General features: G+C 46.3%; 1 protein-coding gene and 1 long non-coding RNA gene across 4 annotated transcripts; both read right to left on the bottom strand.

Moving 5' to 3' along the window:
• Positions 1 to 272: 272 nt before the first annotated feature.
• On the bottom strand, positions 273 to 85,400 carry ULK1 (unc-51 like autophagy activating kinase 1). Of its 3 annotated transcripts, XM_026095306.2 has the most exons (29): positions 85,184 to 85,400; positions 84,828 to 85,025; positions 83,857 to 83,949; positions 83,724 to 83,765; positions 67,848 to 67,880; positions 67,066 to 67,102; positions 59,858 to 60,031; positions 57,926 to 57,999; positions 55,071 to 55,172; positions 47,166 to 47,224; positions 43,112 to 43,194; positions 38,627 to 38,677; positions 31,012 to 31,100; positions 28,726 to 28,891; positions 27,373 to 27,433; positions 26,121 to 26,210; positions 21,627 to 21,752; positions 17,827 to 17,978; positions 16,941 to 17,024; positions 16,057 to 16,319; positions 15,218 to 15,402; positions 14,206 to 14,321; positions 13,467 to 13,610; positions 10,784 to 10,971; positions 7,842 to 8,020; positions 7,596 to 7,714; positions 5,649 to 5,806; positions 5,296 to 5,431; positions 273 to 3,390 (listed from the first exon to the last, which is right to left on the bottom strand). In XM_026095306.2, exons 2-29 carry the CDS (start codon positions 84,915 to 84,917, stop codon positions 3,335 to 3,337), a joined length of 3,150 nt encoding a protein of 1,049 aa, XP_025951091.2. In that variant the 5' UTR covers positions 84,918 to 85,025; positions 85,184 to 85,400; the 3' UTR covers positions 273 to 3,334. The 3 variants fall into 3 exon arrangements, with proteins under 3 accessions (XP_025951091.2, XP_025951090.2, XP_025951093.2); XM_026095305.2 differs by having other exon boundaries at positions 84,828 to 85,400; XM_026095308.2 differs by lacking the exon at positions 13,467 to 13,610 and having other exon boundaries at positions 84,828 to 85,400.
• A 9,274-nt stretch (positions 85,401 to 94,674) lies between these two features.
• Positions 94,675 to 103,387, bottom strand: LOC135330203 (uncharacterized). The gene is made up of 2 exons (XR_010392044.1): positions 98,123 to 103,387; positions 94,675 to 97,829 (listed from the first exon to the last, which is right to left on the bottom strand). It is a non-coding gene; the product is annotated as an uncharacterized LOC135330203 (long non-coding RNA).
• Between the last annotated feature and the right edge of the window lie 2,194 nt (positions 103,388 to 105,581).

The raw sequence follows: 105,581 nt of genomic DNA, 5'->3' as shown, positions 1-105,581 counted from the left end.
CAGCAGCAGGAGCACACAGCCAGATAATAAGGACAGATGAACTAGTAATTACAGCTCTAACCTCGACACTGGGTTCAATTTTTCCACTTTCAAAGACTTCACGTGTGGCTCTAAGTAACTAACCTTTCTTGCCCCAAGCTTCACCCTCTGCAAAAAGGGGCAGCAGCACTTTCCCCCCAAAAGGCAAGGCTGGTCGAACAAAACATGGTAAATACCGTACTTGGATACTGCACCAGTGGAAATTATATCAGTACTGAAAACAGATAGGTGACTAACAATTTCAAATCAATTTTATTTTCTTAAATTGGTGTTATACAATTTAAAGCCAAAAAAAGTCACACAAAACACAAATAAAAAAATGTCGACAAAGTATCAAGCATTACCTTATAAAGAACAACATCATACGCTCTCACAAACCTGAAGATACGTGTTATTAGACCGAGGTTTCTTGAAATCTATTAAAGACGCTACACACAAACACTGCAACAGTAACAAAGCCATGACAATAGCAAGTGGACTACACTAGCAACTTCAACAATGTTTTTCTCTCTCTCTTTTTTTTTTGCATTCCTTGTTGTCTACAAAGCAATAAATATTTTTCACCAAAAAAGTTGGTTTCACGCTACATGCAGTTAGATAAAAAATAAAGTCACCAAAGTGATGGCAAAATAAATCACCTGTCTGATTTCTTTTTTTTCCTTTTTTTTTTTGTTTTTTTAACTCAAGCACAGTGGCTAAGTTTCAAGTATTGAGAGAAAACATATATATATACACACATGTATGTGTTTGTGTGCGTACATATACATACACACACATACACACACGCATAACTGTATGTATATACACAAACACATACATATATATATTGGTTGTAGGTCTGTAAACCACAATTTTTTGGAGCAATATATATTTGTATACATTGAATGTGGACAATTTTGATACATTCAAGTAATTAAGTACAGCTGGAAGGTTAGTGCTGAGCTTGCCACACACATGGATCATTACACCTGCGGCATGGACGTGAATCCTCGGGCCATGCTTCTCCTCGGCTGGAAGCTACCGGCGCGCTCGTGGGACGGCCGGGAGGGCTCAGGGTGAGTAGCAGGCGTCTGTATTGCGGAGGCAGTCCTGGCTCAGTGCTCTGGTGCTGCATCCCGGGGTACCTGCAGGACAGCCCTTGCAGAACTGGTAAAATCCTTTTGGAAGCAGTCTGGGTCTCTTCGGCATTTCTGGCCACAGGCTGGGGGTTTTTTGTTGGTTTTTATTTGCTTTTTTAGGCACAAGCACAAACAGCCACAGAAGCAGCAGGCTGTGAACGGATAATGTAACGGAGGCCTGATACTGAAGCATTTGTGTAAGCTACACTTAAACTTCCCTGGTGGGGGCAATTGAAAGTATTTTTTCATTTCTTTATTAGCATTTCTGCTCTGCGATCAGAAACATCCGTGTTGCCAAAGATGATGCCAGCTCAAAAGTCAATTGAGTTGCTCCTGAAACCCTCGTAAAGTATCACACTGACCGTGCAAAAACTGAGAGAAAAAAGCAACGAGGACTTAACCACCATGTGCAAAATATTATTAGATCCCCAAAAACAAAGCCTGAGGTTTCGAGTTGCTTTCAAAGATACTTTTCTGCCCAGCGCTAACAAAATACTGCCACGACTCTGATAAATTAAGAGACACACACATGCGCACGCACACAGACGGACAGGCAGCCAGCTCTCCTCTCACACACGTGCTCACAGCATCCGAAGCCTCAGCCAGCACTCGAGCCACTCGCACCCGCAGTCTCCTTTGGCTACAGAGTCTCCTTAGAAGAAATGCTGAACATAAAACTGAACACTACAAGATTTCTTTATAAAAATTAAGCAGCAAATAAAACTTTTTAAAAAAATGTATTTCCGATTGTAAGTGTGTAGGATCTTAACGCCTGTTCTTGAGCTCTGAAAAAGCACGGAGCTTTGTATCGACTGTCCTTAAAAGAACACTTAAATAAAAAACAAAACAAAACAAAACAAAATCTTGGTACTGCCAGACTGCAAGTCAGCTTTGCCTGGTGTGGAGGAGGAATAGCACAGACTCTGCCATGCTTTTTGCCTCACACTCACGAGATACAGTACAGTTAAATACATACAGTTACACACAAACCCTATATATCAATATATATTCACCCCTAGGAATACATATCAATATACGCACACACGTAGTGCAATCGAACAACCAGGAAACAAAGAAAGGAATAAAAAGAACAGCACTCCTAACAGTCGTGACGCTCCTGGTTTGTCGTGTAATGCAAAGTCAACTTCTCCAAGTTCCCATAGTGTGTAAAGTGCTCCTTTGATTCACAAAGCTAGTGTTTTCAGTTCGGGGGGGCGGGGGGGGGGGGGGGACAGGAAAGGGGCTATCTAACCAACAGCCGAAAGCAGGACAGCGCTAGTGCTTCCTCGTGGTAGATATGTACTGAGAGGCCGAGCTGAACAGCCAAGAGTCTTGAGCCTTGACCCCGCTGAGCCTGGGGACCAAGGGAGGAACGGATTCGTTTTGGCTTCTTACGAACACAGGAACGTGACGCGGTGTGTTGGCTTCTTGGTTTCTGTGCAGAGTCTCTTTCCCTGCGTCGTTTGTCCATCCAGGCAGAGAGGCAATCCACGTGACAACCGCGGGAGGTGCGAACTTCCCCAGCAGCAACGTGTTTCCAGCCTTGCTCAGGAAGTCTGCAGAAGGTGGGAGCTTCTTCAGCAGTAAATAGAGCTGACTCCCCGCTCTGCCACACAGTAAGCGCTCCAAGGCAAAAACACGAACGAGAAGGGACAAGGGAGAAAAGGGAGGGGAGCCTCGGGTTGCCAGGAAGCTTTAAGATGCCTGGCTATCAGCTGGGATAGGGGAAAGTACACAAACTGGCCTTGATTTCTGAATAACACCCTCCAACATTAACTGAAGCCAGCAGTTTCGGCACATCCATTGCCTGCAATGGACACAGCACTGGAATACCCTGTTCTTAAACAAGAGGGATAGGCAGTCTTTTCCTTCAAAGTGCTGGGAAGAAGTGGAATTATATCCTTCATCCCCTCTGCCAACGAGGAAACCTTTCCACGTCGGCTATGTCTTCACCCAGGCTTTCGGGCAGGGAAGTTTTGTGCTCGCTGCAGTCACACATCCCCACAAAAGAATCCAAGTCTTTGGAACAACTTCCCAAACCCTCAAAATATGAAACATTGAGCAGTTCATCCCCCAGGTCTCCTACTGCCAGGATCATTTCCCGCCACAGCAGCAGGCCGTTGGAAACAGAAAGTGATCAGCTGGGGCGAGGTGCGTGGAGGGGACGAACCTTAAAATCAGGCGCAGAACCCCGACAGCAGAGCTGACAGCCTGCGCTCGATGCACAGTTTGCCTGGGAGAGAAAAAAAAGACACTGGAAATCAATTTCTCATTTTCCTGGCACTACGAACACTACCAAAATATGCTGGAGTTAATAAAATGTGAGAATTTCTGCTAGTGTAAGCCCCCCCTTCTAGAATCATTACCATGTACGGACTTGTACCAGGTGAGGATCTAACCACAAACACCCTGCTGAGGAGCAGAAAAATCAGAGATCCAACAAAGAAAACCAGGAGGCAGCAGTTCTAATGGGGGTATCAAGATGTAAAGGACCACTGTCTGCCACTACCAATTTATTCATTTTAAGTTAATGGGGTGGCTTTTGCCAGCAGCCAAGGTGGCTCAAGGTCTCAATGCCATTTGTCATGGCTTAAAACTGAGAGAACAAGTACAACCTAGCCCAGCATGATCAGTGCCAGATTCTTGTCTGCACCAGCCTGGGAACAGACTTTTGCAAAAGCTTTAGGTTTACTGGAATTCATTCCTCTACCATGAAGGCTTTCTTATTTCTAGATTCATTACTTTACTTTTCAGAAATAAATAACCAAACACACATGTATCCGAGATATAAAATGAAAAGCATGCCTACTATAGCCTACCAGAGAGCAACTCACTCAGGAAGCTGGATATCAGTGGGGGAAAGAAATCCGTTAGCTGCATGAACCAGAAATTTGTATCTCTGGACAAAAGATGTGCTCTAGGTTTGGTAAGAAATGGTGCCCTAGAAGCTACTTAGCATTCCCAATTCACTCCAGTGCTGTACACCACCTGCCAATCTCCTTTGCTCTTCTTCACTGAGCCTCATGTCAGCCGTTAAAGTTGGTGATAATTAACTGACTGATTGCCTGTGAGCCAGAAATCTCCTCTCTCATTACCTATCCAAGAGCTCTATCTACATGGACAACTAGGGCAGCCTGGCAGCGTTTAGGATGCTGGCCCATGAAACGCATTCACCAGCCAGCAGAGGGAGAGAGATGCAGTTTGCCAGCTGTCTTTTCCCTTCTGCTACATTGACACCATCATGGCCTACTGCTGATGGGCTGGTTTAGCTGTGAGGAAGCAGAGCTGAGGCCAAGTCAAGCTGCTCTGACAGATGCTGGCTACCCCCAGTCCCCACTGCCTGCCTCCCACAGCGGGAGAACACAAAAGATGTCCGAACCCCAGCCAGGAGGGCAGGGAAAGTGCGCTCGGAGCAAGTGAGGTCAGTCCTTCCCACCATGCATCCACTACTCGCAGAGCCGGCAGCAGCAGAGAACACCACCCCCTCGCAACAAAGGCGCTGTGCAAGGGAGGTGACAGCACGGATCAGCAAACAGAGGGATCCATCTGTCTCTGGGAGAGGAAGCCAAAGGATAGCAAGTAGGCAAGGGTTCAGTTTTCACTGCTACAACAATCACTTGCTGATGAGAAAAATGTCTGCTGCCTTCTTAGCCAGGCCTGGGGCAGGGGAACCCAGAGAGGCGAGCAGTCCCGTTTTAGAAGTCCTGTGTTGGAAGAAGCCCTCGTTATGCTGATCAGCCATCTCCGCCTGAGAGCCATTGCAGTTTCCCATTCCCAAGTGCTCTGTGCAATCAGATGGATGGTTCCGCCGGGAAACCAAACCCAGGCCTTTGCTGCTGCCAAACTACTTCCTTCAGCAAGTTCTCTCATGCATCAAAAGCTCAACAAAGCTCTGGCAATTGCTGTGCAGGGCAGCTCTCAATACGTGGCTCAACACAAGGACCTGCGTTTCCAACAGTTTTCCCACTGGAAAAGCAGGAAGCCTGGTGACTAGGAGGTCTTACAAGCCAAGAGATCTCTACTTTATTCCCTAAGATGTAGCCAAACACAAAAAGGATGCTGGATACTGAAACTCCTGATCCATGCAGCTAGAAAAACACAACATGGTCTAGTGAGAAACCAGGCACTGAACACTCACATTTATTGATGTTTTCTATGTCTCCCTGTTCAGTGATGATGTTCAGGAGCCCTTCCATCAGCAGCAGAGCCTTGTGGTACCTCTGTGCGCAGTCCTCTCTGTGGTGGAACATCTCATCTAGGGCTGCAGATTGCACCTACAGGCGACAACCCCATGCCAGAGCTTACTCCCAGACCAGACCCAGTCCTCCCAACAGTGCCCCTCTGCTGCGTGAGCACCTCCTTGTCCAGCCCTCTAGGGGCTGCATGTAGCATCAAGAATGAAAGCATCTACTAAGGCCATGGACAGCAACTGTTATTGCCCGACCCTTGGCTCTGTGCAGACCCTGTTTCCAGGCACTATATGGTTATTACCATTTGCACAGCATAGCTGAAGATGAGCTTCTCTGCGGTGATGCTGTTGATCCGATCCATGAGTTTCTGTTTGTCCATGAAGAACCTCTGGAGTCTCATGTTGAGGCAGTGGCAAGATGACACACTGGATTTATAAAGCTCATTCAGCTTCTTCACAACTAGGGCAAAGGAAGGAAACGCTTTGGGCTCTACTTCCAGTTCTCCCTGTGCCTCCCATTCCTCATGCACAGGACTCCTTATAAGCAACTTGGAGCCAATTGGGTTGTATTAAAGCCAAATGAGAGACAAACAGTGAAGTACTCCCCGCACCAACAGGCTTTGTCTTTTTCCTGTCCTTTGTCACCTTCACCAGTTATAAGCCTGCACAGGACAACACCTACACATATGCCTAGTTCACCTGAGGCCAGGTCTGTTTTTGTTTCTTTCAGTTGCCACAGGGTAGAGCAGTTTGCACTGTGCAAGATGTCTCACGCATCACCAGAAGCAATAGACGTGCCAGATACAAAGCTTGTTACTTGATGGGTGATGATGTGCTGTGAAAAAGTATGTGACTTGCATAAGAGCCTTTAGAGCTGAGTGTGGCTGAGCAGCACTAACTAAAGAGTAAAGCAAGGCTCTCTTGGGAATCTGCTGTCAGGTTAGGGACTGAAAGACCACCCTTGCTCAGAAAGAACTTGACAGCAGGAAACCCAAAGCTTCTACATGAAATCAGGAGGGCGGAATCAAAAACTCCTTGAGAAGTGTTTGTGCTTGAAAAGGCAAGACTGACTTTATTTCTTAAAAAACAAAACAAAACAAAGTAATGTCCTCCTTCATAAAATTCAACCAGAGCTCTGGGCATTGCCCAAGTTACTGCAAAAAAGCAGCATGCTGTGGGTAGGGACCCTGCCTGGCACACACTGCCAGGGACACTCTGGGGCGACCCCTTGTCACATTTCCCCGATGGTTCTATTGCCCATGGGACCAAGTTACCCAAGGACCTTGAAAACCCTCTTGTCCTCACTGTACCCTGGAAAACCTGAAGGGAGCAGTGCTCTGTGGGGAGAGAAATAAGAAAAGAGAGCCCTGCCCAATTGCCACACACCAAGGGAAGAGTGCTGCTATAATCTACCACTACAGATCTGTTCATGAAGAGGAACAATTTGTTTGGGTTATAATGACTTTCCCATCAACCTGGACACATGAAAGATGTATAGAGAAACCTGTGTGTTTTGCTCCACAATGCTCACTGCAACATACGTGTGCACATAACTTCTGGGGATTTTTGTTTGTTCTTTTGTTTTTTTATATACACCCTCTCCTCCAAGTCAGCACAGGTACTTTCAAAGACCAAGCCCAGGCAAAGGAGGCTGAGGGCTCAAGAACTTCTTGTGCTTCAGAAATCTCCCCCAGTACTATAATAATGATAGTTTTAAAATTATTTTTTTCTAATCACTGAATCACAGTCAGCTCACATCGCAACCAACAACAAATAAGGCAGTCAAATGCAAATGTAAGGCCATAAGAGACTAGCAAATAAATGACTCTGGCATTACCAGTATTTTACTTCCTGTGTTTTCATTTCACTTGAAAATCGTCATTGCTAAGACATGTCTCATTTTGCCAAGTAAGCACTTACTAGGATGTGCGCTTTGTAATTAAAGTGGACTTACGTCAAGTGCAAATAAGCACGTGAGACAGAGATGTACAAGGAGTCAGGTAAGAGATATTCCCCTCTCACTAATTAGCACTGAAGATTTACAAAGGAGCATCAGCAGGAGTTTGAGATCTGAAGTATATGTGTATAAAAAAATACCCTGAAAGAAAGGCCTCTCCCTGCAAGGGGACAATGAGGAACAAGCACACGTGTTTGCTGTAGGGGTTCACACTCACTCAGGCTCTTCCCTGCCCTTGTGATGCTCTGAATACTTCCATTTCAGGCAGGCCTGTTGTACCACAGCCCCTTACCTTGCTTGACAGTGGAGGAGAGGCACAGCTTGCCGGCTTTGATCTGCTCTATGGCTGTCTGCAGACCAGAGGACAGAAGCTCTGCTACTTTCAGGTACAGCACTAGCTGCTCTGCATAGCTGTAGAGAAAGCACATTGCAACGCAAACAGATCAACAGGACAGCGTAGTTATAGCAGTGAGCGTCCCGGAAGATTTCCGGCACGTAATGCCAGTGCTGGAAGTCCAGCACTCTCCCTAGTCCTCACCTCCACTCGCGGCTGAGGAGGCTGATCTGGTCAGCCACCACGCTCTCCTGGAGCTGGTACTCGGATGCCACTGAACTGCTCATCTCGCTGGAGCTGCCTTTAAGGGCAGCAATTTCCATCACGTAATGGACGAAGGCCAGCGTGAAGCGGAGGCTGCGCAGGATGTCCGTGTGCTCTTGCTGTTGAAGGGAACGCAAAGGGGGGGTTACACCAGGAGAGCTGGCACGGCAGGGAGGGCTGCTCACCTAGCAGCAGTGCCAGTGACTCATCCAGGTTTAAAAGAAGTGACACGTCAGGCTTGAAATCCCTCGGCACCCCTCCTTTGGGAAGGAACAGCCAGACTCAGCGCTGAGCCCAGGCACCACACCAGCTCCTCCTCCACATTAAAAGGAGCAGTAACAGCTCCAGGCCAGAAATTTACAGGCGGTTCCCTGGAGAGGCTGGCGAGGCTTGCTCCAAAGCAACCCGCTCCCTTCCCAGGGAGCATTTCCAGCGCTGTGCGACTGCTTTGGACCTCAATCTGGAAGAGGGAGAGACTGCCTGCACCAGGGGCCCAGCTCTGCTCCCCATCACTGCAACGCTGGTACAGAACTGCAAGCGACTGAGGGTTTCATGAGAGCGCGGCAACCTCTTACCTTGAGGAAACTGCAAACACAGTTTGTCTCACCCTATACCCCAGCCCTCACTTAGCTGCCGTCTGTACAGGCTTCCAGTTCAGTGCAGGCCAACCCTGGGTGAAGTGCTCTGAAGGTGACAGCAAGGACAACCTTTCATCTGCACCTCCTGTCTAGTCAGTGAGGGAAGAGAGACTCCCACACAAAGTGCTATGCTCATTTCAAAGCAGTTTCTCCTCTGCTATTACGAATCAAAAGGTATTATCCCATTTCTGGGAAGCTGCATTGCTTAAGTCACATGCAAGCATTTTTGGGAAGTTTGTATTTGTGGAAAAACTGAACACGTGTGGGTCCTACCAAATGAATTGCTGTCTGGACCAGATGCGACTCCACTGCTTGCACTCTACAGAAAAGCAGCTAACCTGTTTGACCTGCAAATATTTAGTGGGTTGGTTCTCTCAAAGGGGGACTGGATCTTACCTACATGAATTTCGTACAAAATATATCTCAAGTTTGCATGCTTTGGCATGCATTGTTTTTTTATTCACTGGCTCAGGCACTTGGCTGCTATGGCAGCTCTGATTATGTGAAATACAAATCTCTCCTCCACTGTCTTGCTACCTGGACAGTCTGGTGAGGTAAAGAATTGTTATCTCCATCTTCCCCTTTTCTCTTTAAAAGCAGATGGGGAAGTCAGCAATTAAGCAATTGCGAAGTCATACAAGAAGTTTGTGGCAGAGAAGGAAACTAAACTGAGATCTGGCAGGTCTCAGCTTGGTATCTCTAACCAATGCACAGTCCTTCCTCTCTGCTTATATAGTTGGCTTCTACTAAATACACTGGAGTTCCTTGCCTTGCTAGGCATTGCAAGAGTCTTTACTTCCATGGCCATCTCTACATTGTGTTTTTAAAGCACTGCAAAACAAACTTGAAAACCTAATCTTCAGTTTGCCTTGTCTTCACCTAAGGAAACATCTTCAAATAATAGGAGAATCACCTATCTGAATATAACAGCTCTGCTCGAGATAAATAGGGCTGCTTAAATAGCAAGATTTCAATGCCCTGAAAATATCAGCAGAAAGCAGAAAATCTGCCAAGTTTGCATTCCAGCCAAATCCACAGAGCACAAAGGGGTCTCCAAATATGCCGAACAGGTTTGGTGCCAGGAAGATTGTGACACGCGAATGGATTGCTGTGCTCAGCAGAAATGACAACCAAACCAAAATGACTCACTACAGACATGAGAAGCTGAACTGAGTGGCATGAATGAGATCAAGCTGATACTTTCTTAGGATATTTCTCTTCAGACCCTGAAAAGTGGTGGCAGCTGGCAGAGCCCCACACTTCTGGGACTTTACAGAAGCATGATGCTTAATTAAATTCACTACTATTGGGATCACATCAATGTCAAAGTCGTAGCCCTGCGGCTCTGCAGGTAATTAAGCAAACAAATGCAACCCAATGCAAAATTGAGAAAAATCTGAGCTAAACAAAATCTGGAATAGAAGAGCAAACCCATATCCTTAGAAAAGTGTATGCAGATCTCTGTGGTATCTAGGAGATTTTAGCAACAGCAGCAAAATTTGGATACAAAGAACTTTCCCCTAGTCCTAGACAGCCCAAGGAGATAATAGGAATAGAGCTGAAACCATGACTGAGCCTGCCTCCCACCTCTATTGCAAATGGACAGCCTGACCTACATTTCAAATATATCTCAGCTACAGAAGCATCTGCTCTGCTTCAACCTCACTTGAGCCTGCAAAGAAGGGGGAGCCTGGCAGCCTTTCAGCTTCACAAGCTGGTTCAGCTATTCTGGTGCAGAGTTTCCCCCCTCCCCGCCATAAGCAATGTGTCAGGTTTATATTTTTTTCAGATCCTTTCATTAGAGGCTGTATCACTGACCGACTCCCCAAGTACACACAGAAGGCAGTCATTTGAGCTGCTCACTCTCTCAAATTAGCTGTTACCAATGCTGAGCTTATAAAAGGGAAAAGTCCCAAACCACCCAGGTTTTCTTCAGAAACGGTTAATAGAGAACGCATCAGATAACTGATGTTTCCAACCTGCAATTTCAGCTTTGGAAATGGCAAATTATATCCCCAGACATGGGCTGTCCCAAGGACTGAAGTATGAGGCTTGAAAGCCACTATGCTAAATGTGCCCTGGGCTTTCTCTGCACTGTGCTGGCCTAGCTCTCCTGGAGCCAGTTCACATCACCTTTGGGACTGACTCCCTAGGCTGCAAGCACAGAGCCATCTGATCTTCAAATTTGCTCTCCTTTCATTCTCCCTCTCCTTTGCCCCTAACAAGACTCTGAGATATACTCACCTCCATGAGTGTCTCTTCAGGCAACTCTGGTGCCTCAAATGTAACAGCACCTTCCAAGTTAGCTGTGATTGGATCGGCAAAAGCGTACCGGAGACTTGAAGGGCCTTCCACAGCATCCCCACCAGTTCCCATTGCCAAGTGTCTGCCAGTGAATGAGCCTCCAGAACTGAGAGAGCTGGAAGACCCCACTGAAAAGAAAAATAGACAAGGAAATTAAAATATTAATACTAGACCATTCCTCGCTCAGCCTGAGGGACAACTGCCACTGTCGGATACAGGATCCTGTCTCTGACAGGGGTCAGCAGCAGACACTTTGGAGGAATGATGCAAGGCCCTTGATCCAGAACAACCACTCCCCATGTAAGTTCCTTATCATCTCAAGCACATTTAATGCACCTTCCAGAACATTTGTCATTCACAGAGACAATTACAGAAGCTTCCTTCCCTGCCAAGCCCTTCTGAATTCTGCTTCCGTATCTTGGGCTTATTTTATCATATGCCACCATAGCTAACTTCCTCCGCATCAGGGATCAGCATGGTTCGAACTCTGGGTCCTTAGCCTTAACAGTATCACTGAATGAGCACCTCTGATAAGTGAGGTTTATCACAGCTTTAAAATATCAGCCATTTAGTTGGAAACCAGGAGAGCTTTCCACTGCATTCCCCACACTTCTGCTTCCTTCTCTTTATAAATAGGAGCCCGGGCACAGAGTAAGTGACTTCAGCTGCGTGAAGACCCTAACTCAGAATTCAGGAAACCCTGTCCTGTGTCCATCAGACAATCCTCCAACATCATCTTTTTTGACCACTGAATCCACCCTACAAGCATATCATATATAAAAGATATATACTTTAAAAAGAGCTTCTGTCCCTGGGCATTCATGATACAATCACCATTTCCAGACAGCTTCACATCCCCTGAGTATGCACTGCTGCAGAGGGATATGTTCTGCCCAACGGGGGGATGCTAATCCCCACCACAATACTGTGCTAATTCTACCCGAGGGATATTCTCCACTCTCACTGACCATTTGGGTAGAAGGGACAACCTGCCTCTGTGAAGGTTATTTGCTGCTCCACTCTGCCTTCAAAAGGTTCAGCAATATGATACACAGTTGAACAAATGACCTACGGAGAGGCACAGTCTCCTTTCCTCCTGAAACCCTCTTGCACTTAGCAGCTATACTTCAATGCTAAGTGGACGTCAGAAGACTGACACAATATTTCCAGATCTTTCGGACAGAGGAAAGAACCAACAATATCACATTCTGAGTATCCTGTATTTCCAGGACACTGCTTACAGAAGTTTTTATCATGATTTATGAAAAGGCTCTGCTTCCATATCTATCAAGCAATTTTACTCAAGGCTGGCACAAACACTCGGGGTATAGAGTCTCAACTTGCAAAGTCCCTTCAGTTTTGTGTGTTAACTATAACAAAAGGAGTTGCTGCACAGACAAAGCTTGCCAAGCAGCACTGCTTGGACACTGTCTTGGCCCAGTGCTGTGCATGTGTTTTAGGTTCACTACCCAATAGCCTTCTCTTCCAGGGATCCCATCTGAGATCTTGTGTTGCAGACCTTCCAGCATCCAAATACCAACCCCCTAAAAACTTGTGCTTGGATCTGCTTCCAAGTTGCCACAAAAGCAATACAGGAAGTCGGACTTCTCTATTCACAACATTTCAGTGGGAGCTAGAGGTCCTAGCACAACGGGGTTGCTACCTTGGCTATGAGCTAGTCAGACACTTTGCTAGAGAGAGTCCCTGCCCTACAGAGCTTACACTCTAAACAGACAAAACAAAAGAAGGATTATGATCTCAACTTTCCAGATAGACAATCAAGGATCTGAATGGTTTTAGTTACAAAGAAAATCGAGGCTACAGCCAGGAACTGCGCCCATATGTCCCCCATCCCAGTCAAGTAGTTTATTCATGGTTACATCCAAACCTTCCTTGTGGTAATTAAGAAACAACAAAGTCAACTACATTCGGATGAGGAACAGCCAAGACAAAAACCCAAACAAGCAAAAAATGCAAACAGAAGTGTCCAAATATTTTCTTAAACTGAACATAGACTGCAGCTCCTGGACCCTTCACCCCAGAAGAGCCAATTACCACAGCCTCGGCTGCTGGCTGATGAGACCAGAGTGCTGGCATCTCAAAATGATGGATCTGCCAAATGGGAATGCATTCTCCTTTTCCTACATAAGCAACTCGGGGCATAATTAACACCACTAGTACTTTCACATAAAGAGCCATCCTGGCCCTTTCCTAACAGTGCCTGTGCATTGGTCACGTTTGGCTGTTACAGCTTACCCAAAACCCAGGAGGAAAACCATCAGAACACACTCTTTACAACTGCTGACCTATCAGCAACCACAGGATCTATGAACAGCTGCAGCATTACTCCTGAAGTAGAGCAAAATGAAGTAAAAAAAATAGTCTGCCTCTCTTTTCCAGCACTGGAAACCAAAATGCCCTTGCACCTGTGCAAACAGTCATCAGCAATAACTGAGATGGCAAGAAGCAGCACGAGAACCTTAAAGGCATTCAGAGCAGCTGAGCTCTGTGTATCGCACTCTGTCCGGCCCTCTGCCACTGCCGGGGTTCAGCAGCAAGAAACACAGCACACAGCTCTGCCTGCAGACATTCTCACTGGAACAGGCAGGCATCAGCCCTTTACCTGAAAACATCCTGGTCCTCGTGGTCTGTGGGGGGGTTGTTCCACTGGGAGGGGATCCGACAGTAAAAACCACTGGGGATGGGCTGGCAGAGCCCCCAGCCCGGGCACCAGAGTGCAGGGTCCCTCCGTAAGCACCTGAGGGAGCTGGGGAGACAGTTGAAAGGTGCAGACTGGCATTACAGGAAAGTTACTCAGAGCATGCTGTGCCTCACCCAACAGCTTTATGTTCCTGCACACTCTCTTGAGAGTCTGTGGTTACCAGCGCAAGACAAGGCTCCCTTTGCAAGCATCCCGAGAGCACAACCAAGCCAGGCTGGCATGCAGCGCAGGATGTGAGCCTGGGCAGCATTACACATTGCTGCAGCTGTTCTGCCCTCCTCACTCCCCAACCTGCAAGCCCAGGAAGGCCCACCCTTGCAAAGCCATTCATATTCGAGCTGCCTGGCACAAAGTCCCCACTCCCATGTGATAACACATTCAGAAGGGGCCAAGAGAGGAAGCCCTGCCTACAAAAATCACACCGCTAGCCAGCAGTTACACAGCACGCGTAACCCACAGACCTCGGTGCCTTCCACAAAAGGAAGCAAACACCATTACACTCTTCACACACGGCCGTCACTTCCTACACCAAAAGCCGTCAGATAAGAAGCCTCCCATTCATGGGAGAGACGCAGGGAAACCCTTGCCCCCCAGCCCGAGCCAGGACATCCTGCCAGATCTGGCTGGCCTCTCCCGCTACCTGCAATTTCCATTGGCTTCTCATTGTTCAGGCTGTCGTTGCTGCCAGCTTCCGAGATCTGTGCCCCAAAAGCAGCCTTGAGAAGCAGGTCAGTGAGCCTGCCCGTGCTCAGTGATCTAAAAAGAGGACAAACAACATGATTCAGGAAGTCATCAGCAAGTTTGGGGCAGATACAAGGTTTCAGCTAACTTCCGCTCCAATTTGCACCACTCCCAGTCCACAGCCATTTAACGCTGTACAGCAAATGGTCCAGAGCTGACATAACCACAGGCCCATTCCTCTTTCAGCAAAGCACCTGAAGCCTCTCCTGATCCTTGCAGAAAGCTTAGGACTACTGTAGCTAATTGCAGCAATGCAGTGACTGAATGCAGCATTACCATAACACAGAAATTCTCTTTAATGGAAGATACTGAAGTTAATTTCTTCCCTTAAGGAACAAGAGCCTACGTGCCCCAACAGCCAAGCCTGGAGCACTCTGAATACCAGAATCCATGATCACTGGAGAAAGCTGCAAACTACAGATAGTCAGGTAAGGAAAACTAACACGAAGACTTGAGCAGCTTTGCTTCCTGCAATGGTCACGACAGTCACTACCTAGCTTTCAAACGGATCTCTGGTCCAAAGACTCAGGCCCACTGCTTGGTAGACAAGGAACACCTCTCATCCATGACACAGAGCAAGGTACATATTAGCATAATTGCAAGGAGTCTCGTCCAGTACCCAAACCCTTGATCCCTGCTTGATGAAACGCTAGGCAGCAAACAGTGTGAAGCTGCAGGCAATCTTTTGCATTTGAAAATCTAGGCCATGGCCTGACACCATAGAGGAAGACTCTAAAATCTGCATAACATCTGCTTGCAGCCCAAGGGTGCTAGCAGATTACTGCAGAACATTTGCAGATGATACATTATGACTTAAGGAGCACTGGGGTTTGAAATTTATCCCATCCCTCCTGCGTTACAGAACGAAGCACCGCAGTGCTTCATACTCCACAGCAGTCAGTGCAGCTCACCTGCCCTTGATCTCTTCCACAGGCCTCAATCCCAAGCCAGTCTGCTGGCAGTGGAAATGGCCCATCTCCTTCAGATCTGGCAGGGTCTTGTTCCTTGTTGGAGTCATCATGACCCCCTGATGGGCCAAGAGTGTGAGAAGATTCTGGGAACTTGGGGTTTTGGGAAACTCAAAAGGGGACACAGCCTAGGGAGAAAAAAGAGAGAGAGATCTGTCTTTAAAATCAAAGGATCAAGGTTCTTTTTCCCCATTTTTTTTCTTACTAAAATTAAACCGTACACTTAAAACATATCTGAAATAAACAGGCAGAAATCCCAGTCCACACAGTTACTTGCCTCTAGTCCCAGAAAAAACTAACATGAAAGGAGAAAAAATCCTGCTGAAAAATTGCAGCAGCCTAACACAAGCAGACAGAAAATGCTGTCACAGTGCCAGCTTCACACGAGACACTGGGGCTACCACCTGCTTAACCGTCTGCCATCTCCACTGGGGATTCCTACTGGGCAAACGCTTGCGTCACAAGCCAAGTCACTGCGTGCAAATCAACCTAGACACCACAGCTCACTAATGCACTTATGTCCTAATCTGGGCAGCTCCTTTTCTCTGCCTGTTTAAACCCCTGGACTCTGCTCAGATGGCCAAAAGCATTGCCAAGTGAGATCTATCCACTAAGAACTAGGGCATCACTGCATTTCACACGGATCACTAAATAGCCCTTGAAGAAGGGTGAACAGCGGGTGATAAATCCAGGTCAGAGTTATGTGATCACACAGTGGTTCAACCCCAAATAATCCACCAGACCAAGCTGAGACAGACCCAGAAGTAGACTCCTCGAAATACCTTTGTAGGGGAGCCCATGATAGTTGGTAGAGGGCTTCTCTGCATGAATTCAGACAGCTTTGGTGAGGATCTAAGCTGCCGGCAGTGCTGCAAGCCATGCATCTGCAGCGGCTGGCTGACTGGGGTATGACCAAAGTGAGCAACTAAAGGATCAGAGTGCTGCTTGGTTATCTTCTGCCTGCAGGAATGCAAATCTGACAGGTTGGGTGCACTGTGGAGCCGGGAACCCATCCCTCGAGGAGAGTGTTCGGGCGCTGAGGCACCTGGAGGGCACAAACACAGCGGCAAACCACATCACTCCTTGGTAAGGACACAAAAAGCCAGCCTGATCCCAGGATTCACTGCTAAGACATCCAAAGGGGTAAGTTTGTATCAGGGTTTTTCAGCTTAAAACCTTCAATGGATGCATATGGATGGCACTCTTGTCAGTGCCACAAAACTTCTAGGCCTGATCTGGGTTTGACCTACAGGAGGAGCAGACACGAGCAGCAGTGACAAAAAGTATGGCCGTAATTTTTCTTTCATTGCAGCCCTTACAGTGAAGGACCACGATTATCAGAGTTCAGCAGCAAGGAAATGACACATCAAGCAGGCCACATGGCAGAGGGGGAATTCGGGATTTTCAGAGGGCTTTCCTCTACTCAATCCATTGTCTTCAGAGTCCCAAATTAGAGTTTCTGTGATACAGGATCTGTCAGCACAGGAAGAGACTGGGGGACAGAACATGAATGGAGTAATCCCTACTCCTGCCAACACGCAAAAATCTTGGTTGGCCAAGAATCAGGAGAAGCTCCCAAGGAACGTCCCTGACCTTGAATACTCTGAGACTATGAGTCTGACCTTATCCATAGGAATAATAAAGGAAAGTAAGCACCCCAACCTACCGGCCACAGGAATCCGGTTTCTCATTTCTGCTCCAAGAGAGGATGGGATAACAGTCTGGCTAGGCTGCTCGGGGATCGTTCCAACTTTGAGGGAAACACAATCAATACATTTATTCAGTGTTAAATTACCATAGACAATAACAACACTATGCACCACCCATTTTATAGGAAGACACTAGTCATCTCTCACCTTCTTCTCAGCCCTAGCTGCATAGTGAAAAGATCAACAACTCCTGTAAAAAGGAGAAAGAAAGCTCTGACTGGCATTAGTTTAGCCAGTTTTAGTCTGGCTTTGCTGATGTTGATTGAGAGAAGTAAAATATGAATAGGTCTGCATTTCCCCACTACAAGAGACTTATAAATATAGGACTGGGGATATAAAACAGCAAGTTACATCAGAGTCCATTCCTTTCTGGACACCAGCAAATTGCATCAGTTGCACACTACGGTTTTTCTTATCCCCTTCCACTTGAATTGCTTGTGAGCATCCGGATCAGGCTACCAGCTACTTCTCAGTCTGAACAATGGGGTTCAGGCCCTCTCAAAGCCAGTGAGAATTCTGCTCCGACAGCAGTTGGGTTCCATTTTTCTCACTCCAGCCTGAGCTGGCAAAAAAAAATATTTTGCACTTACAGAAGCCCTCTTCAGAGGATTGCAAAATGTTTCATGCAAACCTCAAAACCAAGCTTGCATCTTATGAGGAAAATATGTATTTTCACCTCCATTTCACTACAAGCCAAAACACTTGTCAAATTGAAGAGCCATGAGAGAACCCAACAATTTCAATTCCCTACGACCTGGCAGTGATAGCTGGTCATAACCTCCTCTCTATGGAAAGGACATACTTGATTTTATTAGGGCAGCAATACACCCGCTGACAGCTTACCTTGCGGAGATGGCATAAATGGCTTGGCACCACCAAAGGAGAGCTTCCTAGAGCTGGGCACAGATCCATGCTCTCCAGCATAAGGAGGGGAAGCACCAGTTTTAGGAAAACCAAGAGGGCTTGTACTGCTAGATCTCCGGACCGCCCCAGACCTTGTGGGAAACAGCAGTAGCACACAGATTACTTCAGTTGCCAGTTAAGAAGAGCAAGAAAAATGGTATCACCAGGTACTCAAACCCAGCTACTTCCACAGAAGTGGGTCTTCATGACTGTTTATGCTGGATCAAAATCCCACTGTACAAGGATTATCATCTTAATCTACATTTATGTAGTCCTAGTTCTCAAGGGTTTCAATCCAAGCAAAATTTCACAAAACAAATGAAAAAAAGAATGAGATTAGTTTAAACGCAAGAAGGAAAGCCTACCATTTTTAAAAAGTCATTTTTGGACTCTTTCAGATATCTAGAACAATTCTGAACAAGTCACAGCTTCCTATCTTGGCACATCCAAGGTGTTTATTTTAGCTACTGTCTTCATAATATGCTTGGAGGGTTTTATTCAAGTGTCCCTCCTGTGCTGTGCGCTCCTTAGTTAGAGCAGCCTTTTAATTGGAAAGCTCTGTGAGTGCATGCTATACTATGCAGAGGTAAGATGTACCAAAGGAACCGCTCCTTAACAGAGCTTTGATTCAAGTCAGGAGAGGAGACAAAGTCAAACTGAGTAGCGTGTGGTTGTCAGATCTAAACCAGCTGTGTGCTACCCAAAGAAATTTCTCTCTAGGTGGGGATATTCAGAACTGCCTGGGCTCCCAGCTCCCTTAACTTCTTGTAAAACCTCACCTTAGAGAATTAAGATTATTTTAATTTCTACAGGCCACACATGCAGGAACCTCAAGTATTTCCCAGTTGCTACAGAAATACAGAAGAGGGAAACTAGAGTAGGGGAAAAGTCAGTGCAGCCACACCATCACTCTGGAGAGAGATGGGAATTTTGTATATTGAGTATCTTTCAATATTGGAATGTTTCCATCACATATTAAGAACACACACACAACCCAAACTCCGTTTACTGAAATGCCATTCTACCTCTGCAGGATCCTACACCAACAGTCCCATCACACTCATCTGTATGAGAAAACACTCTTTTCATCAGATCCTTAATTTTACTCTCAATTTGGAAACAACTTTTTCCTTGTTAAAAGAATATTGGTCTCAGCCAGTAGGTGGTTTTTTGGACAGGAATCATTGAAGCATTTGAAAAAATTCTGTGCTCAAGTTGCTGAAAGACACTATCACCAAAGCATCCCTCCTTCTCTCCCTCCAACGCGGTATTAAGCTGTCCATACACATCTGAACAGAAGAAACAAAGGCATGTGGGTTTTAACAGTACCAGCAGGATTAACTACATTACTCAGGAATGGCAAAGTCATCTTGGTGAAGTGTCACTACATCTACTCAACAACACTATTCAGTACATGTTTTACGTCATGCCATGTTTCAGAAAAAGTCTATTCCAGTAACTGAGTGAGATTTAAGGGTTTAATTCTCCTCCTCTCCTTCAATGTCTTACTAAGGTGCCTCAGTCAGATGAATCCACACTCCATTCATATGCTAGGGAAAAATGGGAATCCTTTAAAACTTTAACCTTACATCATTCCTCTGTATGTCAGGTTGCTCTGTATTTTACCACCATTAAGTGCCTGGCCCTGAAGCAAAACCAATGATTACACACATATGCCCTGAAGCAAAACCAATGATTACACACGTATGCCCAGATGCTTCTGAACATATATGTGCACACAAAAGGAAACAGGAACCTAGCAAGGTGAAAAGACTCTTTCTGCCACTGAGAGTCTAGGTACTTCTCCCCACACCTTTTTAACTCTCCATAGTATGAGTCAGCCAAAGGGCTGAACATTATCTATCATGAACTTTCAGAAAAACATCCAGCTGATTGCAGCTGCTGAAAGATGTGGAATGTCAAACATCACCCTGCAAGACATGGCATAAGCAAGCAAGCAGACGAGCAGGACAGGTGATGTGGCCAGAAGTAAGTGCACATAATCACCACCTCAACAAGCAACATATCGTTCCACAAACAAGCTACATTACACAGGCTTACACAGCCAGTCGGATGACAGTATCAGTTTTTCAAAAACAGTGCATTTCAAAGTTTTTAGTCAAATGACTTGCCAAACATGACTAGGTATTTGGCTGTAATGGCCTATTTGATACTCCTGATGGAAAACTGGAATCACATGCCAGTTCAATCAATGCCTGATGAAGTTTTCCCCTTCCATTCTTTGAAGGGTGTCTACTGAATTTAGTGATTAGAGGAAGCGATGATGAGAGATAAATATGGCTTCCTAGGGCAGAAAAAAACATGACGCCAGGGATTTTGAGGAGATGCTAAAAGCAGAGCATGAATCATCTGATTGCATCCATTCCTCGAGTTCCTCTGCAGGGACGACGCTAATCTCATCATTACACTGTGCTGACTAAAAGGAGCAAAACATGACAGCTGATCCCAGGCTGGTGACTGCGGGCTGTGACCTGAACGCAGCAGTCTGCCACTGCGCCTGGGGTAGGCACGACATCCCTAGGTACATCGTCTACATGTTTTCCACAGCTCTCCCTTCATACAGTACGTGGATAACCAGGACTTTTTTCTTAGGCCCAAAGCTAAAAGGGTCCACATGTTTTGCCCTAAGTACAGGGCACCTGAGAAGAAACTTATCAGCACAAAACCTGTCACACACTCAAAGAGCAAAACATAAAGTAACACTGTCACAAAGCAAACTCTTTACTGATCCCTTATTATGACCAATATTTAGTGTCCGCTTCTCTGTGAGCTCTGAATAAGCCTTATCCTTAATAAGGTTGGCTGAAGCCTTATCTCAGGGTGGCATAGGCATGACTGCCCTTCTGGATTGGTTAAAGTTTAGCTTTCAGATATCAAACTAACTCATCCTGAAAACGTAACCCCCTGCCCCATGGCACCTCAGAGACACACACTTTTATTTGAATGTTCTCTGCCCTTACTATATAACCCCGCTGTTATGACCTGGGCTGCCACTGTTAACCCAGATCTCAAAATTGTAAGAACCAGGAATTACATGTGATAAATGACAGAAGCCTGGTGTTTCATGGAAGTACAATACATTACCACTGAACTCCGGAAGTCAGCTGTATGGTCCAAGGCTGACGTCCGGTTCTTCCTGATGGCCTTCCAAAAAGCACGTTCTGCCTCACAGGCATAAATTGCTCTTGACTTCATCAGGCTGCATAACCACATTAATATGCAACTCACGTAAGACACATCATCTATGGTGTGACTAGCTACAGGAATGGATGAAGGCGAAGTCAGGTAAGTGTTGCTGCCCCATTAATTTTAGATGTTTTTCCTCAACTTTTTTCTTTTATAAAGTCATCTGCCAAATAAATGGTTCTCTCCACTTGGACATCCAAGCCATATCTAGCACGAGAAAAGCTGCCAGACTCAAAAGCGCTCAGCCTGCACTGAAAGTTCATGAGAGCCATCACACACACATGCACACACACAGAGAAAAACATTTACGGTACTTGGTAATAAATACATCATATCATCACCATAAAAATACCCCAATACTAATGTTACCACATAACACATACTGTATTAACTCCCTACAGCAAAGGGGAAAGCCCATTACCCAGGAAAATTTTTATAGCAATATGGAGAACGAAGTGCAAAGCATGCCCCAAGGTGTAATACGGTGGCTGCTACACCGCCGCCACCCCTCCTCCCCAGCCCGCAGCACTCACCGCGGCGAGGCGCACTGGTTGGGAGACTGCAGGTTCTGCTCGATCCGCCGATAGTTATGAATTTGCGTTGGAACCGGAATGGGCACAGAGTGTCCGTACTTGCTGCTAGAAAACTGACCTGGCCGGCTGTGGAAAGGAGACAAACAAAACCGCTTGTAAGGGGTGGGCCCTCAGCTGGGTAATTGGAGGTATGAGCTCTGTAAAGCAACCGTACGCAGGGAGCGTCCCTTTCGCTCCTCTCCCTGGGCCGAGGGTTCCTCCTGGGAGGTGCTTCACAGTCATACTGCAAGGAAGTGGCACCACACATCTCCGGAGAACGTGCGCCTCTCTTCCAGCACTGTTCCCACCCACGGACTGAAGTTAGCACAGACATCCAAGCACACGACTCCCCTCTGGAAAAGCAGAGCCCAGCTATTTCGGGCCTGACTGGCCTAGTTTTCAACAGCTCAGATCCACAGCCAAAGAGCACATCACCGAACAAAGGCTAAATGTTCATGGCTCACAAAATACGCCAGCAAAGATTTTTGCTGCCAAGAGCGACTTGCGATTCATGCCGAGGCATTGCTGAAGCAATGGCATCTCTATGAGTCTCGGCATGCCAAGAAGAGAACACTTGTGGTGAATATCAGAGTACCTGCAAATTAACTACAGGGTGGAGAAGACAGCCTGGGAGAGAATAAAATCGGAGGAAAGGGGCAGGGGCTATAATAACTATATGCCCATCAAGGTCAGGAAAAATATCACACACACAAAACGGGACAGGCCCATTCTGTAGACTTCAGACTCCTTCCCAGCTCCATCCAAGCAGGTTAATCAGCTCATGTCAGATATCTGCTCCCTCTGGATGATAGCTTCTCTTATTATTCTTAGCCTGAATACTATGCTAGACAAAAACCATGCAAACACACATTTAACTAAGTAGCTGTACTTAAGTCTTTTCCCAAAGGCTCCAGAATTCTAGGATTAATTGCCATGGTAATGTTATTTACAACTGCCAACACCAATTGCAGGGCTATTGCACAATTACAGGAGGATCTTACTGGTAATGAAGGCTTCTGTAGTCTTCCTTGCTGTCAAGCTAGGACGCACACCCGGGTCTGCCCCTTAGAAGCAGGAAGTATTACTTCTCCAGGTATAACATTTGGTGTGAAAGTCTTTTATATAAAGTGAAGGTGAAAGGAGATATTTAACTTGGCAAGAGTGCACATATGTGCAGAGGGGGAGAGAGAATACTTGTCTCTTATTTGGCAGTTTAAAGTATCCCATTACCACAATTTCTTTTTGGGGGAAGGTCAGCAGTGCTTTGTGGTTTATGAAGGCAGTGTTGAAAGCTGATCTGCAGGAGTGTGTCTACAGATCTCCACAATGTGCACACGAAGATGCTCCTCAATCAGAAGGGAGCCAATTAACAGAGATATCTTTCATCAAGGCTGAAAGAGCAAAAATTGATTTTGATTTCATCCTACTACTCTCAACATATCTATTTATTTTCTGAAGTTCTGTATATTCTTCCTTGTGTGCTCTTATTTCTTCCATCAAGAGATTAGACTCTTAATCTGATGCCAAAGCAAGCTTCTCATTTGGAAACACTGCAGCTGTGGTGCAACTCCTATCTACCCTGGCCTCTGAAAAACAGAAGTTTCTAATCAACTCTAAATTACTTTGAAAAGATATACCTGGAACATGCTCAAACATAAGCCCAGCAATAGAAAGTGAACAAATTCCCTTGCGAGAAAGGAAGAAAAGATGACCGGCAATGAAATCAAATCTTTACCCTTGAGTACTTCAGTAGGACACCACAATCCCAACTAATACAAGTTGAGGGCTTTAGTCTGCCTCTAAAAGGCAGCATGGAGGTCTTGATGCTTCACTGACATAAAATAAAATAAAGGTATTCAAGGCTCCTGATTGCTCTGCAGAAAGCTGAATTTCTGGGGTCTCTGCCTTCCATCAGCATAAAACACAGAGTTAGACAGACAGAGTGAATAGAACTTTGACCAAGAAATCTGAGGGACTTCACTTTGAAAATATCCAGACTTTCATCATAAACTTCAGGCACTCTCTCTTCAGTCTGGCCAAAATCATTTTGTGGAAGTGAGCTCTTGAGTGAAAGGATCCCTCTGCCTAGGAGTTCTATCAAGTCTTCACAGAAGCCAGCTTCCTACACAGGGTACAAGTTGCAAATGAAAACATTCAAGCTAACTGACATAAATTAAACCTGCTAATTGGCCTCAAGTCTTAAATGGGCCATAAATTTGCAAAGACCAAGAGATAAAGCTGGGACAGGGAGTTTAATTACTTGTCAGTAATTAAAAGCTCTTTGAAAATGGCATTATATCCATTGCTTTGGGATACATCCAAGGAAATATCTTTCTTTGAATTTAATAAGCATCTTCAGCAAGGAAGTGTTTTTAAAAGAAGCCCCACTGTTAATGTATTTTAATTCTGTCTAGTCCTTACCCTCTTAGTTAACACCAAGGAGAGCTGCTTTAGAGAGTACAGTGATATCCTGAGGAAAATCCACTGCTGGCCACCCAAAATAAGCCCTTGCTTTCTGTCCCCATTGGGCTGCATCCAGTATTGCTTGCTAGCCTGGAGCCACACATGAAAGGGAGAACTCCTGCTTGCTAGTGAGGGAGGACAGGAGAAAAAATTAGGGGTCCTTTGTGCTAGTGAAGCCAAGATCTGAACCAGGAGGCCTCATGGCATCTACAGTGAAGGGCACCGAAACCCATGCTAATAATAAGGGTGCACCTGGGTAGCACCAGTTCAAATCACTTTTCAGGGGACAGATCAAAGATCATATTTCACTCTCTGAATTCAGAATGGCTGAATTCAGAATGGCTTTCACTACCTATGTTTTATTCCCCATCCTAGACAGGATAGGAAGTAACTTTTCAGAGTTTCTTTGAAGCAAACAGAAAAATGGAAACCAGCATTAGAAGTTTTGGCACTTGCTCCATAGAAGTTGCTGGAAATGAGTAAGAAAGACTAGGAAAGGGAGAGCAGAAGTATCCTTAGATCACAGCCACTGGCAGTGACTTTCTATCTTCTAATCCAGTAGAATATGATTAGGCCAATTTGTTGAACAGAGTGGCAAATAGTGAAAAGCGGGTGGCATTTGTAGTGATCTTCCATGCATTTCCACTCACTGCTGTCCAGAAACAAGGCCAAATCTTTTAATCAAGACTGATCCCCAGAATGCAAAGTGATCAGCTAAAGAATAAGCTGTTAAAAAGCATAGCAGGTGATGGCGTAAGAAGCCTTGCACAATTAAACTCCACACTGTGGTACATGCTTGCCAATTAATCTGATCACCTCAGCAAGGCTTTGAGCTATATTCTTCTCCCTTATATATGTATGCTTTGAGGCTATGCTTTGCCATTTTCTGTGCTTTGTTTATGAGAAGAGTGTTTTCAACACATAGCTTTGGACTACCTTTTTTTGTTTTGTTTTTTTGGTTTTTTTTTTGGTTTTCTTTGTTTTTAAATAAGAGGAGATTTTAGGGTCATTCCTCTTGCCCGCAATTTAAGTTCCCCTCCAACTCTCCTTCCCCCAACAGGTGCCATATTGACAGAACAGAATATGAAAGCTGTCCTGCTTCCCCAGTTGGCAAGCACGAGGTGGGCAGACTCTGCCAGCTCTCTGTAAACTAACCACGCATCCTACAGCTTGGAAGTTGATGGAATAGCCTTCTACAGCTCACTAACATGTTCGGAACAAAAATGTGCCTGGAACCACCGGCTGTGCCGGGCAGCTGTCATGCAACACGTTTCTAAAGACCAAAGCTGAGTTTATCGCAACTGGTTTAGTTGGAACTAAACCTGTGACCAAGCCTATTTGCATTCCTTATTCCAACTCTTGCATCTCTCATTACTAAACAAGGCCCACGTAGCAGCAGTATTTTATACATACATAGTGCAATGAGCTGTTTGGAGCCTCAAGCAAACTGCAAACAACTAGGCAGGACCAGGCCCGTCCTTCAACAGCAAGGAGAGATGAGCAACACTCCTCCACATTTGTCCTCCTGCCCCTTGCCCAGCAATTCAAGCCCATAATAGTTTCAGCGTTGGCTAACTTTTTGTGCTCCAAATTACTGCATGAACTGAGCAGGAAAGAACTTAGCTGGAATACTCATCTCCTCTGCAGGCTAAACACAGAAGGGGGACTAGCAATACATATGTGCCAGTGGGGTACATTTACTCTCTGCTCGAGAATATTCTCTGTTCCCCCAGGGAACAGAGTTAATTCCAGCTCTACTACATTCTCTCCGGGCCCCTCCTGAGGGCCAGAAAAAGGAGAGACAGGGTCTGCAGTTGGGACTGATCAGTCCCCAAGGCTTGGAGTTTCTCCTAGGTGTTTCTTGTAACCCTTTAATTCAAGAAGAGGTATGGACCTTGCCCAACACTCCCAAGATCTGCAAAATCCTCTCCTGGAAGTCAATGGGTTTAATAAATCAATGTTGGATGGTCATCACTGAACAGTCTTTCTTACTTGGATGGGCTAGGAGAACTGCTATAAGGTGGTGAAGGAGATGGTGTCCTTCCCTGGCTTTCCAAGCCTGCTGAAGTCACCAAAGAACTCCTGGAAAATAAGAAAAAGAATATAGCTGTTAGAGCCTGGGAAACAACCCTGCTCCCCCTTACAGAGCACAGCAACAGAGCTGTGTCTGCCTAACACCTTCTGTCAAGCCTAGTCATAGGAGCCCATGAGGCTGTCATGCTGCCCCACAATCTGGCATTCAGGTGCCACATGCTGATGGCATGGCAGAGCTTTAAATGACTGACCAGCCCTTTACACTGCACTTCTCCTATGTCATTTTAACCTGGACTAACAGCCTTAAAGCAAATGCAATACAATTTTGTTCTGGTGGAAGATGAAGCTAAGTGTAAACAAATACCCACTCTAAAAGTTGTGCATGTTCACACCAGAATACATATGTTCTAGTTCTTACAAAACATATAAATTTGTATTAGCACAACTCTTCCTAACCCAAGGAACCTAGTGAAGTTTCACTGTGATGTTTGTCTCTACAACTGCTTTTCCAGTTGTGAATTTGATAGAGAGTGAACAAAGACAGATGAAACAAACAGCAAGAGAAGAACAGCACCTGAAGATAAAGGCTTCTTTTCACTACTAGTTTGGAAAACTAGCACTTTCACTCTCTTCATTCCCTATTGACAAAACTAGAGGGATGCAGCAGAAGGGTTATCTGTATACTGTCTGCATCATGGAGTCTACTGCTACAGCAAGTTTCTAGGCTTTGGATACAGACAGGAGAAAGGGACTGGGATCTTCACCTGGCAGACCAAAAAACGGCATGCCAGCATACCAGGCTGTGTTCCAACTCAAACTTCTTTCTGTGCCAATACTCACACAGTGCTGAGAACAAGATCAGACTTGAGTGCACATCCAGGCCCTCCCTGTTTTCTCTCTCAATATCTCTGAAATTCCCTATCTGCAAATGCAGAGGATTTGAAAGACACCTCTATGTTACAAACACTACCAGGGCAGGAAGCTTTCTTCCAGCTTGTTCCCAAATATCGGCACAGTCAGTCCTGTATACATATTTCTGATTTAGACCTAACAGTGAAAACTGAAAATTGGTCAGAATCAGCTATGTGACAATCATCCGAAATGAAAGTTAATTCAGCAACATCTTCCCTCCATTCACCAGAATCAAAAGGTATCTAACGCACAGTATGCTCCAAAGACTAAGCAATTTCAGTTGCCTAGGTGCTCTTACCCACTGTACATCAGGCTGTCTTGGATTGGTTTCCCTCCTGCAGCCTCAGCAGTTATATCACCTATAGAACATGGAAGTGTAGAGACATTAATCTGAGATATATTTAGAGCAACTGAGATTGTGGGTAGAACTTCCTCCTCTCTGAAGACCAGCTAAGTTACTTCTGAAGTCAGCATTTTGCCAAATTCATGCAGTTTGAGACTGATCTATGTCTGTGGATGCGGCTGATCCTTATACCCTGAAGTTCTGGAAAATTTAGGCTGAAAGGGGGCCTCTTTTTGGAAGATGGCTAAGCATTGACAGAACTGTTTGGGGCAACAGGTACATGCCAACTTGGTGCAAACAACTAGCTATTCTGTAAAAGCACAGGAGTATTATGTTGCACGTAGGGCTTGGGCACATCTCTGTCCTAAGCGGCAAAAATCCGGGGCCGTAACATGAGCTGGCAGCTGGATACGTAACACAGGGGAGCTCACCTTCACCAAAACATCTGAACAGTGGATATCTGAGTAGCACCAGACATGTCTACCCTGGTCCTACTACTGTTCCCAGGAAGGAATATGAAGAACAGAGTTCTTCCTTATCATAAAGACTGCACAGCAGAGACTCATCCATCGCAGACTCCAGGTTGCCCCCTCAAAATTTCTTTGCTAATATGAGTGGTGCAACTGTGGAGGGAAGCATCACAGCAGTTACCACCAAGTCCCAATTCAGCAAAGCACTATGCACATGGTCAAGGTTGATGAATGCCTTTCTGTTGGTTAAGTAAGATTTACGGATAGACATACTTAGGTGCATGTCTGAGCTGGGGCCCTGGCCTCTATGCACATACGTATCTTCACACAACTCATATGAAAATAAAAACACACAGGGGTGCTAGAATGAAATTCAAGATGTTTGAGGAAAAATCCAACAGCTTTTTATGTTTCTTGGGTATTTTTCAAGTATAAAATGAAGTCTGCTAACTGAAATCTTGTATTGGACTATGCTGCTGAGTAAAACTGAAAACAGGATGACATGGGAACAGCTTCTGTGAGAAGAAAACATTTGCCTGTGAGCCTGCTTATCATCTTTCCCAGTTGGATTTCCAGGTTCAATCTCTTACTCAAGCCCCCAAATAGCCTTTATTCCCAAATCCTATCTTCAAAGATAATTAATTACAAAACGTCCTGTGAAACTAATCAGTGAGACAGATGTCTCTTCCAGCTTGGGAACTAAAACATTCCTACCATTCAGTCAAAAAGTACAGGTTTATCAGTGTTTTGACTTTCTAGCAACTATCCTTAACATCCACAACCCTCTCTGGCAGAACTTCTGGTCCATCTGCAAACACATTTCCAGAGACCAACTTACTTGAGAACTGTGCTGGGACCATAACGAAGTCATCTGTGTCACAGGATGAATTCTTACTGCTGCTTCCAGCAGAGTCCTTAGATGCATGCAGAAAGCCGGGAGAATCTTGGGTAGGAGATGTCAGAGCCTTCTCCTGCAGCTGCTGCTGCATCTCTCCGAGGGACTGCTAATTCAAGAAGAAAACAAACACTGGCTTCAGCACAGCTACTTCATCATTCTGCTGGATCCTCTAAATCGAGCTATAAAAGGCTACAGACAACGTTTTGATGATAAACCAGGGCTGCCACTTTGCCAGAAGCAGCTGTTTACTGAGAAGGCGCAGTCTTTTAAGTCCACATCAGAACAGTGCCTCTTTTGTTACACAGAACATAGTACCAGCATGTCAAACACACCCCAGATAGGAAGAATTCACTTGAGGTATTGCATCCCTCTGCTGAGGCTTTCTGGATCAATCATGCATTTTCCACCAACACGATTTAGTAAGAAACAGAAGAGCTTTAAGGGATTTTTGGTTGTTCTTTTGTTTTGTTTTTGTAAACAGTACATGCTTGGTCTCTGCTGACACTTTAGCAGTAAGCACCGCTCAGGAACATATACGTAAATGCGTCTGCGCTATCAGGACAACCCTATTTTACTGTAGTGCTGATGACGAGTTGAAGACAGGCCTAAAGGAAGCTGAGTGTTCAATAGACAAATGCCTCTCAGCCATCAGAGAGGCAGGACAGACCTTAGACAGCCCATTTCTTCTCATCCTTCAGCCAAATGATGGGTAGCTCCACAATCCTTACACTTTGCAGACAGATGGAGGAGGCCAGGTGGCTTAAGAGAGCCTTAAGACAGCTGAATTGCCTTCTGAGCAGATCATAGACAATCTTTATCCTAATGCATTTTTAGGCTGAAAAGATTTAAATCAGCTTTCGCTTGGGCCCTGTTAAGGCCTTGTTCCCTCTCCAAAGTCTCTCCCCCCTAGCTATGGGGACCCTCCCTCACTGTACAGGCAGCACATACCAGCAGAAGGAAACCTGCCAGCTGGCAGAGCTGTCCCCTTTCCATAGGGCATGCTAGCTCCCCTCTGCCGGCACGGCGTTTTTCGCGTGCTGAGCCAGCCCACCTCTGCCAGCAAAACTTCAGAAGGCAGACCCGGCCTGGCCCAGTACGCTCCTAACACGGGAAACCTCACATCTGGCAGCGACTCTGAGCGCTCTTGGTTGGGACGCTCAAGGGTGGTACAGAGGGGAGAGCCTGCTTTGAACACCACCTAGCCGTCCCTGGAGCCACGAGGCCTCCGCCAGCCCTTCTCCCTGGGGCTGCAGGCAGGGCAGAGGCCAGCGCAACTCTGGCCCTCGGGGATACGACTCTGTGAGGTTCAGAGGGGGCAGAGCTCTCCCCCTGCCCAGCCCACATCGTGGGCACCTGCAGCAGCTTCACCCACACCAGGCGCCATGTTGCCGGAAGAGACTGTACGAAAAGCTCCGTCCTGGCACTTCCTGAAGCAGGCTGAGAAGCCTGGGCCCAGGGACACCGAGAGACCAAAGCAGACAAGCAACGACTCCAAGGGAGAGAGAAGAAAATTCACTCCTTCGCCCTTCCTCCACCCGTCACACCACCAGCATTCCTCAGCGCAAAGAACCCAAAAGGCAGCTTTCACCAAGAGCCTTTGAAAACAAGCTTTCGGCTCAGCGAGCTGCAGGAATGTCACATCACTGGTCCGTTAATATTCTGCCCTTCAGGAAAGTTTTCTTCATTTCAGGTAACCAGAGGAAAATCAAAACATCAGTTCAGATCAACTCTGACAAGACCAGCAGACTGTGGCCAGTCCGGTCTGAGCACACAGCTTTGCTGAGAGGGCACCCGGGGTGCCTGGGGATGGTGGTCAGAAACGAGGAGGGTCACCTTGCACCAAAGACGGGTATAATGTCACACTACCGAGACTTTGCTCAAGGGCAGAAAGCTTGCAGCCAAATAACCAGGGCTAAACCCTGAACTACTGACTCCTTTCGGTTCCTTTCTATCTTTCGCAAGGCTAGCTAGCGTCATTAATGTCACCTTCTTCCACAAAGGCTTTTCACGTAACAGACAACAACAACCTATTACTTCCTTGTGAAGAGGAAGACAATCTTCAGGATCCAAACCCTAAACAGACTGCAGAGGACACTGTGCCGAACCCAACCTGAAATATGATGTTTGGTAATTTGACCAGATGACAGCAAAAGCCAAGACCTTGTTTCAAAGGAGCAAGCAGGGAGACCATTAATAAGAGTACCGAACCCTCTGAGCTGTACTTACAGGAGGCGATGCCAGGTGGGAAGTAGAAGAGCTGCTGGAGGAGCTACCGGAGCCTGAACTGGGATAAGAAGGCATTGGCACAGAAGCAGCTAAAAACAAGGGAAAGAAAACAAGTCAAAAAAAGTTGTCAGAATTTAAAAACAGTCAATAATAAAAGGTCTTTTTCATCTTTTCTCATCAGATTCATCTCATGTACCAGAGGATGCCAATTAATGGAGAACAGGAGTAAAGTCAGCATTCTGTCCGGTTATCAGATTTGCATCCATCCACTCGTACACGCACATTTCACAGTTACCGCTCTTGGGGTGGAAGTTCTCTGAACACCTGCCTAAGATCAGATCCGCTGTGTTACAGCCGACCCATAGTTGGTGAGATGGTTTCTGCCTAATGAGCCTCCAAGGCATCTTTTCTGTACATCTTTCCCTTTATTTGCAAAGCGGAGTAAGTTCTTGATGCCCCAAAAGTTATTTGGGCTTCCCAGGCCACATGCAATGAAAAACACAGAATTAGTTATTCCACAAGGAAATTGTTTATTGTTTCCTATAACTCAACACATTCTCCCTGGATCACCTCTTCTGCAATTTGAAGGGGTTTTGCTTATTTATCTCTCCTTGTACAGAAATTGTTCCACAGCACTGGTCATTTTGCATCACCTTTACTTTATGTTTTATTGCTCAGGATCAGAACTGCACATTTTATTCACTTCACTGTTGAACTAGTTTTTGTAACCTTCACAGAGGCAGAAAGCTCATCCTGAAAGGACTAGTTAGCATTGACCTTCAGGCAGAAAAGATGATTAAGGCACCAAAGGAGAAAACAATATTTAACTCCAATGACTTGTGCAAGTGAGGTTCAGTAAATAATTTAGAAGAGCTCAGCTCAGCTGAGGAGACAAGTCAAGGACCCGTCAAAAGTCAAGTTTCAAAGACTCAAAAGACTCAAAGATAAGTCAAGGACTTTAATAGACTACTTCGGAATATTTAGTGGTTCAAATTCCCGCATCTCCCAGCATGATACTGAATGGTACAGAAGTTGCAAAAAGAGTCTTTTACTAAGCAGCTCAAAGTCAAACTTTACTCTCCCACCAATTTTGGTATTTTAACGATATAAGACAGAAACCAAAGGCAATGCTTAAATGAGGACAGGAATGTTTTGCTTTGCTCCTCTTCTATTGTGCTGGAAGAAAATTAGAAACTTATACTAGACTTCTAACTTTACAAAATCTGTGCTCAATGACTCCATGCTTAATGCAAGGAGGGGTAATAACACCTAGAAAGAAGGATGCTTCTGTTTGAAGTAAAGCTAGCTCTGTCACTGATTACATTAGCTACTACAAAGGAACCAACTCTACTCAACCAGCTAGAAAAATAAAAGCACATCTCTCTGCAGTTAACTGTTGAAAGTGTTTTAATGATAAAAGAATGGGAAAATATGCCTTTTAATGAAAGATGTTACAAAATCTTTTCATTCAGCCTAAAGAGGGTTAAACAATGACTAGATCAGTGTCTCCTGGCACAAAGGGAGCAATAAGTTAGATACTGAATTCCTCAGTCCGACAGAGATGCAATAAGATCCAACAACAGGAAAACAAAGCCAAACACGTGTAGACGTAAAACAAAAACATGTGTTTTTAACAGGTAATCAACCACTGCAACAGTTTTGGTACAGTCACAGTGACCTCCTCCACCCTTTGCAATATTAAAAAACTGAATACTTTTTTCAAGAGGCAAGTTCTACTGCAAATTGGAAGCAACCCAGGGCAGTCCTGGGGCTTCTGCAATAGTAAGTCCTAGGACGATTGCTGCTTGTGACCCATTTACAGTGACACATACGCATGCACTCGCACATGTGTAACAGCAAGAATGGGAGGAAAAAATACTGACTGACAGGAAAGGCTCTTCAAGACATATATGGGGGAGAAATTACAGTTCTAGGTAGAGACCCATTACTTGCTCTGCCATGCATCTTGACCTACCTGCCTTCCCAGCTTATGCCAGCAATAAGGAGTTTCATCAGAGGCTAAGCATGTTCAGGGAAGTCAGGCAGATGAAGAGAGTGGAAATCGAGATAGAGGTGCCCCAGAACACCACAAGAAGCCAGGTCAGATGAAGGGTAGAAGGCAAAAAAACTAACGAGCAGAGAAGAGGTAAGGGATGCCCTCTCGTGCTGTGTTATAACGCATTTACGGTGTTCACTCGCAGCAGTTTTGCAGGCTAGGTCCACACACAGATTTTTTTCCAAAGCTCTGCAAGAGGCTGCCTGTCAGCCTTCACATCTATCTTATGCTTGATTTTGTGCCATCGATGGGACCATGCTGTTAACACACACTGCGCTGGCTCCGGTAGAGGAACAGGGGCTGTGGTACGTGGAGATGGGAACACTGCAGGGCCGAGGCTTGGTGAGCTGCATCACCAGCAGCCTGGGGCTTGGCCAGATGTTGCTTTTTGAGCACAGCTGGTTCATACTTCCCACAATCGGGGAACAAACTGAGGTATCTGAGAACTTGCCTGTAGAATGGAGAGCTCCGTCCTGCCTTTATCTACGTATATTTGATCTCAGAGATACCCCCACAAAGCCTGCAGAGCAATCCCTAGTACCTTCCCTATATATTTAAAACCAGAAGACTAATGGGGAAAAAGCCTCCCCATTTTTATCCTGTGAATGGTTCCATTATATAGACAACCTCTCCTATTATGCAAAGGACCTTTTAAAAAGAGGTAAGTGATTTCCAAACTGTATTCACATGTCAGCTGCAATATTTGCTTCGCTGTTTATTTTTTTCCTGGAATTAGTATTTTCATTACAGTCATGTCAGGTCTCTTTCAAGATCTCTTGCATCCTATTTTTGATTTTGTGTTTATTATTGATTTAAACCTGGCTAGATTTGAGTCTTCTATTTTTGTCTGTTTGCTTTGGACAACTTTCCATTAATCTAGAAAAAAAGACAAGCAGGCAGACTTTTCCACTATGAAGTGGAACTCAAAATTATATCTGCATTAAGCACAACTTTAGATGCAATCTGTTTAATCATATTATTAAAGAACAATAACATCCCAAAATCCACATTGTAATAGGAGGAAGTCCAATTCAAAAGATCCCATCATTAGAAACAGAGCCTTTGAGTCTATGCATGTAGAACCATGAGATTTGGCTCTGACGAACCACCTCTGACCACCATATGCCTGTTGGTGCATTTTTTGTGGTGTCAGCCATATAGGACAGCTTGAAAGCAAGACACTTGCTTCCATCTTCTCCACACACCCAGGCACTCCCAGTTTAAAATTAAAAAAGGGTGCAAACACTTGGCTCATCATGTTTTCAGCTCAAGTCTGAATGAAGGGAATGTTAAGATGAATTGTAGGCCCCCACCCAAATCCAAAAATTGCTGGATTGTAATTGTAATGTAAATAAATCTGTTCTCATAATTGCCCTCTCCAACTTGTTCCAGCAACAAAACAGTCATCCCGTACGTTGCATAACTAATGTCAACTGGTTTCAAAATGGGAGAGCTAAGAATCATAAAGACAAGCCTGTGCCCCAGCTGCAGAGATCCTGATACAGGCCTGGATCCTAGATAAGAGCAGTTGTACTCTATCACATACACACCTGCAGAATAAACTCCTGACAAATCTTTCTACAAGAAACTAAGCTATCTTAGAAATATCTGAGCCTCAAACTTTTTTTTTTTTTTTTATATATATATAAAGGCTTTGTTTGGACTCTAAATCCAACCCAAACACTGAAGGGATGCATTTTTGTGATTATCTGCATTCGATCAAAACCAGTCATCAAAAGTCGCTCTTAACCGCGGTCTGACAAGGCAGTAGTTTGAGTGCAAAAATGAAAGGCACTTGTTCAAAAAAACAAACTTCCTTGTACTTTGAGTAAAAAAAATTGCACCATTAAAATCTTTTATATGTAGAAGCTATGGTTATTTTTGCTAGTTTCTACCTGAGCATTTTATGCACAATATGGTTATAAGGATGATAAAAAAAAGAAGTCAGATATTCCAGACACTGAACCATCTCGCTAGCATGATATATTACACTTAAGAACCACAAGTGTTCACACTACCTATTTTCTCAAGTCAGAGTAAAGGAGGTACCAGTTTACCACTCATTGAAGACAAGCAGAAAAATCTCCAAAATATTCTGCATGGGTACCAATTACATTGTGTTTACTGAGGGAAGACTTGCCCAAGCATCTAATTATGCCTTCTTATGCAGTACTGCTGTAACACCTCCCCTATACCGCACGCTGATCAGAGACCTAGCTGCAGACAGACGACACTGACTAGACAGCGTATTTTAAAGACTTTATTAATATTTTTACATATCTAAAATACAGGTTTAGTTACTGGTACAAAACCCACAATATAAAAATATAAATAAACAAACAAAAAGTATTAGTTTAGTGCTTTAGTTAATAAAGTTAACAAGTTAGTCAACAAAACTCAAGGCCTTGAACCGCTCTTCAGGCTAAAGCCTGTGGCAAACAGACAGCTTTGCAATACACTCTGGATGTCAGAAGACTTAAGTTCTTGGTCACTAAAGAAATGAGATGAGAGGAGGGAGGAGAGGAGAACAAACATCCCCTCCAGACTGCAGAGGAGAAGATGTACTTGCCGGAAGTGTTGCATTTGAAGATTTTTGATGAAAAAAATGTTGATTTTGCTAAAGTGTCTTGAAAAACATGCCTGTTTATATTTAAACTAGGGGAAAACCCTCCAGGCAGCCTCAAAATCATCCACTTGGAATGACATTTGAGAATTCCAAGATTTTCCTGAATTCCGAAATTCTGTTATCTTAAAAAAGCTTCCTGCATAATTCCATGAGAAACTGTACCAAGATATATCAGAACAGAACAAACAGTTTACGGCTCTTTATTTTTAATCCCTGTGTTTTGACCAAATCTGGATCAGCCTTGATGGGGCTCAGAAGCCTAGGTTACATTCTCAGCTCTGCAACTGGCTCTGCACAGTAGTGGCAACTCCTGCGCTGCCTCCGCTATCCGAGGGGTATCCGAGCCTGCAGGGGTACAGGTCATCACGCTCTGCTTGCGCTGCAACCTGGTGTGGAAAGGAGGTGGCTGGCTCACTAAAACTGGCTTAGGACCTAAATGCACATGCAGTGCAGGCACCTCTGAACTGGAAGCTCCTCTAAGCAAAAGCTGCACAGTGATCCCCAAATTTAGCTGAGATCTCGGTGCATTGGTCACTTTACAGCTACTACGCTGAAACACAGAAGTTGGTATGGATTACCTAACAACCTCTCTTAAGAGAAACTGGCACACTCAAGTGTTACTGACCTAAGTCCTGCTTTCACTGAAGTCACGGTAGTCCAACTATCAGGTCCCAGGGAGAGCAAAAATACAACAGCACACTCTTCCTCCCCCCAGTTCTCCATTACAGGCCTGAGGACACCAACAAACAAATCCAACTTGCGCACGATTCAGATGCAAAAGCCTGCCCCCTCCTCCTGCATCTTTCCTGCATTCATGGTGCAGAGCCACACACTTAGATGAAGCAGCATGATAAACTTTAGGACTGGTCCTAGTTCTGCATGCAAAGCCAAGGGAGCTAGCCCCTGAGCAACTGTAACCTTGTGAAGTCATTTACTTAATCTAAGACTGTAAATATTAAGCACAGTACCATGTTAAGCAGTGTCCCGTACATCTCTGGCAAGTTCTAACTGAGATGACTAACACAGTTGTTTCCTGACAACTGGCTCCTCTCTAACCTATTCAGGAATCAAAAGGACCATAACTTCAACATCCAGCCTTTCTCACTGAGGCTCTTCACTGCGCTTCCCCACTTCCCAGAGGCCTTCCTCTATCCCTACCACCTGACAGTGGCAGAGACCTCCAGAGCAGACTACACGAACTATCTTCTCAAGTAACAGACTTCTACCAGTGCACAACAGCTTGAAGACCTCCAGCAACGAAGGGATACTTCTCTTACGTTTTTGAGATCAGTAATGGTGTCTCCTGCCTGGAGAGGGCTCCAGGTTGCGGACACAAGCCTGGAGGCGGAGACCAACAGGGCAGGAAAGTGGTCTGGAGTTAGGATAGTCCTTACCTACCCGTAAAGGTGCCCTCTTTTCTGGGCCTGCATCCCATGCTATTAACTTTGGTGCAGCTGGGGGCAAAGGCTTAGCTAGGAGAACAACCCTCTCATCGTGATGGTGCCTCTGGTTTCCACACAGTGAAGGTGCAGGAGAAACTGGAAATCGAGGCCTAGTCGGGAGAATCCTTTCCTGCTTGTGTAGGATTTTCTGTTCCCCAGGCCAATGAAGCAATGGAGCATCTGGAGGTAGGAGGTGAGCTGGTGGGCAGGCAGGACAGGGCTGAGGGAGTCCTTCCTTGCTCACAGGGTGATCAGGCTTTGAAGGGTTTTTCCCACACGGCAGTGGCATAGCTGGTGCTGAGAACGGGGCTGGCTTAGGAGCAGTCCTGCACAGGCGGAGTCCTTTCCTGCCTGCAGAGCAGCCCTGTTTTACACGATTAGCCCCAGATCTTGCTGGCGCAGCTGGAGATAGGGGCTGGGCCAGCTTGCAAGCACCCCTAAACCAGAAGCGTCTTTTCCTGCCTGGAGGACAGTCACCTAAGTACACAGTTAAAAATTCATATCAGGAACAACTGAGAAGTCCTGCTCTGGGACCACCAAGGTGCAGGCAAGGGGTTCTCAGGCGTAACAAGGATGTCAGACAAGGCATGCACCGCAATATGCATCCGAGCGAGGCTCTGTGTTCAGAAAGCATTGAGCACACTTCCTCTGAAACATCCAGGCCCTGTAAGTTGGGCTCCTCAGATCAGCCAATGCTGAAAAACCTTGGCTCTATCATTTATTCAGGAGATTAAAGGCCCAGGAGGATCCTTCCAGGAGGAGGAAGTTGAGCACACGCAATTCTACCAGACCAAGTCTCTTGGCCAGAAGAATATTATCGCATACACTGGCAGCAATTCTGAATTGTTTTCCACTGAAAACAAATCTCTGAATAATAGTATATGCGGTTGGAAAGTTTCAAAAATTTTGGTCCAGAAGAGGAAAGGAAGGATTTTCGATGGAAATGTGTCTTTGTCTTGGCCAGTTCTCACAGAACACCCCAAATGAACCTCTCTAAAACAAGACTTAGCAGATTTAGCAAGAATTTGGAGGTAAATCTTTAAACAAGACTTGGTAGCTGGAGCCTGCCATTTGGCACAGCCAACCTAAGGTACCACCTGGCCTAAAGTTGCACCAACAATGTAAGGTTTCCTGCACACCATTCACTACCCCTCTTACAGATGTAGATGAAAAACAAGATCATGCAGCATAGTCCTGTTTACCTACAAGCATTCCCACTGGCCAAGCACTTCAGAGAAAGCAACTGAATATATTTCAAAGCTAGATTTACTTCTAACTTTAGGTTTCTAAATAGCCCCAAATCCTCCCTTTGAAGATAATTCAGCAAAATTAAATACATTTGATGACAAAATCTGGACACAACACTGACGAAACCTCAATCCATGCTTAAATAACCCAGAGAACAGAGAGGTGTCTCTGCTTCTTTTTAAACTAGAAGCAAAGACAGACATGTCATGGTTCAGAAGGTAGCAATCAAAATGCAACACTTACATTTCTTCATAGAGGCACTTGCATCCAAGAATGGGTGATGGAAAAACTCATCTAAAAAAAGAAAAAAACCAAGAACAATGACTCAGTGAAAGGAAATTACTGTTAAAAAAACTTACAAAGCAGTTTAAAAAGCATAGCAGGTTACGGTACTTTTACAGTGAATTTTTTTCCATACAATCTAGTCAAATTCCATGATTAAGTGACTGACTGCTGTTGCATACAGTACTGGCCTAAGAATACAGCCATGGAACTGGATGCAGGACCTGCTCAAGAAAAACTGAAGAGAAGTTATTTGGATAGAAAAATTGCTATGCAAGTATGAAGGAACAGCATCTCCTGTGCTCCCAGCCATCTCTGCAAAATCACCTGGTGGGGGCGGGGGGGCAGCGGACAGATCAGATGGGGCAATTACACAAATGAAGACAGGGAGAAAGAAAACCTTTGCCAAAAGCACGGCCAAAGGACATGAAGGTTTGAACCTTGGGACTTACCACCAGTACTAATGGCTTTTCCTTCCCCACAGGGCCTTAAAGAACTCAGCAAGATTTTGCTGCAAGCTACCAGCCTGGGCTGCCAGGGAACACACGCTAAGTTAATTAAGACTGCTTCCCTGTCTTCCAACAGCTATGTTACGCTTGTAGGAATGGGAATTGGTTACTGAGGGCCAAAGATGACTGGGAATATGTTGAGAGGTGGCATGAGCATGTCTGTGCACCTGTGCCAGAGGGCAGAGAGGGAAAGCTCTCATCAGCAAAAGGGGAATCCTAAACACAAAGCAGCACTAAAAGGAGTTGAAATCCCTGGCTGATCAGGATGGCAAGTCACCCTACTTGCAGGGATCCAGGAGCGCCATACACTTATCACACCGGACTGCCACTAATTCCACAGAGAGGCACGATGGGCAAAAGAGCTTCCACTGAGTAATCTTCCACCACACACAGAGCTGAGCCCATGCTGCAATTAAGGCAGAAATGGATTTTCTGACTGGCCACCATGGAGTTACAAGCCCAGAACTCCCCTTCTTTTACACTAGGCCCAACTACCATTTCTTTGCTCACCGTGGGAGAGTATTCTACTGATCCACATTGAGAAAAATTTCTGTCCTGGCTTGCCAGAGACCCTTCACATGTTTTCATGCCCTCACAGTAGCCTTCCTGCCTGACTCCTGTCTTTGATCCAGTGCAGCTCAGTGCTGACTCCTCTCCTATCTCAGCCAGCAACTCAGTCTTTCAGGAGCATTAGTCATGGATCGACACTGATTATTTAGCTAGCTAGAGGCAGTTCAGCTTGTTTTCCCAGCACAGATTTCCTGTTGCAACACCAAGCTTACGAACTTCAGCATTCTATAAACAGCTCCTCTTTAGCCAGAGTTTTCATGAAAATAGTTTTTGGGGTTTTTTTTTGTTTGTTTGTTTGTTTAAACTTAAAAAAGTCCTCTCTTCCCCACTCCTCCTTGCAAGGCCTCACAGTCAGAGCATATTGATTTGGTGCTCAACACAACAGAAGTGATAGAAATCTCCGGCAGGGAAGCTGGAATCTCCCAGATTAGATCTGCTGTGGATGGAGAACATCCCTGCTCGGACAGGAGCTCCCTGACTGCTGCGTTTCTGGCCTCTCCTTCAGCCCACTCCTCTAGAGGGTATCATCCCCTCAGCTGAGCTGATTCATCTGGTTACACAGTAGTCACAGAGTGGGTGGAAATGACCATTTCTTTCATTGTTCTCCCTCCCTCCTCCAGACTGCTTATTATCATTGCAAAGAAAAATTAAATAGCCTTACTTATAAACATCAGCAGGAAACTTGCCACTTGAAACCCTCCTGGCTGTCCCCTAGATAGTCTCGAAACTGCAAAGACCTCCGCTTCTTAACGGAACAGCAGCTGAGACAAGCAACAAGCAAATGAAGTTCCAGCTTTGTGCAATGCTGGCATGTGAATCCCCCAAAACCTGGAGGGGAGGCCCTCTGTGGAAGGCACTGCACCCATCTCTGGAGGGACTACAGAGGGCCTCTGGGAACAGGCAGGAACACCATCCCGAGCTCCTCCGGGAAGACTGCTCTGTACCTCTCCATACCCTACACAGTTAAGATTCTTGTATGCTTCTGGGTCAGAGATGATTAAAGGACCACTTAAAGACACTGACCATCAGCCAAAAGTAGATCTTTATAAACAGCAGAAGCGAACAGAGCAGCCCATGGTTAGTTTTCTGGTAGAGAGACGAAGCACCTGTCTGCTGGGAGCCATCTAGGGAAGGGGGACACCTGCCTCGGGCTAGACCCTGAGCTGCTGTACATTAACAGTTTGGGTATAACCAGCCAGAGACAGCAGCTGAAAAGATGACAATAGCTGGACACAGAAGCGCTCCCATTTAAGTTTTGCTACTATTTTTGCAAGAGGCATAATCTGGAGGACTCCCAGGCTGACACTATCTAGGGAAAGGAAGAAGAGTCCATTCAGCATGTGCACATCAGAGAGTCTCTGAGCCCTCGGGAACACACAGGAGTTCAAGACCTGGTACCAGGAGACACCAGGGAAAGTAAAACAGTTGGGTAGTTGTGTCTTAAGCAGCGAGGAAGCTCAGATGCTTCAGGAGAAGTGAAGAGTCAGAGGAAAGGAGGGAGCAGTCAATGAAGAAAAAGGATGCACAAGAACATCTCAAGTATAGGCTCCTATATAGAATATATAGACAAACTCTCCCTGAGAAACAACTACATCTTACAAGGATGCGCCAATCTGTACAGAGAAAGATCCATCATGTGATTAAAGGCAGGAAACAATCTCAATCCAGCAAGTTTGTTGTCCCCAGTGAAATCAAAGCATATTATCTCTATTTCCCAAGCATTAAGAGACACTGACTCATGAAGTAAATTCCCAAGAAGCATAAAAACAGCTCATAGGGGACCAAAAGTGTTTACCAGACTCAGTTTTTGACAGCAGGGAAACAGGAACCTTAAATACAATTAATTTTGTAATGTAGGATACTAATAGAAGACACAGAGATCCACAACCCAGAAAGAGGAGCTGTAGGACATAGTGAGGGGTACTTTTATTCCAGTCAGTCTGCCAGTAGCTTCGACAACTCCCTTTTGAAAAGGCTTATCTCATTTCTGCATCCTAGTAAACACCAGTCATGTACATTCAGCACTGGATAATTATGATCAGTCTCAGTCAATCCGCACACTTGCTTTACCCAGATGATAGTTTCCCCAGAAAGGCTTCCCTGATATCTCTAATCCAAAAAATAACAGAGGCTGCAAAACAATTTCTCTTCAACTAGCATGTGCTGCCCAGCAGGCAACAATCCACCTGAGGAAATAAGCAACAACCTTCCCACCACCTCCAAAACACAGAAGTATCAAGCCCTGCTACCACAAGTCTGACTAAAAAGCAGTTTTTTAAAAGTACATGCAAGAACATTGCCCCCCAACTTATTCTCAGAAAAAGGGAAATGCAGCTGAGCAAAAAGTAGCAAATCTTATGACTTGCTGTGATTTAACACAGCTGATACTTAACACCAGCTGATATTTAACATAGATCTGTGGGCTTCAGCCATAGCAGCCTTGTTTCAGGAAAACCACCTGAACAGGCTTGCCTAGTGCCAAACCTTATTCAAACACTGAGAAGCTGGGGGAGCAAACTGATCTGACCTGCCACTGGCACTGAATAAGGGAACACAAAGCTGTTTGCTGCTGTTCTCCTCCTCTGCTCCTGGCAGCTGACACATGACCAGGACCAGCCTCCTTGGTGAGACACACTACTCACATCCTGATTTTTACCTGAAAACAGTCTAGCCTCTGTCCTTGCCCAGGGAGGGGGAAGACAACAGAGCTGCCTTTAGATGACCTGGTCCTTTAAGGGGCTCTAGGAATATCTCCAGTTCTGCCTGCTTGCCCCTAAAACATGGCTCCACTAGCTCTTCAGACCTTTTGGCTTAGCTAAGCACATCTGCAAGAGGCTGCCAAAAACAGAACTGCCTGGCTCCTAATGATCGTGCTCAGACAAGAAGGAATTAGTCATCAAAAGAAAGGGCCTTAAGAAGGAAATCTCCATGCCAGCCAGGTCAGTGGACTAAGGCACAGAGCTGCAGGGAGAGCCAGGAGATACTGTGACAGAGTAAGAACAGGGGTGCAAAAGTAACGTATTTCACCAGGTAGCACACTTAACACAATGGAAGTTGAGAGAGATTACAAAATCAGAGGCCAGGAGAGGAAATGCAGTAGGAAAGCACTTGCCGAAGGCATGCCAAATCTCTGGGCTTACAAAACTTTATTGGCTCTGGGCTCTTTATTGGAATCAGCACTGACCTTTCGAGCATATAATAAAAACCCAAGATAACGTAACCTCCCGGGCAGGTGAAACACACATGCCACCAGTCTGGATGCTTTTACCAGCACCAGCCACAACTATGAAGGTTTGTGCGGTGCAATGGCACCAGAGGGGAAGGCACAGACAGGCAGCAGAACTAGAACCAGAAGGGAGCCTCTTACCAAAGTCCATGCGGTCCTTATGATTGCGCTGCAAAAGGCCCAGCAGCAGCTGCCTTAGGTGGCTTGATGTCTCTCTGGGGATGCTAGGATTAAAAACAAAAACAAAATAAGAAAGAGTCTCAGCCTACTTCAGCTGCTTCTACATATTCAGAAAGGCAAACTGCAAATGCAAACTTGCTTTGTGCCTGCTGGGGTAGGAACAGAAGTGCTCACTGGAGAGAGGCTTTGCATCTATTTGCCTCTTACTTCCCATTATCATCATTAAGGCTATGGCTAATCTAGCTTTAAGTGGCCTCTCCCATGAGCACCTGCAGATCCTTCCCTTCCATAGTAGTGCCAATGTCATCTGTCTAGTTCTCAGCTAAGTCCATTCAAAATAAAATAGGTTGCATGACAAATAAAATCTGTTCTACTTGTTCTAATGAAAACAAGGAGATCATTAAAATGAAGCAGTTACTTAGGGGAAGTTTCCAGTTAAGGCACTGGTGAAGTTTATCACCAATTACTACCATTTTATTAAGGCATTTATTTTCAAATGCAGCTTATATAGACAACAGTCACTTGCTGGTCCTATTTGCTCCCTTGTTATACAGTATTTATTAATCGAAGGCCACTAAGATCAGAGCATCTGCCACCCAAGCAAGCTAAAACTAGTGCTGCTATTTCCCCACTCCGCAGTAGAGCGGAGAAGGAAATACACTCTTCAGTGACCATCACAGCACAGAGGAGCTAGTAACACACTGCTCTCTCCTTCGCCCCACAAGCAGATGGGGGAAAGGGAGAGGGCAGGGCCGTTCTCCATAACCTGGGTATACTGCACAAAGCAGGGAATAAATCAACGGATTAAGGAAGGGAAAGCAGAGTTCAGCTCTTGCATAAGTGGATTCAGCTCTGCTGACTTTCCTCAGCAACCAGAAGCGCTGTTAGGGGCCGTGGCAGCAGGGCCCTGACCGCAGCCAGAGCACAGCTCTCCAAATTAAGCGTAGGTGGCTCCAGCTCCTTTCGGTATTAACTCTGTTTATCGTGGCTGTGCCCAGCATGGCCCCCACAGTCTGCCAGGCTTTTCCCTCCCCTCATGCAAGGGTCAGCTAAGGTAATGGCATGTGCACTCGGCACAGCAATTTTAACCGCGCGAAGCCCGAGCCTGCTCAGTAGGACAGCACGTGGCTCGCTCGGGCAGGGCTCCACTCCGCTGGGCTGACATCACTCCCCAGCCCGAGACCCGGCCTGACCCACACAGGGAGAAACCACCGCGCCTGCACCTCTTCTACCATCCCCACCCCTGCCACGGACCGGGGAGGAAAAAAAAAAAAAAAGCTGGGGCAAGAGGAGGGGAAAAAATGTGCTAGATAGCATTAATAGAATCTTATTCAGTCGGTGGTGAAACTAGAGACGCTAGACAAGGTGTGTATTTATAGGCTTGAGCACTATCCGGTTATTTTTCTATGAAGTCCTAGGCCTTGCTTGTGCAGGAATTTGAGCCCAGCGATTCCTAGAACATAGAGAGTCATGGCAAGGATTCATCATCCCTGTTTGTCCTGGAGGAGCTGCTTTTCCATCCCTGACACAAAAACAGCTATAGCTGCTTTTCCACCCCGACACAGAGAGTTACGCACGTCTTCACAGGCTGACAGAGGAGGAGGAGGCCAGGAGCTCTGGAAGGGATGCAGTTAAACTGAGACTTAACCTGAGCCAAGAAAAAAGCCTCAACCTTTTGTCAAAAAAGGCATGCCTCAGAAGCACACTGCGTAGCAGAGTAACTCCAGATACCACAGCTCGCAGACTCTCCTGAAAAATACATTAGTGCTGGAGACCTGCAGTCCTCCAGTGCTATCGTCATAATTTATTTATTCATGACACATAAAACACTCATCCAAGATGAGTCCATTTCCCAGCAATGACTTTAGCTCTTATATGAATTTAAAGCCAAGAAACAGGCAGGTCAAGTGGTAGACCCGGGAAATCACAAAACAGACTGAAGACAGTGCAGGTTAACAGCCCGTCTGCCTCCTCCTATCTCACGCCTCTAAAGCATAAAGCTTAGCTACCCTACAGCATTATTTTCCAAGGCCATCCTGTTAAACGTGAGTAAGAACTGCCTCCTTCCTGCCATGATCTAGAACATAGTTTGCCATGCAAACGAGTATAATCAATGTTAGTTATTTACATCAGCACTATTTAAATTGTGAGGCCTTTGGGCTTGCTCCTGCTGCCACGAGCTCCCCACCTCAGGGCGGCATCTCACCAGTTCGGGAGGCAGAGACTGCTGGTGGGGCTGGCGTGAGCTTCCTTCCCCGCCCCATTCCCAAGCCGGAGCACACCACGGCCCGGGGGGATGCTGGGGAGGTGGGTGCCACCCTGCCCAGCCCCAAGGAGAATAAACCCAAACACTGGCACTGCCGCAGTCTGAGAACAAGGTCTCTTGAGCGGTTTCATGTTTCATCCTGCGTTGGCAAGGCTAGAGGAGGCAGTTTATTCATGTTTACTCAGGAAATAGCACAGACTGCAGCTCACATTAGAGAGACTAACGAACTTTGGAAAGCAGGGGTCCGACATTAACACAAAGGCAGCCTTGGATCCGAGTTCTGGGGTAGAACAAACAATGGCCTGGGATCTAAATTTTGGTGCAATATGGTAGTTAAAAAGCAGAGGTGGCAAGTGAAAACAGTAAATACAGAGTGTACACAGAGCATTCAGAACAAAGTGAGAGGATTAATCCCTACAGGAACAGACATGCTGTCCTCTTACTGCTGAGTTTTCACTTCTCTTGGCTGCCTCCTACCACATGCTCCACAGGCCAACGTGGCAGCAGGGCAGCATGGTCCTATCCGCAGGAGGAAGCTTTTTAATCGCAGGGATTTATTTCTCTCTTAGTAAGAGCGACTACCTCAAAGGTGGGCACCCATTTCTTTCTAGGCCCTTCACGGGAAACAGGGGCTCTACTTTCTGCCCACACAGACTATTTGGCTCCAACTACATGGTGGTTTTTCGGCTTTGAGATGTCTTCTTTGGGTGTGTTACTCCATCACATACTCTGGTTCAATCCAGAAGCATATGCACATGCCCAATATTTAATCCTGATCGAAAGTTCCCCTCCCTCCCCAAATCAAAAAAGGAAGTACTTATAGGGAAACTAAATGCACAGCACTGGTCATTAATAAGAGCTCTGGCTTCCTGACAGCTTTTTCCACTATCTCTCAGAGCTGTCTAAACTGATAAGGAAAAAGCATATACAGCAGCTCAGTGAACTTCCTGCACATGTGGCTGCATTCACAGCTCTGGCAAATGGAAGCAAACTTTGTTTAAAAAGCCCTTTCAATATTTGGGCAGGTAACTTGTAACTTCAGTCCTGTCTCCACAACAGGCTGAGATTTTAACAGCAGACATGAGTTTCTGCCTTAAGAGCTCAGAGACCAAAAGAAAAGACCACAGCAACAAAACCAAAATGTACTGACAAATCACAGCATTCGGCGGCAGCTGGCTACTTCGCTAGGTAACATACACCCCTGTAGGATGAGAGCAGATACCTTCCCTGCATGCCCCTTGGAAACTGCAGTAGTGTCCATTTTTATAGAGGTTATGTATTTTCTGTTAGTATGATGGACACAAGCAGTTGCTGTCCTGACACATGAAAAATGGGAATGCAATCTCCAGTCAGGTATGGCAGGTTACAGGAGAGACTGCGACTTGGCTGCTTGCATGGTTCAAGAATTGCCATGATTTCTTCCTAAGAATCATTTCCAGTCTCAGGGAAAGCCCTATCTGGAAGAGACCACCAGCTGGCTCTTGAAGTCACTAATGGCTGCTTCTAAATAAACCCTGAATCTCTGCAGCATAGGAGGGAAGGAATATCTAGGCAAAGCACCAACACCGGCAACTGGCGGTTGTCTGACTTGCTCTGGGCTACATCACTGCTGGTTAAGGAATGGAGGAAGGCAGGTGGACAAATATTTTACAGTTATATCCCTGAGCAACGAGCCAGGAGCATGAGGGGACAGGTGTAAATACAGCGTATGCAAGTGCAAACAAACAGCGACACTGGAAGAATGCTTACTTCGGCATCAGCATCTTGTTTTTCTCATAGAAGAGACGAAGATCCTGTGGACTGCTGGCCTATAGAAGAGAAAGAAAACCAGTGTGTGAAGCAGTTTACAATAAAGGGAGAGGATTAGTATTTTCATTTCACAGTTACTCTGAAGAGCAGAGGCAGCTTTGCAATTGCTGAACCAGCACAATGAGAATCTGTAGCCTGCTTTAGATTGGAAAGCCAGCGCTGTGCCAGAGTGAGAATACGGTCTTTCAGCCTTCTGCCTTTTTGTCCCTGACCCGATTCTGTTTTGCTCTCCCCTTCCGAGAGCTGAGCTTCGTTTCAGCGGGTCCTGACGCTCAGGTCTAAGCTGGCCTAATAACCTCGCTCAGGAGGCCAAATAATTGAAGACATGAGGACTGCCAAATGATGAATGGCAGCTCCTGCTGAGAACATGGATTAGTGCTGCAGTATTTAGAAAAGGGGCAGGGAGCCCGAGTCTGTGTAGAAACCAAGAACACAGGGAAACAGCAACCCAATTAGACTTTTCTACCTTAATTCCAGGAAGCCAGAAGGTCTCAAGCCACAAGAGGTTTACAATCACCAGTGTACAAGCACAGACACAAAAAAATCTCATGTCATTTCTCCTTTTGATTTTATACAGCACATAATATAGGATCACTAAATTAAACCAACTGTCTCAAGCTTTTGTGCTTGGGCAAAGTCTCTTTAATAAGGGCAGAGTGGGCTGGATGGTGTGCCACAGACATAAAGGTGCTTAAAAAAAAGGAGGGCAGATCAAGAAGATTTGTGTGCAATCCACTATCGTTGCAGCAGTGTTTAGGAAAGGATGAATGAGCAGGCAACAGGCAGCTCCTCCTGAATGCTCAGGGCTGAGAGTGAACCTCAAGCCTTCCACCCACTTCCATTTCTAAATTGGAAGCATTTAAGGTCAATTAAGATGCTTAAAATGGCAAATCAGACAAGCCAATCTGCAGATGGCCATCAATACCAACAACACAGCATGGCTGAAAACAGCTACACAAGATGCTGTTTCAACATCACCTACTCCCTCTGGCTGAAGATGAAAAATTAAGTTAAGGACAACTGTGAAGGTTCAGTATAAAGCTCCAAGAAAAACCGCAGGGAGAGTCTCAAAAGCTGCTGAAGTCAGATTGGCGAGTATTGATCAGGACAACACTTCTTGCATAGCCTTAGCAACCCAAGCTCTACCGCTGATCTATACCAACAGCGTACGATGGGCATTGCTACGTACACATTGACACTGGCAGAGTGACTGGATTCCAAGCAGCAGGAAATAAAGATCTGCTTTTCCTCTCTGCAATAACCCATCCTCTGCTGCTCACAGACTCAGCAGAGCAGGGACCCAAACAGGAGGTGCAAAGATACTATGTTCTTCACAAACCATTAAATGAATGCTGTTCAGCAGAGCATATTGTTATGCAGAAGTAAATCTGCACAACAGCATTTCCAACCACTGCCATTCAATTTAGTTCAGTAAAACTCCAGTTTATACCTCTCCCCTTCCAGATCTTGCCCTGTAATTAGATTCCTAATATTTGTCAAACTTTAATGAGGCAAGAGTTCACACTGCACCAAATGGCTTGGCCGCAACGCTCCGCATCATGGAAAGCTATGTCGACAGACACACATACAAGGAGGAACACAACTCCACTGCAGGGAAGCGAAGTGCTCACTCACATCAGAGAGATGCAAGCCTTGACTGCTTTCTTTGTTCACTTCCCATCGCAACAACTCGATTGTTTCAGAAATACAATGAACCTCTGATCTATTTCAAACACTGTTTTGTCAAAAATTTTCCTGACAATAAAGACAGACTATATTAAGAGAAACACATATGCAAAGTCCAGTTCATTAGAGAGGATTTCCAAGCACTAGCTTGGATAGAAACAAAATCCTCAGCGAAGTCTCCCCCTGCTTTTGCCACCCCCTTCTCTCCTTCGCCCCCAAAAAGGGGGTGCTGTTTCTCCACATTCTGCTTTCTCAGTACAATTCCCACTTGTTCTGCAAGGACCCCATCTGTGGTGTCAGGCCTCCACCCACCCAGACCAGGCTTTCTCACTAGGGCTGCCTCCGAGAGCCCACAGGTCGGGACCCGGGAGCCTAGGTCTCTGATGTAGCCAGCTGCCTGCTGGGGAAGAGAGTCATTTTAGCAGATGCCCAGCATCAGCAACTTCGGATCACCACTAATTTGGTAAAGCCAACTGCATCTTCACATAACTTCACTACCAATCAAGTGAGTCACACAATTCTGCTCCTAGCATCAGGCTCCTAGTAGCTGCCTGGACATGCCCATTGCTTTCCTGCTGTTAGCACCCATTTCATAAACCACTAGTACCTTCAGCCACTTTGTGCATCTCTTCCTTTAATAGGCAATACTTCTCTGTAGATCATGGAAAATGTAAAAATATTTATGAGATGTTAAAAATGCCATTTGAATTTCTACCTCCTGGAGCTAAAGACTTCACTTGAAGTCTACCTTCCAGGCAGACACACAAAAACCCCACACTGGAGCCACCTAACAACTGACCATTCAAGGTACACAGAGCCAGCTGCTACCTGCAGGACAGCACCCATCTGTCAGAAACAGGGATGCAGAACGGCTGGCTCAGTTTTCCCCAAGAATAGGAGAAGCACCAGCAGGCCAATTCATGCCCCTGTTCCCTCCTCTCATGTTACTATGGAGCAGCTGCATTAGTGCAACCAAGGCTTTTTCTGTTTGTCCTTTCTATATATAAAGACAATGGGACAAATTCAACCCTGCCAGTCTGTTACTCTGTCCTGAGCAGCAGTGGAAACATGTTTAGCCAGTAAAGGCATTCAGCACAACCCTGCCAAACCCCACCAGGTGCTGGCTGCCTGAAAGCGAATTTCACCCCTAAAGCACAGGGGGGTGTTTCATCTCAGCGCTGGATTTGTTGTACTCGGGGAAAAAGATGGATGCCTAAACACAAGGCTCAACCATAAGAGAACCACAGGCATTCACACTCGCAGTGGACAGCATTGCCTAGTCGACATTTCATAGCAGGTATAATGGTATTCGCTCTTTCATTTGAAGTCCTTCCTTCAGCATTCTTGAGGATTTGGGGTGCAGAGAGCAGATTCAGACACATTAAAAAGGAAATAAGTAATGACATCTCTAGCTTCCTGGTTCTGGAGAAAAGCTTCAAAACCTGCTGCAAGTGCCTCCTCCCGGTGCAGTCTTGCAAATGATTTTTTAAGATTCCTGAAACTAAGGGCATCCTTAATACACGAGTATCATAAAAGATCCTGCTTTAGTTGTCCATGGAATGTTTTCTCCTGACCCCCAAAAGAGCTGGATCAGGCCCACAAACACAAGGCCAAAAGCTAATGGTAAACTGACTACAGCAACTAGTCAATCCACTATGTCCAATCTTGACATAGCAAACTACCAAAGAGGCAACATTTTTGCCTCAGCAAGGAATATACCTGTCCTCATCAGCACAGGACACTCCAGAGGAACAGCTTCAGACATAAAAGTGGCCTGCCTAACAAAGAAACCAGGAGTTTAAATTCTGGGTATAAAAAGCTCCCTTTCCTAGTTTTCCGAAAGGTCCATTTCACAGCATAGCAGTTGTTCTAAGTGACACATAATCCTAGTACTCAGGCAGGCAGAATGAAGTTGGAAATAAAGTAGTAGACTCAGTACACCAGGCTTGGAAATTAATTTTTCATCTAGCAGCTAGCTGGGATAAGACTACATGCACACAGATTAACTCTTTCGGAGCTGCCAGACTAGGTAGCAAAACTCACACATTTCCTCTCTTGCCATTCCCCTGCGTCTCTCACATGGACACAACTCAGTGTGTCCATAAAGCGTCTAGGAGAAGATACAGGCAAAGACGAGAATGGAGATCCACCAGGTTTCATGGTCCTTGGCTGGATCCGATGTCTGGATGGAGGCAGTGCCACTGCCAGATACAGCTTGAACACCGAAGCCATGTGTGTCTGTCTCCTCAACTAAGGGCTGCACAGTTTTTAAAGGGGTGTCACAATGAAACCGCCAGGAACATTACTGCTGCTACTACAAAAAATAACCCCCCCCCAAAGACTAAGCTCATTTAACTCTAGTCATATTTAAAACATCATCTGACAAGCACTGAATTGGATTGGGGGAGATTTCTTGACCTTGTGTAAATCTTCTTCTCCCCTCTGCCCACCTCTAGTTTTGCTTGTTTGTCATCTGCCTACATAGACTTCATCTCTTCATGGCGAGCATTGGGTCCCACTCTGTCAGCTCAGCTAAGCACAAGAGACCACAGCTGGAGTCTCTAGGTGTTCTCTGACAACGGCCAGCAAGACCAGAAAACGCACAGTTCAAGTCCTCAGGGACAGAGAGGAAGAGGTGCAAGTGCGGGCCACTTACTAGGAAAGGCAAATTAACAATTCCACATTAATACAGTGCTCAGCAAATCTGTTTATAGGGATTTTGAATCCTATTAATCTCATCCCTCTGTCAGTCTTAGTTTTGTTTATGGGCACGTTTAATACAAAAAGCTCCTTAACACAGCTTCACCAGCCATCCTACCAACTGTCCATGTCTGACAGCCTCAGCAGCTTCTTATCTGCATGCAAGGAGGCAGGGAAGGGGCAGGAATAGCTCTGGGAAGTTACCTTGGGTGACCCAGCTACAGTTAATTTTAACTTTGAGACAGCTAGAAATCATATTCACACACACGCTCATATACACACATATCTGCCTTGATTTATAAGCACTTTCTTGATCGACAGCTGCCTTGGCCCTTCCACATATGTTCGATCTTTTCTCCATCCAACCTAGCCCTCTGAAGCCCATTTTATTTTTAGACTACTCCTTCCTCCCTGCTACAGATAATACTTGAGTCCTTTTGGTTTGCATTCCTGTGAAGTTGCCCAGCTGGCTCATGCAGTGAACAGCTAAGAGCCTAAAAGCAGAAGGCCTCAAGCTGTGCTCCGGGTTCTGCTGAGGACTCCAGTTAGAGCGTGCAGAGGTGATGTCCTTGCAAGTGTGGGAGGGACAGCATTATGGGGATTTAGCCTGAAGAAGTTAATGTCAGAAATTCAGCTCCCAGCTGCCCTGGACAACTGGGTCTGCTGGTGGCACCACTTGGGACTGCTGTCTCCAGGTGGATAGGGAGATAACCAGCCGATTCCAGAAGTGCTGATCCCTACTCCCACGGGCTCCCCAGCACCTCTCACCATAGATCCATCACTTCTATCCACCACCTCTCTCCCTCTCTCCTCTTAAAAGCCCCATAAGCAATGGCTTCTCGCCCACTCCAAGACCATCAGCCATCACAGCAAATTCTTACAAGACAATGTAGCTAAAGAAATAAAGTTAGTTAACTTTTAACTAGCTTTCCAACATCTGACCTGGACAGGCTTCACTCACCTGAAACCTGCAGCTGGGAGAAGGCAGTTTGTAACACACATGGTCAAAACAAATAGATGGCACATGGAGGACCATCTGGGCTGAGCTTTTCTTTCTCCCTGATCAAACAGATCCACAGCTGTTACTGCACTAACAAATGGGGCCTGGCATTTTGTTTTAAAATACAACCCCCAAAAGAGCAAAGGGCATGGGGAAAAATTAAAATAGAAAAACAAATGACCCCCCTCCCCCAGCCCAACAGATGTCAGATGTACATGTTAAAGAAAGAAGGTATCCAGGCAGGCAGACACAAAACAAGGATCAGGATCTGCTGGGCAGGGACCGAAGTGCCCCTTTATTGCTCGCTGCAAGGGCAGATCGCCCTCGCTCAAAGGGACCAGGCAGTACCGGATCGCTCTCACCTCTGTGAGCCTGAGGACACACATAGTGGTAGAGGGTTGATATTATTCTGACCATCTTCCCCCTCTAAACTTTTGCTGGAGAGATGAATGACATCGACTAGTATTTAATTTTATTTCCTATGAAAAATCCTCTAAGAACAAATATTCTCAGAAGAACATTTCTGTGACATGCTTCACTGACCAGTGATAAAAGCCATCTACTTCTTTTCAAAGAAATCAGATGCCCCAGGGTTGTAAGTGCAAAACACCTGTGATAAAGTCAGCATGTCAGTGATACCTAAATGATTTCAGTGAGTAGAATATCAGGGTGCCTTCAGAGACCAAAAGACTCAGTTACAAGAACAAATCAATGCAAGACTCTCCCATGCATGCAGGGTCAACCTTTGCTTTTTCCACCCCCACATTTTTTCCCTTAATGCACAAATATTTATTTTATCTTAACGGTTATTTTCTCCTCTCTTAAACAAAGATACTGAGACTAGCAAGTGAATACAGCCAGTAAATGGGAGCCATTCAAGAGTTTCCATGTACTTTGTAGGGGTGTGTTTTTATATACAATAAAAAAAGCACCAAGGAAACAAGGTCTTGCTCTAAATACACAGCAAAGGGGAAAGAGCAAGGAGTAGAAAGCACTGGCATGGAAGATTCTAACAGCAATGGGAAAAAAAATACCCTGAAGAGACTTCTTAGCACTGATCTAAAATCAAAATGTGCCATTAGTTTACTTCTGTATTTATCCGCTCTTTCCTGCAACAGATTCAGAATTCACTTTATCCTTCCTGATTAGGAAGCTTCACATGAGACCTTGAATGCCTATGAAATCCTAGAGAGCTGTTGAGCTAAAGGTCAGAAAATCCTGCAGTTCATAAAGCTTGGGTTATTACATGAGCACAGAATTTTCCTCCCACCACTGACTGTCATTTTTTTAGGGTGAAGAGATATCAGAACTTGGAAAAAATAAATAAAGGCCATAGCTCACCCATCTGGTATAACTGACCTAAGAAGCTGAAGAGTTGGTGTCAATGACACTAACTCAGCATGGAAATTTGAGGTTTGATCTTATTCTGTATTCCATGGACTAGAAAGGAATGAGCTCTACAGAGCTCACAATTAAAGATGTGAAGAAGTATCAGCAACCCAAGCATCTCTCTGCTATGATGTAAGCCAGCAAGGAAAAAATTGACAAGTACAGTACTTCAAAATATTGCTTGCAAGGGACAGTCTGAAGATCTCATTAGGAAAAGTAGATGGATCCATGGGTCAGCATGGAAGAAAGTAGTAATATGAAGTGTACTCTGAGACACAGTAATGATTGAGAAAGAAAAATGCACTGTCTGTATTAACTCCAGCTACATAAGATTAAAAATATGTGAATTAATCCTGAAACAACTTGCATAAGACTATGGTGATTTTTCCATCATTTGAAAATTTTAAATCAAAGAATGCCTTTCACAAAGATATACTCTAGCTCAGCCAGAAATGGTAGCATGAATTGCAGGGTGAAGTTTTACTGGACTGTGTTATATTTAGAGGGATTTGGACTTGATGACCATAAACACTTAAGGCTGGAAGGGATTGCTATGAGTTAACAGATAAGATCCTTTCGATATGACCCCATTTAACTACTCCAAAAACAAAGCCAGTTCAGCTGCAATACACCACTTGTCACCAAATCACCCGTAACATTAATGTGCAATTACAGAGTCTTCCTTATTGTCCTTACATACCCAAAAGAATTATAATCATAAATTATACTCTGAGCACAGCTGTAAACAGAAGTGAATTTTAAAGTGTTGGCCTGAAAACACCACTGCTTTAACTAATCTAAGATAATTTTCTGCAGGGATGACCCTTGCTAAGGGCTTACGCCCAGAAGATACATTTCACAGAGTCACAGCCTAGAGAAGTGTCATCTTCCAGTAACACTTCCAGAATTACAACATATAAAGCACCACACTGGCAGTGTGTTGGACAGCCAGACCTCCACGGGTCTACAGGACTAAATATTATAAGTGACAGAAGCCTTAGCATAAGTGGATTTAAAAAAAAAAGTAAGAGGGAAAAAAAACCAGAAACATTAAAATCTAAGCAACTTACCTGAAAAGGAGCCTTTCCTGTCAGACACTGATAAATTATGGTTCCTATACTCCAGAGGTCAGCTTTGGCATCATAGTGCTGAGACATGATGACTTCTGGTGCCTTTTGGGGAGAGAAGAGAAATCTGTTTTAGGAGAGATGTGGCTTTTTTCCTTTTTGGAGCTGCAAGAAAGACCCAGAAACCACCGATAGTCTTTAAAAATCCCGAGGCAGATTCTCCAATAACCGTGAAAGATCTGCTCCCACCTGGGAAGACTGTAATGTTACCATAACAGGGGCATTTCCCTACCTAAGGTGAGGCAGCAGAGACTCTTGTTCAGGCAGACAAAAACCAAAACACCCCCACAAAACCTACACTGCCCTGCCCACTGTGGGCAAACCCAGCCCACTCCCCTCTCAGGCGACCACTCTCTGCTGAATCGAGCTGTACCCAGAAGTCTCACCGTAACGGCACAGACGGACCTTTCAAAGCAAAGCAAGTAACAGGTAAACCACCAAGGTGAACACAGGCTCAAGCTGCACAGGTAAGCTCCGGCCTCTGTCCCAGGCAGCATCACGTCATGCGTCGGCTTCATTTAGCCCAAGATGGCAGGATAGTAATCATGCACCAGAGCCCACTGCCAATGACACAGTTGGGGTTCAAAGGCAGATCTGCATTTCACTCCTGACAGCTCGAGCCCTGCTGGGCCTCAGAGGCTGGTGTCTAACCTCACACTGTGCCCTCGGTTGCTCCCTCCTGGGCTCGCTCCAGGAGCTGGAAGCAGCACAAGTCTGCAGAGCCTCGTGGTCCAGGACGCAACGTGCCCCAGGACCGGCAGCAGAGAAGGGATGGATGGGCAGGCTTGCTAATCCCATACGCTTCAAACAACAGATTTCACCTCAGTGCCGCCAGCATGGAATGGGATCAACTTTCTAGCTCTGCCAGGAGGAAGGCCAAATGTAATGGAAACAAATGGCAGCAAACAAGTTGCAGACCAGAGTTTGGTTGGTCTCGAAGGGGAAGCAGACATGACACTGAACAAAGCCAAGGAAAGGACATGAACTGTACATGGAGGTTTCACGTCTCACAGGACACGGATCATATCATGGTTCAGACACAAAGCTCATTCTTGTGCTGGTAACATATGTTTCTTTTTAACAAAAGAAAATGAAAAGAACAGCTATGGGCTATGAGCTAAGACAAGCAACGTAAGAGCCTGCATTGCTAGCAGATGTTCCCAGGGCTACCTCACAAGATCCACAACTTTAGAGAGAGAGAGAGACTTCAAACACCCACCCTAAATCCCAGTTTAACCCTCCCCTGCCATCTTCCTTCAAGTCCTTCAATAAACAGAGCAACATGGAACTTTTGAGCTCTGGAGACTCCTTGTAAGCTTAAAAAAAGTCATCGGTAGTTCCCTCCAGCCCTTTCAAATATGAGCTAGATGTTTTGATTTACTTTCACAAGAGATACAAAAAGAAAAAGCATCACTAAAAATAGACAATTCAGGAAACTCTCACCAGGAGGAAGAAAAAGTGACATCATCTACACAGAGTATACTCAAGTAAACATCAAGTTTCAAAAAAGAGAGAGAGAGGAAGTCAGCTTTGCACAAGTTTACATGGTGGAACAGACTATCAAACATGCTATCACTGCGCAGTGCAGCCCAGCCCAGCCTAACTCTGTGCCTGAGGAGTTCAAACAAAACTTAAGGGGACTAAACCATGTTCAAAATCAGGTGCCTGCTTTCCCCAGGGCATTTCTGAAAGTTTCAAACTAAATTGATCCACATCAACTCTCCACCTTGAGCTCAGACACCCACATCCCTGGGAACTATAATGCAGTTTGTTTTGACATTTTTATTTCTGTCCTGGTTTTGTCATTTTTAATTTTACTGCCCTGATGTGACACCGAGATGTTGACTGTTTCCATAAACACAAACAGGAGATCACCGCCTCACATCCTGGTCTCAGGGTAGAAGGCACAAAGGAGGTGACAAGGATCATTTTGTTTTTTAAACACATCTATTTCACAAGCAAAGAAATCATCCCTAAAGCAGTTGGTTTGGTGTAAGAATTTTGGGGGGGGAGGCATAAAATGTAAACAGAAGCAGGTGAGCTCCATTTACAGAGTTGTATGTGCAGCAAAACATATTTAGCTGCCAGTTCAGAAACACTGCAAGGCTGGCAGGATCTCCACCTGAATTGGTCCACAGGCCCAAACGGATTTTGTGAGACCAAAGAGTAAATAGGATTGGGAACTTTACAAAACTGCTCCTAAACAGGGATCTTGATGTTGATGCTCTGGGCTTGGCAAGAGACTGCAAGGCCCAAGGTGAGAGAGGGTTTTTGGAACCACTGTCTCAAACAGGCCTGCTGAAGCACAGCAGCTGAGGCTCCTCTCCAAGGAAGCAATGCCTCAGAGACAGATAGATGTGTGAAACATCGTCATGGCCTTCACGCTTTTGTTGCTGCTTTTCCTGCAGCAAAGAGGAAACATTAGATTTCACTTTCCAGCACCTTCACTGGACAGGCCCTGGCCCTCTCTCTGGAAGATTCAGTTGCTGGGAACAAAGCGATCAATACTCTGTTTTGTTTGGTTTTGTTTATCAACAGCTCGCCTGAAAGTTAGATGACACAGTATCACAGGCACCTCTCATTTGATATTACAGGCTGCTAGGACTTTATGAAGTCTCCCAGTGTAATAGCTGTTTTTTGACAAGTAAACAAAATTCCACCTTTGCAGGAAATTTAGAGAGGGGAAAAAAATAAATAAGAGAAAAAGCAGCTACCCTGATGTTTGTCAGAAAAGGCCTTGCTTCTGGAGGAGCAGAGCAAGAACAATACAGGAAGACCTGTAAGCAAAACTCACTTACCATGTACATAGGTGAACCACACAATGTTGCTGCCATCATGTTATTCTGCAGGTATCGAGCAAAGCCAAAGTCAGCTACAAAGAGAAACAAAGAGGTGGGTCAGGATCAGACACCAGTTCTAGAGAGTCTGCACCTTGCTCAGCAAACTGCCCTACTCCCCACAAATCCTTACAGCAAGTGAAGTATGTTATCTTTTCCACAGGACTTTGATAACTGTATCCCTGAACAGTGACATCCTTGTGTTAGTTATTAATGCACACTACAGATATTAGAAAAAGGAAAATGAAGCTACAAAAGACATTCAGAGGAACAAATTCCCTCCATTTCTAGAGATCCATCAGTCACTTTTTCTGCATCCATTTGCCTGTATTCCAAAACGCCAGCTGACAGAAACTGGTTACAATCTCTTGACTTCCATGAGAGTGTGCCAATTCACACTAGCTAAAGCAAAACCCATGATCTACATACATGTCAAAGTATTAGCAAATCTCAAAGACTTCCACATCGCTAATCTGCTGCTACCTCCGCTTTTAACTTCAGGAACTGAAAGCTCCTCCCCACTGAACAGACTGCAGAGTAACAGACATCCAACAGAAAACACTGCTTGCCACCAGCCACATTTCTGGAACAGGCTGATTGAAAACTGTCTTGCTCTGTTCCTTACAAGAGTTTCAACAATGATCTCTCTGAGATGAAGAGAGAAAGTTGAGCTGTTCGTTCACCTGATAACTAGAAAAGCCAGGGGCTATGAATACCAAGATGAATTACATCTGCAGGTTACTCAGCATCTGATCATATGATGCTCAGAGGTTCTCTCAAGGTTACCAGATATTTCAAGCAAGGAGATTATTTGACACAGCTGTTTACACCATCATCTGTCACTAACAGACTGGAATGGTTGCCTATACCCTTTCCTGGACCATGTACTACTTAGGGAAGCAGGAGGGAGCAGGTACAGGGCATGACAAGCTGAAGAACAGCCGTGCTCATGAGCTAGCGTGCTGTGCCAGCCGCCCTCCTGCCTGTGTCCGTAGCTCCAGTCACTTCCACCTTCCAGGGACCTCTGCATTTCAGCAAACGCTTCAGCTACAGCCGAATGGCAGCAATGTTTCGAACAAGCTTTTCCACTGGACCTCATTTCTCAGACAAATGAAGGCATTAACACTTTCTCCACAGGACAGGGTTCAGGCAAGGATTAGTTTTATCTAATTGGCGTCAGCTTCAGCCTGTGAACTGTGACATAATTGAACAAACGTCCAAGTATTCAGAGTAATGTCATCTAGCACTCATTTCATAGGGATCACAGGGGATATCTGTGCTCAATGACTGGATTTTTGGAGCATTTGTCCCAACTGCCAATCCATCTGTGCTGCTTGCCACCCTCTGTGCCTAATAAGCACAAAGTGAACCTCTTCAAGATGCAGCTGAGAAGCCTTCCTCTAATTCGAACAGCAGAAACAACTGCGCCTGACTCCCATGATAATCTGAGGCTAGCAGCTAGTTTTAGGCCTTAAGACACCAATATTTTACCTCAATTCTATTAAATGCTGCAGACAAAAAACACTACAGGTACTCATTTGTTGGCAAGGCTGGAAATTACAAGCCAATTAGGGCAGGGTGGTATTTGTTTTTTCCAAGTGAGGCACCATTCAAGCTGGGAAGGCCTGTCCAATTTACTTTGCATTAGTCTCTGCCCTGCCAGAGCAGAATACTCTTGCTCCTACTGCTTGGAGACAGACTGGAGCTAGCTGAGCTTAGTTATTTCTAGTAGAGGAACTAACAGAGCAAGCTGGGAAACCTTAGGGCATATTAAAAAAAACATAAATTTTTTTTCACCTAGACAGTTCCCAAAAGAAAAATTGAGGCTTGCCATTTATCAGTTACCAAACTCTCCTGAGAGCTCTTACGGTGATGGTTGTAACAGGGTCTTACCAATCTTTATGCGAATGTTGTTGGGATTTGATTTCTTGCCTCCAGCATAGGAAAGGAGGATATTCTGTGGTTTCAGATCCCGATGGATGATGCCTTTGCTGTGCAGCATTTTCATGGCACCTGCTATCTGCTGGAGAAAGAGCCTGATGGTGTCTTCACTAAGTGTCCGCATAGCTAGGGAGGAAACGAGAGAGACACACAGATCAAAGAATCATAATGCCAGTTCTCTGCAGAGCCCAGAGGGCAGCTTCTCCACAGCAATTAGCCATAATTTGGCATTTTTACTTCCTTCCATGTATAGCTTTTTTTTTCCACCACACTATTTCTGAACAATTACTACAGAGACTAGCACTAGAGAGCTCTGCCTTCCCTTCTCCCCACAGCTTTATACACACTGCGGTCAGGGCTGTTTCAGGCTGAACTCAGGCCAGTGGCAAGCACTGAACTGGAGTTATCAGCTGGGTCCAAAAGTGACATTTGATGAGGTTCAGAGGCAATTCAGACAAAGTCAGAGTGAATGACCACTAGGCATCTGTAACTTAGAGATCTGACTGAATCCAAGTCTAGGCCTAACCTTGGTGTCTCATCACCCACTAGGGCAAACCGTAATGCTGATTCCCCATGCCAGTGTTTGGATGAACCATAGCTCAGTGATACCTAACAAAGTACCCCTACCAAGTGGTCCCTACAAACTCCAACCTGACACTCTCAGTCTTGCATCCACAGGTATGAAAGAGCAGCAAGAGCAGCTCAGAATCCTTTTGAAGTAAACATTTTTTTTAAAATATTAATAATCAAACCCTTTAAGTGTAGAAGCACTGAACTGCGCTCTCCCTGTGAGATGGGCTTCCCAAGAACTGTGGTGTGAAAGCTAAGAAATGCTGAAGAGATTAGAAGTGTCCAACAGGCTCTTGCAGCCAGACTGACACGACATTAGCTCTGGTTATTTTAAGAACTATATGCATGAAAACTCTTGCCAAAGCTAGGAGCAGTCTGCTGAACAAGCCCCAGGATCAATAGTGCTCCTGGCCTGCCTCGTTGTCAGTCATTGAACAAGTCAGGCTTAAAACAAAAACAAAACAAAAAACCGACCATTCCACTTGAATAAAACCACCTCTTTTTGAAAGCCCCCTGTAAATTACTTGGGACTTCATTAGTGTTGTTCCAGCTGCTCTCTAGTAAGACTTTAAACCAAGCTGGCAGGAGCTTCAAAATGCTACCCTACCTAGTCAGCTAGAAGGGAGGAATCCTTATGAAAACACAGATGAGGCTGCAGGCGGCTTTAACACAACACAGGAAATTAAAAATCTAACTTTTAAAATATGTGCATGGGAAACAGCAAGGGACAAAGGTCAGTTAAACAGCATTTAGAACAGAAAATAAATTCCCACCGCTCCCAAACTTCACTGTTCTAGAAGAGGCACAAGCAGAGCTAAAATGTCACCATGGGTACCAGCTGGTCCCAGAGTCATACATGTGGCACAAGTGCACGTGTATATGGAGTTTCTCTCTCCTCTCTGGGCCTTTTCCCCCCATGAACTGGCACTCAGCTGGAATTCAAAAGACTCTTGTGCAAGAAGTGGAGATTCTGTGAAGGGATTTTGAAGCTCAAGAGGCAGCTCAGATGCAAGCCTACCAAACACACCTGCATCTTCCCTAGAAAAGTACTGCCTCATCTATAACACTGCCTTCTCCATGAGTGCACTACATGACAGACCTTCAGATATCAGGGTACTCGTTTGTGTATCAGTTTGTCTGCTAAAGGTCTGGCATCGTGGCTTAGCTCTGCTCAGTCTTCCGCTTCTAATGAGCTATCTAAAATATCTCTGCAATTCCCTTCTCTGTGATCCTTGCACAGTTCACATTCCTACCCACTGTTTGTCCTCATAACACACAGAATAGAGCCCCAAGTGAACTGAGACAGGGAAATTATCCAGGAACAGTTAAAACAGGGATCACTGCCTTTAAACAAAACAGCAAGGGCTCCAAAATTTTTAGCCTGATTCAGTTCGGGCCCCGGAAAGGACAGTCCAACTGTACCATTATCTCCCAAACGAGCAGCAAGACTTGAAACTTGGCAGTACTTAACATTATCAAAGCCAGATAATGAACTTCTAGCTAAATACGCCTTGCCTTTAGCAGAGAAACTGTTTTCTTTAGAGCCTTGTTCTGACCTGCAGATCCAACAGCATGCCACGTTTTTAAGGCGTTACCCTCTCTTTTATACAGTTTGGTGTTTATAAGAATCTAACAGTGCTAGAGACCTTCTCCCAGCAAACATGTTAAGCCTCCTTAATGAGGGCTCTAACCCTTTACACTGAAAAAAAATTGATACCAAGGTCAGAAAATCCATTCATCCAGAGAAAACAGGGCCTCTAAGCTTCCAATTTCTGCAGAATTTAAGCTTTTCCACTTAACAGAAGTTCTCTATGCAGCTCTTAAGCTTGCAAAGAGATTTTTCTCTCTAATGTGCGCAGCCTCTAAGCCTGCAGGCAGATTGCCCCAGTGCATCCGCTGCGGCTTAGTGAAGCTACCAAGCTGCAGAAGCAGTGCAGCGAGGCAAGATCGTGAAACTGAGACGCTTCCCTCAGTAACAGAAAAGGGGCAGGCAGTTACGCAGGGAGTGCGGGGAGATACCCTTTTACCTCCCTCCATTAACAGACTCGCCATAACACAGAAAAACATGAGGCCTTATCTTTCATACTCAGCCCATCAGTCTAGGGAACAGCAGCAGCGATCTCCAACTGAAGGACAGAGAAATAAATACAACTGATGCTTTTGGAGGCTTCAAGAATCTCTGCAGAGAAGGGCCAAAAAAAAAAAAAGATCCAACAACAACCACCACCACCACACACAGATTCTTCCCAGAGACACATCCTTCTGATTTACTTCAGTCTTACCAGGTTTGATTTCACATCAGACTTTCTCTCTACAAACTCAGAAAAAGCAACGTTAGCCGTGTTCCACTAGAACAATTTCTGAAAATCTGAAACATTCAGATATTGGTCAGCCACAGGTCTTCTAGGCCACCTACCCCTCAGCAGCAGGAGGGAGAACATACAGAAGACTCCCTCAGTTTAGCTGCCACCAAAACAAGTACAGAGAATGCAACCGTTCACCCTTTTCCTACCACTTCCTAAATGGGGAAGTTGTACTTCTGTCCCTAAAAAAGGGGCCAGCTCTCATCTCCACCAGAAAACTGTTGACATTAAGCCTGCACTGAAGTCTGGGCATCCCCAGGACATCTGCAGTCAGCAACACATTCTTGCAGGGAACACTGTTTTACAAGCCTGACTTTGCCATTACTGAGAAGTAATAATATCCCTGTATTTATTTTCATGGGCTGCACTTCAGGGACAGGGCACTCAACTTACTGCCCCGGGAACGGCTGCTACACGGGTCAGGAGAGCAGAACAAATATTTACAGCAGGTCAGTGCAAGGGCTGTGTGCCTGGTATTTCTTGAGGCACAGGAGAAGGATGAAACAGCCTAAAAAGTGACCTGGAGAGCATTGTACAGCAATGTAATGACCGCTCAACCTGCCAAGAGGCTGCCAGGTACACTGCAGTAAACAGGCCTTGATAGCTGATCCACGTGTAAATGTACTGGAGTACACTTGCTGCAATGTTACATGACAACACAATTCTGGAAAAGTTATTTAGGAAAAATAACTTCTCCTCTTACCACAGAGGTCACAAGAGCCTCTCTAACATGGGCCCAACCTACATCACACCGAAGTCAAAGAAACTAAGCTGACTTGTTTGGGGCCCGTCATACCAGCCTATAACTTCACTGGGCTCCATCCACCCCGAATGCCAGTAGTGTGACCCTTGTAAAGTCTTCTGTACAAACCAGGAGACTTATTCTAGATAGATCTATCTTTATCACAGATACACTTAATTACCCTGCTGTAGGGAGAAAATTATACAGAAGTGCCTTACACCTCTGCTCTACAGAAGAGCCCCTAGGATCATTTGGGATTCAATAATCTAAGAGAAAATTACACCTCCTTATGTGTGTCGTGGCCTAATACAGAAACACTAGTCTCTGATGTGAAGTTTTCTTCACCGAGAAGGGTTCCCCAGGAAGCAGCTTTTTAGAAAGGTCAGAAACATGCACTTATGAACTGTTCATAACTGCCTGTGTCAGTGCCAATTCAGGGAATTTAAAGAGTGAATTTTAGATCAACCTAATCCGACCTCCTGAATATCAGAGGGCAGCAAATTTCATTCAGTTATGCCTGTAGTGAGAATAGTGACTTCTGTAATACTTTCCACAGCTCTATCATACACTGCAGAGATCTGTCACGCTCACCTTCAATGAATCTTAAACGAAGCCAACATCTACAGAGATCCATCAGAAAAGGAAAAGCATCATAACATTTAAAAAAAATTAAGCACGGAGTAGTTTGTTTCCCCAGAACACACACACAATCTTAGGAGGCTGTATCAAAGAGATGAGGCTGGCTGACAGAGAAATCCAACACAAATACACATTGCATTGAAACGTGCACATACGCACATCTTCCAGTCACGAAGACAAGGAGAATTAGAGTGCCTTTTGATTCAGCACAGAATTACCATGTTGCCTAATGCCTGTAATTAGAGGGCAGAATGGACCGGGAAGCTTACAAGCATCTCGTTCAATGAGAAATGGGGGATTTGCATGTGCAGCTTGCGTAAGCGTTGCAGGAACTACCAGCAAAAACGTCGGAGGGATCAGTGGGAAAGTAGACTTTGCAATTAAATACCAACATACAAATTATTAAAATAACTGAAGCAGTTCAATAACTGCTCAGTAGAAATGAGCCTCCTGCACAGCAGTAAAATACCCTGGAAGAAATCTGAACTTTCCAAGATAAGTTTCCAAGTATTTTATAGGCAAAAACAGAGATCAATCTAACTTTTTAGAATCAACTCGAAGTAGGATGAAGCATTAGCCCAGGCAACATTCAAACTATCCATGCTGGGGTAAAACTGAATTTTATTTGGCAAATTAATTCATTGTCACTTTCTCAAACTAACCATCAATTTCCCAAGTAGTTTCATTTGATAAACAAGGAAGTGAGCTTTATTAACAGCCCAGTTAATTGCACAGCACGCCACACTTCTGCAAAAATACCACGCTGTACACACACAAGCAGTAGTATGAATAGGTAGGTTTTCTCCAGAGCCATGTCGGGGGCTTACCGTTCAGCCAGAGGCTCTGCTCCCATTTACACACGCAGCTTCGGCAGCAAGTGCGCACAGCTCAGCGCTTTACTGTCCCTGTTCCCTTCATGTGCATGAGAACTAAAAAAATCCCACGTACGTTCTAAATGGACTATATTTAACGCCAGGGCACAAAATTCCATCAATTCAGTCACTGGGAAAAAGTCATGTTACATGTTCAGCATGCCCCCGTACTCACAAAGTGGGCAGAAGCCTGCCTCTACATGTAAACAACATCTTGGACGCACAGACCTGGAAACTTTGGAATTTAGGTTACAGAGCCTGGAAGCGTTAGCAGAAAGGGAATCCCAGCTCACCGATTTCCCCAGCTGACTTCTACTCCCAACTCATAATTCATTGCCCATTCTCTATTTAAAATTTGCCTAGGCCCTGGCAAAACTGAAGCTCAACTATTTTTAAAAGCATTTCATTATTTAAATTTCAACGTGTATTCAAGGAGGGAAAAAAGGTATCATATACAAAAATATTTCCACTTGATATTCATAGCACTGTTCCACCACTACAAAAAAAAAAAGCTCTTTAAAGCACAGCAATACCCAGTGGATGCAAAACATTTTCACTTAACTAAGACAAAGCACACTAAACCTGAATTTAAAAACACAAGTGCCTGTCATTTCTGACTCGTTCACATTTTAAATAAATAAAATCTATGAAAGGCAAAATATCCCTTCATTTTTTAAGTACAAAATCCTTTCTGAAAAAAAAAAAAAAAATCCACAAATGTAAGTGGCTGCCCTGTGCGAATAGAATGCAACACAGTAGCATCAAGCCTGAAATAACCATTCCAGGGATACTAACACTAGCTGTAGGGCAAATGTAAATTTAGCTTTTAATCCTTCAATTTTCACAGTTTCTAGGCATCATGTACTTTAAATAAAGAGCCTAAAGTATTATCTAGCTGGCTAGCTTTTAATTTTTATAATATGAACAAGCTTTGTTTAACCATGACACACAGCCACACAAGAAGTGAGATTACTAAATACGAAGAGAAAACTTAAACCTTCAAGTTAATTCTGCAAAACAACAAGAAAGTAACTTTTTTTTTAATGGAGAAAAAATACAGTCAGGCAAACAGAAAATAAGGCTTGTGTCTGACTGCAGCAAAGCAACTTGTTTAACATGTTCTCCTCCCACTGTTTAGAGAATTCATGTGGTCACCGGAGAGGAGCTCAGGTGCAAGGTGATTTGTGCATAGGTGGGGACCCTGTTCCCATGCAATGGGCTGTTCTGCGCTAAAGAACAGCTTGAGAGACTAAAGCCTGAGTCCCCGGTGGATAATCTGCAAAGCATGTTTCATTCAATTTGACGGCAAAGGAGCTCTTCAGTCTCACCGAAGGCCTCTTCAAGACACCCCGGTTACAGACATCTGCCTCATGCACTATCCAAAAGATCCTGAAGATACTAGTTTTTGCCGCCCTCACACCACCACTGGCTTCCAGTTTGCACTGGACAGAGCTGTCTTCAACATACTATGAAGTAACAGATGTGTTCTGTCCCAGATGTGGGGACATCCTTAGGGGAAGATTTAGAGCAAATCAAGTATATTCTTGGAATCTCATTTGATCAAACCCTACAGATACAAGGCTTGAACAAGTAATTTTTTCCAGTGATCAAGAAAGAGACAAAACATGCCACTGGCAGAATTAAAATATGTTTTTATCTATAAGGCCACTGTAACGAAAATAGATAGGTAACTGCTGACAATGGTCCATACCCTTCAGTCATTACTGACCTACACAGAAAGACAAGTCATCCCACCTAACTTTTACTACCTTGCATTCTCAGTTTTCAAATAAATATCAAGGGTGAAGCTCTTAGAAGAGGAGCAACAATACCCTGTTTATTTTTCAGGAACCGAAAAAAAGATATCCCATCTGCTTACTTAGATCTTCCACAAACCCCAGCAACTTCCAAAAGCTAGAACAGCTACTGTTTCCTTCTGAATACAGAGGATATTCTCCACACTGCTGTACTTACTGTGAAGGTAGTCTGCCAGGTCACCACCATTACAGTACTGGAAAGAGAACACAAAGGTCACTTAGCATGAGGGAAAGCAAAGATTAAAAAAACAAGGCAGCAAACTTCTCTAGGATTGCAGGCTTCTCATGGTATTCAAGTATAAACAAACACACATATATCGAAACGTATATTCAGAAGATAGAAAAAAATCGTTCCAGTAGGTTCCTCTTGTCACATTTCCCCTATATGTTAAGTTGCATTATGATATACCAGTGTACATTAGCTTTTGTGTGTGTGCATGTGCACACACAAAAGAGAGAAAGACAGAAAAACAAAAACAAAGAAGAAAGGTCACCACTTGAAAGACCAGTGGAAAACTGGCTGAAGAAAACCTGGAGCAGCTACAGATTAATATTGAAATTCCCCACATTATGTTCCATGTCATTAAGGAAAGTCAACAAGACTTCAGAGTGAAGACTGCAGAGGAAATGAAAGGTTTACAAGCTCTGCGGCTGTGCTATGTGGAGATGGTTTTCCTTCCATGTATCTCGAAGTAGATATTACCCAGTAACATCCATTTTACCCTTGAGATAAGAATTCTGACTGATTAAACCTGTGCCAGCATGACCTTCTGACAGCAGGTATATGAGAAATCCTGCTGGCTGCTAGCTTCACCCACACTGCTACAGTTCTCACAAGCATGCAGGTTAGCAAAAGCCTCATAGGTCAGACTGCGAGCAGAAAGCACTACTTGTGTGATGAGCTAGTCTACTAGATACGAGTTTGAAAAAGGCACTCACCTCCATAACCAAGTAGACAGAGTTTGCCAGTTCCTGGAAGGGAGGGAAAGAAAGAGTAAGAGAACAATTTCACACCAATGTAAACATGTTACTGCTTTCTGAGTGTGCATCCATTTAACAAGGCAAACATCCCCATTGTGGCTTGGGTCTTCATGTTCCTTTCCAACGCTCAGGATTAACAGTGGCATGCAATGCAGATGCTGGCACGCTATCTCCGTCTTAATCATTTCCGTATTTAACACGGTTCTTTACAGCAGGTATGCCCATATGAGCAGCACCAGTCTGAAAGATGGGATCAATCAAACTTTGGGATCTGCATTTCAGCCTCCTTGGCTGAAAGGTGCTTAAGAAACCCACCTTTGGTTTAAGGGGCAGGGGAGGAAGAGAAGGAAGGAGGAAGAAAAAAAAAAAAAAAAAGCTGCCTTCAAGCTCAGAAAGTTTGGCTCTAGAGTTTAGACTACATAGGAGGGACGTAAGAGATGTCTCTGAGGATGTTTCTGAGTAGCTGCATACCAGCCTGGCCCTTGTTTTATTCTAATAATATCACATATCAGGAAATGAGAAGCCAACACTTCAAGTGGCTGAAGGTGATCAGGCTTTTGTTTTTGGGTCTTACAGACAATGAAGAGAACACACTACAATTATCCGTTTGATAGCATTGTGCCATGTAGGACAAAAACACTACACTGAATAACCAATTTCTAGACACGCACTAGAGTGCTGATAAATTTAACAGGGCGCTACTGGCGGGGTGGCTAAGGCTTTCTCGATCATCATGACAATCAATGTCAGCACCAACATCCAGACCAAAAGCTGATCTTCCACAGTTTGCTACGGGTACTGCACTGATGATTTTTTTCACGCTTGAAAGTTATCTCCAGCCTAGCTGAACTTCTCCACTGGTTCCCTGTCTTGGGAAGCACGTACAAGGAGAAATGCCCCACAAGCACATGGCACCAGGGAGCAGTATCGGGAACCTGGGCTGCTCTGCAGCAAGCGCGTTGACACGAGTGACCGACAGCCACGGCCTTGGCAGCGTTTCCCAAACCCATGGCAGAGAACAAACACAAAGACAGCCACATGTTTTAGCCCTTCTACCCCAGAGGCTGAATAGCTCAAAATGCTCTTGCTGAAGCAGAAGTCAGACAGAAGAAAGCTGGGCAGACTTACTACACAAAAGCCTACGTGCTAAAAATCACTCCCCAGTGCAAGGCCCCATCCCGGACAACTACAGGCAGTAACTTGGCTGTGTGGAGAAATGAAAGCAGTGTCAGAGCAAAAGGCTTCCCTACATTTCCATAGCTCCAGGGGAGCATGCCTTTGCTTACAGGCTGTTTAAGCACCTGCCTATCTAATTCCTCCTCTAAGCTTAACTAAAATTTCAAAAAGTCCCAATATCCATGCTAGCAGCGTTTTAGTTTTCGCTGAGCCTCCGTTGTTTGCTCTCAGCTCCATTCATCTCGGTCTGCCCACAGGACTGGCCACCTGCCAAGCCTGTACCCAACCGACTTGGTCGGCACCTCAAGCCCTCACCACCTTCCACCATTTCTCTTGCAGTTCTCTTCTAATCTTACAACACGATATCTGAGTTTCCAGATGTGTGCTGCAAGACTGGGTGGAGGAAGGATGGCAAGAGATTAAGAAGCTGAACTATCTGCAGTTTGAAAGACTCAAGCTGTAGTTGCATGCAAAACAGGCCACCTTTCCCCAAACAGGGCATGCAAGTATCTGGCAGCCCAGCAGCCTACCCTCAAATGGTTTCCCTGGTTCAAGATGGTCACCAGAAGCAGGAGGGGCAATTCCCGACTCTTACAACTCTTCTCACCACCGAGCCAAGCTGAACTTTTTAAAAGGTCTCCTTGTTTGTCCAATAAGCAGTTTTCTGCAATACTTCAAGAGCGCCTTTGTTGCTTTCCCATGAATGACAAGAACTGCATTAGACCAGGCCTTGTTTTCCAGTTCCCACATTTACAAGAAGCACGTGCTGAGCCATCCACTTCTACACATGCTTCAGATGAAGCGGGGAAACGGTTTGTGCTTAAAAGCACTAAGCTAGGGAATCAGCATAGGCAGAAAACCCCAGGCATCATCACAAGCTTCAAACGTGACAAAAGACCAGGGGAAAATTTTCAGAAGCGTTCAAAGCCCACCAACTCCTGCTGACCTTAGCAGAAACAGCAGAAGTCAAGATCTGTGAGCTATCCAGGCCTTTCACTTCTCCGTGAGCTCCAGTCACAGGCTTACCCAAGACACGAGGATATACCAGTACTGCCTTGCAACTAGCTACTCGGGGAACAACGGCACAGCTGCAGAGCAGAGCTCAGCACAGGGGAACTGCCAAGCACAGGGGAAGTTTCTAAAGTGTTTTTTGCAGCCCGCACAGAGTTCATCACCGCCACAAAGTTTCTCATAGACACCTCTCGTCTAAACACGCTGTGGTCACTGCAGTTCAGTACCTCTACCCATTAACATATACAGTGCCAGCAGGGTTTGGGGAAACTTAATATACTGTTACCTACCTGTGCAGAAAATGAAGGGGAAGTTCAGGTTACACAAGCTAAATCCAAAAGATATTTGTAATAACTTCTTAGTTATTACCGAAGAGCTAATGTTCACTGTACAGTTTGGCTGTTTTCCCACTTTATTTAAAGCCACTGCAAACAAACACCATAAAGCCAGTCATTGATTTTTGGCTGTCAGTGTGTACACTTAAGCTTCAAATGCTTTAGTGACTAGGGTTGAATAAGGACAGATAAGGGAAACGCTCTGCTCAATTTCCCTAAAAAAAAGTGACCTTTGTACTTAAGGTTTTATCCCACCAAGACAGGGAGGGTGAAGACACAAGAGCAAAATGCTTGCAAGGCGTCTGGAAGGCAGCAAGTAGGTAGCTGCCCTGCCCATCCACTGGCAACAGTCCTCGCTGCCCATTCAAGTCTAATTAGGCAGCATTTTTCCATTGACTGAGCTTAATACAAACCTCATGCAAAAGTTGTGTTCAGCATCTGTCATTTCTGATGAGAACTGCAATTGTGTTCCTTCAGCTTGGAAAAAGGCCCACAAGCAAAACTGGACACATGGGTTTCATCCTACTTTCTTCCATCTACTTTAACAAATAGCATAACACAGTAGGAGAGATCTGTACAGCAAAACAACTGGTGTCGAGGACTCAACATCAACACTAACTACATTTCAGGGGTTTTATTTCAGAGTAGCTCTACTCAACTCCCATGGCCCATTAGCAGCTGGAAGTGCCAGGTGCGCTCCTGAGCCCATCTCCCACCTTAGCTTCCCCGCAGTGAATCTGGCCCGTGGGCCCCGAGACCACGCCAACGCAAGCCAAAGCGCAGGGAGCAGAGAGGACTGGGGGATTTGCTGCAAAAGAGCCCTCCTGATCCGAACCAGCACCCGCTGCACGCGCACCCACCGCAGCAGCAGAACCTCTACGAATGTGTTTCCAGAGCACAGCTGCCTGTAGCAGGGCTGGGACAACTTCCACACTTGCAGCTTCAGCATTTCAAGGATCACTTACCGGAAAAGGATTTGTAAGAATTTTGCCACTAAACCAAGCATTTATTTTTAGAAGGCCCCCAGAAACAAGCTCTTGTTTGGAAAAAGCCTTCAGCCAGTAGCTTGCTTAGTTACAACAGACACCACTGTTCAGAGAGACTTCCAACTTCCTCTGACAGGCCAAAGGACTTCTATCAAGCTGATGCAGCAGCAGGAGCTGTTTCTTTTCCATTTTCATCCTTCCACAATATTTACGATTTGTTCATTAACAAAACAAGGAAGAATGCTGCAAGCGAAACTTTGCAGCCTACCATCCTCTTTGAAGAGGAACAAAACGCCCAACCCACTCATTTCCACATCAGTAACCAGAACAATATTACGATTTGCTGCATTTCTGCAGAGGCTCATGTCCAAGAAGCGCTACAGGCAATTTAACTTGGGACCTCTCACTCTCACATGCCAGCCCATTCAGCGAGGGCTAATTCCATCACTAAATGAACCCGACTAAGGGGATGGCACAGAACCACCCCTCCCTCAATCCTTCCCTCATCACAGTATGCAGCAGTGCCCTGACCGTGCTCCACAACAGCACCAAAAGGCCTCTGCCAAAGACATTAAGCTGACAATTAATCAGTCTGGATCACTGCCTGACTTGTAGCTCTTACAGCAGAGGCCCCAGTGATGAAGTTACACTTTAATTGAGTGTAAAAATAGGCAACAGCCTCTACTGTCTACAACTAATGCACATCTGCTAGCAGAGAACAAAGAAATGAAGAAGCTTAATTTAGCAGTACAGAAAGCACCCTAGGACCGCGCGTTGTTAAAACGCCCCACTAAGACACTGCAGGATAGCTTTATGGATGTTAAGGCCCAGCAACCCAGTCTCCCTTTAAATTTTCTCTCCGCCCAGACTGGAAGGTGGTATGATCCTCTTCTTGGAAAGAGTGCGTTTAGGTGTGTCCAAAGGGAAATGTCTGGGTGTACCCACAGTTAGTCATCCTCCTACCACAGCTTAAAAAGTCAGCGAGAGGAAGCTTCCTCAGAGAAGTCCTCCTCTGCACTCTGCTCCAGCCTGGCTGCTACCAAATTTAAAAGGCTGTTAAGGAGGGAGAAGGGGGGGGGAGAACCCAACAAAATAGAAAACCCCACATCCACACAGTATAATTTTAACTACGTAACACCTCCAAAACTATCAGCAGTGCAGCATTTTCACTAATCTGTGGGAAACTAGTACTAATAGGATGACAGGGCAAAAAACTTATGAAAGAAAGGCTTCGCCCCCCCAGAACTTGTCTCTTCTCCAGGAAGACTGGGGGATGCAGCACGAACGCTCGGAGGCTCCGCTGTTATGCCCACGAGCGCAGCACGGCCGACAAGGCTCCTACTGCTTGCAAGAGAGGGGCCTCACGGACTCGAGTCCTCAGAATGGCTTTTGTTACTCTCCTGCAGAAAAGCGCACCGCTGCCCGCTTTGTCAGCCTCCCTTGACGCCAAAGGTTCCCGCTTTGCGCCTTGCCGAACGCATCGGCCACGTGCCCCTCAACCCTGCCCCTCCAGCAGCACTCGGAGCAGCTGCCAAGGGAAGGCAACTGCCGTGCACAGATCTTGGTAAACGGGGCTAGGGCTCATCAGTTGTACCAACAAAACAGAAGCCTAAAATAAAGCTCAGGGCCTAGCCTGAAATCAGAAGATGAACTTGACAGCAACTGAAAGCTAAGCGGGCAGTTTTCCGGGCAGTTTTCCTGATGTCACTTCCCCTGCTCGCTGCAGGACTGCAGCAGTACTGCAGCAGGGAGGCTCACCACACCCTCCCCTTCTGCCAGCGGGGTCTCACGGAGCCAGCGCTGCTCTGGCCCATGATCACCGTTCGTCTCTTTGCTGAAAGCGGCAGCGCAGTCATGAACACAGGCTGCAAGGTGCAAGAATTTTGCTCGACAGAAACCAACTCCTTGGCCAAGGTCATCCAAAAAAGGCTTCAGTTAACTTAGCGGTTCCCAAGCTGACTGGGCTTGGAAAACAGAACCTGTGATTCCCAAGAGAGGAAAGAAAGTTTCCAAACAGTTAAATCTCTTAAGTGCTATTTTACTGCAGCTCAGACCTTGGCTTGAGCAGGTTAACCCCTAAAGAGGGGAAGGAAAACCTTCATGCTAAGCAAGGATTCTCTCTTGATGCAACTATTTGAACATAAGGAAGATAAAAGACAATACTAACACTAATCTGCATTGCGGGAACATCTACCAGTGCTTACCCTCAGCAAAATAGTCCTAAAGCATACAGCTGAGTGATATTCCCAGGACTTAGGACCTCATACGCAGAAAAAGTATCTCAGAGCCTTCTGTGCTACACCACTCTCCAGCTGTGCTCCCCCTCTTCGCTCTTTCTGAAACTGAACAGTAAAGAATTCAGGAGTACTTCAAGCAGGTTTCCAATTCAGGAGAGAATAACTCAGATGAAGGAAGAAAAACAGGAAAGAAGAAAGTACTCATTTACTGTAGTATAATCTCCTCTCTGCACAGAAGCACTATATCCCAAAATGTTTCTTAAACCCAGTGACAGCTTTAAGGCCAGACAAAAGCAAGTTTTAGGACAGACCTTCAGGATTCATGTCTTGCAGCCTATGAGGTCCTGCACCATAGCAAACTAGCATGCTATAAGGAACCAGCAGCCGCCTTCCTCTTGTGTAAGGGCTATACCAGAACAGATAAACTTTGGGTTGTGGTATCAGTCACACATAAGCTATACCAGAACAGATAAACTTTGGGTTGTGGTATCAGTCACACGTTAAGCACAGTCCAGAAGATGACACTGAAACAACTAATACAGTCACACAACAGCCTACTTCATGTCTTGGCCTGTTTTGGTAGATCCAGGTCCAGCAACAAAACCTACAACTGCTGACTGGAAAGCATTTTCACCAACTCAGTACAGCCTGCAGATCTTTGACTTCCCAAAGGAATGAGGGGTCCCTGTGTTTTAAATGCAGATCCTAGGGGGTAAGAAGCAAGACCCATAGAGGCTCACAGACTTTTGCTCTGGCTCTCGACTACATTGTGCTTTCTATAAACTTCTGTCAGCTTGCTCCAGGATTTGGAGCACCAGTTGAGATACGTGACAAGCAGAAGCGAGGTCTTGCATCACCAAAGTGGTTTATGGACAGCCTTGCAGTAGGTAGATTTTTGTAGGATCAGGAGAACAATGATGCAAAGGGTCAGTGCTGTCCCACTGCAGACACTGCAGTACCCTGCACTTGTGGGACAGATGAACTGCTTCAGGACACGTCATACTTTCGTGCAAATTAAAAACAGCAGGAAAGTTATCCTCTGGTTCTACATGTGTTTCAGGAAGGGAGGGAAAGTACTTCCCATACAAATAAAACCCCATGGTAACTGCCCTAAAGCTTGATTGCGTGACAGTGGAGGAGGAGGGGAAAAAAAAAAAAAAAAAAAAAAAACGCATCATGTCCATCAGTGATAGGACTGCTGCTAGAACAGCTCAATCTTCAGGCTCCCCGAAAAAACTTCGCCAACACCTCCCAGTGGACACAAGCTTTCGGCAGCTCCCTTCAAACCAGGAGGCCCGCTGCCCTCCTCTCCATCTCCAGGCCCCTGTGGACTGTTGTAGGTACCACAGCTCCACTGATGGGACACTCAGCTGTGGCTTCCTAAAGGTTTGCAGCAGGCTTTCAACAAAGGCCTGACACTCAAAGCACTTGTTCAACAACTGATGACTCCAGCACTCGCAAGAGCTCAGACAGGAAAACGTGACCGTCAGAGCCAGACTAGGCCTCTGCACAACAACGCACTAGAGCAAGTCAAAGCTGAAAGCAGCATCTGAGACTAACCACAGAAACTCAAATATACAATTAACATCACAGTAAGAGTACAGAGACAAAGTGGCAGGTTCCACTAGTCACACAGAACTTCAAGGTGAGGCCAACACCGAAAAAAGCCATGCATCACAGCAAATTCAAGGCTCACACTGCTGGGACACACGCAATCACGTTCTGTCTCAGAGGTAACACGGTGTCAACAGCCCCAGTTGATGCTCCCCGCCGGCCAGCTCTTCGGCATTGCTGCCTGGGAGCACGCAGTGCATGCTGCATCCGCATGTAACACTGCGGCGGCCCGGCAAGGGTCAGAGACTGAAAAAAGCAGCAGCATGCTGCAAAGTTGGGACTTTCCCTTGCTCTGATAATAGAGTAGGAAGAGTAGTTACTCCTTTGTTAACAAACAAAATAAGATTAAAAGATTCTTCAAACAAAAGCAAGTTTCTTTTTGCAAACGACAATGCATTATGTCAATGCCCTCGGGAGGAGGCCACAGAATTCCAAAAACCATGATAAACTGAAGATCTGATTTGCTGTTCTGTATTTATTCCTCATCTCCTCTCTGTATTACAGTCGTATTATAAAATGAACATTTAAGGTTTGATTCCCCATTATCTTAAGCTCAGTCACATGCACTGGAACGAAATTCTTGCATACTGTGATGTTGCATTTTATGGGCCGAAGAGCCTACACAAAGAACGGGAGCGGGAGGGAGTGCTGCAGGTCGAGGCAGACAACAGGGCAGGCTACAAGAGCCAGGGTCTCCCTCTGATACCCTAGCTTCATGCTGAACATTTCAGTTGCAATCACACACTTACTGAGATGCATTCAAATACACAGAAAGCCAGCCAATCTAGGAGTTCAATTTTAGAACTGAAGAACGTAGTTCTACTAATGAAGTTGGGAAGGGCTTGTTTTGTTTAATGGCAAACCCTAAAAACATATAATCTGATATTCTGTGAGAGATTTTAAGCAACTGCAGAAATTAAGGGCCCAACCCCCACTGGATTTTCCATGGCAGCTGCACGACTAACTGACCTTTGCAAATCTTCTCTTGTATATACATTTACTTCATACTTTTACCAGATTTAAGAAGAAAACATATTGTTGCAGCACAAAGCTGTTACAACAAGGAGTTTAAAAAAACCACAGGTTTTTCTTTCAAACAACAAAAGTTTCCATTTAAGAGAAAAATCCAAGAGCCAGAAGCCAGAGCAACATGGCTTTAAGACCACAGTATTTCAAAAATGAAGAAAACGTAATATGTTTTAACATATTTAACATGTCAGCTACAAGGGCCAACTAGGTTTAAAAAAAAGTATCAGTCAGACCCAAACAAAAAGCCTTCAAAGAGAAAGACACCCAAATCTCTGGTTATGTGTGCAGTGATATTAAGAAACACGCAGACCGCGTGCTTTAAAGCCATTCTCCCCCCAGCACGCCAGGGTCTGCTCCACAGCATTCGCCCTGCCTCGCACCACCTCACCCCTCCACGGCCAGGGCGATCCGTGCAGTTTCCCATGCCACCAGGGCCTACCCAGGCGGATTGGCATTGGCACAGCCTGGGAGGCCTCCCCTTCTTGGAGATGTAAGATGCTTTGCTAAACAGGATCTGTAACGACTTAAAATTGTGCATCTTTCATTCCCCACCAGTGATACATACTGTCTGGCTGATCTCTAGCACGCCAGCTCTGCTGACCCAATTCCTCCTGTCACCCTCATGCTAAGAGACAGCCAGGTATTCTCGCAGCCCAGACAGAACATTTTTGCCCTAAGCAACCAGCGATGCCGAGTTTGATTCATTTCTATCAGCCCCCCTTGAAACAACCTTAGGTTTGAAGAAAGGCAGCTTTGAGATCATCGCTTTGCATTTCAAGAGCATCTCTTTACATTTATGGCTGTATTTAGGGTTTGCACTTCATAAAGCAGGAGTCACCACACAGTTAAAGCACCTCTTTGCTATATGCTAAGCACAAAGGGGTCTCTAAAGCTATCTCTTGGCAGGGCTCTTCCTCGGATTCTGCTGGGAAGCTTCATTATTAAAGTTCTCAAAAGGGAACTACAACATCCAGTGAAGATAATTAAGATGGCTTCTCTTAAGCAAAGTATGCCAGAAACATTGCCTTGTAAAAATCGCAGCACTCACACTCGCGCTCCATGAGTGCTACGCGAACATGACTAAAAGCAAAAAACCACCACCAGAAACAAACGCAGGTGAAACAGTATATACTTATTTTGGAAGAGACTCCTCTCCTTGACTTCGCACATCAGAGAAAGCCATCCCTGCTGACCGCCCTTGCGCTTTCTCGTCTCCCGTTGTACGCTGTGCGATGATGGCAGTGCACCTCATGGAAGAGACACCCCTGCCTCAAAGGACCAGGGCTGCTCTCCGAGCTTTCCCAAAGCAGACCTGAGCCGCTCACTCAGACTCCTACCACCAACTGACCCACACTTGCTGTTTGCTAGTCTGCCTGCTGTGCAAAAGCTTTTCAGTTGGTATCAATAGGTAAGAAAACAGCACGTGCAGAAAAGGAAGAAAGAAGAGGGAGACACATGAGAGTGAAGTGATTACTCTCAATTCTCTACACATGCCTGAGCATTAAGATGAGCCTTGGCAACACACACTTCTCTTTCACTGCAATTTCATAATTTAGGTTCCAGTCCAATCCAGTCACAAAATTAAATGTATTAACTGGACTTTGGTTTGGACCTAGAAATATTTGGTAGAAATTCAAGCAGTAGCTCTCCACCTAGATTCAATCCCATACAGGGGTGTTTTTTGCTGTCAACATGATTAGGGGGCACCTATTCCCAGCCATCTTCCAAATTTCCATAGCTCTGCTTTGCCCACTCCAGTGTAAAGCTTTCACTCATCGCAAGGATTTAAACAGCGGAAATTTTCATAATGGAAACACTGATGGAGCTTAGAGAAGAGCAGCATGAATAGTGCCTCAGCAGTTCCCAGGGCTTTGCTGTCAAGCTGTGAACACAGCCTACCTGTTTCCGATTACTCCTGGGAAACATTCCTTAATCTCTCATTATAGCCTGAGTAATGCTACCTTCCACAGGAGCTTTAGAGGCCATTAACGTTCCACGTCGCTGGCTCTTCCATGACATTGTCATCATGTGAGAGGAACACAGGTACGTGCCTTTACGCATACAATGAGTAAAACAGTGACCATAATTTCAGAAGTGCAGCAAGACCACTCCCTCTAAAAAAAGCCCTATGACTCCTTCGAGGTCTGTATTTAGTGGTCAAAATTTGCTAGATGTTCCCATGACCTGCTCCACAGGGTACCAGCTAGTAAAACTGACAAACAGAAGTTCAAGGCTATAAAACTCTCTACTTGCCATAAACATAGCCATTTTGATTCACCAAACTCTCATATCTCATTCTACAAAACTACTGACATAGGGCTGGTTAGATTTCCTTCCCCTTTTCCCATTCTGTCTCCAAATTAAGCCAGATCCAGTCTTCAATAACAGTGATTCCCTTCAACAGATGCAAGAATGCTGACCAAGCCCTAAAGCAGACACCCCATTCCTTCCACAGCACGGACAGCAGCAGCGTTGCTTGGCAGTTCACAGAGGAGCCTGCACTTCACACCCACTCACAAGGCAACTTGCCAGCTTCACTCAGCGAGGGAATTAAAAGTGGATTTAACCAGGCAGCCTGCCTGACCTCAGGAGTGCGATCTCCCAGACACAGAGCGCCTTAGTCATTCCAAGTGTCACACTGGGGCCCTGTCTCCTGCGACAGGGCACCAAAACAGTAATGCCTGAGGAGCAGAAGATCTCGCATTAGGTGGCACGAGAGGTGATGAGGCAAGGAGGTGACACTGCAGCAAGCATTGGTTCATCCAGCATCACACATTACCAAAGCACTGCAGCAGAAGTGAAAAGCGCTGCAGGGCACGCCAAAGGACATTGCCACACACGGATCTCCAGAGGTCTGGAGGGACAGCACTCTGGAGGCACATGCACAAGATGATGCCTTCAGCTGCTAGTTCACATGTCAGAACAGGATGGTGGTGCAGAGAACACAACTAACACCAGAGCCAAACAGCTGTGACCCTACTGATCGCAAGGACTCTCTCTATAGCAGCAATAGAATAAGCCTGTTCTTCCTTGGCTCTGCTCCTTCCCAAGAGCAGCCCTGGGCGACTGACCATTCAGCCCAAGAATGCTTTTTCTGCCACCCCATGCCTCAATCCATGGGCACAAGACGAAAGCAAACAGTTTGGACTGCAAGGATTCCATGTTCTGCGTCTCTTCTTCAGGAGTTCCAGGTGATGTAGCCTCCCCAGTAGAAACATTTTTGTGAGTCTTTGCTGTAGAAATAAGGTAAGCATTACTCTAATCTCATCCCCAGCTGCTGAGCCCAACAAGTCAACTGGACACAAAATTACAGAAGGCAGACCCTCAGTTAACCTGCTCTGAACTAGATGCAAGAACCCAACAGCGCAGAGCTACATTTCTACAACTAGCCCATCCCACTTAAGGAATGCCAAAACTTTAAGAAACCAATACCCATATAAGCACAATCCCAGCTAGGCTGCTTCAAGAAACTCAGAACACAGCATACAGCTAAGGAGAATGGGAAGTAAAGTTACACTTCTTCCCATTTCACCAGGAAAACCCTTTCTAATACCCAAAGGACAATTTATGTCCAAGAATGGCATATTTTCCACAAGCCCAGAGCTTCTGGGCTAGGACTGCTTTGCTCTGCAGTACTAGAATAAACACAGCCCAACATCAACACAGTCACATGTGAGATCTTCAGCTGGCACCTACATAACCGACCCTCCTGGGGCAAGAGGCACAGCACAGGGGAGAGAACATAGCTAGGACCTCCCTTTGCCCCAAATATCCTAGTTACATGCAAGAGCCCACTTCTTGCTAGTACTGGAAAAAGTAGTCCATTGCGGTACTCCCAGGATCAGACAATCACAAGATTTACCTCACTATCATTGAATCCTTTTAGCTACTTCAAGTGGTCTTTGATCACAGATTTGGATTCAACATTCAGTCTCGCAAAAGATTCCAAAATACATCCCACACAGCAGACCAGATATTGCTAAGTTTTCAGTATCAAAATGAATGAAGAGCTGAGCTGAGCTGATCCCCACAGTTTTGGAATCTATGTTTTAAGAAACCTCATTTCCAAAGCAAATGCTTATGCAAGTGAAACCATCATTTATCTCCTTATTGTCATTAATTCCACCTTAAGCAACAAGAGCTCATTATGCTACATTTGAAAAACAGTCAAAAGACTCCTGCACTCCAGACTCCAGATGTCTGTCTAGACTACTGCAGTCCAGAGACCCTAACTCCAACTGCTCTGCAAGGCAGTTGAGGAGTGAGGGATTGTTCGGTAGCAAGTAATGCACCCTGCATATGGAGGAATTTAGTTTTCACTTTACACCAAACATCTCTTGGGCCTAGGAAAGATCTGCAGCACAACTCCATACAGACACTAGAGAGTACTTTCTAAATATAAAAATGCAATAAAATATGATTTATCTGCTTACGGAGCAGGGGTTCTCTCATTAGGCTCCTAGACTAGTCACAGCACCTCTCATTAATACATGAGCACATAATAATGGGAATATGCATATTTTATTTGGTAAGCCATTCTCACGTAATGATGCTGCTCCTAGGACTCCGGTGAGGGGATCTATAAAAGTCTGTACCTTTATGCATTAAACATTCACCAGTGTCGTTTCTTCCTAGGAAGCTTCTTTCTTTGCCATTATTTATGAGCCAATATCACAAAGATGCATGAAACAAGAAGGAACACAGCAACTTTCCCAGATTTGAGGGATAAAATAAGTGTGCCAGGGAGTGAGCTGCTACATGAAATATCAGTGTTGCAAGTGCCTGTCTGGGGCAAATCTGGCATTACATCAGAAATTTTAAAGTTGTATTAGGCCTGGTTTGCATTTTCCTGCTTAAAAGTTAATGCTAACGAAAGCATCAGTAGGTGTAATCACTTGCTTACAGCCTTTGTGGTTTTAGCAACCATTTCCTTGTGTGCAAGGACCATGCGAGTAAAAGTTAAATTCACTGTTGACAGGAGGTACAGAGGAAGGGAAGAGACAAAATACAATAATGTAATAGAAAAAGCTGCAGGGCAACATTAAGATTCACAGGAACTATTTTTTTTCTTTTTGCCCTATGAAGTTGTAGTAGAAGAATAAACTTCTTCAGTTTTAGGAAGCCTAAAAATAATGGCTCAATTAACTGCAACAATGACATTTCCAAGGCTAAATATATACATAAATATATAGGTATCTATGAATGAAGCAATTAATCTTGTACCAGAGGAACAAAACCAGTACAAAACACTCTTTTCTACAAAGTAAGGAAAGGTGGGCAGGAGCCAGCCTTCCAGAGAATTTCCATTTTTCCTTGCAGATAGTTTACTCTCATGTGACTCCTGAACAGATACAGAGCAAGGCCAAACACTCAGATGCATTACACACACAATCGATGTGGCGGACCGCATCAGACTGCGTGTGATTACAGACCACCTTCCACCAGAGGAGATTCCACACCTCGGTAGCACCGCATAGCATCTCAACACAACTTAAGTCATATCATTTTGTCCAAAAAATCAGATTACCCAAGGTCATACAAGGAGTCTCTGACAAAGCGGGTAACACAGCACAGGCCTGGACATGCCCTGAAGGCAGGATCATTCCCGAGTTCCTATATTTTCACATCTTACTGAGTTTCTTGCAGATATCTCAACAGGCTACACTGCTGTATATAGAATTTAGCTAAAGCTCCTTTGCCATCACATGAGAAGAATGCATTGCCTCAATTATAACAGTTATGAACTCGCTGCTTTGGGTGGAGCATCTGAGCTGCCCCCATCAGCAGCTATTGGAGGCAGGGAGAGGAACAGGACATGAACAAAGGTTTTGAAAGACCTGCAGGAAGCAAATCCAGCAGCGTAAGACTTCATGCCAATGCAAACTATAGGGGAGGAACAGAAACAGCCACTTGCTCCCTCAACTGAAAAATTATGGAATCAGTAAACTCAGGAGTACAGGGGAGGAGAATGAAAAATATGAGACCTAATGCTCCAAGCGCCCCTTGCCCAGCAGAAACTTCTCCTGCTCTGTGCTACTCCGCAGAATCATAACAAACGAGGTCAATCCCCAGGACTTCGCAAGACCAGCTCTGAATGCCAGCTCCCAAGCAAAGGACAGGTGGTCTCTTGCCCAAAGGATATTTCCAAGAACTGCTCCCGCTCCCACTGCCTTTGCCTCTCTCCCAGGAGGAGCCTAACCCCCCCCACACACACACGTCCATCTGCCTTTAACAACAACAATGCCGGGCACTAAACGCTTTCCAAGAACCTGGCCTCCGATAAACCCCCGGCAGGACCTTGCCGTGACCCTCTGTGCTGGCGGAGGCAGAGGCAGCGGGCGACGCAGTCCCGCGGGGCACAGAGCGAGGCTGCCGCGGGCGGACTACAGCACCCAGAAGGCACTGCGCAGAGGCTGGCCCGACAGCCCGGACCCGTTCGGTGACGCAGCGGCCACCCGAGCCAATCCAGGGGAGCAGGACGAATGTCAACAAACACGGCGGCCTGGAGGCCACGTGATGTCAGGGACGGGCGAGCACCTCCGGCTGAGCCACCCCGGTGGTCCGGCTTGCGCGGCGCAGCCAGCGGTCACCACAGTCCTCGCTCGTAAATATAAAACCTCAGGGTGGAACAAGCTCCCCTGACTTACCGCGCTCCAGCCCTTCAGTCTAGAAACAGAGGGATTCCATTTTATGCTTTTATAATAACGTTTAAAAAAAAAATGCTGCAGGATAATGTTGGGCAAAACATGCCTCAGGGCCCAGTAGAACTTTGTAACTAAAAGTTCACAGAAAAAAATGTCATTGAATAACTTAGGCTTCAGAGCAGATCAGTTCCAGCTCCTTAGAGTAGATCTTCAGAGCTGACTTTGTAGGAAAAAGCAACTGTGGGAAACCACAACAATCTAAAAACGTCTCCTGCAATTTTTGACACTTACTGATTGCCACAAGGACAACAGAAAAATGCAAATGATAATCCCAAGGAACTGAAGACAAATCATATGCTACAAAGTCATACTCACACTATTTCTACATCATCTATGAAAAACAAGTATTCTAGAGAGTATAGCCAGAATAGATAAAGAAAAAAAAAAGGCAGGCATGCCAAGAACTACTGTAATTTTATTTTATTTCTAACATTTTAAGAACTCCTGACCTTCCAAAACACAGACATATTCACCACGCATTGCATTTTACCACACAGTATCCTGGGAGAAAATTCAAGCAGGAGCTCTGACCTCAACCTCAACTGCATGAGAGCTTTGTGGTCCAGAACATAGTTAATACATGATTTGCTCAGGCATGTTTGTATATCTTTCCCTAGCTTATGAGGGACTTTTTCCCAGAATAGGTTTGTGTGATTACAAACATCTGTTAAAAACAAACTCTGCAAACTCCACTCGACCTCTCCCAAATCTAGAATGCTGTGCCATAATTAAATGTATTTACCTGGAAGTCATACAAGGCAACGATGTTTTCATGTTTCAATTCCTAGAAAAAGCAAGACAAAGACGATAAGCTAGGAACAACAAAGAGAACATATAACAAAGACTCTGAAGAAAACAATTCATTCTGCCTTTACCTTAAGTATTTTTATTTCCTTGCCCAGCAGAGTTTGAGATTTTGCAAGGTTTTTCTTGTTAATGCATTTCACAGCTACTTCCAGCTCAGGTTTCTGAAAGTTAAAAAGCGCATGGGTAATTTAAAGATATATGTAAATTTCACCATTAATTTACATTAGGATAAGCAGCTCTTAAGAGATTAAAAATACTACAGAAAGAAGTGTCTTGCAGCATTAGTAAAGGCCCCTGCTTTATATCCTCACTTGTTCGGACTTGCCCTTTCCTGAATTATGCCCCTCAACCCAAGGAGAAAAGCCCGAGGTTTGGGTTCTTGTTATTACTTTACACCACGATTATCCTCTTATTTAAGCGCTAGAAATAAACACACTGTGGGAACCAGGGCTTATCCCGGGCGCTAATGATGGAAAATCCACAGATGGATTGGTTTCCTCTTATTTAAGGGTGACCGACTTCCCCTCCGCTTGGAAAAATAAAGAGGTCGGGGATGGAGCAGCTCTACGACGACCGAAAGACACTTCGGAGACGGTCCCGGGCTGTTGGGTGGTATTTTGGGGGTTTTGTTGTGGGGGCTTTTGTTATTATTTGTTGGTTTTCTCCTCCTTGTTTGCCCCCGCCCCCAGCCTCTTTTATTTTGGTTTTCTTTTAAGACGAGGGCAAGTTTTGGGGGCACGGGCTCTTTCCACGGGACGCGTCCGCACGGCCGCGGGGGCCGCCGGCCTTCACCCGCTGGGGCGGGACAGGAGGCGAAGCCCCATCCCAGGTCCCGCTGGGGCCTGTGTCCCGAAGGCACCAGGGTATAACAGCAATGATAACAACAACAATACTAATACCACCACCACAGGTTCCCCCGCTCCCCAGAGCGGTCCCAGGGCCGGCAGCGCGGCCAAGGGCACACGCAGGAGCGCGGGGACATGGCCCGGGCGAGGAGGGCGGCGGAGGGGGCAGAGGGCTCTCGGGGCAGAGGGCTCACCTCCTTGTGCCGGCCCTTGAAGACGACGGCGAAGGCCCCGTGCCCGATGAGGTCCTTCCTGCTGAACTCAAACTTTCCCACCGCCTCCATGGCGCGGCGCGGCGCGGCGCTGCCCGGGCGGGCGAGCTACGTCTCGGGGAGAACTTCGGCGCTCAGGGGCGACGGCGAGGAGGAGGATGGCGGCGACGAAGAAGCTCCCTTCGAAACACAAGCCGAGGAGCAGACTGAGCGCTCTCGCCGTGGCAGCGGGGCCCGGCGGGCTGCCGGCTCCGGAAGGGCGGTCAGGAGCTGCGACCCGCCGCAGGGGCAGCGCCGCTCCGCCGCCGGCCGCTCGGCACCTGCCCCTCGGCCCCCACCTCTCCTCCGGCCAGGGGCTGCCTCGTCCTGGAGACGGGCCGGGAGCTGCTCATTGTTAGAGGCCGGGGCGAAGCGGGCTCCTCAGCAGCGGGCCTTCCCCATCCGCTCCTCGGCACCGACCGGCGCAGCTCGTCCCGCCGCCGCTGCAGCCGCCTCTGCCCGCGCCGAGGGCGGCCCGACCTGGCGCGTCCCTCCCCGCCCCGCCCCGCGGGCGCGGCCGCGCCACCTTAAACCGCGCGCCGCCTTAAGGTCGAGTCCACCTTAAGCGCGCAGTCCGCCTTAAGCGCCGGGCCACCTTAAGGGCCGCTCTGCCCCCCCGCCCCGCGCCCGTTTCCGCGCAGTGGCGGCGCCGTCGCCGCGAGGGTCCCCGCCGCCCGCCCGGGCCCGGCCTGGCCTGGCCGCCCGCGCCCACACAGAGCTCCGCGCAGCGCCGCGGCCCCCAGCACGGCACAGGCACCGGCACCGGCACCGGCACCGGCACCGGCCGCGGCGCAAGCGCGGTGCGCGGCAGCGGGGGAGGCCGCGGCGGCGCGGCCACCTGAGGCGCGGGGGGGGCCGAGCCTGGCGCGCTTAAAGGCGCCGCGGCCCCCGCGGGGTGGAGGAGGGCGTCCCGCCGGCGCCTGCCGGTTCCCCCGGCCCGTTATGGGGCCGTTTCCACCCGCTAAAACAAAAAGGGGGTTCGCTCCAGGTGAATTCGCGGGAGTTCACCGCAGGAAAGTGGCCGCGAGGTCGGTCGCGGCGCCCAGGCCTGGGTCTGCAGCGAGGCGCCGTGGCTGTGGCCACCGAGAGCCCCAGAGCCGGGCCTGCCCCAGAGCCGTCCATGGCCGCTTGCGATCAGGAGCCTTCCCTGCGCCTACCGGGTGCCTGGCGCTGCCCGGGCTCCGTCTCCCTCGCCGGCTGCGTCTGCTGGGCTGGGGCTGGCAGCTGTTCGGCTACCCCAGCTCTCGCCTCCGTCCCCTGCCCCGGGCTGCTCGAGCCCCGACCCCCCGGGCCCTGCGCGCGGACAGGCCCCATCTCCACCGCTTGGCCCCATCGTCATCGAAACATCCAGGCTGCACCGACTGCTCCCGCTTGGTTTCACGCGTCTTGCAGGCGGTGCTCCTGTTCGTACATTGATATAAAGCTTTATTCACAACTGCGCGATACTGATTTCCGTTCAGTCTCCATCCCCTCTACCCCAAACTGCCACGCTGGCACGTGTGCTCCAGCCGGCGTTGGCATTGTCTGCCGTGGCTCCGCGAGCCGCATTCACGTGTCAGCAGATCACCCGAAATTTCGCTTCGCTGCGGTCCGAAGGCGCACCGCACGCCGGGCACACGCCGCCCGCGCACCGCCGCGATGCCCGGGCCCCGCCGGGCCCGTTTGCATCCCAGATTCCAGCGGAGTTACTGCCTGTTCACTGGAAATTATCAAAGTCACGAGGGTGTTGCTCAGTGTGAATTTGATAGCGACGTGTCTTGAAATAGCCTTTGAACCAAAACAAGGCTAGAGGGCATTTGTGATTTCAGTGCTACCAACCCTCAAAATTAAAAAGTTGAGATTTCCTTTAAGTACAATATGCTTAAGCTATCTGCTTGCTCACTTCTAAGCCTGTGCTGCCCATGAAGTTTACCATTTCAAGCTTTTGTCTATGATCACAAGGGGTTAATTCAAAAATTAACCCAGAAAGTGGGTAAAAATAGCAAACATCATAAAACTTGTAATAGAATCAAGCTACTTGGCAAATGACAGGCACAGGAATTTGTTTCACCAATTGTTTGAAAGCCACTATCTCTAATGCAGAACATAACAGTTGCAAAAGTTTAAGGCAGGAAGTGAAGAAACTGTTTTGAAACTTCTTAGATAACTCCTGGGTAGGCAAAATCTTGTATCCCCCTTCGCTGGAAAATAGCCAGGGCACCTTGGTTAGCATGTCTACTCTTGCAAGAAATGTGGTAAAATCTCTAGTGACCACAGGTGTTTCTGCTTTTATTTTTCTGTCAGCAAAGGCGCATGCAGTTACACTGCAAAGCAAATAAGGAAGTGGATACAAATGCTGTTCAGTTAGAGGCCAAAATATCACACTGATGAATGTTCTTTGTTCTGTACTGCATGTGCTTGCTTGTTCCTCCACATGCTGATGGCTGTGAAAAAAAATGTTTAGCTTAAATAGGGTTTGATTAAACATAGGCCCTAAGGAAGCTTTCAGCATGCACTTTTACAGGAGCATACAGAACCAGGCGGCAAAGTGAGCCTCCTCTCCGCTGACATTTTATTTTATTTTTATTCTTAAAGGATTCGATTATAAAGTGGATTTGCTTATAAAGAAGTCTGAAGACTCCCTGGGTATCTCTCTAGTGAATAACTGGAGCTGCAGAGTAGCACAATTTTGAAGGTGCTCAGGGGTCTGTACAAGGATCAAGACCAAGTTGTGCTAGATGCCATGTGCACACATGAAGCATGACACAATCTTTGTCCTGACAGCTTACATTTGTAGCAATTATACGGTTCTCAAATCTGTCTGAAATAGGATAGATTTCAACAGTAAGCAAACTTTTACACAGATATAAAAACTTTAAAAACTTACTCAAGGACTACTAACAGCGTAATGCCACATGACAGCAGATACAATTTTGAGATATTTGGAGAGCACTCTGCAGACACATGGTATCAGCAAAAGTTTTGTACATTTTGGAACAAAGAGGGCTAAACAGTTTTTTAATTAAAAGTAGGATTCCCAAAAATTTTTCTGTGGTTTGCTGATTAAATACTTATGTACTACCAATTCTGCCTGGTGTCTGGAATTTAGTGAGAGTACATCTAGGCCGACATCCAACACATGCAAATTCTGTTCTCCTCCCACAGTCTCCCATTTGCTAATGATGTAAGTACTACCACCACCACGTATCCAAGTGCTTTCTCAGAGGGAGGCATTCATCTTTGAGGGGACAGAATATATAATCCAATTTACTAACACAAAACATGAGTGGGGGAAGATCTACTGCTGAGATCTACAATGGGTGGAGAAAAATATAAATGTACATCCAACTGTGGGAAACCTTAGAGTATTTTATTGAAATTCTTTTGCAAGTTAATGCCACGTTATTCCTTTTTGTAATTCACATGTGAAGACAAAGCAAGGAGGCAGCACTTACAAACTTCAAGAAGGATTCCTGATAACTTGAAGACGATACTCATTTCCAATACCACCTTTTAATCAGTGGTCATAAATACAGCTGTTTCTATTCACAGGAATCCCCAGGAGTGCCCTCCTTACCTCATAGGGCTACGGAGGTATGATACAGACATCTCTGACACCATCTCTATACTGTATAATTGGTTAAAGCTACAGCAAGACAAGAGAATTATGCAGGAACAGCCAAACCAGCTATTGGGACAGAATAAAGATTTCTATCTAGGACTAAATCGTTTTTATCACAGTTCAGCCTATGGAATAAATTATACGTGCACCTATCCAGCTGTAGCTCCAGGTGTGGCTGAATCTCACGTAGCTACAACTGCATGGGTTTGAAACCAGCTAACTCTTATACCGGTAACCTGGTACCTGTAGCAGCTTAGGGCTCATTTTGGACTGCAACACCTGCCTTGGCAGCTGGATAGGTGCTCGGGAGGGCGAGTGCATACTAAGCTGCTTGCTGGTGCATGTACTGTGCTGGGGGTGCCAGAGCTTCCACGGACACAGACATGAGGCTTCAGTCTCCTCCCAACATACCCAAAAAGCAGGATGTACCCATTTGACCATGTCTTCTCTGACAAGTGACATTTGTATTTGCTCCTGTGTAGCAGAGGAAAGATCTGCGCTCACCTGTCACACAGAACATGTGCCACATGTGTGACAGGCTTTTTAATGCCTTTCTAGACAGCTCTGGCTACTACAAGCATCAGCTGAGGGCCAGACAGCTATCTCCTCCGAGATCCTAATGTTGTTGCTTTTCTAGTTCAGTGACTCCATCCCACTATTTCCAACAGCATCTGATGAGAGACCAGAAGCCTCACAGCGATCACCCACAGAGTTAAACCACCGTATCTGGGAGGGGTGAGGAAACCCTTGGCCAGATACAACTGTAAAGAACAAGTTCTTTCCTTCACTCTCTATCTCAATTTTGAAATCAAATTTCTGGTAGACACCGAGGGAATCTCCAAGGCTCCTTTGTAATCTCATTTCAGCGATGATTACTGTCTCATAGAGGCAGAAAGGGCCCAGGAAAACAAATTGGTGTTTTTGGAGGAAGAGAAATGCTGAACTACGAGCCTCGGGCACATGAGCACGCTGTGACTTAATGAGATACTGCATGTGCCTGTTACTGCCTGTTAATTGATCATGCATCTCTTCTTTACATGGAATGAAATGTGCTAGCTTAAGCCTTTAAAATGAGCTTTAACTTGCATGTGACATGTTTATAGGTGCAAACGGAGGTAGTGCTGCTGCAGGAGAATTAATTTTCCTCACGGAAATGGGTGCATTGCCACTAGAAAATTATTCTCAGTATTTTGTAGCGAAAAAATGGACAAACTAGCATGAGTTCAGAGAGAAGTAGCAGGAATGATTGGGAATGGCTTGATTTCAGAACACGTCTGTACTAAAAGCAGATACTGTATTCATGCAGGTTCAAAATCTAATTCAAACTCAGACACGTTAAAACAAGTTAAACATTCACTTTCCACACACTGCCTAACAGCTAAGCATAGTCACCACAGATGTCTGGGCAGAGCCAACATTAACCTGAATGCTGGAATATTTGCCAGGTTCATGAGGAAGGAGTAAAGGAGCTGAACGTGCCATGCTTGGCTGAAAATAACCTTGGTGGAAGGAAGGCGCATAGGTCCACAAATATCTGTTAAGTGGTAAAAGTATTAGCATTAATGGAATTGAAGACAAGCTGTGGGCTGAATCTAATGGAAAATTAAAGTTATACCTCTTAATCTTGTCCATTTGAGATGCCTGTTACTAAGTTTGATTCTGGCTCAGTTACAGGCGGGTAAAACACGGACTGGTAGAATTGCACCAAAATCACACCAGCATACCTGAGTTTTGAACACAGCAACGTCATGTTGCATTCCTAGAAAGGCCAAACGGGTAAATTCATTTGGAGCCCTGAAAACTTATGTAGATCTACAGCAGTGGTGTAAGCTATGTCAAGAGTATCTGTTCATGCCTCGCTCAAGATCTGCAGAAGCAACTTTTCATAGCTCTGGCAAAATGCTTTTATCTTCAGGAGGGATGCCCCCCTCCCGACATCAGCTTTGATCAGTGAAACCGGAGACACTCAATTAAGTGACAGAGTTTAAAACCAGCTACCCACCTTTCACAGTCAGCAGCTTCCCCATGTCACACACACAGCTGATTTAGACAGGTAACACTTAAACATGCAATAACACAGCTGGAAAAACTGAGTTTTTGAACTAAACTGGAAGGAGCTCACAGTATTGACTGTATAATACCAGTTGCTCCAGTAGAGAGCTGTGGTACCCAGCATCCCTTACGTATCAGGGAGGAAGGCATCCTTTCCACACACTTCCAAAGCCCTGTCATATTATGTTCTGGATTTATTTACGCTGTGGGCCCCAGTATTGATTAATGCTGTTGGGAGATTTAACTAGCCACTCAATTATCCTGGCAGGCCAGGGCGGAGATGTTTTATTACCCGCCTCCCCACACATACATAACCATCTCGCTGAGCAGATTTTATGAATTATTGAAGGCAGTGTTTTAATGTACTCAGCAAGGTGCTCTGGCAAGGGGCTTCGTCGTTTCCCCTCGCATTTTAATATCGGATGCACTTCAGCTGCTGGCCGAGGGCTGCGGGCGCTGAAGGCTGTCCTCAGCGTTCAAACCCGTCAGTGCTCACGTCGAGGCCCATTACCTCACCTGCCTGTCAAAGAGCTGATCCTATCAAAATGAGGTTTGCCATAAATAAGAAGTCTGCAAATCCTCCGCTCACAGCAGTGGATTTTCAGGCTAATTGGAAGCTAACTCTTGCCAAAACAAACTCTGCCTGTCCTTAAATCAGCAGGTATCATCATGCATTTCCTTACAAGAGGAGATGCCCATCACAGATAGGAACAGATCCGTCCTCAACACCCTCAGCCTTGCTCCTCTTCTGCGAGCACAGCTGGGTCCGTGCCATCCATGGGGCCCTCCAGGTCAAGAGTGTGCTGGGAGGGGATGCAGGCCTTGCTTCTGCTCCCACCCATGCTCCAGGCCCCCTCCAAAACCCACTCAACAGGGTCCTCTGTAACAGCTTTCATGTGTTTTAGCAAAAACCTTTGCAGCTGTGACCTCTGTGTTAACAATAACTGCTCCCCTCACGGAAGGAGGAGAAGTGGCATCATGTCCCTTGTCTTCCATAACTACAGTCATCTGTTTAGGAGGCCAGAAGAAGGCTGCTCAGCCTGCAGTCTGCACTTCTCCCAGGGAAGGCAGGGGCAAGCGTGGGGTGAGGTGGGGACAGGACTCATGCAGAGGAAACCCCTGGCTTTAAGGAGCATCTCCTTCTCCAGGACAGAGCTGGAAATCATGTCTAGAAAGAACTTCTCAGTGCAAGAAAGTGTTTCCAAACTAGTCCAGACTACCCAGGATGGGTAAATGCCTTTAGCAAGCTTTCAGCTTGGTTTTAAATGAGAAAGAGGTGTCAGGAAGAGACTGCTGGTAAAACTTTCCTCTCATTATGACTAACTTGTTTGGATGCGTCTACGTTTTCACGTATGCCAGTAGAATATACAGTTTTGAGCCAGCATTATGCCAGCCAAGGCCTTACTCACACTAGGTAAAGACAGGGGAGAAATGATACTTCTCTACATATAGAGAGAGGTGTGCAAATCACAGCTATTTAGGCTGCAACAGCAAGGCAGGTCCACTGGAGAGAGGACACGGAATGACGAGCCGAAGCGGCAGTAGAGGCACTCTCCCCCCCGATGTCTAATTGCGAGGTTAGCTAAGGGTGGGAGCAGCCTGCCAGGGCGGGCTGAGCGCTGCCATCGCTGCAGCATTTTGGGACCCGGTTAGGCAAACATCTGCAGAGCAACACAGACAAGGTCAGTCCGTGGCCTTCAGCAAGGCTGTAACGTTCAGCTCTTGCCCCCTTTCCGTGACACATCTTCGGGGTACGGATTTGGGGCAGAGGCTGGACTCTCTCCCTAAAGCCCGGAGCCGAGCAGTTACTCCTAACTCCGGCCAGCGGACCTGGGAGATCATCCTCCCCCTCTGACTCCTACTGCTACAGAGCAAGAGCACCTGGGAAAAATCCGGCTCTAAAACCAGACTCTTCCTCTGCACCTGTTATCAGGCAGCTTTTTCAACAGACAAGGACAGGCTGCTTCACAGAAATGTAAAATTAGGCACAGATGCACAGTGATTCTGAGCACTGCTGTTTGCATCAACAAATAGCTGGGGTCAGTACACGCATTGCAACACTCCTAAGCAATGATCCCTTGTCCCGGCACATTTCTAGGAAGCCAGAGAAGGAGAAGTTCTCCAGCACAGAAGCCTGCAACAACAAGTAACAGGGAAGAAAAGTTTTCAGTGGAGCATCAGAAAAGTTTCCTTGGTGTTTGGTGTTTTCAAATGCACTTCATGAAAAAAAAAGAAAAAAAAAAATCACTGATCTGCTAAGATGTCAGACCTGCCCATATTTGTACTCCAGCACTTACTGCCCTGCAGCAAAAGGGAAGATTTAAGGCAAGGGAGACAGGGAAATAAAGCGGTTAGTTTCAACCTGAATTTGGAATTTCTTTCCCTCTTTTTGCACATCTCTGTGAGCTCTCTACTCAATGAATTCACACAGCAATTGCCCAGAAACACAGTTTGGCTGAAGCACTTGGTTGGGATTGAAGATACCTGGCCACAGACTTCCCTCCTGACAAACCAGAGCTACATTTCTGAACAGTGTTTAGTTTAGTATTTAATTCCCCTAGGTTTCTGTCTGTTCCTCTTTTCCTTTCTCTCATCTGTCTGAATGGCAAGGTCTTTAAAGACCTAATTTCTGTACTACTTGATTTTGACAGTGACTATAATGCAATAACGATAACAGTTACATCCAATTAAAGATCAGAGATGTATGTGTCTCAGCAAAGCAGCCCTCATGTCATTTGCCCTTTGTCAAATGCAACAAGCTACAATCACTAACAAAGACAAGACAATAAATATCTGAAGGAAAGTAACAGAAAAAAATGCTAACTGCAGTTTAGGAGCTCCCCGTCCATGGCGAATGCTCCCCAGGGCTAGGTACAAGCTGGATGAGTTCTTCAGCTAATAAAGCCGGGTTAACCCCAGTGTTTCCCAGCAGAGAACTTCATTTTTATTGACACTGTAAAACGTTATGGGATGCAATCATGATGTATATCCAGGCATTTGGAAGACACCCATCCCAGCAGCGCTGGACAAGATCATTCAGCGCTATAGAGGTTTTCCATGACTCATTAGATTTTAGTCAAATGTTCCATGACTCATGGATTAACCTAACAAAACAAAAGAGAAAAAAAAACCCTATTGGCTTGTTGGTTGACAAGAACCTGTTTAAAATCAACACAGTGTATTAAGCAGGACAGCAACATCTCCTTTTTGACAATTGAGAAACTCATAAGAAAGAGTTTTATCAACTCACTTATTAACGAAGTGCCTCAGCTGAGGTTATGTAATTAGGACAGGACACTTTTTGCAGCTTCTAGGCTTGAATAGCGGTATTAATATAATCCAATTACAGAAAAAAAACAGATGCAATAAACTATTAATACCAGTTTGCATTTAAATGCAGTTCCCTTTCATGCCAGTGCAAATAAACAAAATTAACTAGGTGAATAGACACCAGAATATAGCCTGAAATGAACTACATGATAAAATACCGTAAGCGGGTTAACTGGCCCCCTTCTGCCAAAATATTATACATTTGCCTAACTCTGTATCAGGAGTAGTCTGCTCTGGAGCTGACCCCATGGTCTCCATTGCAGGGGGGGGTCTGAATCAACTCAGGACTTCGGAAATGCAGATTCAAGTTGCTTTACAATGAATTTCCTAGGAAACTCTGGGTAAATAGCTTGTCTGCCTGTGCAGCTGTAACGGTATGATCATGTTGGTAAATCAGATTGTCGACAAACGTCTCTAACCCCTCTACACGTCTGTCCTCTCTGTAAAAAGGGATGAGTGGAGTTGGAGAGCAGAGAGGATGAAATACATTGAATATTGCAGGATTTTGTGGTAGACTGCAGTAACGGAGGCCATAGAGGGCCTGGGATGATATGAGTTGAACAGGTATAAACTCCAGAGGAGCACAAAGGGTTTGGCCGGGGACGGCTTGTTAACTGGGGGACTTCACAAGGGAAAGCTCCCCATTATTTTTAATGTGGTACTTGGTCTCAATCTGACATTTAACATTTCTGGGATCCTAATGACCTGCTTGAATCCTCTTGTATAGGCATAATAATGCAGACTTACATTCAGGGAGCAGTGCAACACATTCCCCATTTAAAACATTGCAGTCATTTTGGTTTAAATAATAACACATCCTGTATTATTCCAACAATACTGATTACAAGTTAATAGAGATTTTCTTCTTTAGAAGCTACATATGGTGGATAAGGGGAAAAACAGGCAAAAGAATACAGTTTAAATGACATTCAAGTGAAAGACAGGAACACTTCAACTATTTGTTTTAAGAAAGCTGCTTTATTTTTTTGATGATGACATTATTCTATAGTTTGTAAAACTAGGATTTGTTTGGCATAACTTCCTTCAGATCTCGAGTTTTATATTTAGAAATAGATTTTTCTATCAGCAATCTTAAACTAATATAGCATCTTTCATGAAATACACTACAGGCACTTCCTATTTGTCAGGTCATATGCTTCAAGACTAGACTCAGCCACTCTGAGGATCTGCTTAAGGCTAGCCAGCATGCTGAGGAAGAGATGTGACTCGAAAGATGTGTGTAACCACTGTGGCATCAGGTTAAGGTGTCACAGGACACCAAATTAAGGCCATGATAAAAAAACTCTGCTGATACCTTTACGGTTATAGACTGTTACATAAGGCACTGACAGAACCAGCCATTAGACGTGAGTAGGAGGAACAGCCGTAGCAAGGCGCACACTCATTTTCTCCCATGCACACATACCTCATTCTGGTCGTTGCATATGGATGAGAGCTGGGAGGATTATGTCTTTGTAAATGTGATGCTTAACTTTTCTTACAGCGAGCTTCAGAAGAAGAGTCACTCTATGTCGAAATAGGATACCCAGCCCCACATATCTCCTAACTGCATGTAGGAAAACCCAGAAACAAAAAATACACTAGATACAATCAAAGCACAAACAACATCCACCACTGAAAGTCAGCGCCGTAACTGAGGATGAGGTGCAACCCACAGACCCACCAGTGCCAGAGCAAGCTGCCTCATCTGATCAGAGAGCTGCTTTGTGGTTGGATTCAGTTAGCAAGGCCACATGCAAATAGGCCCCAGAGCAAATTATACCGCATTACCAACGTAAGCATACTCTTGTCTGAATCACAGAGGATCTGTTGTTACATAATGAATCAAGTGTCCTCCCTATAATGATTTAGCCGGTTCCCTCATGACACAGGAGAGCCATGTGCCGTCTGCATCACACAGGAAACCTCCCGGCTCTCGCCGGCTACCAGCACGGCACCAGCCGCGTACAGGCACCACTACGTGCCGCAGAAGCGGGGAATTATTTAGCATCCCTGCTGATACACGCTAAATAGCGCATCACATTCTGGCCCTAGGCTGGCCATTCATTGCTTTTCTTTAGCAAAGCTCTTGGCAGCTCTTTAGCTTTTAACACCAGACTTACCAGCGTTAGGCTATCTCAGCTGAAATGCCTCCTCCCTGGAGCTCCAGAGGCTGCAAGCGCGACTGAAGAACCGCCGGGCGGGTAGACTACCAGGTAGCCGAAATACCAGCCTGGCTGCCCCTGGCAGGGGAGAAGAGGTGCAAATTTTGGGAGAACATGAGTAATGAGGATGTTCTAAGTTCACCGTGGGCAATGATTAGAGCCAGCATTAAACTTATTTTCTGGCTGCGCAGTCAGTGACTGACTTATATTGCTGATTTACATAACGTCTGCTTTTATTTGCTGTTATCCAAGAAACCAAGGCCTCTGATGTTTATGCACTAACTTCATTAAAGTGTAATGCCTCTTATCATGCAACTCATTGTAATGGGTTTGCCGTGTACATGTGTTTTCCAGGAAGTTTCTAACCGTACTGGCTGTGCTGATTGCAAAAGCTGTTATCAATCAACCATTTTTAGAGACATTAATATATGCAACCTGTCTAGTGGGTGTGTTTTAAGCCTAAGTTTCATGTATTTATGTCAGAAAAAGGAAAGATATTTGGCAAAGTTATCTCCCTGTAGCCTTGTGCCTTTGACCTTCACCCCGGGCCAGTGCTAAAGATCTAAAGATCATGCAGAATTTAGTACTCTGCTACTTCACTCCTCAAATGTGCCACGAAGGGGACGTTAGGGTCAGGCACAGTTAAGAGTGAACGCAGATGAACTGAATTTCAACATTTCTAATTGGGACAACATAGAGTTTACCCACTTTTTACTGTGTGCCTGGAATACCTACTTTTAAATACATACTTTTATTACATCTCTGATAGGCATGACTATCAAGTGTCAGACTGTGAGCCTAGAAGCAAAACAGAGCTGAGCACTTAGCGAAGGAGGCTACTGGGAGATTCCTCGGCTCTTACGTGATCTCAGAAGTGGCCTAAGAAGGAGGCAGCTTAAAGAGCCTGCCAAAACTCATCCTTTTTGGAAATGGAGAGCAGCTGGAGCAGGCTTAAACAGTGCTTCTTCTCTCTATTGCATGCAATGAGTATGATCAAAAGGCCAGAAGAAGCCTTGTCTCTGACACTAGTTTTTACTGAAGCTCTTGAGATTTTTAAGTTCTCAGTTATCCCAGACAGAGATCATTAAACTTGATGTTATAATATAGAAGTTAGAGGAGTACTACATGTTGTGTAAAATTAAACACTAAAGAGATCTTTCAAAGTATAGTACAAAGAGAAAGTAATTACAGAACATATTTCAGTCTGAAGAGTCATTCCTTTAAGTTTCAGAGGCAATCAGTCAAGCAAAGGAAGCTGCCCAGTCCAGGCTGATGCTAGGAAGGGCTGGCAGGGCTGGGATGCTCCAGGTGCAACAGAGGATCCACAGTACTATAGAGAAAGAGCCTGAAGTCCACAAAGAGGGGAAAGAAAATAAAAAACCCCCCCACACAAGAACAACACATGCAGCTCCCCAAGCCTGGGCTATTGACACATGCCATCTGGTCAGAGATCAAGCCTTACCGCAGATTGCATCATTTTTGCAAGAATTTGCAAAAAAAACCCAAACAAAAAAACCCACGCATGGTTGCATAGCCTACCAAAAAATGGAAAGGTTCCCAACTTAGTTTACAGCCAGTGTCATCAGCACGTAACACAGAAGTGACCCAGGTAGAGTACAAACTAGTCCCCAGGGCAGAAACACCCACTATCGACTCCTCTGTTACCGAGTCCTGCTCTTGAAGCAACAACACCATCAAGTTGCACGGAGGCAAGGAGAGTCCACAAGACAAAGCCACGCAGGCTTCTTAGGATGTCTCAAACGGCAGAGATTCAACTCCTGGGTACTTATGCGGCATCTAGTTCAACAAGACAAGGCAAAGAAAATCTCTGTCGTTGCTTTGACTCTCGTTCACCTTGTCCCTCTGTATTAAAACAGAGTTTACCCCACGTAATATTGCCGTACTGCTGTAGCCGGGGCAGGGGGTGGTCAGACTTCCACGTCCCCTGTTGCTGGTGGGTTGGCAGGTGCATCCCCGGAGGGCTGGATCATACCTTCCCCTTTATTGCCCTAGTTTTCAATAGGCCCAGTGACAGCAGCGCAGCTCCTCTTCTGAGTCAGTTCAAACTATACTGTTTCACCCTTCCGTACCTGGGTTTACCACGTGTTGAAGCACTGCAGCCTCCCGGATACTAAGAAGCGCAGATGTGACGCTTATGAATTAATTGTTAGCCAGCTTCAGTCCCAGGCACTAGGGTGGAAAGCGGAGGCAGAGCTCCAGGATTGATGGTGAAAACGCAGTTCTGCGGGAAACAGCACACAAAGACCAGAGGCTTCATTTAACACAGAGAAAATCTGAGGACTTTTTTTTTTTTTTTTTTTTTTAAGGCCTTATTTCAGTCATGCTCATTATTCATTCCCCCAGATTAAAACCCAGCTGCTAATTGCAGGTGTTTCATCTTGGTGAGGTTGCGAAGCTGGAGCTGGTACGATGGAAATTCCGCACTTGGCAGAAGCGGATTTTGCTTAAGCTTGTCACTTATTGTCTGAATGGAAAAAGCAACAAGTGAACACAAATATTTGAACTTCTCTTTGTTCCTGGCAGGGCTCTTGCCACGGACATGTGAGCAGATAGCATTTGTTTTTGCTAGGACAGGAGAAGCAATAGAGACACGGCCTGGCATGAGCCGAGCGCAGCGCAGAGCAGCGGCAGATGTTATTTCCAGCGCGTTGCCTACGTGCGCGGGGCTGGAGCACCAGCGTGGCCAGTTTTATCACACCAGGGCTAGTTGCTTCCTGGAGTCTTATCAGGGTAGAGATCAAGGGTGGTTGTTTATCGTGAAGAGCAGCACAGGGCAGAAAGGCCAGTGGGCAAATCCTCTGCTTGTGGGTGTGTGGGCAGAGCTGAACCAACTACCAAAAGGTCCCAGATCTGAGCAAAAAATCCAGATGGTCCAAACCTGGGCCGACCTCCGAACTGCTGCAGCCCGGTGAGGGCTGGCAAGTCACATCCCCTTTGGAGGGAATAAAGCATCAGCCAAGACAAGCAGCAGCCTTCAAAATAACGGCGTTTTCCCACTGTTATTTCAGTTTTCCCGTCTTTCTTCCAGGGCGAGGGCGGGAGGAGCACGGCAGGGCGCTGCCCCAGCCACGCGCGTGGCAGCAGCTCCCCAGCCTTGGGGCGGCCGGCCAGTCCCCACGGGCAGCGCGGCTCCCTCGGCGTTTGAGGCCCATCTGTGGGGCCCAGCACACGGCACCGGAGTGACGCGCAGGGCTAGTTTGCCGTTATAAGTAGTAATACGCGGTCACCTCGCATTTGGCTCTGCGGAAATCCATGCAAGATGTTCCCCCGTCCCCAAAACACGGGCCTAGGAGACGAGGCCTTTATCCCCTGCAGACCGAGAGGCCATGAGGAGACTTGGTTTCACTGATAGCGCTGACACGATCTAGCAGCCTGCGGAAAAACCAACGCGGCCTGCCGGCCCGGCGCTCTGCTCGCCCGGCTCCCGTCCCGCGGAGGGGGACGCGGGGGAGAGCCCGCGGGTGAGCTGCCCTCCGCAGAGGTTAACGACTTGCACTCGCGCGCGAGCCGAGGCCTCGGCCGAGGAGCGACAACGGCGGCACTGTCTCCCCGGGCGGCCGCTACGCCGCTCTCGCTCGTGCCGCCGGATTTAGCCGGTAAATCACAACGGGCTGCTGTTCTCCAGTTCAGAATACAGGGCTAATTACAGAGCTTGCAGCTGGCATAAAGGGCAAGATTGGAGTCAATTTTTAATACTTTTCCAACTGCTCGCCACACCCTAATTAAGCATTTTTTTCCTTGCTACTGAATTTAGGTTTTTGCCTGGGCATTAAATGAATAAAATAAATAAATAAAATAAAATAAAAAAAGAGGGAGAGAGAGAGACAGAGACAGAGAGACAGAAACCTCCTCGGCACTCATGATTGCAAATGGGAAAAAAAAATGAAGGAGGCAGAGTCCGACGGCAAATACAAGAACTCACAGTGTACAAGCCCAAATGGGAGGAGGTCAATTGTCTGTGATGAGGACTTCAGTCCTCAAAGGGCAGGACATCATCTTGGCCACTCTGCGCAGAAGGAGGGTGTCAAACAGACGCAACAGCTGCAGAAACTGGTGCCCTGCTGCAGCTGAGCTGCTTCTGCAGAGCTGGGAACAGCAACCCGGAGTACCCGCCTTGGAGACTCCGGTGGTGTGATGGATATTCACTGATCTGCGCTTGAATTATTTCCGAGCATCTGCTGGAGCACATCGCATGCGTCTACGCTCGCATGCTTCAGCAGCTGGGTTCAAGTGAGGCCAGAGTCCTGGCGCCTGACACAGAGCGATACTTGCACTTTCTCTCTGCAGTGCGGTTACACCCCCAGCAACTCAAATGCACACACCTGCGCAGTCCTGCCTAGCCCAAACAAAGCGGAGATAGCACGTATGTAAACACATCACAAGGACAGGCAGACAACCACCCAGCGATGCCTTTTGGTGGAATTTGTTTGCTCAGCCTTAGTGACACAGAAAAGTAAGTAGGGAGCAGATGTGAACTAAAACCCTAAATCCTCACGTGCTCACAAGGCTCGGGATGGAGTTGGAGCGCTGGTGCACTTCCAGGAGCATCTGTTACACTTTGGGAACGTGGCAGAGAGGGCCACAGGAGCCTGTACGATGGCCCCTTCAGATATTTGCCAAGCCTATTTGCTTTTGGCAGACTCCTGTTGGGACCCGAGGAGACAGGATTTACTAAAGGATCAACATCTCTTGCATCAAGCACTTGCAGAGTCAGCCTCTTGTCAGCGTCGCTCTCCGGACGCTCATGGAAAGAGAGAAGTTACCCCCGAGCGGCTTTGCCCGGCCTGCGAGCACGCCGGCTCGCACAGCCAGGAGCGCTTCATTCTGCCCGCGCCGAAGGCACCGGGGCGGCAGGGCGAAGGCAGAGCCCTGCGCGGGCAGCAGCGCGGGAGGCAAGGACGCCGGTCTGGCTCCCAGCTGGGTGGACAGCACCATATAACCAGATCGCCTTTGGCAATGTGTGGAGAAAGCACGTTTCACTTTGCTGGGAGAAATGGCTTGTGCCAGCGAGCAGAAGTGCTGGGGCCATTCCCCTTCACAGCAACGGAGGGAGCGACGAGTCTTGGTACGCTCTCAGCAGGGCAGCCGAGATAAACCGCACTTCGCGGCTGCGGTGACGGAGTGCGCGGAACAAAGTTCTTCCATTATGTCACTGCTACCTTGCTTGACCTAAGGGTTAAGAATAACATTCAGGCTCCACTGCCTCGTGCTGCCAGAACGCAGCTACGTAGCGGCAGACGTCCCCGGCAGCAGCGAGCTTGGCCCCCCGGCAGGCAGGCGGGAGGAGGAGTGCTCGGCGCTGCGCAGCCCAGCTGCCACCAGCACCCTCGAAGGGGCAGGGACCGAGGGGAAGGGACTTCACTCCCGTAAACACAGGGGAGTGTTTGGCCTGCGCTTTGCAGACTAGGATTAGCGTGGGCCTTGCAAAACTCTACTCGCCTGAGCACAGCTCTTGCTTAGGGGCTTTCTGATCTCACTTGTTTATCCTGGGTGTACATCTCCACGAAAGCCTTCCAGAGCCGACAGGGATGAAGGAAGTGCATTCTTGGCAAGCTGCTGTCAGCCCCCTCGTTCAGGTCGAGGCTCAGCAGCCTACATGAGGCACTGGTGTTTCTTATGAGACTAGGACAGGATCTCCATCCAGCTTCCCCTTTCAAGCTGCCCCGAGCCCCAGGAACAGGGCTCACTACCTATATAGCGGCCTTCACCCACTTCAGAAGCACTCACCGCAGGACAGAGCCCCTCTGCAGGCCTGGGCAGTGAGTAGGGTGAGTTAACAGGGGAAGCCACAGAGTGATGGTGAGGCTGGGTCCAGGACTCTGCGTGAAGTCTCACTTACTGGACATGCTGCGTTCCTGCCTACCGCAGATCCAGAGCTGGGCCTCCCCCTTGCCTGGCCGGAGGGCCACACCGCAGCCTCTGCAGCCCCGCCAGGCTGCAAGGTGCCTTCGCGGGGCAAGGACACCCCGAGAGCCCCGTCACAGGGCCCCGTGCCCTGCAAGAGGCCATGGGAAGGTCAGGCACGGGAGTGCTGTGCAGCCTCTCGCTGGGCACTAGAAGTGCCCTCTCCCTGGGAGGTCAGACGGCTACGCCCGCCTGTGGCACAGGGCTGGAAAAAGCACTGCAGTTACACGTAGGAATTCACCCCCCTGCATGGCTGCCTCTGGAGAAAGAGCCAGCTGAGCATCCAGAATCACTACCAAACTGCTCCGGTCCTCTTCATGGTTTCTTTAGACATATTTTCATTGCAGCTGGAAACTGTGCTGCTGCCCAGCAGACACATCTGGACAGAGACTTCAAAGCAGCACCACAGACATCTGCCAGACTCCATGTCATGCAGATCTCTCTTCTGTAACTGTTCCCCAATCACTGCAGTCCTGCTGTCGCCCGGCCTCAAATCCCCAGGTCAGACTATCAGGTTTACTAGACACGATGCAGGATTTCCAAGCCTCATGACCCAGGGCTGAGGTCATGATACCCTGTAATAGGTGGTGGTCACTGGCACTGCCAACAGGGAGGAAGAAGCAGAGGTACGAAGAGCTCTCCAACCACCAGTGCCTACAGAGCTCCAGGATCTTCTTTCCGAAGAGGGGATTGACTCCAGTCTGACCTGTGCATCTGCGATGGGGAGCAGAACTCCATGGCAGCAGATGAGGAGAAAGGGCAGATGAACACAGCAGAGGAAAGAGGGCAGGTTAAAGTAGGTAACTGCTGGAAAACACCAAGCCTTTCACTTTTGTGCGCTCAGAAAAATACAGTAAACAACGATGACATTTCACATAAGTTCTGGCACAGCAAAGCAAGTAACTGGGACAAAGAGTTACCGCTGCTTGCGTGGAAACCCCTCCCCGGGAGCTCTGTGCAAAGGCAGGGTTTCAAGGTGCAGCCAGCTTCATCACAGCACGCGCTCGTTGGCCAGAGTTGCTCCATTACCTGGCAACGTCAAAAACAAGCAAACACGTCCCGCAGCACTCTCCTTGCTGACGTCCCGGCACGTCCCGCAGCACTCTCCTCGCTGATGTCCGGGCGCTGCTGTGTGCTGCGTATGGGCGGCAGCTACGTCAGCCTGGGGCAGGAGGGCGAGTTCCCCGGAACAGAGGAGTTGCAGGATGTGAAATGGGCTTGGTGCTTGAAGAGAGGTCATAACTGACAAGTCTCCACACGAAGACTACACTTTTCTTGTTCCCCCAGACAAAGCTAGCCACAGATCCAGAACCAGAACTGATTTCTTCACACTGGCTGGGCAGAGGAAGGAGACGTTGTCACCGAGTTGCCGTGTAGCCACCAAGCTCCCTGTCCGACTCCACGGGGAAAGCACACACCAGGGACCATCCTCCAGGCTTGGCTGTTCCTGCGGTACAGCAGATGTGGCAAATAAAGCGTTTTTCTTTAAAACTCAGTGGAGGGGCGCGGCAAACAGAGAGGCTTCTGCGGTCACCAGCTGTCCTCCCAAAATCTCTCCTCATTCTGAGGGACAAGAACACAATGTCTGATCTCAAGCACAAGAGACCCTTTTGCTCGCAAGGTCTCCAGCTGCAGAGCACATTGGTTCAGTCTGGCTTGTCAGATGTGGAGTAGGAAGGCCTCTCCCCAGGACGTGCATTTCCTCACACGAAGTCCAGAAACAAGTCACTACACTCCGAGCAGCACAACCCATAAATCTTCAAGCAATTCTTTACAAAGCTCGTGGAGTTTTGTCTTCACCGCAACAAAGCGGCCTCATTGCTAATGCAACGGGCCAGCTATTCCCCCTGCCAAACCATGCCTGCTGAAAGTGGCTCCGAGAGGCAGACTGCTATCCCAGGGAAAGCCAGGCCTGGGTCTCATTTTTTGACTGTTTTGAGTGTGCAGTCAAGCTGAAAGCTGTTTAAAATGACAGGTCCTTCTCTGTCACCAAGCACAAAGCCCAGACTGCTCTGATGAAACTACAGAGCTAGCAACCCAGTGCTGAGGTAGGCTTTCACTGTTGGCAGGATAAAGAAATCTAGGGAGAAGTTTGGGTTTTTTGATTTTTTTTTGTTTTTGTTTTTAACTGAGACCAGAAGCTTAGGCAGAGGACAGGAACTGCTCTGGCAGCTCTTGTAGTAATTTTGTTAGTACCACGAGGCCAGTGATCACTCACATTGCAGAAGAGCCAGAGACAGCCCCTCTGTTTCCCAGTTTACAGCCTTAGCACATCCCGACAGGAATCCCCCACACTACCATCCAGCTTCCACACTCATTCCTATTCTTAGCCCAGACACCTCTAATAGACTCTTCCTCTGCCATGTGCTCCTTGCTTCTGGCTCTCCTATATCCTCCCCTGTCCTGAGCCAACCCCCACGGGACAGCCAGTTCCCCCCCCCCGAAACATCAGGGGAAAGCAAGCAAGTGACCCGCAGCGCTGAGCTTACCGGGATGGTGGAGAGCCAGGATCAGCCGCCTCTCCCCGGGCAAGGCGTCCCCCAGCTGACTGCCGCCTCGGGCAGCGCCGGCTCAGCACCTGCTCCGACACCACACTCACCTGGCAGCGGAGGTGGAAGAAGCAAGGCAGCAGGGCCTGGGACAGCCTGGGACTTGCCTGCTCCCAGCCACCATCTGCGAAGGAAAGGCAGCTCCACCTGGGAGCGGTGGGAAGAAAAGCAGCTCCGTAACCCAGTGCTGATACAGTGCATCCCGCAGACAAGCTGCACCTGAGCCACAGGGCTGATCCCTGATCCCTGATCCCTGATCCCTGATCCCTGATCCCTGATCCCTGCCCCCTGCCCCTCTGGCCCAGCGATGCATGGGCATTTTCTTATTAAACTGGGTGGGGAAGGGTGAAAAATCTCATTCTTAATAGATCAGAAGGCTGCATTTCAGAAAAGCCCTCTGGATTATGGGCTGGATATTCCCTTCTGGCTACAAGGGGCTGTGGAAGGCAGAACCTTTTGTAACACAGACGCCTGTCGTGCCTTAAAGTCACAAGCAAAGATGAGTCTCCTCTTGACAACTTTATTGTGCTTCTTAAGATGTTAAATTCTAGGTCTCATCTGAGATGCTTTTTCTTTTAATCCAGGCATTTCCATGACTTTGTCATGTGAAAACTGCTCCAGCCACCTTACTCTTTTTTTTTTTCCTTCTGCTTTTCTTTCTAGCAGCAAAACAGAAAGGGCCTCAAGGGCTGGCTGAGCCTGGGGACGGGTGGGTTGTGAAAGCCAGGGAAGCCCCCGGCTGAGGCATGAGAACTGGCCCCAGCAATGAGCACAGCTGCCATAAGCTGAGGTTTTCAGCTTTAAATATTTATGGATTTGAGTGGCCAAAGCCCCCCACTTTAAAATCCCATCAGTCTTGTTACAGAGGATAAGTATTTCAACTCTGAAATAACCTCACAAAGTCCTCTGGGAACTGAAATACTTGGCAAATAGCCAGACTCAGCTTGGAGAGTAAAGGCACTACATGCAACATAAATATGATGCTCAGGGGGTTTTTGGCGGGGGGTGGGGGAGGTGTTGGTTTGGCTTTTTTCAGCTAATAATAAACACATTATTATGGAGAAAAACTGATACA

Source organism: Dromaius novaehollandiae, chromosome 17 (genome assembly GCF_036370855.1).
Source record: "Dromaius novaehollandiae isolate bDroNov1 chromosome 17, bDroNov1.hap1, whole genome shotgun sequence".
NCBI lineage: Eukaryota > Metazoa > Chordata > Aves > Casuariiformes > Dromaiidae > Dromaius > Dromaius novaehollandiae.
The sequence above is the reverse complement of the archived record's forward strand: the minus strand, read 5'-3'. Positions and strand labels throughout refer to the sequence as shown.

What these genes read in the sequence shown, in the direction of transcription:
- ULK1 (XM_026095305.2), bottom strand. Translation starts at nt 84,917, where the DNA reads ATGGAGGCGGTGGGAAAGTTTGAGTTCAGCAGGAAGGACCTCATCGGG. An exon ending in TCAAGGGCCGGCACAAGGAG is followed by an intron (nt 83,950 to 84,827) that starts GTGAGCCCTCTG and finishes TTTAACTTTCAG; the next exon opens with AAACCTGAGCTGGAAGTAGC. An exon ending in CTCCTCAGCCGCGAGTGGAG is followed by an intron (nt 7,715 to 7,841) that starts GTGAGGACTAGG and finishes CTTTCTCTACAG; the next exon opens with CTATGCAGAGCAGCTAGTGC.